At 39.7% G+C, this 127,271-nt stretch overlaps 2 protein-coding genes and 1 long non-coding RNA gene across 8 annotated transcripts in view; all 3 read left to right on the top strand.

Moving 5' to 3' along the window:
* Window positions 1-24,083: 24,083 nt before the first annotated feature.
* LOC104588681 (uncharacterized) lies at window positions 24,084-65,901 on the top strand. Of its 5 annotated transcripts, XM_010246706.3 has the most exons (18): window positions 24,084-24,649; window positions 28,778-29,517; window positions 32,921-34,336; window positions 34,499-34,744; window positions 35,053-35,124; window positions 35,799-35,879; window positions 35,968-36,005; window positions 36,111-36,198; window positions 36,281-36,430; window positions 49,698-49,889; window positions 49,985-50,064; window positions 50,145-50,217; window positions 50,305-50,406; window positions 50,985-51,090; window positions 56,608-56,695; window positions 63,712-63,803; window positions 63,881-63,905; window positions 65,648-65,901. In XM_010246706.3, the coding sequence occupies exons 1-18, from the start codon at window positions 24,298-24,300 to the stop codon at window positions 65,700-65,702; spliced, it is 3,996 nt and encodes a 1,331-aa protein (XP_010245008.1). In that variant the 5' UTR covers window positions 24,084-24,297; the 3' UTR covers window positions 65,703-65,901. The 5 variants fall into 5 exon arrangements, with proteins under 5 accessions (XP_010245008.1, XP_010245007.1, XP_010245006.1 ...); XM_010246705.3 differs by having other exon boundaries at window positions 63,712-63,905; window positions 65,648-65,783; XM_010246704.3 differs by lacking the exon at window positions 65,648-65,901 and having other exon boundaries at window positions 63,712-64,203.
* A 10,842-nt stretch (window positions 65,902-76,743) lies between these two features.
* Window positions 76,744-80,565, top strand: LOC148803324 (uncharacterized). The gene is made up of 2 exons (XR_016069707.1): window positions 76,744-76,838; window positions 76,998-80,565. It is a non-coding gene; the product is annotated as an uncharacterized LOC148803324 (long non-coding RNA).
* A 46,390-nt stretch (window positions 80,566-126,955) lies between these two features.
* LOC104588684 (zinc finger protein CONSTANS-LIKE 9) overlaps window positions 126,956-127,271 on the top strand; it is an 11,159-nt gene continuing 10,843 nt past the window's right edge. For both annotated transcript variants that reach the window (XM_010246712.3, XM_088898075.1), the window contains exon 1: window positions 126,956-127,230. The gene's annotated coding sequence lies outside the window, so the exon portion shown is untranslated. The remainder of the gene's footprint in view (window positions 127,231-127,271) is intronic.

The raw sequence follows: 127,271 nt of genomic DNA, 5'->3' as shown, positions 1-127,271 counted from the left end.
TATCTTGCCTTTGAAAAGACTCTAACTTGAGCTTCAGAGCCCTTACGCCGGGTTCTCCCCGGAGCTTCTTCACTCCCTCCGTTTCAGGTCCCCTGCCACTCAGCTCAGAGGCAAGATCGTTGACAGCTAAGACCGGCCGGATTGTGCATCATCAATTGGCGCCGTCTGTGGGAACGCTTCAAAAGGCCTCCCTCCAAAACTCTCATACCCCTTTCTTCTTCTTCGAAAAACTCAACACTCATGGCCTCTTCCAGCAACGCCGGATGCGACACAGAGAAAAACACCACCGGGGAACAGCCTCAAGTTCCCGTGGTGTGTGTTGGGCAGTTCACCATCCCCCTCTCGGTGGCCGGAATTCCCAATCTGAATACGCCACAAGCAGTGGCGTCTGTAAACCTTCCCGCCACAAACATCCCCTTTCCTCTCCCCATCGAGACTACCTTCACTGAACCAACCGCCGTCCCCCTGGCAGCTAGCCAAAATCGGTTAGACGACCTGATGCAGTGCATGCGGGCAATGCAAGCCCAGATGCAACAATTCCAGCAACACCAGCTTCACCAGCACCAAGTGTTGCACAACCTCTCCCAGTATCACTATCAACAGCAGTTCCCCCAACTGCCACCGAACCAACCACTACTTCCACCTCGCCACCCTGCTCCGAAGCCGGTCAAGGCCTCTCCGCAGGATGGGCGCCCCCACCAAGGAAAGGCCTCCAGGCCCCAGAACCCCCCAAACAGCCAGGCCTCGTCCCCAGGCCGGAGAGAAAGAAAAGTCATCCCCGCCTCGCAGCTCACAGGCGGGTCGGGAACCTCGCCCGCGAGATCGGCACCTCAGGGCTCCAAACCGGAGTTCCAACTCGTGGAAAACCGATTCAGCACACTGGCAGCAGCGGACTACCAGCACTCCGGGCCCATCGAGCTCGGCAACACGGAGGCCAGCAGCACCAGTACAAGGCCCACTTAGTAGCGAAGGCGCCGTCGAGGTCGACGAACCGCCACCCGTGTCCTGTCAGAGCTCAGAGGCAAAGACGAGACGAGCTCGGACGAGGTAGGAGTTGCCCCGATTCTCTCAGTTCCTTCCCCCCTTGCGTCAGAACTCCTAGCAGTCCCCTTGCCCAGAGATTTCAAGCTCCCACCTCTAGACAAGTATGACGGGTCTTTCGACCCCAACGACCACGTTGACGCTTTCCAGTCCCAAATGCACCTCGCCAGAGCCAGCGAATCATGCAAGTGCGTGGCTTTCACCACCACCCTGAAGGGGGTAGCCCGCACTTGGTACAGGAACCTGGCCCCCGGGTCGATAAACTGTTGGGCTCAGTTCGTGCAGGTCTTCACTACACACTTTGTCACCAGCAAACGGTGCCCCAGAGCAGAGGAAAGCATCTTCGGGGAAGTCCAAAGGGAAGGAGAACCCATACGGGGCTACATCAAACGATTCAATGAAGCATGCTTACAGATACCGCGGTTAGACCCCACGGTGCAGCTTGCCGCAGCAAAAAGAGGGGTGACGCACAAAGAGTTCAAATGGCTCATGGTAGCTAACCAGCCTGCGACCGTGGCCGAGTTTCTCAAGCTCGCGGACAAGTTCATGAGGACGGAGGAGGAAATCAACAAACGAACCGAGGGCGGAAACGAGAAAAGAAAGAGGGATGGCGAGCCCTCTAACTCAGCCGACCGAAAAAACCCGGCCCGGGACCCAAAACCGAACAAGTCGTTTCGAGCTCCCCTACCAGTTCGGACGGGTTACACGCCACTGAACACGAGGCGGACCGAGATCTTAATGACGATCAAGGACGCCCCGTACGTGAAATGGCCACCTCGCCTAAAGGGAAATCCGAACGAAAGAAACAAGAATTTGTATTGTAGTTTCCATAGGGACCATGGTCACAGTACCGAGCAGTGCAATAACCTCCGAGACGAAATAGAGGGGCTCATCCGTCGCGGATACTAAAGAAATTTTGTACAGTACAACAATAATAGCAATAAAGCGGATCAGCCAGGCGAGCACGAAAAGGACGCCCCTGAAACTAGCAGTAGGCCTGCCGAACCGTTGCAGCGACAGCCTCCGGTAGAGAGGCCAATTCGGGGAACCATCCATGTAATTGTGGGAGGTTCGGTGGTAGCGGGGTGTACATCGGCGGCAGCCCAGACTTCAGTTTGCAAAGCGGTCCTCGAGGAGCGGAACCCTTCGAAAAGGCCAAAGACCGAAGAGCCAATCCTCTTCACAAAAGACGACGCGCGAGGAGTTCGCTACCCTCACGATGACGCGCTTGTCATTAAACTAAGGATCAGCGACTTCGAGGTTAAACGCGTACTCGTAGATTCGGGCAGCTCGGCAGACATCTTCTTCAAATCAGTGTTTGATCGGCTACAACTGCCGAGGAGCGAACTAAAGCCCGCAAATACTCCCCCGGTGGGCTTCAACGGAGAGGAAGTCAGGCCCCTCGGAAAAATAACGGTACCTGTGGAAGTCGGCACGTGGCCTTGCGCGGTCAGACTCAACCATGACTTCCTGGTGGTCGCGACCCCCTCCCCATACAACGCCATAATAGGGCGGCCAATCACGCATATCCTGCGGGCGGTGGTCTCAACCTACTATTTGGCCATGAAGTTCCCTATGGACTTCGGTGTGGGGGTAGCGCGGGGCGACCAGCTCGAGTCCCACAAGTGCTACGTTGCCAGCCTAAAGGGAAAGACCAAGGCAGCCGGCGACCTCGATCTGGAGCGGCCCGCAGAACAAGGCAAAGAACGAGCCTCGCCCATAGAGGAAACAGTCGCGATCCCAACCTTGCCTACGAACCCATCTCGCACACTCCAGATCGGTGCTTCCGTTGAAGAACCCCTGCGGACCGAACTGGTAAGTTTTTTACTTCAAAAGTTAGATATTTTTGCATGGTCCGCGGCCGATATGCCCGGTATTGACCCTGGCCTTATAACTCACAAACTTAACACTGACCCTTTAGTCAGACCCGTTAGACAAAAGAAACGGAACTTAGCCCCAGAGCGCTGGAAGGCGGTCGACGAGGAAGTCAAGAAGCTCCTCGCGGCAGACTTCATAAGGGAAGTCCATTACCCGAGCTGGGTGGCCAACCCTATGCTGGTGAAAAAGACGAACGGCAAGTGGCGCATGTGCGTCGACTACACCGACCTGAACCGAGCTTGCCTGAAAGACTGCTTCCCCCTTCCTAGGATCGACCGCTTAGTGGACGCGACCTCGGGACATGAGTTGCTAAGTTTCCTGGATGCCTACTCAGGCTACAACCAAATCCAGATGGACCAGTTCGACGAGGAAAAAACCAACTTCATAACCGAGTTCGGTCTGTACTGTTACAAGGTCATGCCCTTCGGGTTAAAAAATGTCGGAGCGACCTTCCAAAGACTTGTAAATAGGTTGTTTCGGCCCTTGATTGGTACAAAGATAGAGTGTTATGTAGACGACATGGTCGTCAAGACACGGTTTTCACAAGAACTAATAAAAGACTTGGACTCTGTCTTCCAAATCCTGCGTCAGTTTAGCATGAAATTGAACCCCAACAAATGTGTCTTTGGCGTCACCTCGAGCAAATTCCTAGGCTACGTTGTCAGTTGGCGCGGTATCGAGGCCAACCCGGACAAGATAAAAGCCATCCTAGATATGAGACCGCCTCGGAAAGTAAAAGAAGTTCAGAGGCTAAACGGCCGCATAGCCGCTCTAAGCCGCTTCATGTCCAAGTCGGCAGATCGCTGCCTACCCTTCTTCAAAGCAATCAAAGGCAAAGGGTTCGAGTGGACCCAAGACTGCCAGCTCGCGTTTGACGAGCTAAAAGGTTACCTCGCCAGTGTGCCAACCTTAGCTCGGCCCGAGGAAGGCGAAGTCTTAGAACTGTACCTCTCGGCTAGCGACGAGGTGGTCAGTTCGGTACTAGTAAAGGAAGCAGACCGGGTCCAACGACCCATATATTATGCTAGTAAAATCTTGCAGGGAGCAGAGACAAGGTACCCGCAGATAGAAAAGCTAGCGTACGCACTGGTGATACCAGCACGGAAACTCCGCCCGTACTTCCAGGCTCACACCGTCATTGTCCTGACCGACAAACCTCTGAGACAAGTTTTACTCAAACCCGAGGTTTCCGGCCGACTGACGAAGTGGGCCATCGAACTCAGCGAGTACGATCTCCAGTACAAGCCAAGAACTGCCATTAAGGCCCAAGCCTTGGCAGATTTTATCGCAGAATGCACGTTTAGCCTCGAAGCCCCTGAGCCGATCGAGCCCGAGATCCCCAGTTCGGGCGAGCTCGGAGCTCCCAAGCCAAACGAGTCCGAACCCCGTGAAGTAGCAGCCAGTGTAGCATCCTTCCTGGTTAGACCAAGCGCGAACTGGGATGAGGAGCCCTGGATCCTTCACGTAGATGGCTCCTCGAACCAACAAGGCAGCGGGGCTGGAATAGTGCTACGTGGCCCGAGCGGAACAAAACTAGAATACGCACTACGCTTTGATTTCGCGGCATCCAACAACGAGGCGGAGTACGAGGCACTGATAGCCGGGCTAAACCTAGCGCACAAGGTTGTGGCAAAGCACATGGTTATCTACAGTGATTCCCAACTCGTGGTCAACCAAGTTATAGGCGAATATGAAGCGCGCGAGCTCACAATGATTGCGTACTTGGCAAAAGTAAAGGAGGCTCTGCTCAACTTCTAGTCACACTTCATCAAGCAAATCCCGATGTCAGAGAACGTTGAGGCCGACGCCCTGGCCCGACTAGCTAGCACGAGCCACAACGCCAGGAGAACCGTGTACGTAGAGGACTTACCTCGGCCCAGCATTCTCGGTGGGGCAGAAGAGGTTGCTCCCGTTACTGAAGCAGAGCCGAGCTGGATCGACCCACTCGCGAGCTTCCTGCTAGACGGAACCCTCCCCGTGGACCGCAACGTAGCCAAGAGTGTGCAGCGCCAAACAGCCAAATACGTCATAATAGATGAACGGTTGTACCGACGATCCTACACGCTCCCCTACCTGCGATGCTTGCGCCCAGCCGAAGCCGGATTGGTACTCCGCGACACTCATGAAGGCTTGTGCGGCGGACACCTGGGGGGCAGAGCCCTCGCCCAAAAGGCACTTCGACAAGGATACTACTGGCCAACGATGAAGACAGGGGCAATCGAGCTCATCAGAAAATGCGACAAGTGTCAGAAGCATGCCAACATCGACCATCAGCCCGCTGCCGACCTCAAATACCTCACCAGCCCATGGCCCTTCGCCCAATGGGGCATCGACCTCCTGGGGCCATTCCCACCAGCGACAGACCGAGCCAAAGGTTTGTGGGCAGACGAACTACCAAGTGTTCTATGGGCTCACCGAACCATGGAAAAAACCGCCACAGGAGAGACCCCCTTTAACCTCACCTACGGCACCGAGGCGGTGATCCCGGCGGAAATCGAAGTGCCTACGCTGCGACTAGAAGCGTACGACGAAGAGACAAACGAGGGTGAGTTACGCACCAACCTCGACCTACTGGACGAAGTGAGGGACCTCGCGCACATCCGAACTGCGGCCTACCAACAAAAGGTAGCTCGGTATTATAACGTGCGAGTAAAGAAGAGGAACTTCCGCGTCGGCGACCTGGTTCTCCGTAAGGTCATGGTGCCCGAACCCGGCGTAGGGAAACTTGGACCAAACTGGGAAGGACCCTACAAAGTAAAGAAAGCACTCGGTGGGGGGCATACGAGCTCGAAACCCTAGAAGGGAAACAAGTACCCCGAGCTTGGAACGTCGTCAACTTAAGAAGATACTACCTATAAACCACCAAGGCAAGTACCCCGAAGCCTAGGTAGAAAACGAACTGAAGGACCGAAATGGTCAGTTCGGCAAAAAACGCAACTCGAAGACATGACAACCAGCACTTAAACAAAAGGCCATTTCATTTTGGATAAAGGTGTACATTCAAAAAAAAAGCCATTTCTTGAGTACATTATCAGAAGCCACTTGAACAAAAAGCCATTTCACAAGCTAGGGGCTACTTCATCATTATCAGAAGCCACTTCGACAACACCTGAAGGACCTACCTCCCCCTCGGAGTCCAGTTCGGCATCCGCAGCATTAGCCATCTCTTGAGTAATGCGCGAAGTGGATATGGCGTTGGTATCGAGCTCGGGGTAGTATTCCGGATCATCCACCGGCTTAGCTTGAAACCCCTCCTGTAGGAGTCCACCATCAGATCATCGAAATCCGGCGAAGCAATATAATCGCTGACAGTTTTCTTCTTCGCGTCTTCGATGCCTTGAGAGAATATCTGAGTCCTCTCCCTGATATCCTCCTGAAGATACTCGACCTGATGCTATAGGTCCAGCTTCAATTCCGCCATGTGCTTCACCACCACTCCCATGGCCTCGGCATCTCTCTGAGACCTCGCCTGCCTAGACCGCGCGAGGCGAGCAGCCTCCTCGGCAGCACGAGCAGCCTCCTCGGCAGTTCGAGCAGCCTCCTCAGCAGCTCGCGCCTGCCTCGAGCACCTCTCCACCTGGTTCGCTAAGGCGTGAATAGAAGAGTTCACCTATCAAAGGGAAACGGGATCAAAGGAACGAATAGAAGAATAAAGGCCGAAGAACTCTAAAGAAGGGAGCACTTACCACCATGGCATGAGTAACGGCACGGCAGGCCACTTGGTGCAGAGGGAGCTCGGTCCACGCCACGACTTCCTCGGGAAACATGGCCTCCTTACTCTGTTGAAGAGAGTGAATAGGCGACAGCACACTCCTTAAGTCCCTCGGGGCCTCCGAGCCCGACGGCCCAGCCCGCGTATGGGCAGACTCGGAGTAAGCGGGAGCCCCTGTGTGTGTGGTTTCGGCATAAGGAGCCCCCGCCGGCTCCTGCATAGGAGGAACCATCTCGGGCTCCATGGGCTGATCCTCCGCCGGATAGTCCGGCACCTCGGGCTCCGCACCCTGGGGTGGTTCGGCGCGAGCTTGCTTAGCCACCCGTTTTCTCCTCTTCATTCCCTGGAACAAGTGCCCACCTCGAGTCCCTCGAGAGCCCATCGTACCTGCGAAAAGGAGTTCGACATCAGTAAGACACGTAAAAGAAGAGCAAGACAGGATCGCTAGGGGAAGAACCTACCCGAACTCAGGCCAGCAGCAATAAGCTTGGCCTCCGTCTGATACCGTTGACACTCCAGCCCAAGCCGCGCCCATTGCCAGAGGCCCTTTGCCGTCTCCTTATCAAGTGTGACGCCGGAGTCGGGAGCGGCCATTCCCCAGCCGGTCTGAAACGGCCACCCCAGCGCACTTCGCACCCCGAAATAGTCCCGCTTCCACGCCGGGACCTTATTAGGGAGTCCGTATAAGAGCTTGAAGCCTGGGCAAGGAGACAGGTAGTATGCCCGCCTACGCCCGGGAAGGAGACCCGCTTACAGTCTAATGTGGCACTTATTTTTTCTGTGTCTTTAGTTTATTTTGGTTTTGTTGCAGTCTAGCAATTCAAATGTGGATAAAGAGCTAGAATAAAGTAATATGTGTGAGGTGTTGAATTTAGCAAGAGTCGGGGAATAGGACAATGCAAGCAATAATGTAAGTTGGGAATGGTTTGCAGAGAGGGCGATCAATTATTCTCTATCGGTTGTGATGATAGCTCGGTCTACACTTTCCTCAATTGCATTGTTTTTCTTCACATAACATGAACTCAGTCGCTTTTGCATAGAATTCTATGGGAGCACATGATAAATGTGATGGCAATCTCATAAAGGACGCAAGTTTTTCCGTCTCATTTGTTATACTCTTTTTCACGTTGTCACATGTGTGCATGGTATATTTTCCAACATACCATTTCACAGTGCGCTTAATGCCAATATGTTATGTTAACTTTTGGCTCTCTACTATTTACTATCATTTGGTGAGTTGTATATTTGTCTTCTCTTTTAGTAAAACACGAACATAGTCATTGATGAAGTTCAGATCGTTACAGATACGGCTATAAATGCGAACTCACGGAGTGTTGTAGAGAAACCTATTGAAGCACAACATACACTAGATGCCAATTTAATAGAGGATGTAATACAAGCCATGCACAAAAAGATTTTCGTTAGAGGTGTAAAACATGTCGTGCTGGGCGACCCGTACCATGCTGGCCTGTGAGTCATCTCGGTCTGTGCTACTCCCAGGGATAATTTGAGGGGGTTGGCCCGGCATGGTCCATGTCCTAGGCCTGTGCCGTGTTATGCTATGGGTCGGGCTGACCCATGGGCCACGTTGGACCATGCACGGGCCAAAGCTATTTACTTAGAAAATTGACAAAAAACTTAAAATTTTGATGTATAAAATTGCTTATTTATACAATAATTAAATAAATTAGTATAATAAAATTAAAAAATATATTTATTTTATTAATATATAAATAATTTATATGGATCGTGCTGGATTGGGCTACGGACTGGACCGTGCCGGCACGTGGGCCGTAGGTGACACGACCTGCTTGATCATGCCGACCTAACCTATAAACCTAAAACCCCAGGTCCAACACGACCCACATGATTGTATCAGGGCCTGGCACGGCCCATAAACCGTCTTACCAAACTGCAGACAATACAACCCGTTTTACACCTCTAAATTTCGCCCATCCATATCTAAGTAAGTATAGTAGCATATGATATCCCAAATAGTATTACTATTAAACACACGAACAACAATTTGATTTGGAGAATGTGATAAAAATATGTAACTGGACTTCTTTCCTCCAACCAAACCACAATCTACCATGTATGTATTATATACGACTACATACACATTATAATTGTGTTTAAAGAGGGCCTTTTTTAAATTGTCAAACTATTAGGGGGCTCCCTACTCCTTTGACTTCCAAACTATTCGGGGACCCACCACCTCAACCTCTTCAATTGCAAATCATCACCATTCCACTCCTAAGAGCATTTTTTTAATTTAAGCCCAACCCAGGTGCATCATCAATATGTGGTCCATTCAATTGGGCTATTTTCTTTGAAGGCCCTACGTCATCATTAACAACTGGATTTGGTTGAATCGAAGGAAGTAGGGGTGAGCATTTGGTTTATTCGGTTAAAAACCGAACTGAATAAATTAAAATTTTAAAAATCAAATTAAAACAATAAAAACTGAATTGAAACCGAAATAACTGAAACCAAAATTTTTGGTTCGATTTTTGGTTAAAACTAAATTTTAATAATATATACTTTATTATATATATTATAATATATTATATATTATATATTATAAAATAAATCGAATTTTAGTATATTATATATGAATATATGAATATATAATATATTACATATTGCATATTATATATATAATAATAAAAAATTTGATTAATTTGGTTAACCGAAATTCTAATTCCAAAGACCAAAACTGAAAACCGAAATGATCAAAAACCAAAATAAGCGAACCAATTTAACCAAAAACCGAAATTTTTGATTTAATTATTCGATTTTAACCGAATTATGCTCACCACTAGAAGATCTGTTGCATAATAATTCCTCACCACCAGCAGGGTTAAGGGTTTAAAAGGCAGTGTTTGCTGGTGTCCTAGATTGTCGGAAAGGACTGTCTTCTCCTTTGGGTCTATCACTCCTTCCTCTCCTACGCATATATTATGAATTTGAGTGAGTCATTTTAGGACGATTTTCATAAAACATAGCAAAAGGACCAGAATACTCATCCTCCATCAATCCGTCATATATTTGCTATCCTCAGTCTTTTTAAGTATATAAAAATGAGCCTTGCATCTTTCAAACTCATGGCCCAAATATCCACGCAGGCCACAGAACTAGGCGAGTCTCTTATATGTGAGTTGTACCATGATTTCTTCCCTGATGAGCAAGGTGTAAGGGGCACCGTGAACCAAGGATTGAAATATATTCATTTGAACATTTTATTCTGGCAAACTTTAGCTAGGGTTTAACCTCCCTTTGCGATGGATCAATCAGTTTCCCCATTGTCGAAGCAATATTCTTTGTTGCTTTTGCTGTTAATTATTTGATAGGGATGTTTTACAGTTGCACCCATACTTCAATAGTGTCTAATTGATAGGGTGATAATGTTTTATTTGATATAGATTTTCTCATTATAATGATGAGGGGTAATTTGGTCCTCCAAATGACATTATGACACATGGCTTTCAAGTGATACCTCAGTAGGATGGTTAGAAGCTCTTCGTAGGGCTGACCTAAAAGTACTTCAACCCGACCAACCTAAAGGAGCTCCGACTAAGGAGCGGCCTACCTTAGGGACCGACCGAGGTAAGAAAAGTACTTTTGGCGACCTATAAGGCATACTTGCTGACTTGTCCCATAGATCTGTTGTCAGACCGAGTTTTTCGAAATATTAATGAGTCGATCGTTAGGCTGGCCTACCTGCACCGCGCGCATCAGAGCCAATCAGATGGACTATAGGTGTAAAGTGGTGCCCGAGGGCGGCCCATGCAAAAGGCGGGCCGTCACGGGCCATACTGCCCTCCCCGGAGGAAATTTTAGGGGTCGTCCCAGCACGGCCCAGGCCTGTGCTGGCCCATGCCATGCCATGCCGTGTTGCGGGCTTGACTGCAGGCCGTGCCAGGCTGGGCCACAAGGCGGGCCTTGGGCCTGGGCTGAACCAAGCAATACTGTTTTTTTTTTTGAAAATTTTGATTTATTTTCTAAGTAAAATTGTAAAACTAAAATATTTAACTTTGCTTTGAACTTTGGGAATTGGGAACTATTTAAAAAATTAAGAAATGAGAAATCTAAGTTATCTAACACATAAATAAAAAAAAATACTTAACAAAACTGAAATAATAATGATGGAATAACAAATTGGAAGAAAAATATGAATTTTATTTCATTTAAATTTGAATAGTACAAATTACAAATACAATTATTGGATCATTGGAAGCTTGGATGAATGAAATGTGAAAATGGAATAAATTAATAAAATATAAAAAATACAATATAGTTACAAATTGAAAATACAAAATTACATTGTTAAAAAGTAATATCAAATAAAATTAAAAAAAATACAATAATTTGAAAAAACAAAAAATTCTATACCAGTAGTCAACTTCATGAATCATGACTTTCTTCATCGGCTTTAGGAGAAATATCCGGTGTAGTATCATGCCCTCCTTTGTCTTGTAATCTATCTTCTGCATCTAGCCAATCCTTGAAGCAGATGCACATCTCTATGCTTTCATCATTCATGCAACTTTTCTTGTCATCCAGCACCCTGGTACCTGCACTAAAACAACACTCTGATGGAACTGTAGACACTAGAGGGGTTAGTAGATCACGTGCCATGGCGGTGAGAACTGAATAATTTTTCAAATGTTCACTCCACCAGACGAAAATATCAAAATTATTTGATCATTCACCTAAATTAGAAAAAAAATCTTGTAAATAAAAATTAAGTTCAGTAAATGAACTTGTTATAGAAATAGTAGATTTTTGCCTTCTACTTATTAAATAAATTTGTTTTCTCTTCTACAATTGGGCTCAAGGTCAAAAGTAGAAGATGTTGTACAAGTTGTAGGAACTGTACATTTCAAATAACAAATTATTAATTTCATCTTTTTTATTTCTTATATCAATATTCATATTCTCACAATATGATTCAAGTAAAATATCTAAACCATCTTTCCTAATCCTAAGGTCTAATATTGTAGCTAAACAATAAAGGAGAAAAATGTTCTCCCAACATTTTTTAAATTTATTTTCCATTATTTCAACAATACATTGAAATTGTGGATTATTTCTATATTTTGCAAAACAATCACTAATTACCATTAATTGATAAGGTAAATTACAACTAGTTGAATAATAAATTCATGATAAATCATTCGTTGCATCATAAAAATATTATAAAAAATCTCTTTTACAAACTGCCATTTCCCGGTCTTCATCAAATATCATATCATTAGGCACTTTTGAATTATAAAAACTAGTAAGAATTTGTTTATGAGAAATACAACTTTCTAATAGAGCATAGGTAGAATTCCACCTATGTTTTACATCTAATATAAAATGTTTATATTTTAAACCATAATTTTGACATAAATATTTAAATTCTTGTTTTCTTGGCCCTGAACTTTTAATATATATATATATAATACAATTTCTAATTTTAGAAATATGAGTAGAAATAATATTCAAGGCATCTTGAATTCATAAATTTATGATGTGACATGCACATCTGATATGAAATAATTTACCATTTAAGCATGGTCTTAATTGAGATTTTAAAATATTTATTGCTGAATCATTATTGTTGGCATTATCAAAACTAAACATAAGCATGCAAAATATTTAAAATACTTGAAGCAATAGTTGGGCCAATATGTGGCCATTCAAGCCTAGTAAAACTTAAAATTCTTTTATTCAAAAGTCAATTTTCATCAATGAAATGGCCAGTAACACAAATATAACTTAAATTAAATTTGGATGTCCAAACATTCGAAATAATTGCAACTTTAGAGTTAAAATTTGATAACAAGGAAATTAAATACTGTTTATATGAATAAAAAATTTTTAAAACATTCGATCTAATAGTACTCCTAGAAACTTTTTTATATTGTGGGTTTACAGAATTACGCAACCATTTTTCAAGCGTAGGATCTTTAGGTAATATAAATAGTTGTTCTGCATGTACAATATACTTAGCTAATTCTTGTCTCATTTTTTCTTGTGAATATTTAAAAGTACCAAAAATACTCCCCCTCCCAATTTGTGTTTGAATTGTTTCTCTCCATTCATCTTCTTCCTTCTAATGTGTGAGAAGATGTCTGTTCTAATGACTCGTACCACCCTTGCTATAATAACTAAAGTCCTTCCTACATTTTTGGCAAACTGCCCTTTTCCCCTTTCCCTCAATATCCTCTACTTTGAAAAATTTTTAAACCGAGCTGCTCAACTTAGAGGCCCTCCTTTTTCCCCTAGTATTAGTATCGGGGGTGAAAGTTCCACTTCCATCGATATCAATCACATCAGTGCTAACACTATCATGATGCGATTGAATATCATCAATGGTGAACATGTTGGGGAATCGGTTCTCGGAAGAGCTGACCATTTTTTTTAATTCTAAAAAGATAAAAATTAATCTAATTCAACATTTCAACTTACCCGGATTGCCGGTTCAAAATCCCAACTTGATTTCAATGGTTGAAGCCTTTCAACGTCCATGCCTCCCAAATTGAGATACTTGAGCTGGTTGAGCAAGCTTTATTCTTGTTGAATGTTGAAACTTCAATAAAGTTGAGACTTGAGAATTGGAGAATGCAAAATCAGACAATCAGCTAATCAGAATTACTTAGATTGCAGAGAATTGAGAATGTATGAGTATGAGAGAGAGAGAAGAGATTAAGACAATTGTTGAACTGGTGTAATGAGATTGGAGGAGGATAGGGGTATTTATAGGAATTGAACATAATTCAATTGCCCAAAATACCCAAAAAAACTAGTTCTTATTTAGTTGTTGGGAGAGGTATTTTGGTTATTATAAAGTTATTTATAACTTTACCCAAAAAGCCCCCTAAACTAGTTATATAGCTGTTGGGTGGGGCATTTATGTCATTTTTTCAACCCCCATAAGCAAAATACACATACCCCCCTAATATGGCTATTTATAGCTATTAGGGGTATTTCCGTAAACCCCCCCCCCCAAAAAAAAAGCTGAAGAGGTACGCACAATTAAGCTCTCTGAGTACTAATGTCTATATAAATGTCTCATTTCCACCTAAAGAGGTATGCACGATTAAGCCCTCACACTCTCTAATCTCTTAAAGCATTCTAAGAAATCTTCATTGACTTAAGCATCAGAGTGCCCACCCAGGGTTAAAACAACCCGAGCACTCTAATTCTTCCCTTTTGTAGAATCATACAACTCGGCCATCCTTAGCTCGACCCATTGACTGTGAACATCCAATTTGGCGTCTGAGTCATGTGCCATGTGAAAGCCGCTAGAAAGTGCACCATCAATTGGCGTAATCGGTGGAAAATCAATACTAAAAGCTAAGTTTTCATCTTCACAATATCTCATATGAATATCCATGGATTCATTAAGCAACCAACTCTCCAACAATAACAATAACCAAGTCATCGGGTGCTACAAACAACTCGGAATGATCCTATATGTGCCCTCAGTGACCATCAGACAGATCAAGGCACCTTTAACTCCACCAGGCATCCCACCCATTGTGAACCCAACCATTGCACCATCTCATGTGAACGACCTCCTCCTGTGGTCGAGCCCTTCGTGGCTCCCACTGGTGTCGATGCGCGCCAGTTCTACAACTTGGTGCAATGTGTCTAGGGAATGAGTAACCAGATGAGAGCCTGTGAGGAAAAGTTCACCACCCTAATGGGGGGGGGGGGGCAACAGTAGCCACAACAGCAATAAACGCAACAGCAACATCAGAACCAGCGAGTATGGCAGCCCCGACTACAACAGAATGCTGGTCTAAATTGTAACCCGACTCCTGCTCGGGTTCCTAGTCAGATCTCTAACCCGGTTTCTAACCAGAACCTCAACCATCCCCCGGTAGAGAACCAGGTTCCCGACTAGAATCAGAATCAACTCCCGGTAGAAAGCCGAGTTGCTTCCAATAGGAACTGAAGCCACCAGTTCCTCTAAAGGATCCAAAAGAAGGTGCAACAGGCGTGCTCACCGCGCCTCAAAGAAAAGTCAACTCGTTTCATCTGTGAGCGTGAACAAGAAAGAAGAAAGCAAAGAAACCAACCAAGTGGGCACCTTGTCTGGGTGGCCTATATCTTGCACATCGCCACTGGCCCCCGAGATACTTACGACCCCATGGCCAAAGAACTTCAAGGCACCCAACCTTGAATCATATACTAGAACAATAGATACAGTAGACCATGCTGATAGTTTCCAAGTCCTAATGCAACTGCATGGGGCAAATGATGCAAGCTTATGTATTGCCTTTCCAACAACTCTCTGAGACACAGTTCGGTTATGGTACTCTAGATTGGCCCCCGGCTCCATAAAAAGTTGGGTCAGCTCGCCAATTTTTTTATCACTCACTTCGCCACCAGCCAAAGACACCTCAAATCTATGATCTGTTTATTAAATGTCATCCGATGACCAAATGAGACACTCCATTAATACATCAGGAGGTTCAACTTCGAGCATCTCCAAATCCCTAACCTTGATCCAGCCGTACAACTCACTGTGGCAACAAACGACGTTCGTCACCCCAACCTACATTAGGAAATAGAGTTGAACCCTCCAACTTCTATGGAGAAGTTCCTCGTTGAAGCTAACAAGTTCATAAAGGCGGAAGAGGCATTGGGATCACAGCCAGAGTTGTCTAGAAAAAGGAAGCGAGCAGAAGAGGAAGTAGGAAGCAGTAAGTCGCGACGAAGGAGTAAGTCACCCCGCAACAGGCGAAGAAAATCAACCAAAAGGAAGAGCAAGTCTCCTTACCAGAGTTTTAGATCAGAGTAACAATCTAGAACCCCACCTGTATAGAATAAAAATAATACAACCCTAAATGCAAAAAAGGGGGCAAAATTTTAATGCACATAAAATCAGTTGAATATGTAAGATGGCCACCCAAGACGAAGGGTGACCCAGAAACAAAAGTCCAAATAAATATTGTTATTTCCACTGTGACATTGGTCACGATACAAAGAACTACAAGAACCTCAAAGACGAGATTGAAGAACTGATCCGCCGCGGATACCTAAGGCAGTTCATCAAGAGAGAAGCATGCCGAGCAACGCAGGGAGGTAGCCCAAACCAGCAAGGAGCAAGAGAGAGAGACCAAGCTCCTTGAGACCAATAGCAATTAGAGTGGTCCCGTTCGAGGGGTCATCAACATGATCACCAAATGGTCAATTGTAGCAGGGTGTACCATCTTGGCGGGAAGAAACTCAATTCGAGAGTTCGAGCATTCCATCAATAACCCGCCAAAGTGCCCTCTTAGAGAAGAGGTAATCTATTTTACCGAAGATGACACATGCGGCATACAGTATCCACACGATGATGCTCTGGTAGTAAACTTGACAATCAACGACTTTGAAGTTAAAAGAAATTTCTTCCGAACTAGGAAGGCCCTTATAGAGTCTTCAAAGTAATTAGTGAAAACATATACAAGCTCGAAAGGTTGGAGGGAAACTGGTACCCCGCACATGGAATATAGGCAACTTAAGAAGATACTATCTATGAAAGGAAGTGTTTTGAGCTACATCTGCGAATTTGTGAAATTTCACTAAGTATGAAAAAGAAGTCTAAGGGATGCCAAACCGCTTTCAACACTAAGGCACCTGGACCGTCCTCCTAGTAGCTCGGCCAAAAGAAGGCTAAGGGATGCCAAATTGCTTTCAACACTAAGGCACCTAGGCCGACCCCTCAATAGCACAGCCAAATCGCGCGATATAACCTCTTAGCTAGATAGAAATTTCACCGAAAAAGACATCATGCATTGAAGCAAAGCAAATTTCATCAAGTCTTGCGAAGTAGTTACATAAAAAAAAAGATAGAGAAGAGAGGAAAACCCTCAAATCACAAAGTCTTTAGAAAATGGGCACGCAGGCCCAAGAAACATCAGTTTACAGGAGTGTGTGTAGGCTACCGGAAACAAATCAAGAAAAAAGAAAAAACACCCGATATCAAGGCCGATGACCTACTCTTCAGCACCGCCTTGTAGCTCATTGTCGGCATCATCATCCCCTTCACCTTCTACACTGGCTACCCCCTCTTCTTCATCAGGAGTCAAAGGCTCCCGATTAACCTGCATGGCCAGCTCGTTCGGCATGTCATTAAAAGAGAAAGTGCGAAAGTCAAAATCAGGGTGCAAAGTTTTCAAGTAATGGTAGCAACGTTTAAATCCCCTCTTCATCGTGGGGACTGCATCATCAACCTTCTTCTGGGCATACTCGGGGGAACAATGAGAACACTTGATAGCTGCAATCTTGGCCCAATGGATATCCTCAGTGTATTTTGTTTGCCTCTCCTCCAATTGGTTTTCTTGAGCAACAATGGTCTCCCTAGCCTCATTCATCTTGCACTGCATCTCATCACTCATCCTGATGAGTCATTGGCAGTCTTCTTCAATGTTGAGCTGGATCCCCTGCATCTGAGACTACAGTGTTGATGTTCGCCTGCAGCTCGTGCCTCTCTCTCCGGCCCGAGGTGACATGATCCAGCATAACCTTGCCCACAGTGTTCGCCTACCAGAAGAAGAAAAATACAATCAATGCAAGAGTTATAGAAGCTACAGAAAGCAAAGAAACGAACCTGGAGGATGTACTGAGTCATCTTGAAGCCAACCTCAGCTGGATCCAAGCTGTGGTAGTACTACACGTCCTTAGGGATGAGCATACCTCTCCCCATCCGAAGAGCCACATGAGGATCGTTAAGGCGGTCGAGCACTGAGACGTTGATGTTTAGGACGAAGGGGGGTATGTCAGAAGGGTAAGGACCGACAGGACGTTCCTCTAGGCTGACCTGAAATGGAGAGACAGTAGGATCCATAGGGAATTGATCAGTGTCCATGGTATCATTTCCTCCCTCAAGGTCAATGACATTCAGAGCGAATGTCGCTAACCTCGCCTCGGCACTAGCTGAGGTACCCTCCATCGACGAGTGCTTCCTCTTCTTCTGGAGGCCTTATTCTTTGATGCAGCTAAAAGAGATTCCATACTCACCATATCTGAAAAAAGACAAGGGAGATGATTAGTCAAGCTAAAATTAAATTCCAAAAGCAACAAGTTGGCTGACCTACCTACACGACTCAAGCCAACCTAAATAAGCATATACTCGGCCAAAAAAGTTTTCTACTTGAAACTTTCGGTGCGCGAGGGGTTGAAACTCAAGTTGCAACTCCTCATCGAACTATACACTGAATTTTCGGCAATCCCTCCTCCGTACAGTGTCCATGTTCTAGTCAGTATTGTGAGAAAGGAAGAGGTATCTATTCTTCCAATCTTTTACCTTTAAGGGAAAGTTGTCCAACAGCTTGTAGCTGCGGTGGAAGGGAAGATAAAAATAGTAGGGTACATGGGGGACTTTCTTCATGACACAACCCAGAAAAAAATGTCTAAGTCTAAAGGAAAACTGTGGTGATGGCACAAGAAATCAACCTACCAACGTTCGGACTACGTTAGGGAGAAACTTACCTAAAGAGACACCATAATATGAAAGTACAACAAGGATGAAAGGATGTAAGGGAAAGTAGAGGCCAACGACCAATGCCTCCTTAAAGACACAGACCTCATCTCGGCTGTGACTCCAGGGAAATGATCATGGTCGGGCTGTATGTAGTCAAACTCACTGGGTATCTGATAAATGGTGTACAACTCAACTATGCGCTCTCCGAATAGCTCAGAATGAACGAATGGAGATTCCTCCTCTTGGGTCTCCACCTCGGCCTTTGGATGAGACGTTGAGGTCTCAGCCTGAGAACCCTCCTAGTCTCGCGATGAGCTCCTCTCTCTCACCCATGAAAAGTTTAACGACCTACCCTCGGAAGGACCAGAAGACATAGCTATTACGGGGACAAGAAAGCCAACACCGGCGACAAACAGACTTTGAGAAATGAACAGGTAGCAATACCTCAACAGAGCTCTCCTCCGATCGGTCACCCTCTCCTTTAGAAAAAACTCCAAAAATAGTGCGAATGGGATGCCGATGGGGACCCCCTACTTATAGTCTATTGGGAAGAAAGACCAACGGCTGAGGCGAGCTACTAGTGAATCGATGGCCGAGAAGGCACCGCCGCGCACGGGCTATTTTGAATTTTGAATCTTGTATGCCCATCGAGCGCACCCCTTTTCAAAATTTAAGTTTTAATTCTGTCGCGTACCACCTATTCCCGAACCGGATCAGGTGAGCGAGTCGTGCGACCTATGAACCAGCCAAACCAATTACCATATTGAGAGCTACTCCCTTCGTCGAGCTAACGTTGGCTTGGGAGTGGGGGACAATTGATGATGGGTAATTTGGTAATCCAAATGAGATCACGACATGTGGCTTTCAAGTGACACATTGGCGCTGAGTAAGCTGATCACCTCGGTAGGACGGCTGGAAGCTCCTCGCAGGGCCGACCTAAAAGTACTTCAATCCAATTGACCTGAAGGACCTCCGACTAAGGAGCGACCTAACCTTAGGGATAGGCCAAGGTAAGAAAAGTACTTTTGGCAACCTACAAGGAATGCTTGTTGACTTGACACATAGTTCCGTTTCCAGACTGAGTTTTTTGGAATAGTAATGAGTCAACCGTTAGGTTGGCCTACTCGCATCACGCGCATCAGAGCCAATCAGACAAACCTTAGCTCCCCTGCACAGATTACGTAACCGACATCATTACTCTTCCAACTTAACGGAAATGATTTTGTGAGAACCTGAGATCCGTTACAAGGTCTATGAGTACTCACGTCTATATAAAGGTCTCATTTCCACCTGAAGAGGTACGCACGATTAAGCTCTAGCACTCTCTAATTTCTTAAAACATTCTAAGAAATATTTACTGACTTAACCATCAAAGTGCCCACCCCGGGTAAAAACAACCCAACACTCTAACTCTCCCCTTTTGTAGAATCATACAACTTGACCATCCTTAGCTTGGCCCATCTCAACTCGGCCACCAACTATGAACATCCAATTCAGTGTCCGAATCATCTGCCACGTAAGAACTGCTAGATTGCACACCATCAATAATCATATCTTTATTGAAGCACCAAGGGCCAACATCAAAAAGTATTGTCTTGATCAAACTTCTAAGTAGACTTGACCAATAATTTTTTTCTCCAAAATCTACTATATCAAAAGCACATTGTAAACCCCATGCCTTGCAGATGTAGTCTTTTATGTTGCTAGGCAATAGGATCTATTAGTATCTTAATCACCATACTAGTGGAGGGCCCATGCGTTGCAGAGGCTATGGGAAGATAAATAGTTTTATTCAAAGGTTGTAAGATTGAAAGTCATTACCAAAAAATAAATAAATAATTTGTCAAATAAAAATAAACTATTCTTTTAAATAAAAAAATAAAATAGTTTTCATTAAAATAAACTAATACCAGGCCTTATCGGGTCCCACATAACCCCTCTTTCAACACAAGGCCCTAAACAAACCCCTCTCTCTCATGGCCTCATTGGGCCCCAAACAACCCGTCTCTCTCTCTCTCTATTTTGATCCACGTCCAACCAAAACAAAGATAGTCTTAGTTGAACACAGTAGTTAGTTATTTAGTAGGCTATGTAACTAATAATAATGCTCCACTCTAGTCATAGGACCCACAACTTAAAATTAAATAAATAAAGTAATTAATTTTATGTGATTGAATTATGTTAAATTGATTTAGATAATTGAATTATGAGAAATAAATTAAATTCATTTAACATATTTTTAAATATTTTGTAAATTAATTTTAGATTTAATAATTATATTTTTAAAATATATATTTTTAAATCACTAAATAAATTAATTGAATATAAGTAATTAAATTAAATTAACTATATTGAAAACTTAATTATATCAAGTGGTTGTTAGAGACGGGGCGGATGAATTGTACCGTGTCTTTCAACTATTTGAAATTAAAGCTCATCGATTCAATAGCTTCAACAAAAACGGTTCTTGTTAGGCTTGTATAGTTTACTCTATAAAACATAAGCAAGAAGAAATTTGGACCGAGAAAACTATCCTTTTAGGTAAAGTAATGATTCACATAGGACCCACTCATATGTCAATATCCTATGTTGGTTTTTGGTTGGTCATTGTATCTCACTAGTTTTTATTGGTCATTTTAAATCACTCACTCACTCTCTCTCTCTCTCTCTCCCTCCCCACTATGACATTGAGTCCCACATAACCCCTTTCTTATAGTTCACACTATAAGCTTTAAAGCTATCCTTCAAGTTAACTCCAATCAAGGCCCTTACGGATGCATGAACTAATTATCAGCTCCTTTAGCTGATCAGGAGATTTTTTTTTTTCTTTTTGAGAAAAGGTAAAGTACTTCATTAAACAGAATTAAGGTACTGAGCTAAATAGAAAAAAAAAACTTTATACATCCCCAAGTAATCAGGAGGTCTAGCTATGGATTTTTTAAGTAATAGCTCTAGTTGTTGGTGATGGGATTTTTTTTTTGCCAATTCATTGACTTGATGAGAGAGGTTGCTTCAATGTAATTGAGTTGTTCGATGTTCTTAAATTCAGGTTTATGGGTTCTTTCTATTGCAGATCACAAACATGATGCGGCCAGAGCAGAGGATGCCCTGACCCTTTCATATGGCAGTGAGCTGCTAATTGGCATGCAGAGGGACTGGAATGAGGAAGTAGTCTTGTCGGGAGTTCCCTCATACGACTTCTCAGGAAAGGTGTAGTTTTAACATTTTTTTACTGTTATGCATCAATTTCATGTCCACCTGATGTTCTCAACATCCATGGATTTTTAGTTTTAACTATTTATTGATAACTTTCTTGACATTATATCCCCCCCCCCCAAGTGTTTTGTCAGTTACAAGTGGCGTCAGTGGTTTTCATTAATTATCAAGATAATTTTTGTTGCAGGATCTTGCATGATAGGGCTCTCTATAAGGTTACATCTGATTTTGTTGATGCAGCAATTAGTGGTGCAACTGGAGTCATTAATAGATGCATACCCCCTATTAATCCAACAGATCCAGAGTGTTTTCACATGTAAGCTTGTACCAAAATATACCAAAATGTTTTTACATCTCATTTTGTTCTAAATGATTGAATAATATTTCTGAAAAATAGGTCTAAGGTGGCATGATCAGTAAAAAACACAGGTTGGGGGAATTTCAACTTAACTTATGTCAACTCAGGAAGCATTGCCCTTGGGAGTCACATAGCAAAACTGAATGGACTAACACAGTTCATAATTTAAATGGACTCGGGTGTTTGGGTTGGGTTATTAGCTGGATGTTGAACCCAGATTTTTTTTGGTGTACTGCAAAATATCTTCTGCACTGGTATAATTTGCATGAAAGTGTAAATGGGTTAATTTGAGTTTTGTGTTTTTGCTTTCTTTTAATTGAAGCTGAAGTTTCTTTGAGGAAGGAAGAGAGAACTTTTTGATTTCTACAAGTAAGCTTTTAGGAGAGGAGTGGATAGAAGTAGACAGAAATACAAAGTTTGGATTCCAAGTATAATGCAAACCTTGCTAAGTGGACAGAAAAGTTTGTTTTACATTCTATGAAAGAAAACTGAAAAACACATTTTTTATTAGTAACAGAGCATTTTATTAAAAGAGAAATATTAAGAGAATAATACAGAGTTGGGAAGTTGCAATATTATGTAACACAATGTGGCTGCTCTCAGACTTGAAACAGAAAAGCATACATTGTAAGCAAGATGAGATGAAAGGCCATTACCCGATGTTGGTCCCAGCTATCTGGGGTATTGGGAAGGGTGGACTGAATGCAGACCTAACCTTTGGCATTTTTTTTTGGGTATAATGTGGCTGCTCTCAGACTTAAAGCCATATTTTCACACTTCTCAACCTGAAATGTTACCATTATACAAAGTAATGGTCCCATAAACAGGATGAGAAGGAGATATACAATTTGGATAATTATACAAGTGGTGTCGTACACATTAACTATTGGACACTATTTCACACTCTAGAAGTCTGGAAACTGAAAAACTAATCTAAATGGGTTTTCTAATTGATAGCATTTCCAATCACAATGTTTTGATGAGCTTTTGTCTTTATACAGATAACAGCCTAGGTGTTAAACCAAATATCTTTCCTAGAAAATGGTTGGAAATTGAAATAACAATGTTGAGGAAGGGCGCCAGCATGGTTATCAAGGTGGCAAGGTGAGAGCCTTACTAGGCAACAGGGTACTGCCTGGTTTCCTAAGTCCTTAGACAGGACCTATAAAATTTATTAGGTCTGATCCATGTTGGCATGTTCCATATTTTCAGTTTCTTGTTACTTTGTGTTGAAAATATACCAAAGGAAAGTTCCATGGAAGGCATTTCTATAGAAGACCATCATTATGAAAGCTTCTAATTGGGTGGCAAAATCTTGATCAGCAAGGTCTCTACTCATCTCATAATGGAAGCCTCCACCTGTAAATATGATAAAACTGAATTTTGACTGTTGTAGTAGAGAAACCCCAGATATTCACGTAGGGGGGGGGGAGGAGATTTACAGATTTTAGCGGGGCCAAGGCTAGCAAAATCTCTTAACTACACAAGATTGATAGTGGAAGAGGACTCCAAAGTATTGGTGGGTTGGCTGAAAAAGGAAGGACCGGTTCATGGCAATATGGCATTACAGTATGAGGGAGACAAAGGGGATGATAAGCGACATACAGATTCATAATCAGCTGGATACATAGATCAACCAACAGTTTGCCTGATGCTATGGCTATAAAGGGGTAAACATAAAAGATAGTTGGGTAACAGTTTCGCTGTCTCCGTCAGTGTTTGTTGGTTTATCTTTACGTTTCTCTCTATTTGAGCCGATGGTGTGAGCATAGTGTTTACTATACACGGTCCTTCTTGAGTTTTTTTGGCAATTGACAATTTGAGTAAGGTGGTGGGCTTTTCAAAATCGATGAATTAGAATTTTTTAGTGAAATGAGTTGATATTGGTTCCATTATGATACATATAAAATTTGTATTTCTTTTGGGAATTATATGTTTAATAACTTTATAAGATTTATAAAGTTTGTATTTCTTCGATTTATTATATAATATATATTTTTCATAGATTAATTGGTTCATTACATTAGAGACCCGGATTCCACAACTACAACTTCTATTGTTCATTTTTTATTCTCCCACTTACTCGGTATTACTCACGGGCGCCCCTCGTTACTCGCTAGGACTGATTGTTTCGGTTCGGTTTAGAGATTTATCTGTTTTCTCATGAACACGCTTATTGTTCAGCTCATATTCTCTTTATTTTTGGTACTCTATCCGGTTTATATTCTCAATTCACATCGTTATAAGTGCTGCATCGTCCGCTTCATGTTCTCAATTCAAATCACTGCTACATTGTCCGGCTCGGTCCATATCTATGGCCGGGTTATTGTCCAAAATTATTTTAACCTAACCCATCCCGAATTCCCGATCTGGTTCACTGCCGGGCAACCCAGCCCTGATTTTTAGACCGCTTTTTTTTTTTTTTGAGTTTTCATTTTTCCCGCACAAAATACGTTTCCACTCCTGCACCGTCCCAAATCTTCCCTGCCAGTGAACCACTGCTTTCTGCAAATACTTCTCTGCAACAAAACGGACCGTCACTTTCTGCAAATGCTCGACAATTCGACCACGTTTAAAAGTCGAAGCACTCGTTAGCACTGTGAAACCGATCGGTTCTTGGGATCCATGGACCCCAAGGACCGTGAAGAGCTCTGTAACAGTGGAGCGGACGAAGAAACGATAGCACGTCAGAAAAAGCGCTCGAGGAGAGTGAGCTTCGCCGAATTAACTTCAGTGCACGTTTTTGACAGAGATGAGGACTACGGAACTCCCCCGGATTTGAATCCCAGCTCCGAAAATCACGAAGAGGTTTTAGGGTTTCACAGGGATTCCGGGGACAGCGATGACTCGAAGGAGTTGGTGCAGAACGAAGAAGATGATGATGAGAACGGAGATGACGACGAAAGGGAGTTGTTTGTGAGGAGCATGGATTCGTCTTCCCCTGGAAGCGCTGTTGGTTCTGTCACCTCCAATGATGGTCAGTGAAACCATTACGTTTCATTTGTTCCACTCTGCAATATTTTAGTTATATTTCTCCCCCCTTTCGGAAAAGAAAAACGTTTGTTTTCCGCCACTTTTACATGGAATAACTGGAGCCTTAGTTTTAATTTTCTCGCTAGTTTTGTTTGATTGATTATGACACTCTGTTCTTCTAGGATTTTAGTGTATAAGGTAGTTTTAGGCAGAGTATGCTTCTTACATTTTTTCTTGTTGTTTGGTTTAATTCTTGTTTTTTTCCCTCTACCTTTTTCTTTGGATTATTGACAGTCAAAACGTTTTAATTGGAGTAATAGAATCTTGTGTTTACAACAGAGGGCTAGATTCCGAATGGTGTTGGACTAGTCAATGCTACCTAGTCCCAAAATTTCAGTTTTCTCTACCCATTCTAATTAACTCCCCCCCAAAAATTGCCCATCTGTTTACCCTTTCTTTTATCGATGAGTCAGCTAAACTGTTGGCTTATCACTTGAAAGTTGATCTTTATTTCCTAGCCAAGTAAGCCACTTCCATTATAGTCATGGCAATACAATATACCATTTATCAAAAAAGACACTTCCCTTATAAAGTGCTTGCAATGGCACAAACCGTGGTTATCATCTAATGAACTGCAGTAGGACGTAAAAAACACAATAAACTCGTTTCATTTTTTGAGAAGAGCAAGCATTGCTGATCTTGGCCGTTGATTTTTGATTGATTTGGACCATTATAGGTGTTTATAAATAGTGAGGGTAGGGGGTCCATTTGCCCCCTTGTCTGTCTGGGTTAAGTGTTGTGCTGAGGTCAGAGAGTTTGGTCACTAATCTTTTCATTTTATTCTTCCAAGTATGTCGGGGTCCTCGGAGTCAGGTGTCCTAAGGTTGGGAGAGGAGAGAGGAAAGAGGTGCTCTTGGAGGAGGAAGAACTTCTAGGTTCCACCTCTTTTGAGCATAGGGAGTTCGATCACTAGGCTTCTTTCCCCAGGTATAGGGGTCTGGCATTCACTCCTACTCAGTTGACCATGATTGATTTTCAGCGCATTAGGGATAAAAACCATGTCCCTTGTGCCTTTAGGTTTAGGCTTTTGACCCCTTATGAGGCCCTATGGAGTCATCACAACAATGAGGTTTGTGTGTATGAGCAAGATTTTGAGGCAGGGCTTAGGTTCCCTCTCCCTGATCTTATTATCAAGATTTGAAATCATTACAAGGTCACACTAGGCCAACTTTCCCCAAATGCTTTTAGGGTTGCCATAGGGTTCGTGTTGGTGGGTCGTTAATACACCTTTGGGGTAAATATTAGTCTTTGGTTCTCTATGCCAAATCAAGCGTCACTGTGGACAATAGGGGCTTTGTTACTTTTTATTCTGAGCTCATCATAGACTCTTAGGGGGTCTTCTTTCCAAGGTTCAAATTGGAAGATCAAGTACCCCTACACATCAATTGATGAGGGTTGGCGTTTTGGCAACTCATGGCACACTGCTGTCACCTATTTGGATGGCAATGCGTTGACTGAGGTAGAGAAGTAGCTGGTCAAGGACATAGTCTCGGTGAACTTGAAAGCCCCTGACTATTTGACCAAGGTTGCATTGGTGAGAGTGGGTTTGAGTCAAGCTTGGCCAGGTAGTTCGTTTTCCCTATCCCCCTCCTATAGAAAGATTACTTTGCTTTTGTTTCTTTTAATATTAGATATGTTATTGACCTGATGCAGTGTCTCACTCCATTGTTAGGTAAAATGGATGGAGGTGGTAGTGTTGTTGAGGTGTTCATAATATCTAGGGCGAAGAAGAGGAGGCTGGTAAAGGGTGGAGCTTCCTGAGCTATTGGGACGAGGTGCGAGCTCCTGCTCCTCCAGTTTGGACAGAGATAGAGGTGATTCCTATTGATGTTGATGAGCTTGTAGTGGCTAGATCTGAGCAGGCAATGCCTTCAGAGGTTGGAGGTTTTCAAGTCCCTTTCCATTCGTCGGTTACTTCTTTGGACAAGGCTGGCACTTCCGTGGCCCCTGGTCTAGAGATTGTGTATGTACCTCCTAAGAAAACTCCCATATGATTGATGGCCTAGGTGGAAAGTGCGAAGGGGAGATCAGATAGGAAACCCCGAGGATTCTTACAAACTGAGCAAAAGCAGTGTCCTTCCTGAGGTCGCTCGTGAGGTAGGCGACCTCCCCCTGTGGTACTAGGCATCAAACTATTCAAGTACTTAGTGAAGGTAGGGCAGGTTTTCATTTTTTTAGTGTTTCTTAATGTTGGGTTCCTTTAGTTGATGAGTCCTTTTTCTTTGCAAGACCAATGCTGTAGCTCAAGAATTGTTCAACCGAGTGGAAGGGCAGGTTGCTCGTATCGAGAACATAGCCAAGATGGAGAAGCAGTACTCGTGCCTTGTCTTTCCTAGAGAAGGGCTTCAGGATGTGTTGGCTTCTTGCTGCTGCTCGCTTCCCTGAATTGCCTATGGAGGAGTTGAGGATGTCTGCTGTCACTGGAGAGATTGTTGTGCAGGATGACCGAGAGAGTGATGAGGAGGATGAAGGAGGGGAGGAAGTGATTGGGGTGGTTGAGGGGGCTGGAACATTATAGTTGAGGAGACTACAACCTACGTGCCCCCAGTTAGACTTAGAAAATTTGGCCTCTTTTCTTGGCCCTTGTACATTGTTCTACTCTCCGAGCTTCTGTGGTCGGATTAGGTCTTTGTAGTTGTTTTCCTTTCTTTTCATAGTTTTTGTACTTCTTTTGTACTAAGTCGAGCAAGAATTAATGATAAGTACTTGAAATTTTTTGCATATGGCATTATTCTTCTCCTCCTTTTTCTTTGGTTAAGGTTTTGAGTTAAGACCTAGTCTTTTTTTTTCCCAATCATCCATAGCTCGGCTGAGTTGAGCCAGGTTGACTTTAGTCACTCCTGAATGGTGGTCTTGGCCATGCTTGAGCAAGGTCAGGACTTAGTAATGGGTTCTCAACCCTTTCCCAAGCGGCTCAAACTCTCTACCCGAGTTACCCAAACTGATCAGTTGAGTTCCCTGCCTCAGCTGTTTGGACAGTTGGGCTGAGTTTGGGTATCAACCTTATCGTCCCGATTCAGTGTATAATGAACCCGAGTTGTGTTAGTGAAATTACTAACTTTCTTTGACAGATGTATATTCCTTCACTAGACCATGCCACATGTATTCCAAGGAAATACCTTAGGGTGTCCATATACTTGGTCTGAAATTCTGAAGCCAAGAAAATTTTCAGCCTTTTAATTTCATCTGGATCATTTCCAGTGATTACCATGTCATCAACATATTCAGTCAATGAAGTGAGTTTCTCTCCCATCCTCCTATAAAACAAGGTGTTATCTGCACTACTTTGAGTATACCCTACACCTTTTATTGCTTTACATAGCATTTCAAATCATACCTTAGGGGATTGTTTCAAACCAAACGAGGCCCTCTTCATCCTACAAACCTTACCTTTCATATCGTATCCTGAGGATGTATCTATAAAGACTTCTTGCAAGTCACCATTGAGGAAAGCATTTTTCACATCAAGTTGATGCAACTCCCATGAAAAGAATAGAAAGCCTTAGTGTTCGGTGGGAGTGGCTCACCCCAAATGTCCTTTTCTGAAGAAGGCTGTAAGGGGGTGGAGAATGAATCCTATTAGTTTTTCTCTACTCTTTCTAATACATTCTCTTAAATTATTGTTAGTAATAAAAATTACTTGGTTACGAAGAAATCTATTAGTTGCTCAACTCTCTTAGCTGGTAGTACACTGACCTTCGTTCTTTAAGAGTGATTCCTAGAAACCACCCTCAAGGCTAACTTCTCCTTGGTCCTATTTTGCAACAAAACCCCAATCTCTAGAGATCCTATTCTGCGTACTATACATTGAGGGTACTTCTACTTGAGGAATTCTGGAGTGTTTTCTTAAGCACTATAGCTAGGGTTGGCTGACACTCCAGCTAAACAAGGGGTTACTAAGGAAGATCTTTTTTGGGCATTGCTGTAATTCTTTTCATGAAGTTACTATTATTGAATGAAGTTACTGTTTCCTATCCAAAAGAAACTTTTAATATCTCAAAGTCCCCATTTCATTTCTTTGAATTTCTAATAGAAAGAAGGCAATTGATGTAAATCTTAATACTTCTTGCAGAAGAAAACTTCTTTGGCCCTGTATCGTCGAGTTTTATTAGACCTGGACAACTATCTGATGCAGACTCAGATGAAAACCGTGATGTAACTCTGGATTCAACAACATTTACCATGCACTTTCGTAGTCTTTTGCGGTCGGATTCAGTAGGGAGCCTAAAAACTCCAACAAGAGACCATCTTTCCTTTGAAGTGAAGACACCTACTGAAAATTCCATGCCCACTAAATCTGGCAGTTTCTCGTTGATGACAGAAATTAAAAAGCCAATTCCTCTCTGTTCTGTTTCAGGTGGAGCATATAGTGGTGGTTCTGATTCAAATGATATGAGTCTGATAGTAGAAAATTCACAGAGGTATGACTATGGGAAACTATCTCCAACATTGAATGCACTCCTTGCAGAAGGCAACAAGGATTTCCATGCTACCTCTGTTTCTGATGGTATCTGTGCTGCCAAGTCATCTAGTTATCTGGATAGGGATAGTAGGTCTTCTGTACTTGATGAGCGTAAGAATGAACTTGTGGACCTAAAAGATTCTAGTATAAATGAATTGAACAATGTTGGTTCTCAGGATACATGTGTTGAGTTGATTTCTGATCGAAGGATTATATTGTGCAAGGAAAATGGTGAATCATCAACTCCTGTTCAACTAATTAGTTGTTCTCCCTTGTCTACTACAAAGAACCTTCTGCCTGATGATGCTTCCATTTGTCAGCAGAGTCAAAATCCCCATGAGCCAACTAAGGTGAGATTCCTTGTCTCATATTATTACTATTTGTAATATTCCATTTTCTACAATGTTTGCAGTATTTGGATTCTTTCTTCTTTTCTTCTCCTTCATATTTTTTTGTTCTTTTTTTCCTGCTTAATTAAAGGATAGTAATGCCATTGTGGAGTTGCTGTGCAGTAATGTAGGAGCATTTTGGAGGGATGTTGAGAAGCATAAATACCCTTCCTCAATTGTCCTTGTATCCTCTGAATTGTTGTTTCTTTCCTTAACACAGCCTTATCACAACCATTTGCACGTGACTACATGAATTCCATTCTGTCATTCTGCTTTATCAATAACTTTACCTTCTTTCAGATTGAGTGTAGTCCTGTCTCTCTACATCACTCCATGTTCAATTTGTCTTTCTCTTTGCTCTTTTAGAGCCTTCTACTTGCACCAAACAATTTCCTGTGGTTGCAGTTCTTGGCATTTATGCATATTGGGGTACCCATAAGTTTATGCTGTATACTTCATGGTTTTGTTGCTGTTGCTCATATTCATAATAACATCCTCATCTCAAATGCATTCATTTCATGGATGTTTTCATAGTTGCCCAAAACACAGTTCCTATTTCCAATTAATGTTGCTGGTTTCATAGATTCTCCTTCTAGTCTGTCAGGTATGAATTGGCCATATTGTAGATGCCTCTCTCTGTGTTATTATCATCAATTTGGGTTTCTCTGATTATGTTTTTGCCCCAAGTCCAAGTATTGTACCAGTTGATATGACACTATTTCAATACATTGGTCAATTACCAAGTTTAACATTGGTTATGACACTGAATGGAGCAAAATTGTGGAGCATGAATCATGTAGCCGACCCCAGATAACTAAGACAAGGCTTTCTTGAGTTAGTTGAAATTTGATAGATTTGAATTTTGTTAGTATTTCTTTGATTGGTAACAAGGCCCGAAAAAAAATTATCATAAGATAAAAGAGAAGGTACATAGAGAACATGGTTGTCAAGTTGTCTACTGTCTAGATCATTCTGGGTGAGAGTGAGGTGCCTAGTTGCCCAGGTGATATGAATTATATAAAATAAAAAAGTAAATTTTGGTTAGTTCCTTAGTTTTATATGCCAACCAGCATGCGAACTAGTCAAAAAATGAAGCTATCTTTATTAAGAACATTAAATTTTCTCTTAAAACATGGCAAATCATCATATCTAAAAGACAATAGTATTTCCAATATATTAATTTCAATATTTTCAAAGTATAATACTAATATAATAAGCATAAAATAGAGCAAATCAAATTAGAGTGTGGCTGTTGTCTTTGATTTGGTGGATTTTTGGCCTTCTTGAGTTTGGTGTTCTCATAGTGTGGTTAGAGTGTGGCTGTTGTGTTTGTAAGGTTTAGTGGAGGTTGGTTGTTTGTAGTTGAGTGGATGTTTGTTCTTTGTGTTTGGTGGTGCTTGTGGTGTAGGGTTGAGTTTGTTGGAGTTTTGTTTTGTTGTCTTTCTTTTCTTGGGTGGCTTCTGGTTCTGGTCACCTTCCTTGTATCTTTTTTTTTTTTTTTCTTTTAATAATTTTATTTTATCTTCAAACAAAATTCATATAAAATTAGCAACTTAAGAAGGCTATAATTTTATATGGTAAGAATTTAATATGGAAGGTAATTAAAGAGAAGAAGAACAAGAGTGGAGTCAACGCTTTATTTAATGTAAGAGAGAGAGAGAATAGAAAAAACAAAAGACAAATAAATCTCTTAATCCTTCTCTTCTTATTCTCCTCTTCTCAAAACCCTTGGATATTTTACATTTCAATGGTAGAACTTTGAAACAAAATGTATATATATGTCACATATTAATAAGGTGTAACCATAATATTGATATTTTAATAAGGTGCCTGCCTTGTGATTTTTGTTGCTTAGGTGAGTCTTCACCTGGATAGGTGCTTAGTTACTATAATTTAGGACGGTCAGGCAAGGTGCCCAGCCAAGGAAGGCTTATTGCTTAGGTGGCACCTTGAAAACCATGGAGAAAACAAACCCCAAGGCTGCATTCCTATAGCATCCCCATATACCCCAACCTATGCTCCGCTTAGCAGGAAGTGCAGAACCCTGATACAACTCCTAGCCAATGAACTGGCTATATTGTTGGCTAATCATGTATCCTGACCTAATGAAATTAAATATTTTTTGCTGGATGCTAATGATCTAGCGTCCCTAATAAAAGTTTCGTGTGGGACTTCTTGTTCCATACACATCGTTGTAAAACTTCTTAAATCCAATTTCAAATAAAAGTTTCCTTTGATGATCAAAAAAAAAAAAAAGATCTAGCGTCCCTAATAAAGAAGTGATGGACCCAGGGAGTCTCATTTCCTCCCTCATTTGTTCACTAGAGCTTGAGATTCTCCCTCCACCTCAGTGTTTTAAAAGTGCAAGGCACAAAAGAAGCGCAAGGGGCATTTTGTATTTTGCACCAGATGCACAAGGTGCAAGGCGGGACATGCACTTCAAAGGACAGAAAAATGAAAAAATGCCAAAAGATTGAAAAAAATTAAAATATTAAACATAATGTTAATTAAAAATATAAACTTAAATTTTAAAATAATGTAAAAGAATCTATTATCTCAAATTAAAATACATAAACATAACATGTAAAACATATTCAAAATGAAAATGTAAAAATAAAATCAAACATAACATAGGATGTAAAACATTCAATCTCTTTATTTTCCCCCAATTGCATTACCTTCAAATAGTTAATGTGATGTTAAACATTTTGCATTCCTGATTCTACAAGCTGCCTTACCAAGCCCCTTGAGGCAAGGCACACCAAGAGGCGTACCAGGCCCAACCAAGTCTATATTGCACGCAAGCAAGTCGGCTTGGAGTGGAACCCCTTTTTTGCTAATATTGTTCATTCATCTCCTTAATACAAGACATTTTTAAAAGACAAAGAATTATAATTAAAGTTACAAAGCTAATCTTTTATGTGCTAAATAAGAAATTAAAACCCTAACATAGACTTATTGGGCTTGTCTCAAGGGGCTTGGTTGGGGTCTGCCCCTGGAGCAGCTGCTAGGCTTAAAAACAGCTAAATGTAGAAATTTTGAAAAGGCGCACGCCTGGGCCTAGACAAACTTCAGGCCTGCCTTTTAAATTACTGCTCCACCTCCAATCCACATGGCCTGAAAAAGCTTGTAGGATTTCTTGCTCAAAGTTCCTGAATACACATCAGTACCTAAGTTTCCAGGATTACCCATATAGCTTCCATCAAAGTTTTTCTTGATAGATCTTTGGAACTTGAATCATATTATTTGGGAACTATCTTGAAATTATTATGCTAATTTCTGCCATGGAATTAAGGATCTTGGTCTCGTGCCTATGCTAACATGTTTTTGTCCCCTTGTGGGGATTCCTTTTGGAATTTACAAGGAGTCTGGAGAAGATGCACCTGAAGCAAATGGAGATTTTGGTGCTGATAACAGCGATTCTTTTGTACCTATGGATAAAAAACAGGAAATGGGTTTGTTCACAGAGCATGATTGTCAAGATCTAGAGGAGTCTCCTAAAGGTGGAAAACATTCTTCAAGTTCTCTTTATAACTCTGGTCAAGACTGTGGATCTCCGTTAGCAGGGTCAGATTCCTCCTTATGTGCTAAAGGAAGACAAATATTTAGTGGTTCTGCTGTTTCATTCATAGATGAGAAGATGGCTACACCTTCTGCCAGCAAAAAACTTTGCTCCTCTTTAAACAAGGAAAGTATATCTTCTACTGTGAGAAGTATTTCAAAATTCAAGATTTATCAGATGTCTCCAATTACTTCTACCCTGGAAATTGAAGCAGATAATTCTTCTAAGTCTTTTTCTTGTTCTGCTGCTTTGGATGGGAATAGTAAAAAGCCTGAATTGAAGCCTATGAATGCTTCTTTTTCTGTTTTGGATGAACAATTTTTAAGTGTTGGTTGGAAGAAGGAAAAACAGGGCAGTTCAATTGAAATGGATAGTTGTGGGTTTGAGACACCAAAGCACATAAATAATTTGAAGCAAGCTGAAGGCAGTGAGACCATTCTGCCAGATGGAGAATATGGGAATCCAATATCCGTAGGTTTGGGCTGCAATGGTCAACCTAACAAGTTAATGGCAGTAGCACTTTCACCCTCCCAGTCATCTGGGTCTGCAAAAAAAATGGAGCGGCGTCCCTTGGCTAATTGCAGTCCCACTGGAGGAGGTTTTGTCACTTCTGGACCTGATTCATTGTTGATGAAGACCACACTTGACAGCAATGCAAATGAGCAAGTAAACCCGACAGCTGACAAGTTGGTCTATTCTCCACTTAAAAGGGTGGAAAAAACTTTGTTTGTTTCTCTGGAACATAAAGGCATACTGTCAAGTGCATTGAAGCAGCAGGAAACTAAGTTTGTCAGCTTGGATGTCAGGCAAGATGCCGAAGGTTCAAGGGAAAATGTCTCTAAAGTGAGTCACTTAACCCCTATAGCTGGCAAGTTAGGTACCTTGTGTGAGGAGAAAATATCACATTCTAGATCACCACTCATCAATATTAATTCTGAAGATTCCAGAAACTTTATTAAATGGAAGGGGATGGATAACAAGGAACTTTATCATGTTTTGCAAAAGGGGTCTGGAAATATGATGGGTTATGGAACCCCCATGCAGCATAGAGCCACCCCTAATATCCAGTCTGAAAGCTTACAAAGAAGCTCCCAAACAGGCACATACCTGGCAAAGTTTAAAGAGAAACTTTTTGATGGAGATCCAAGAGCTTCTCTTTATGAGTCTACTTCGCGACATGTGCATGATAGGGGCACAAATGTCCCACAACATGGAAAGGTAATCTTCTCTGTTTCCTCCAGATTGCACTTCTCATAATTATATATGCATCTGCCTTGGCTCCTCCATAGAAGTGGTCTATAATGACAATGACCATATGCAACCTTACCTACTTTCATATCTATTTGACATTCAGCAAATTGTCATGGTGACTTCCAACAGGGTCTACATGTTTCACAGAAAGTATTATCTTTCGAAGGTGCTGACAATTCTACAAGGAAAAGAAGAAGTGAAGAAACTATTCTCACAGATAAAGGCCATCTAAGTGAAACTGAAAGGCTCCAGAAGAGTCCGAAAATTCTTGAAATGCAGGGTAGCATGCCAAAACTTATTTCTGAAATTCATACCATAAGAAATATTGAAGTGGATAAGATTGAAGGCAGCACAAAGCAAAAGCATTGGTCTGATGTATGTATACTAGAAGTTGCATGTGTTGATGTAGTGGTTTGCTAGCTTAGGGGCTGTTTGATAACAACCAAAGAAGTTGAACTGAAAAAAAGCTTATTGCATTGTCTTTTAGTGAATAAGATTTTAAGGAGGTTGTGGACTCCTTGATGGCCGAAACTGAAGTTAGATGGGTCACTATATCCTTGAAAATTTTATTATTTAATTATTTATTGACTAAAAGACAAAGCAATAAGTCTTTTAGTTCAAACAGGCCCTTAGTGTAATCATGGTAGTTCTAGTTGACTTTAACTTCAGAGTTGACTTTTCAGGTTTTTTCAAGGTTTTCTGATGCAGTGGAACAACTGTTTTCTCCATTAACTGCTAAACTTAACACAAGGAAGGTATGCTATTTACTTCCACTTCTATAGTTCTATCTAGACCATGGATGTAGAATAAACAAATATATGTAAATTTAATTATTTAATAACATTACAGTACTATGGTTATTGATTGATTTTGTAATCATAATCAATATAGTTGAAGTGTCTCCTAGGTGATTGCCCAGGCAACCATCCATGCAGCTGGTATGGATATAAACATCTTACTGGGGGCAAATAGCTTAATTATGCCCTCTTTGTAGATTATTTGCCCTCTTTATATTGATATGCGTGTATATAACCCATTTTCTGTTGGTAGGAGTTCATGGAGATCTGAAAACTGACACTCTTAATCACTTACCATTCTATGCGTATGCGTATTTTCAAAAATCTTGTTGATTCTGTAAATTTAGTGTAAGTCGTCATTTCATCATTTACTGATTTAGTTCATGGTTAATAGTTTATGATTATCATGAATTTCTGTAAAACTTCTGTATGGTTATATTGTGAAAGATGTGTATGTTGGGTTATTCATTATTTCATGTTTGTTGCCTTGGCTTGACAGTCCAGAATGCGTGGGCATTGCCTAGCCATAACTACTGTATTGTTCTTAATAGTATCCTGGCATGGTTTATTTTTAGCTTTCTAGCTAAACTTACAGAATTTGCATTTCTGTGTTTCTTCTTTTGAATGTGTAGCTTGAGATTCTGGAAGATACTTTGGGTCAGTTGCAGAAGGTTAAAAAGTATGAGAAGCTTTGTACAGAGATCTGGTCACAGGTTTGCTAAATAAATGATTTTCATAGACCACTTTTCTTTTTGAGCAACCATTAATATAAAAGGATTGACATGTAATTTCTTCCTGCAGGAAATGCCAGATGGTTTGGATGATTTTCAAAAGAAAAGGTAGAGTTTCATTGGTTTTATGGATTGAGAGTGATGCGAGGTAACTGTAGAAAAAGCTGGTTTAGTTTGATAAACATTGACACCTATTAACTGATGTGGTTGCAGGGTAGCCGAAGCTACGTCATTGCAACATATTTTTGCCTTTGAACAAGCAAAGTTGCTATTAGTGCGCATGAAGAGAGAGAGACTATTTGTAAATACTTCCTACTTGTGTATTTAGTGTTTCTCATATTGCGTTTGCTTACTACAAGGTGGCTTTACTCTCCCTTTCGCAGAAAAGCATACAGAGGTTGCAGTCAGGAATTTGGGAATCTCAAATCTTGAATAATTCTATGAAACATCTCTGTGTGCCTGGTGCTAGAGATGTTCAAAATAAGGAGAGTCATCTTCAATCCCTTTTAGTTAATTCCAACAAAAAAATTGAGGTATATATAGTTCCCATGAACTTCATTTCATTTTCCTAGCGAAACTTTTGTGTTTTAGTTATATTTGTTTCCTTTTGTTTGCATTTCTGCAATGGTCTTTTCTTTTTGATGGTACTCCATCCAATTTTTCAGCATGTATGAGCTTCGGTGGTTCAACATGTTTATTTTTAATCTGCATCTTTTTATGAAATGATGTAAGTTTTGGCCATACGAGGATGTCCTAGTTTCCAACTCTTTTTGGGTCAATAATGAGATAAAAAAGTTTTTTTAATAGAAAATCCTAAATGGAGTATATTCCTTTGGATCCTTTACCCCCTTTTGCTTCCTAATGAAAGTTACCTTTAGGGGTGCAACTTGGGCGGGCCCATCCCCAGCCCAAATCGGCCCAACCCGGAATTTTACACGGGTTGGGCTTGGATTTTTGGTCCTCGGGCTGGGACCGGGCCCAAGAAGTCGGGCTTTTTTATTTTTCGGGTCGGGCTCTGGCCTAGCCCTTAGCTTGGCTGAACCCGGCCCGAGCCCGACCCAATTATATGCATTTATACATGTGTATATATGTAAATGTTGCATACATATTTACATATATATGCATACATATTTGTATATATAACATTTGTATAGATATTTTGCATACATATTTACATACATAAATATATGTATATACATATTTGCATAAATACATTTATATATGTATAATTTTAGAGTGAGTTCATTGATTAACCCGAGCCCGGCCCAGGCCCTAGCCCAACCTAAGTGCATCAAATTACAGGGCGGGTTGGGAAAATCGGGCTTGACCTTGGGCTTGAGCCGGGTTCGGGCCTTAAGCCCAAATTTTAGGATCGGGCTTGGGTTGACCATAAACCCGGCCCAACCCGCCCGACTTGCACCCCTAGTTACCTTTAATAAAACAAAGAAAAGAAAAAGAAAAAAAAGAAAAAAAAGAAAAAAGGAGTCATCACAGACCCATCAACAAGCTGAAAGAAAAACATATGGAGTTGCATTGTTCTGGTATTGTAACATGGCATATCATGCCATTTGACTCACTACCCAATATGCATGCTCTTACTGATTTTTAAGTACAAGAGTTTCTCCCTCTATGACATCTCTAGTATGGTGGTAATTGAAAGATGGTGCCTTGGTTGTTGGCTCTTTTTTCTCTCATTTGGGGTTGGTTTTAATTAGGTTTTTTGTGGGCTTCCTTAATCACACTTTTGAAGAACAAGGTTGTTACTTAGTCATAAATAGTCATAAATTCATCCATCATAGAGGGAGATGGTTCTTGTTTCCATTATTTCACCAAATCAAGGTGCATTTTTGAAGAATAGGCAACTCATTGATCATATTTTAATTGCTAATGAAAGTGTGGAGGATTTGAAAAGAGTTGGAAAAAAGGGCTTAGTTTGCAAGCTTGATTTGGAAAAGACATGATTTAGTTGATTGGTCTTTTTTGATGGGGGGTGATGGGAAATTGTAGATTTGGAGAAAGGTGGTATAAGTGGATTAGGACTTGCCACTACACTATTTTGGTGAAAGGAATTGTGGTGGACCATTTCCATGCTATTATTTATTTGTTTATTTTTTGGTAGAACATTTCCATGCTATTAGAGGAATTAGACAAGGGGCCCCTCTCTCTCTTTTCCACTTTGTCCTAATTGTTGATGTCTTGGGTAGACTAATTGCTAGGGTTGACTCTAAAAATTTGGTGAGGGGGTGGCAAGTTGGTAGGGATAGGGTGCCAATTAGGGGTGCTCATGGTTCAATTAATCAAATCATGGGCCTATTTTCCATATTGAATTGGTACCATGGGTTTTTGGAAAACCGTGAATTGAAACCAATCAGTTAACCAGTTGATTGGTTTTTCAGTTTTTTGATATTTATAAATTTAATTATAAATAAATATATAAATATATAATATAAATCATAGGTTTCAAGGCGCCTAGGTGATTTTGGGCGACACTAGGGCGCCTAGGTGATAAAAATTTTAAAACATAAAAATCTAACTTTTGGCTAGTTCCCTAGTTTTATATACCGTTCAGCATGTATATTAATTGAAAAAATAGCAATTCTCTTTATTAAGAACAATACTGTTATAATAAGGATTTAATAGAGAAATTTCATATCAATTAGCAACTAAAGAAGGTTGACATTATATATTAAATATTCAAGATGGAAAGTAAAATAGAAAAACAAGGATGGAATTTATGTTTTATTTAATTAGAGAGAGAGAGAAAAAACAGAACCTCTTTATATTTCTATTCTTTCTTTCCTCTTTCTTTCTTTCTAGGGGTGGCCACGAGTCGAGCTCTTCTACTACTACTACTACTACTACTATTACTACAAATAATATATATAATAAAAATATTATATAATAATAGCAACTAATTATTATAATTCTTAATTTTTTAAATATCAAAAAAATATATATATGTTTTTTTAATTTTTATAAATCATTTTTCTCAAGTCGAGCTTTACGAGCTTTTGACTCGAGCCGAGCTTGAGCTTACGAGCTTTTGACTCAAGCCGAGCTTGAGCAAAAGGTTCTAGCTTGAACCGAGCTTGAGCTCGAGCTCGAGCCTTGTACTACCTTGGCGAGCCGAGCTCGAATAGCTAGCTATTTGGCTCGGCTCGGCTCGAATCCACCCCTATTTCTTTCTTTTTCTCTCAAAACCTTTTGATCTTTTAAATTTCATTAGTAAAACATTAAACAAAGTATATTGATATATAGCATATAATAAAATGTATTAACACATACATTAATAAGATACAACAAGCCGAGCTTGAGCAAAAGGTTCTAGCTTGAACCGAGCTTGAGCTCGAGCTCGAGCCTTGTACTACCTTGGTGAGCCGAGCTCGAATAGCTAGCTATTTGGCTCGGCTCGGCTCGAATCCACACCTATTTCTTTCTTTTTCTCAAAACCCTTTGATCTTTTAAATTTCATTAGTAAAACATTAAACAAAGTATATTGATATATAGCATATAATAAAATGTATTAACACATACATTAATAAGATACAACAATATAAATGCTAATCGGCCGCCTAGGCGACAAAAATGACAAGGCGTTTGGGTGAGGCACCCAATCAAGAGTGCCTAGTCACTTAGGCGATGCCTTGACAACTATGATATAAATACTAGAAGTACATGTAATATATTATATTATAAATAATAAATAATATATTATATATTACTTTTTTGGTAAGTAAAAACGAAAATTTCATTAAAATAAAAGAAAATTTCAAGATGAAGGTGATACATCACCCAATTACAACCATGACAGGAGTCCAAAACTCAGGACATATTTTCCAAATTACATATTTGAGCTTCTAGCACTTTCCCTAAATTTTCGCTCATATCCCTTTTATCATTATGACGGAATTCTAGATGAGCCAAAACCCAAACAACTGATTGCTAACAACCGCTACAAACCTGTTCATGCTATAGGATTTGGCATAAAAAATTCTTATATTCTTCTCTTTCACAAGATCCAAAAAATTCCTTACTAACTCCCTTCTTCTCCCTTATCTCAACCCTCTCATGTTCCATGTGATTAATTTCATTATCTGCCACCTCCTCTAGCCCTGCTCACCCAGCATGGCTATCACTCTTCATCTACCAAGCCCCCTTCCTCCCCCCACTCCCCCTTTTATTCGATAACCATTTTTTGAGCAAGTCCTCTCTTCTCTTCCTCTCAAAATGATCTATGGCTTTCCTAACAACCCTTTCTCCTCCAATAAAAAACAAACCCAATGTTTTACCCACTTCAACCTGTCTCTCCACCAGCCTCTCAATCTCCACCTTCCTTCTCTCCCCCTTTCATCCTTCCCTGTTGTGCTTCCTACTCCTTTTTCTCTTTACCACTCTCTGTAATCCCCCTCCTGCACCGTTCCTTCTTTAATTTTTGCACCCTTTTTCTTCTATTATAGACCCTACCCTTCTCTTCATTAGTCCTTTTTCTCTTCCCAGCTTTTTTTTTTCACCTCACACTCCAATTTTGACCCCTTAGAAGTTCCTTCATCAGTCGACTTTGCTTCACCCATAGTGGAGAACGAAGAGTGAACAAAACCAAATGGAGACGAAGCTAGAGACAAGGAAGTGTTTACTACACTTACCTCTCCACTGAGCTTGGTCTGAGGACAATCCTGGATGGCGCTTGCTTCCTCTGCAACTGATCCTTTTTCATTGGCTAGAGGGACGACACCCTCAATATATATTATAACATATATAGTATATATAATATATAATATATATAATACATATTATATATTACATACATAATATTATATATTATATATAATATATTATATACTATAAATGTATATTTATATATATAGTGCATATATATTCATTTATAGTATTATAGATAATATCAAATATATTTAAAATATATATGTCGGTTGCTTTGGTTAACCATTAGTTTTTCATATTGGTTAACAGAAACTGAAACCGAATCAATTGGTTTGGTTAATTAGGATTTTTGGTTCGGTTTAGATAAAGTTTAGACCTGCACTAGAATTTTTTTAGAATTAGAGGAAGATTAGAGGAGATAGAAGAGAAAAGAAGAAAAGAAAGGAGAAGGAGAAAACTGGTTTGAACAAGAGAGAAAAGTCACCGTCTCTAGTCGGCCAGGTTATATTTACATGTTTCTATTAAATAAAACAAGACTATTATGTACCTACATAAGTATGGGACACAACACTTAATATAAATGCTACACATCAGTTTAAACATAAATAGAAAGACCAAACTACGCCTATACATTCGACACTAACACTCCCCCTCAAGCTTGTGAGTATATATTAGATAGTCCTAGCTTGTTACATATGTAGTCCACTCTTCCCCGACTCAACCCTTTGGTGAACAAGTCTGCCCATTGACTTCCTGTATTAACATATGTAGTATCTATCACTCCACTAAGCACCTTCTCTCTCACAAGGTGATAGTCAACTTATATATGCTTTTTTCTCTCATGAAACATTGGATTAGAAGAGATGTGGACTGCATCTTGGTTGCCACAATAAAGCTTCATTGGAGTGACAATTGAATAATCCATCTCCTGTAGAAGATTTTTCAACCACATTAGTTCACAAGTGGTATACTGGTATGTTCCATGGCTTTGTATTCAACTTTTGCATTGCTTCTTGCCACGACTGTCTGTTTCTTACTTTTCCATGTCACCAAATTACCCCCAAGAAAAGTACAATAACCTGTAGTGCACCTTCTGTTAGATACAAAACCAGCCCAATTAGCATCGGTTTATCCCTCTATTTCAAGATTTCCTCCACTCTTGTATATCAAGCCACAACTAGGAGCTCCCTTCAAATACCTTGCAATCCTTAACTGCATCCAAATGCGGAACCCGAGGTTTTTGCATAAACTAACTCACCACACTAATTGCAAATGAAATATCTGGTCGAGTAGTGGTTAGGTAGTTTAGCTTACCCACCAACCGCCTATACCTTCCAGGATCTTCAAACTCCTCACCTATATCATTGCTCAACTTGGTATTTGGTTCCATAGGTGTTTCAGTCAGTTTGGCACCTAACAATCTTGTCTCCTCCAACAAATCAAGAACATACTTCCTCTGGCACAAATTAATACCATGCTTAGACCTTGTTACTTCTATCCCCAAGAAATATTTTAATTTACCAAGGTCCTTTGTTTGAAAGTGCTCCTGCAGAAAGGCTTTCAGCCTATCAATCCCCAATCTATCACTGCCGGTAATAACAATATCATTTACATATACCACCAGTAAGATCTTCCCAGCATGCGAATAATGGCTGAATACCGAGTGATCAACCTGACACTATTTCATACCAAACTTCTTTATCACTTCACCAAATCTACCAAACCATGCACAGGGGGACTATTTAAGTCCATAAATGGCCTTCTTTAGTTTGCACACCTTACCATCCTTCCCTTGAGCAACAAACCCTGATGGTTGCTCCATATAGAGATCACCATGTAAAAAGGCATTCTTGATGTCAAGTTGAAACAGAGGCCAATCATAAATAGCAACTAGAGATATAAAAAACGAACGGAACCAATTTTAGTAGTAGGAGAGAAGGTCTTCGTGTAGTCAATACCATATGTTTGGGAATAACCTTTGGTAACTGGTCGAGCTTTCAATTGCTCTACACTACCATCAGATAAATATTTAACAGTGTATACTCACTTACAACCCACAACATGCTTACTAGGAGGGAGTGTTGTGAGATCCCTACGTGTGTCTATAAGCCAAAGCTGAGAGTTCTTCCATTGCATGGCGCCACCCTGGAGAGGCAAGGGCTTCCTGGACATCCGTAGGAACCAAAATAGAAGACAACAAAGAAACAAACTGACGATGGGAAGCAGAAAGGTGAGATATAGAAACATAATTGGAAATGAGATGAAATGTACAACTTGGTTTACCTTTCCACAAGGCAATAGGAAGATCAGGGTTAGAAACAGGGGGTGGAGTTGGTGGGGGGACAACTGTCGGATTTGTTGACGGTGAAGAAGCTGGAGAAGCTGGTGTTGGTACATGTCGTCGATGCATATACACTTGGCGGATGGGTGGCCGTTCAACAGGAAGTTGCATTGGAGGCGAAGACCTAGTCACAACCGAAACAAGTGGGATGGGGTCTTCAACAGGAACTGGAAGAGGAGAAGGAGGTGAGGAAGAAGAGGAGACATTACTGGACCTAGAAAAAAACGAAATAGATTCAAAAGTAACATCAAGGCACACAAAGGAACGTCGAGAACTGGGGCTAAAACACTTGTACCCTTTCTGGGTCTGGGAATAGCCAAGGAAGATACACTTGGTGGATCGTGCATCTAATTTGTCCACTCTAGGTCCAAGATTATGAACAAAACATACACCCCCAAAAACCTTGGGAGTTAGGGGAAAAGTTGACAAGGTAGGAAACAAAGTGGTGAAAGGAGAATGACCTTCAAGGATGGGTGTGGGCATCCGGTTAATGAGGAAAGAAGATGTAAGCACAACATCATTCCAAAAACGTTTGGGTACATTCATATGATGCAAAAGGGACTGAGCAATTTCCAAAAGATGGCGGTTCTTTCTCTCAGCCACCCCATTTTGCTAAGGTGTATAGGTACATGAAGTTTGATAGATAATGCCGTGTTGTTCCAAATACTCTTGAAATGGTGTATAAAAGTATTCGCGGCCATTATCAGAACGAAGAATCTTAATGTGTACACCAAATTGGATGTGAATTTCAACATAAAATTTTTGGAAAATGGAAAACAATTCACTCATTTCTTTTATTAGGTAAAGTCACATCATCCTTGAATAATCATCAACAAAAATAACAAAGTATTTGTAACCATTGTATGACACTATCTTATTTGGACCCCAAATATCTGAATGAACTAAAGAAAAAGGACTTGACATACGATTATCATCCCTAGGACTAAAGGGAACATGATGATGTTTCCCCAACTGACACGACTCACAATCCAAAATAGAAAGATGGCTCAGTGATGGAATAAGTGACTTCAGTGCTTTAAGCGATGGATGACCAAGTCTACATTGTCACTAAAGAGGAGAAAGAGATGTCTGAAGAGCTGTTGACGAACCACCACCACCATCAAGATAATATAGTCCACCAGCTTCATGCCCTCCAATCTTCATCATCGTCTTGAAATCCTAAAAAACAAAAGAGGGGCAAAGGTGATAGAACAATTAAGAGACTTGGTTAGCTTACTAACAGACATAAGATTAAAAGGGAATTTGGGAACATACAAAATTGAGGACAGGGATAAAGGGTCTATGTCAATATTATCAACACCAAAAATGGAGGATGTGGAACCATTCGCAAGGGTAGCAGAATGTGATGTGGAGCATTGTGAAAGGGACAAAAACACACATGGAGTTCTAGTCATATGATCGGAATCTCCAGAGTCGATAATCCAGGAGGTGGGTTTGGATGCTAGACAAGCCATACCTAAATGTGCGAGAGTAGTTGTATTTTGTTAAGAGGTGGCTTGGATAAATCACTCATACTCATCACGTGGGACACTCATCGTCTCCTTCTCGGAGACATCCGTAGATGTAGAGGGCATTTGATCAGCTTGTTAGATATCCCATCTTGAACAACCATCATTGGCCACTGCATGATTTGCCCAAGTTGAAGGTGGACCATGCAAATCATAACAAAAGTTAATGGTGTGCCCTTCCATAACACAATGTGTACACCTCATTAGACCATTATTACGTCCTCTGCCATGAGCTCCCCCTTAATCTCGACCTCCAACACGTCCACCACCACGACTATACATGGGTCTACCACCACCACTACGACCATATATGGATCCACTACTACCACTACGACCGGGCTGAACTCCGAGCTCCACCTCTAACACCACGACATCTCCCTCTCGTCACTGCAAAAGCAGACCTGTCAGAGATATTAGAATTCTCTGTGGGCCCAACAGAAGTCCTCCGGAGAAGGGCAAACACCTCTTCTAGAGACGGAAGAGTTGACCCTCCTAGTATTTGTGTTCTCACTGGTTCATATTCAGATTTCAGCCTTACTAAAAATCTGGTCACATCTAGTTTTTCTCCCTATTGTTTTTGAATCTTAACATTAGAAGTGAGGGGATGGTACACATTCAACTCATTACAAATGTTCCTCATGCTAGCATAGTACTGCTAAGGACTTTGATTACCCTATTGCAGATTAAAGTACTCCTAATAAAGCTGATACACTCTAGTAGTATTGTCTTGTCTTGAGTACAATTTTTTGGCATGGTCCAAAGTCTCTTTCGCTGTATCTAGGAACATAAAATTCACATTGATCTTGCGTTCCATACTATTCCATAACCAGGTCATAATCTGTGCATCTTCTTGTTCCCAATCACTATACTCCTGAGAGTCAGCGGGAGGTTTTTCTTCTCTTACATGCTTCACTTTTTTCTTAGCTCTAAGAAAGACCTCTACAGATTTCGCCCAAGGCACATAATTCTCCCCATTCAACTTGATAGAAGTCATCTAAACATTCAGGTAGTTGGTGGGAACCATAACACTAGATTTGTGTTCACTACTGTCTCCCATATCTGAATTCCTTTTGTTTTTGTTTTTGTTTTTTTTTTTTTCCGTATATGAAACTTCTAAATCACTTTTCACCACACTGCACACTAGTGAAACCACCTACAGTCACAATTTTCAGCAATACCTGTCGCTGATTTCTTCACTTTAAGCACCGCAAAACTACCACACAACTACCTGAATACACACCATAGCACTAGCAACTCACCAACCACTTGATTCACACTGAAACACACATATGTCCCACCTATTTGATCACCAAAATCCAACCCGACACTCGACTATCCACTGCACCACCTGAAACAGCCCCCTTTGTACCATTGATTAGAGGGCTTCCTACAAACCACCACAAACACCCACTAAACCACTGACAGGAGGCATGAAAACCTCCAAAGGGAAAGGGCGACCACTCCTTTTTAGCGCTTTTCCCTATCTCCAACGGATGATGAAGAAAACTGTAAAACCCTAGGCTGAATGGTGATAGAACAGATCAACAGAATTCTGGGCAGATCTGATTTTGTCACAGTGGCTCTGATACTATGATAAAGTTCAGACCTGCACTAGAATTCTGTTAGAATTAGAAGATTAGGGGAGATAGAAGAGAGAAGAGAAGAAAAGAAAGGAGAAGGAGAAAACTGGTTCAAACAAGAGAGAAAAGTCACTCTCTCTAGTCGGCCAGGTTATATTTATATGTTTCTATTAACTAAAACAAAAGACTATTATGTCCCTACTCAAGTATGGGGCACTTCACATAACATACACATTACACATCAGCTTAAACATAAATAGAAAAACCAAACTACCTCAATACAGTCGACACTAACAGGTTTCATAGGTTTGGTTTGGTTTGGTTTTTTGGCTTTTGATGAGCACCTCTAGTGCCAATCACTCATTTACAATTTGTTGATGATACTATTCTGTTTTGTGAGGGAGATGATATTCATTGGGCTAGGAATTTGAAATTAGCTGTTCAACTTTTTGAGCAAATGTCGCAAGGTGCCAACCAGCTGGTTGGTAAGGTCTCTTGCTGGTCATAGTGGAGACTTGGGATCGAATCCTGCCTGTACCTAGGTTAGGGGATGGACTACCTCCTGTTGTGTAGCCCTTAAAAAGAAATAGAAAAACTTTTTGAGCAAATGTCAAATCTGAAAGTCAATTTTGACAAGAGTTGTGTGGTGGGGGTTAATATGGATGAGAGGGAGGTGTTAGAATGTGCAGATATTTTGGGACTACCTTTAGGAGATAATATGAGAAATAATAGTTTTTGAAACCTTGTGATTGATAGACTCACCAAGAGACTGGCATCATGGAAAAAAAAGGAACAAAACTCTCTTTGGGTGATAGGATTACTTTGATAAAGTCTATTTTGGTTGATTTGCTCGTCTATCTTCTATCTGTCTTTAAAATCCCAGGGGGTGAAAAGTTTGGAAAAGTTGATGGGGGATGTAGGAACTAGGGAAAGAGAAAAGGAACCATACAATCAGATGGGAGGTGGTTAGTAGAAGTAAGAATGTTAGTGGTCTAGGTATAGAAAATCTTCAAAATAGAAATGAGGCCCTATTGGGGAAATGGTTATGGAGATTGATAGTAGACAGGGATAAGTTGTAGGCTAAGCTGATACTAAGCATTCATGGGCTAGCGATTGATGGCTGGGATGTGGGAGTTTTGGCTAGGGCTATAAGAGCTTTACCTTGGAAGTCTATTAATGCCATTCTACCTTCCTTCCTACCTTTTGTTCTTTGAAGATCTTGTTAAAATTTGGGAACATATTTGGGTGGGGAACTCATCATAGAAAGAACAATTTCCTTGTACTCCCTTTCACTGTTTAAAGATGAGCTTGTGTCTACTTTTTTGGTTCCTTCTGACTCAAGCTTTGGGTTGTAGAAGGGGTTTCAGAGGCTTTGATTTAAACAATGCCTTGGCCTTGGTTCAAAATTTGGAAAGGGTGGTATTTTAGATCCTTCGATATTGGACAGCCGGATTTGGATTTTGTATTCCTTTGGTTTCTTTACTTGTGGCTTTCAAAGCTTTAGTTCAACCCTTTGATAGTCTTGAGCAGCCTTTTCTTGTCAAGGAAGTTTGGACTTTGGAGTAAACCGATTCCTCCCAGGATAGGAGCATTTTGTTGTGAAGCATCTGGAAAGGTGCAACACTTGTGATTTGCTCCAAAGAAAAAGACCTCATTGGTGCTTATCCCCTCATTGGTGCATCCTTTGTAAGGCTAATGGTGAGAATTGCTATCACTTATTAATCTACTACCCCCTTGTTTCATGTATTTGGGATTGGTTTCAATCTTTGTTTGGTTGCAGGTGTACCCTCTACCAAATGTACAAAGCTTGTTTGCTTCTTCTTCTGCCAGGTGGTCAAAGAAGAGGGGGAAAATCTTATGGAAATGTTCAAGAGTTGTTATATCCTGGACAATTTGGTTAGAAAGGAACCCAAGGTTTTTTCTGAAAAGGAAAGAAGTAGAGATGCAATTATTGAAGCCATTACTATCAGAGTGGTACATTAGGTGAAGTCTTTGGATATCTTTGAGGATATCTCTATAGATGTTTTGCTTAGGAATTGGAAGGAAGTGGCTAATTCAGCCTCCTTCAAAACTGTGATTAGCCCCCTTGGGTCTCCACCAGCTAATGGATTCACCAAGTTGAATTTTGAGGGAAGTAGTGAAGGAAACCTATGTCCTTCAGGCATTGGAGGAGTTTTCAAGGATGGGCTTTGGAATTATGCTAATGAGAAAAAGGAAGTTTAAGTGGCTGACCCTGGGTATGGAAATAAAAATGCAGTGAGTGAAAAGAAGTGCTAATTCCTCTGCTGTACACTTGCTAAACAAGGGGTGGGAAGGAATTGCTTGTTTTGGGCATTGTTGTAATCTTGAGTTTCTTTGTGGGGAGGGTTAAGAGGGTTTACCTCTCCCCTATGCTTTCTTGTATCTTATATATATATATATATATATATATATATATATATATTGCTAAATTTAATTAAACTTGTAACAGAGATCGTTTCTATCTTTTTAATGATGCAGTTTGTTAGAACATACTATTTACATATTTTATAAATGTTAACACAATAAGATATACTATGGAAGTGTCTGTGCAGTATTTGGTTGTATTGGGTAACATTTGTGTTTGACACTAGTTCTTCTGTCCATGTATTTACATGGTTATGGTTATTTTGGTCGCAAATAATTAGGGGTATTGTTGTTAGGTCTGCAGATGGTACCGTTTACCTGAATTTGAATTCAAATTTGATCTGGTTGACAGGTTAAGGGTGATTTGAATTTGATCTGTTTATAATTGGATTGAATATGGATCCATCCTATCTGATACAATTCGATTTAAACGTATATGTTTATATATACTTAAACACTAAAGTTTATATTCTATCTATTAGTAAAGTTGGTTAGAATGTTGTGTTGTTTTGTTTTTACTAGAGAGCTATTGGTTCAAGTTTCATAAAATTTATTTTCAATATATATATATTTCATGATATGCAATATCAAAGTCATTTTTAGTTCATTTTATTCATAATATAATATTTTGATAATTTTTAGTTTAATTTATTAATGCTATTCAATATCTGATTTCAATCCAGATTTGATCGACTCCGAAGATATACAATTCAAATTTGGATGTACCTTATATCTGACCTAATCCAATTTGTTTGCAGCCGTAACTGTTGGTCTCTTTGTTCTTTATCTCTTCTGAGAATATTATAAATATAAGAGAGATTGTTTAGATACCTAACTCTCAAATTCATGCAATACCCTTGCTTATTTTTTGTACTAAAAAAGAGCCCTTTCTTAATTTTTTATTCCTTGGCTCTTATCTTTTTCTCTCCTTGTGTTTCCTTAGCTCTTATCTTTTTCTATTTGAGTCTTCAGTTAATTTTTTATTCCTTAGCTCTTATCTTTTTCTCTCCTTGTGTTTCCTTAGCTCTTATCTTTTTCTATTTGAGTCTTCAGTTAATTTTTTATTCCTTAGCTCTTATCTGCAGAGCTCTAACAAATTAACTTGATTTATTTATTATTTCATTTAATGCATATTCCCCTTCCCAATATATACCAGATGTTTATTTTCCTTTTTCTTGTTTCGTAATGATACTTATCCAAATATTAAATGTACCAAAGTCTATTTGGAACTGATGACCTTTGTGACTAATGAAATATATGAAATTTTTTGAGTATCATTTATGTGTTTGATAACTGCTGTTTGCAGGATACAAGTAGCAGATTATCTGGATTGAGGCAAGAGCTTGGTGCTCTGAATCAACAAATAAGGAGCCTAACAAAATCGTTCCATGCTTTTTGTAAGATGAAAGGAGAACCAAGCTGTGATGAAATGATTATGTTAGTTAATGAACAACTACAGAAGAGAAAAAGTTGCAGGTCTATCCGTAAGGACTCACAGGTATTCACCATTATTGTGGCTTTTCTTCTCACCAACTCAATATGAGTATCTCTTTTACAGTGATCTATTTGTTTTTTTTGTCTTGCAAACTTCAGCTCTGGGATTTGGAAGATCTGGACAGTAAGAGAGGATATCACAACTTTGTTCTCAACTATCACAGCTTCCTCATCCAGAGGTTGTTGAATTTAGCTGATTTCTTTGCCTTCTTTACCTAAGGTTATTGCAGTGTAACTAGGGCTTTATTTCTTGATACAGGTTTACCATCAACTGTAGTCCGATTTCAAGTATATCCATTTCCAATGAATTGAATGAAGCAAACATCTCAAATGTATGAGCTCTTTTTTCCCCCATTCAGAGCCTTTTTTCTCATCAATTGTTTCCTTCAATGACATGATTCTTTTGGTGTGTGAATTAGAGCTTCCCAAATATAAGTGCGTTCACAGCCTTTGCATTTGTTTTCAATGCTGAGGCTATTCGAAAGCATATCAGTCTGAAATGTTTGGCACAAGAAATACAAGTGAGTTTCTCTTACTAGATTTCATCTCAGAGGAGTGCTTACCTTAGTTGTTCACATATTCTTTACTAATCTATTACACTGACTGAACCTTATTTTAGTGTTCTGTCTGCACTTTTTTCTTTTGGAATGGCAGTGAGCTGGGTCCTCAGTGGTGTGGGCTGAGCAAGCATTTCACTTTTTCCATTCTTCAAGTTTGGAACATGATTTTAGACTTTTGGAATGGCAGTGAACTGGGTCCCGAGTGGTGTGGGCTGAGCAAGCATTTCACTTTTGCCATTCAAGTTTGGAACATGGTTTTAGAATCTGTGGTGTTTGAATTAGCACAAACTTTTTTGTTATAAAATTGCACAAGACTGTAGAGATGCTAGCATGTTGGAACTGTAGCATTGTTTTAGTGTATTGTGGATCCATTCCTGTCTCAAACAAGTATAAAAGTATTCTTTATGCCAGGGGATAGGAGCATGGGCTTCCTCTTCTCTAAACTAAGGAATAGAAAGAGGCATCTTTATGTGCCACCTCTATCAATCAGTAATAAAACAACATTTTCTTTTTCTTTTTTCTTTTTTCTGTTTATGCAGACAACCAATTCTCTTCTGGGTAATCTGCTAGATGTGATTGAGGAAGTACTGGTAGCACGGCTAGAGATTCCAAATCTAATTCAGACAAGATTTCATTCTCCTTGTGGTAATGTATTTGTATTTTTATCTCCCTCTTTCTGGTTTGTAAAATGACTGCTGTTTTTTTTTTTCACACATAATAATATTTTGAATATTCAAATACAAAATGACATTTTAATATTTTTTTTTGAAAAATAGGGTAGTTTGTACAAATACCATCAATAAATAAAAAGGACGGGGTCCAGTCATCAGCAATTCTGACTTGTTCAATAAAAATCCTTTTATCTTGATGGATTAGCCAATGATCAGTTTAAGAAGCAGAATATTATATATGATGACTAACAGAGTTTATGTTCCTTAAAGAAATCAACAACTTATTTGAGTCACCATATCTGCATCATTTCCAAGTTGGCTCTGGCTTTGAGTTGTCTAACCCATGTTCATATGTTTGCCAACTGGCTACAGTTAATTTTGTAATACATTCCAAGAAATCCTGATAATTGATCAGTCTAATCTTATTCTTATATATATATATATATATATATATATATATATATATATATATATATAAACAAGGAAGCCTAGAAATTTTCTCATTTTTCTCATTTTTTATTTTTTTTAATTCCATGCCATTTTTGAAACGACCAATGAGATGCACTTTCCCAATAACCTAAATAATCTATTCTCCTAAAATGTCTCCTAAACTACCTTCCCCACTATCCCCCACTTTCTCCGAAATTATCTCTAATTCCTATTTATCTCCAAAATTATCTCTAATTTATTTGAGAACTTCTCTCCTAAATTATATCTAATTCCTATTTATCCTCTCCCCTACTTTTTATCTTTATTTATCTAAAGAAAGTTTTGATTAATAAATTTAAGAATTTTTTAAATATTCTAACAAAATTATATAATAACTTTAAAATATTTATTAAAAACACAAAAAATAATTTTATATTTTTACAAAATATATCACGAAATTATTGACTAACAATTTAAATGATATTTTTCGGATTATCAATTTAAATGTTTTTCAAATGTTTAATAATATGTAATAGCTTTAAATAAATAAAATTCAAATAACGAAAAATTTTAAATATTTTATCGATTATTTAAATATTTAAATAAGTAAATATTTATCATAACTAGATTTTAAATAGTTAAAATTATGTAATAAATAGTTAAAATAACAAAATTATGTAATAAATTTTAAAAATTTCTTCAAAGTAGAAAAATAATTATAACATAATATTGAAATTAATAATAATTTAATATATTACAAAATTAATAATGAAATTATGTAATAATAGTATAAATTATATTTTATGGATAATTAAATTCAATAAATAATTAATATTTTAAATTTAAATATTTTACATATTATTTAAGTATTTAAATAACTAAGTATTTTAAATAAAAAATATTTAACATAACTAGATTTTAAATAGTCAAAATAAAGAAATTATGTAATAAATTTAAAAAAATTCTGAAAAGTAGAAAAATAATTATTACATAATATTGAAATTAATAATAATTTAATATTTTTACATAATATTGTAAATAACTAATTTCACTTATATCAAGTAATAATTCGTGAAAATAATTTTCAGAAAATTAATATGTATTAATAATAATTTTAAAATCTTAATCTGTATTTATTATATAATTATATATACTAAAATTAATATTTATTGTATTTTAGTAATTATTTTATGTTTTTTTGATAAATGTATTTTCAAAGGTTATGTATAAATTTATTTTGTTTTGTTATTTAATAGAAAACTTTCAATAATTATTGGAGATTAAACTACTATTATTGAAATTTTTAAATTTAATTTATTGTACTTATTGTATTTTTGTTATAACTTATTGATTAATATTTATGAGAGATTAAACTATTATTTGAGATTATACTTTTTATTGACTAAGTTAATATATTTTTAGTTCTTATTGTGTTTTTGTAATTATTGTTTTTTTCATCATCAATATATTTTCAAAAATTGTGTAGTTTAGCTATAAGTTTTCAATAATTATTGAAGATTAAACTATTGTTATTTATCAGAGATGAGACTATTAACTTAGATGAAATTATGAGTGTTCATGAGTTGATTCGGTTCGGTCGTAAACTATTTGACCAACCAAATCGACCTGGTTAGGTTGGGGAGTTTGTTAGCTGAAACCGACTGACCGTTTGTGAAAACTGACCCACTCAAGTTGTATCGGTTTGGCCGTTTGGGTCGATTTTTTGGTTTGGTCAGTTAGTTCAAAAGATTTAAACTTAAAAATTAAATTTAATTTTAAAAGTTACAATGCAATTATTAAAAATTATATTTAAAATATAAAACATTAATATATAACCATGGTTAGGTTGTTTGATTTTGATCAGTTTACAAATGTCCAAAGCGAAACTGATCCAACTTGGTCAAATTGGGAAATTTTTGAACCAAATCCAACCTAAAATTCTAGAAAACCGACCAACTTGGGTCGAGTTGATCGGGTTGGTCGGTTTCATCAGTTTGATGAATAAACCTAAATAAAACTAATTATTGTTATTTTTGTATTATAAAAAAATTATTAAAAGTAGTATATAATATATGAATAATTATTAATTTATTAAAGAGTTGAAAATATAAAACAATTGTATACTCTTATGTGTTTCTATTAGGGTAATTTACTAGAATACACCTTATAGTTTTACATATTTACTTAAACCTACCTTAAGTTTTCATTTTACTAAAACATCTCATATATTTTACAACTTATTTATTTAATCAACATTTCATTAAGGAGTGTTTGTTTTTCTATTAGGCCATGGTTTTTTATTCCAAAAATACCCTAAACACTTTTTTTGTACAGAAAACAAAATTGACCAAATATAGCCAATAGAGTGGTTGTCCGTGTCTTATTAAGGGCAAAAATGGTATTTTTATTTTTAATTTTTTTGATTAAATTTATTTAAATGAACATTAGGGTCAACACTGTCATTTTCCACTATCATCTAATGGAAGATTGATTAAATCCATTGCAAATTATAAGTGGTGTTTTAGTAAAATGCTAACTATAGGGTCGATTGTAGTAAATCCATGAAACTATAAGGGGTACTTTAGAAAATGACCCTTTCTATTACTTAGCTTTCGCTTAATAAATACTATGCATCGCACGGGTCCCTGCTAGTATCTATATATTAAACTGGGCCTACCATGTCAGCAGGCCTCTCCTTTCTCATTAACTCCTTTGATTATCTTTCATTAATCATTCCATTAACTCTCTCCTCTAACTCTATTAATTTTCTCTCCTCTCAATTACTCCATTAAATTGTTTAAAATTCATTGACTCTTTTTCTTTTTCTTTTTCTATTTCTTTACTTTCCTATTTTCCTATTTTATTTTTTATTTTATTCTCTTTCCTCATTAATCTAATAAACCAAAAAAAATTCGCCTAGGGGTCATTATTTCAATCCAGCCCAGGCCTGAGCTTGCATCAGGCCCACAAATTCCAGGGCCAAGCTTGGGCCTAATACTTCAAGGTTGGTGTGAGCCCAACACAATCCGTAAACAAATAACGGTTTAAAAGTTTAATAAAAATATCATAATAGTTAATTCACCTAAAAATAATGAGAGAAAGAGAGAATTTTACCCATCAAAATTCCCTTTATTTGTTTTATATTCAAATTCTATTTTATTGGTTAATTGTTAGAAAATTATCATTTGAAATCTAATAAGTAGAATTAATAAAAAATACCAAAATTTAGCAATTCTTATCTATCAACTATTCAAAAATTAGGAAAGCAATAAAATTAGTAGTTTATAAATTAAAAATTAAAAACATTTGAATTCTATTTAAAAATAACTAATTTACCATGATAATTAAAATTAATAATAAAAATAAAAAACAAACAATTTGCATTCCATATAAAAATTAATTAAAATAATAAAACTAATAACGACTCAAGTAGAAATGTCATGACAATCCTACTTATGGATGACCATTTATAACTTAGCTCAACCCAGTTCTAACCCCGCTTTGTCCTTCATCCCAACATAAAGTCCTCGTGGATTAAGAAAGATGTATTAATCATGGCTTTGAAAGACATGGAAAGCATTTCTCATCCAAAGGAAATGAAAAAAAAAAACAAAAAAAAAGTGCTAAATGCCCCATTTGTCAACTCAAGCATCTGAAATCCATGTCAAAAGAATATTTGAGCCTCCTATTATTAAACCTATAAATTTCTAGGCTTGAGCAACTATATTCTTGCTAGTTAGGCCTAGGTTGGATCTACACCAAGCCCACACATAATGTAGGCATTGGGTAGGGCCAAAGCTAAGCAACCCCAATGCTTGACCTGGAAGTTTTATACATGTATGGTAAATATTATTATATAATATTTAAGATAACAAATTTTATATTAATATATAGATAGAAAATTATATATATTTTTATAATATACTAAGATTAAATAAAAAATTTAATTTGTAAAAAATCATAGTTTTATAATTAACATGGGCAAGCTTGACTCTATCCCAGGTCCAGACAAATATTATTATGCTTTGGGTGTTGTCCGAGCTGGACTAGGTAGCCTTAAAACCTATTAATACACTATCAAAAGTTGGCTTGAGATCTTTTATTTTATTTTTTTAGTTCATTGGGCTATTCAATGGGGTAGCCCATCCCCCATAGCTCCTTTAGCTACAATAGTAATAATTTTTATCTAAAATAGTTGAAAAATCCAAAAATAATACATGCATGGGTTGTACTCAGTTTGGTTTAGTCCAATTACGAATGTCACATTGCTCTTACGGGTTCAACTTGGGCAGGTTGGGTTATGTTGAGGATCAACCCAAGCCCAATCTGAAGTCTTGAACCCCAAGCTTGGGCTTAGATTAATTTAATTATGACTGAATAGTTAATCTATAAATATTTTAAATATTGAAGTAATATTTACAAAAAAATGGTAATGTTTAATCATTAATAAAGTAAAATAAATAAAATAGAACACTAAAAGATAATATGGAAAAATTATTATTCTATTAACCAATTAACAATAATTTATTATTTTGTTAAAAATCATTGATATAATTAATCCACCCCATAGCTCCTTTAGCTACAATAGTAATAATTTTTATATAAAATAGTTAAAAAATCCAAAAATAATACATGCATGGGTTGTACTCAGTTTGATTTAGTCCAATTCCGAATGTCACATTGCTCTTACGGGTGCAACTTGGGCGGGTTGGGTCAGGTTGAGGATCAACCCAAGCCCAATCTGAATTCTTGAACCCCAAGCTTGGGCTAGATTAATTCAATTATGACCGAATAGTTAATCTATAAATATTTTAAATATTGAAGTAATATTTACAAAAAATGGTAATGTTTAATCATTAATAAAGTAAAATAAATAAAATAGAACACTAAAAGATAATATGGAAAAATTATTATTTTATTAACCAATTAAAAATAATTTATTATTTTATTAAAAATCATTGATATAATTAATCCAAATTACTAAATTACTAAATTGTTTTTTGTTTTCTTATAAAAATATAAGCATGCATGTTATAACTTCTCTTGGCTCATTTGTTTACAGCTGAAAGGCTAGATCTGGAGCTCTGCTTCATTGATTTGAAAACAGGGAAGAAGGTTACTTCAACACTTGACATGACTTATTTGAATCAGTAAGCTTTCTCTCTCTCTCTCTCTCTCTCTTTATATATATATATATATATATGGTATTTTGCACTCCCTTCAAACATCTTGGGTGTTTATAAATGGTAAGAGAGTTAGAGGCTCAGAAAGCATTAACATGAGGCGTACCACCCTTTCTGCCTCTAGGTTTCATTTTGGTTGCATCTAATATATGTCCTGTACTAGATATCTGAGATGAATGGATTGTCCTACCAACTGGATTGATTTGGTCTTGGTTAACGTCGTTCAGAAGCTCAATTTTTAGGATGTTTTCCATGCATTTGATCATAAACATATATGTTCTCATTTATTTGTGTTGATAAATGTTTGATCACATGCACACGTGTTTGTCGCACCATATAATCATGTAGTGCATGTATGCAAGTTTTTCCATCTAAAATGTCAATATGGTTTCCATTACCACACCTTGTACGTTGGGTGTGGTGATAGTTGGCCCCGGAACTTTAATTTAGGACAAAGACCCCACTTTCTAACACTTTGCCTCCTCCATTAGCATTCTGTGAGTGAACTTCAAAAACCTCCTTGACTATTATGTGTTTGTTAAACATTTCTAAATATCTAAACTGCCTTTTCCTTAATTTTTGGGACCATTTTGCCCTTCCTCTCTCATATGAATCTTGAAAGGGAATTTTAGTAAATTAAATTCTTATGTTAAGCCAATTAATGGAGACAGTGCAAAGTGTTGGAATCTGAAAGTTGAAGGGGTCTTTGTTGCAAGTGAAAGTTTGGGGGGCCTAAGTGACACTTGCAGCACAACAAAGGGTAAAACTAAATTTTGATGGAAGCTCCATGGGTAATCCAGGACCCTTGGGAGCTGGGGGAGTCTTTAGGGATCGGGAGGGCAGAATGGTAGCACTATATACTCTGGTCCCATAGGAGTGGGAGACTATGAGAGCTGAAATTTTGGCTCTCCTACAAGGCCTGAGATTTGCTAAGCAATGGGAATTTCAGAATTTGGAGGTGGAAGGGGACTCTAAATTATTAATAGGGTGGTTGCAAACAAAGAAGTTGGGTGTATGGAAGTTTAGACAACAAATAAGGGAAATAATCTGCTTGGCAAGGGAAGTTGGAGTAACATTCAAATGGATAAGGAGATCGGCAAACTCTGTGGCAGATAGCTTGGCAAAACAGGGGACATTCAGGGAAAATTTTTTTTGGGTTGCACTGTAACTCTTGATGTTATTTTGGGGTCAACACTCTTTGTCTGAATGGTTGACAGTGTAAGATGTTTATTTGATATCTGATAGTGTGCGATCTAGATATTCCTAGCTAGAAGACGATCCGATCTCCAGTTGCACGACGAGCTGGACCAATTTGCAGAATAGTAGATCAGAGAACCCGGGGTAGCTAACCCGGCGAGGTCGCTCCGATGCTTAAGTCAGTACTTATACTGTGAATGCGAGCTTGAATGTTAGTGAGTAAAATAATCATGCGTACTCTTTTTTCTCCTCTCTGGGTCTTTGGGGTTGGTGCCTTTATATAGGCATTGTTCAGTGTGGGCCTCACGCACTGCATCCGAGATTTTTGGGAGATCGTGCCTAACCGGTCCGAAATCCTTGGAGGTAAACATCATGCACGTTGACCACCCTCCGGAACATTCGGTACGTGGGCCAACTTCCAAGAATCGTGGGAGTGTTGGGATATGCATGTCGAATTTGTCGGCGAGCATGTCTCGTAGGTCGCCACTTGGACCTCAGGCCCGCATGCCCTTGAGGGAGGTTGGTCCTTGCGTTGAGGTCACATCAGCTAGTGACGAGGTGTTGTAGGTCGGCCCTGGATGATGTGCTTCTAGCCGACCTGAGTTGTGGTCGAGGTCGCTACGTTGGTGGTGAAGGCAGGTCACTAGGTCTGGGCGAAGAGAAACCACGATTTGGGTCTCCAAGTCATTGCTTAGGTGGTGTCTATGTGTCAAATAGCTGTTCCAAGATGCCATGTGTCATGATGTCATTGGAGGGCCAAATCTGCCCTCATCAATTGCCCCCACTCCCGAGCTGAGAGTAGCTCGGCGAAGGGAGGAGATTGCTCCTTTTAGCCTAAGATGACTGATTCGATCAGTTCGTAGTCGCAAGCATTGGTCTGATTTACTTCTCAAATCGGAATAGTTCGAGTGTTTGCTGCCTTACGCAGGACCTTGCTGTCTTGATTCTCGGGGCACGAGAGCGAACTCATCCTCTCGAGGAGAGGTCAAGCAGGTACCCCGAGGGCATCTACCTTATTAGGGATGTAACCACCGTCAAGGGGTTCTGCAATCCGACCATTACCTCGAGAACGAAGCTTACCATGTTGTCCTCAAAGGGGGGTTCTAACTGCGTGACTGCTTTATTAGGTTGCTCCACCTAGGTAGACTTCTACGCAGTGTCACTCGAACTGGTTCTCAAAAGAGTAGCCAGTGAGTTTGACACGGAGCCTAAAACCGAGGTAGAGGTCTACTGTGAAGAGATCAACCAAGTTTGCGTTTGTCATGGTGCCCAATTGGTATGCCGAATAGGTGCTGTATTTTGTCCTCCACTCCATTGCGTAAAGGTTTTCTAAGTGTGGATTACCCCGAAGTGCCAAACTGTATGCACACCGATGAGGCTAAATGCGAACTGCTTTTTATTTTGCCCATGCCAAAGAGGCGACTAGGTATATGCCCGAGCTGACGTGGATAAGTGTGGATTACTAACGAAGTGCCGGGCTGAGGAGCTAGGCTCTAATAGGAATAACCCGATCTCAATGTACGCCGAAGTGAACAGACATTGTAGGGTATGTGCCTGTCCTACCTGTGCACAAGCTACTTTTATATTTGCCCATGCCGAAGAGGAGACTGGGTCTCATGTGGTGCCGAGGTCTTTTATCAGCTCGACACCTTAGCCCTTGAGCTCTGGGAGCGACTCGCAGTCCACTCTCCTTATCCTTATTTAGCCGACGTGCGACCTGACATTTCCGCCTAAGCGGGTGGTCATTCTGTAGTAACTTCTCATATGGTTGCTTCTACGTCATCCCGTGGGATTATCTTCTTGGGTGAGTGCTTGCGAGACCACAATGTACATGTTCTGCCCCCCTTGCGAGGGCATAACGTTGTCGGTGTGAGTCGGCAATTCAGGGCCACGGTTGCACTGCATCAGCCTCGTTAGTGACGCCGATCATCCACTCCTACAAGAAGCCACTGGGAGCTCAACCTACGGGGGCAGCACTACTGACTTTAGGTCACCAGTTCGCACGGGAGCCTTGGAAGGCTCGACCTGCAAGGGCGTCCATGCAGTCTGTTGGCCGCCAACTCCCACGGAAGCCACGAAAAGCTCATCTTGTAGAGGCGACCTTGCGAAACAGGGCTGATGAGGCCTTGTCCTGGTTGACTGCTATTGAGGATGAGTTGAGGATGTTTTGTTGTTGTCTACATCGGGCTTCTCCCATGCTCAGATCTGGAAATTCATACTTCATCTCATAGAACAGCAACGCTTCAATCCCGGTGGGAACCACAGATGGCTCTACCGCGGGGAGAGGGGTGTTCACATACAGTAGCGATGTATTTATCTAGGGCATTGGGGATGTTGACTTTGGCTTGAACTTGTCTGCTTGTCACAGGGGAGTTCTCTAGGTTCATCATAGGTGTTTTTGTCCCCCAGTAATTGGTATTCGTTCTAGGTGTTGATGCTGCTCAAAAGTGCCTTTGAGTTCATAAAAAATGGAAATTAGAAAGTGAGAACTTTAGTTTCTAAAATGTGAGATATTAGCTTTCTGGAAGAAGAGGACTTAGCCTTTTAGAAGGTGAGAACTTAGCTTCTTGTAGCGTTTCCCACAGACGGCACCAATTGATAGTGCGCGATCTAGATACTCCTAGCTGGAAGACGATATGATCTCCAGTTGCGCGACGAGTTGGACCAATCTGCAGAATAGTAGATCAGAGAACCCGGGGTAGCTGACCCGGCGAGGTCGCTTCGATGCTTAAGTCGGTACTTATACTGTGAATGCGAGCTTGAATACTTGAGTGCTTGAATGCTAGTGAGTAAAATAATCACGTGTACCTCTATTTTTTCTCCTCTCTGGGTCTTTGGGGTTGGTGCTTTTATATAGACATTGTTCAGTGTGGGCCTCACACACCGCATTCGAAATTTCTGGGAGATCGTGTCTAATCGGTCTGAAATCCTTGGAGGTAAACATCATGCACGTTGACCACCCTTCGGAACATTCGGTACGTGGGCCAACTTCCAAGAATTGTGGGAGTGTCGGGATATGTATGTCGAATTTGTCGGCGAGCACGTCTCGCAGGTCGCCACATGGACCTTAGTCAGGCCGGCACGCCCTCAAGGGAGGTCGGTCCTTGCGTTGTGGTCATTTTGGCCAGTGACGAGGTGCTTCTAGCTGACCTGAGTTGTGGTCGAGGTCGCTAGGTTGGCGGTGAAGGCAGGTCGCCAGGTCTGGGTGAAGAGAAACCACGATTTGGGACTCTAAGTCATTTCTTAGGTGGTGTTTATGTGTCAAATAGCTGTTCCAAGATGCCATGTGTCATGATGTCATTGGAGGGCCAAATCCGCCCTCATCAATATCCTTAATGAAAGTTACCGTTTCCAAAAAAAAAATCTATAATTTACCCTAATAATATGAGGTTTACCATTCAATGGCTGTCATCTAGCCCTTTGTTGCCAACATTAAGGTTGTAACTTGGGTTGGGCCACCTGAACCTGTGATACTTGGTTACCTATACATATCTAGTGTATTGGTATGTACTTTATAGCATAACACTTCTAAATTATGTAAAATGGCATGTTTTGACAAAATATTCTATAAATAGAGATGCACATGTTAGAAACTTTGTTAAATTTGGCAAGAACAAGTCTTGAAAAATGACATTTGGCTTAAAAAATTAGACAAATTCATGGCACAAGCATTTAACATGGGATAACACAAGTCTTGAAGATGATTGGTTTTGGGAAATGCAGACCTGTTTCCCGTACGTGTCCATATCCTTATATGGGCATCCTAGATCTGAACCTAACCCAACTCAACCAACAAAAAAAGGGTTGTGCTGAGGATAAGGTTAGGGTTGAACTGTTGAAGACAGCTAACCCAATATAAAGTTTGGTTGGTGGTTCAAAATATTAATACACCTGATGTGCACGAACATGCGTATAAGGTGTTTTGGGTGGATTGAAAAGAGTTCGGCTTCAGTCGGGGCTGTCTTGCATCGAGAGTATGTCCATATTTGTGTTTTATTTCATGGGAGATATTACGAATGCAAGGTTGGAAAAGGCTGTTAGAATGGTGTGGGCACAAGTTTGCCCTTATGGAAGCTCTCGATCGAAAATTAATTTTTTATTATTTTTTCACTTTAATATTTTTACAGGGAATGATAATATTGTTATTTAACATTTAAAAACATGACATTTTGGAAAAGCCTCGTGGACTTGCCAAAATGATATGATCTGCCCAAAACGAGGCCTATTGTATTGGTTGGTACCAAGGTTCTAAATATCGACACAGACTGATACGTCGGTAGGGCGTATCGGCTTGTATCGGTGCCTTTTTTTTATGTTTTATTTATTTTTTTCAAAACCGGTTTAGAGGGGTTGGTTAAGTCTCAATTACCCTCTGAACCATGATCTGACCTGATACAATCCCTGTAAGGGCATATTGGGAAGCTCCCAGCACAATAAGTATTGGCCAATACAGGCCGATACGTATTAATATTTTGAACTTTAATCGGTATCTTGAACCTTGGGTCAGGTTGGATTAAGGTCGATACTTTTAGCAACCTGAACCTTTGTGTTACACTTGTAATTATATATTATTGTAGATGCCCAAAAAATTTATTCTTGTACATTATGAATGATAAATGCATTTATCTATATTTATTTTAGGGGACGGTGATAAATGGTGGTTTATTGTATAATATTGCTACAATAAGGTATGATGCTTATGCATCATTTTCATTTTAAAGGTCTGCTCCATGAATATGATGGTATGTATATGTGCATTTATTTGTAAATTCGGTAGGTAAAGTTAGAACCTGAATGCAACCCAACTAACCTGATCTCATGACCAGGTTTGGTTAGGCTTAAGAACGTCATGTCAATGATGATTCTGGATCACCTGCCCATGAGAACTCTGCTGACGTCTATTAGCAACACATTACCTCTGTGAATTGGGAATATCTTCCCCTGCATAATGCTATGTAGGAGGATGAAATGTTCTCTTTGTGTGGCTGCGATGTTATGTGGGTAAACGTGGACAGAATTTATGTGGGCAGGAGATCTGGACTTGTCAATGATAACATTGTGTTAGCGTTATGGTTAGGATTGAGGTTTCACTTACACTGGGTTATCAAAAGAAACCTGAACCCAATCCAGTGTACCCCTATCCAATGTTTTCGAACTACCGTTGACCCGGATGGCCACACCGTTCGGCCTGGGAATCACTTAGGCAACCAGTTCTGTACTTCTGTTTTACTCTGAACTTGGTCTTTGACAAAAAAATGTTAAATCGGTCAATGATTCATCGACTCAAATGGTCAAACTGTCAATTCATTCAACAATTTTGGTCGGTTTTTATTTTTAAATTTTTATCAGAATAGTCCATATGTTTGAATGGGATGATCGAACCATTGACTTAGGAACTGGTGGCCATTCAATGGGAATCGTTTAGTTCCTGTTCCGGATTGATTTTTAAAACATTGCCATTTCGAAGGTTGAAAGTATCGACACGCTTGATACTCTTTCGAGTATCAAAATAATTATGACTTTTATTTTAATATTAGTCTTATATTAACATGATTTTTATTATTTAAATCTATTAAATTCTTTCACCTCAGTATGTTGTGCAACTAAAGTGAGACTCATCGAACCTTGGGTTCCCTGCCATACGAAGGTGACCCACGTAGACATATCTGATGTTTAGGTTGTCATGCTCATTCTGACATCATAATAATCCCACCCTATGATCATTGGTGGTAATGCCATCCAATTGTTCTGAATTGACACTTTATTTATTTGTTTTTCTGGAACAGCGGGATATATCCTTCAGATCTACTCCCATCACAGCTGAAGACTCAGGGCTCTGGAAAACAAAGAGTCCAACAACCACCACCACCTCTCTCAGGTGAAATTACTACTGCACTTGGGAATCTTAAAGTTGGCAGCTCAAGGATAATAAGGCTTTGTAGGTGTATCTCGCAGATGGTTCAACGTCAACCATAAACAGGTAGTAACATTTGGAGCTCAACCTTCCATTGAGCCCAGCCACCATCAGCATAACCGTGCCATAGTTCATTCCGAATGTAAATTGCATTTATTTTGTAGAATTATCACCCAAACGTTTCTCTGTTTGGTCTTGTTCACGCTTGTTTTTGTGAAAGGCTATGTGCTCAAGAACTCGAGAATCTCGAGATCAAATACGTTCTTGGGCAGCTGAATTCCGTTAGCCAATCGATCAAAGCTTGAGATATTACCAAGAAAAACGTATACATTGAAGAAATGACTTAAAACAGGTCTTCGCAAAATATCTTGGTGGTTTATAATCGTTCTTAATTACCCCATAGACTGTCCAAATTGCAGATTAAAATTCTCTGTTCTTTAGCTTCTCTTACATCATGGGTTAAGGCATATAGGCTTGATAAGGTTTTTTTTTTGGGTTTAAGTTGCTCCCAAGAAATTTCTTTATCAAGTGAGATACTGAGTTTTTTATTTTTTGATAATTTGGAAAAAATGTGGGACACAGCCCTGGGGTAGCCCTCCCCCACACAGTCTTTAAGCCACGCCCAAGAGAATATTATTTCATGAGATGTTACTCTAATAATCAAATTTTAGCATTTGTTGGGAAACATCCACCAAGGCAACAAAGATTACTTTAAGCATAAAAAAAATGTTACTCAGATAAGCAATTAAGATTGGCATAGTGGTTAATTAATTTTTGTTGTAAGGAAATGATTAGGGTTTGAAATTTTTTACCTTTGGTTTGCAATGTTTAATAAGTCATTTGACTTAAATAATATTTAATGACGTATTAAATACCTTAATTAAAGGTAACTCAAATGAGTATTTGATTAAATAATATTAGTATTTAGTGACATCTCAAATTTAAAGGCAATTAAAATTGATATTAATGAGAGAGAGATAAGAGATGAATTAAATTTAAATTTGAATTTAAAAAGAGAGGGAAATTAAATTTGGCTGATACATAATGCATATTGCTTGTATCGAATCGTTTTGGGATTGTATCGGCCGACACATACCCGAAACAGTTCGATACGAGGCCGATACAAACCCGTATTGGTCTGATATGTACGAAAATTTATGAAACTATCTAATTGTACATGTTCTGTGTATCGAAACTCTTCCGAAACAATACAAATTAGGCCGATATTTTGCGAAATTTAAAACCTTATCTCTAAAAAATTTGAAAATATTGCATTTATTAACGTCGATCTCTAAGGTGAGGTATGTTATGGAGAGGTGTATTTTGATGCTTTTAAGACGTTATTCACTTTAGGAGAATATTATTTCATGAGATGCATTCTAGTATGGTGTATTCCTATGAAGTGTACTTCGGTGAAGTTTTTCTTCCGAGGAATATTATTTTTTCTAGCATAAATCCACTGATGTCCCAACCCGTTCAATTTCACCTATGGCATTGTCCAGTCTATCAGTTATTGGAGGAGAACATTTATAATCACACTTTTTTCAAACCACAGTCAAATAGTGGGGGCGGGGCATTTATGGATGATTTTAAATTTTGATAGGGTGCCATTTTCTAACTTATGTGTAGGGATGGTTTGCCCGCTATTTAAATACATTTAATGAGCACTTAATAAATATTTTCCTGCAAGCTGTTCAACCATTTTGCAACTACCACTACTGGATCTAATCAACCATTCTATTCTTTTTTGTTATTTTTATTTCTGTAATCTTTTAGATTTAATTCTTGTTCGTTTCTCTATTTTGCAGATCTGAATTAGTTCGGTTCAAGGCTAAGGTGTCCCAAGGGGTTCGAGGGTTGTAGAAAGGACAGGAGGGGTTTCTACAAGCTGTCTGGCCGATCTGTAGCTACCATCATCGGATTCAGATTTTGGATCATTTTTTTATTTATTTCTTTTATTTCCTTTGTTGATTCTTATACTTTATTAAATTTTGATTTTTATTTATTGTCTTGTTTAAATTTGAAATATTTAATTTCAGCAATAATAGATTTTATTTTCATATTTTCTGCCATTCCTTATTGCATTGTCTTGTCCGGATCTAAGTATATATTAATTTTTCACTTGCTTCCTTGTGAATACGACCCGTTCTCACCCATTTACTACGTTAGTAATTTTTTGAGAAATTGTAAAAATTATAAATGCTTAAACTGGTGTTCTGGAGTGTTTAACGACGCGGGACTACGGGACAGAAGAGAAGAGAAGAAAAATTGGATTGCGTTTCAGGTGTAGTCATTCCATTTTACTTTTGATTTTTTTATTTTTATTTCCGAACTCTTTTTTTTGGTTAAGTAGTGATTTTTGAATTTTTAATTCATTTTTTTAGATCTGATTTATTTATTTATTTTTAGTATTATTTTTCTTCCATTTTGTTTCTAGATCTATTCTTCTATTATTATTTTAATTTCTTGTTCGATTTTTTTTGCTTTAATAGGTTTGTGTTGTTCTTTTATTTCAGATTCAAAAAAGAAATTCATTTATTTTATTTTATTTTATTTCTTGCAGCATAATTTTCTTTTGTTTATTTTATTTTTGATTTACATTTTTTAGTCATTTTTTTCTTTTATTTCAGATAAAAAACTATAAAAAAAACAAAAAAATATAAATAAAAAATTTTCGTTTATTTTATTTTATTTATTTGTGCATGGTATTTTTCTTTCATTAATTTTATTTTTGTATAAATTTTTAGATTTGTGTTTTTCTTTTATTAAAAAAACGAAAAAAATATAAATAAAAAAATTTCAACATATTTTTTTCTTTTGTTTATTTTATTTTTGGTTTAATTTTTTTTAGATTTGTATTTTTTTTTTTATTTTATCTATTTCTTACATAGTTTTCTTTTTGAACATTTTATTTTCAGTTTAACTTTTAGATTAGCAAATAGTTTGTTAGTATTTATTTTTGGTAGTTAATTCTGCTTAGCACAATTAATTGTTGTTTTATTTTCTGTTTGCAATTATTATTTGTTGCTTTATTTAATTTCTTTTATTTTAGTTATTTAATTGAATAATTAATGTTAAATAGGAAATTATTTAAATTTTTGAATTTGAATTTCAAATTTCGAAATTTAAATTTAAAATGCTTAATTTCAAAAAAATATTGAAATATAAAAAGAATATCGAAAAGAATATTAAAAAAATAGTTAATATTTTAAAAGTTTTGCATTTGCATTATATCTAGGATTTTATATGTTTTAAAGCATGCATCATATAGGATTATTTAATTGCTGAAATTATTTTGTTAGTTATGAATGTGCTAGGTTTCTTTTTATTTTAATTGCTTCTTGTGCTTAGTTTATTTTATTCTTTTATGTTATATTGCTAAATTGCATTTTAGAAATAATTGTGCATGCATTGTAATTAGTTGCATTTGCTTTGTTTATTTTGTTTTTTTATGTTAATCCATTCTAAGGGCATACAACTTAAATAAGATAAGGTGGGGATTTCATCACCCTTCCTTGGCCCAAAAAAATCACCACCCTTCACGTGCGGTTCACCCTAACCCTAATTTAAAATTTGGATAGCAAGATCTTTAAGGGAAGCCTTACACTTGGTTCAAATGTGTGCTGAATTTTAGGAAAACTTATAATTACTTTCCGTAACCGACGGTTGGTGTCTAAGGAAAGAGGTTAAACAGCTACCCCTAAGCGGGTTTGTGGTTGCTGAATTAGGTCCTTGTGAGAGCAAAGAGAGCCTCCCACATCCCCACCTCTTACCTAACTAACCAAAGGAAGTGGTGTAATTCCAAGTGAACCTAAGATGATTCACATTGGTTGAACCATTAGTTTAGGAAACCCTAGGTCAGCCCCTAGGCCGTGTAGTTGATTTGCTTGCATTTCTTTTAAATTTAAAAATTCAAATTTGATTTTAAATTTCAGGAATTTGAATTTAAATTTCAAATTAGAAAAAATAAAAAATAAAAAGTAAATATATAATAAAATTTTAAAAATTCAAATCTGAATTTAAATTTCAAAATCTAGATTTGAATTTAAATTTCAAAAAAAGTTTAAATTTTGAATTAAAAAAAATCAAAATTGAATTTAAATTTTAGGAATTTAAGTTTCAAAATCTAAATTTGAATTTAAATTTCAAATAAAAAAAATCAAAAAATAAAAAAAGAAAATAAAAAATTTAAAAATTTAAATTTGAGTTTAAATTTCAAAATCTAAATTTGAAATTAAAATTCAAAATTTAAACTTCAAATTTCAAGAAAAAAAGAAGAGAAAGGGGGGGGGGGTTAAAACAAAATAAGAGAAAATGAATTCAATGGCTGGAGTTTGTGGAATGAGAAACTACTTCCAACCTGAGCCACAAATTGATTGGAACCATGTGTCTCGACAACTGACAAGATTAATGGTATGGCCCAAAGACTTGACGAAGTCCTTGCACGTCGTTAACAAAGTGGCCCATACCCAGCCTTGTCATCCTACCCATCATGTTCCATTTGTCAAAGCGCGGCCCATCATTTTAGCCAGTGCCCTGCGGTGGGCCCATGTCAACCAGTCAATCCAAACCAAGTACATGCAGCCAACAGATTTTTCCAACCTAATGCTAAGCCATTCTTTAGCCCATATAACCCTGGGTGTGAAAATCAGCCCAACTTCACTAACAGGGCCCAAGCCCAAGAAACCCCCTGCTAGATATGCACTCCCAATGGTTTGAAGCCCAGACCCACTGGGAGTACATTGGTTACCCTAGGACTCAACCGACTAAACCATGTCAAACCTATAAACAATCCCAACAGTATCATCATCCATCTAACTCCATGGCCCAGCAATTTTAGAGGCCACAAGTACAGAACCGATTCCAGCAGATGTACCATAGGAATCAACTAGCTCAAGTTTATCAACCTTACTCACAACCTCCTCAAGCTCATATAGTAGATGACCAATTCATGCAGGTTCAGCAGCTGATCTCAGCAACAGTCCATCGACAGACTAGAGAGCCAAATAGGACAACTGGCGAAAGCCAAGGCGAGGAGAGAAGTAGGGCAACTATCGAGTCAACCGGTTGCGAACCCTAGAAATCAGCCACCGGGTTTTCCTCCACAGCAGATTCAACCACCTCCTAGGAACCCTGAGCTTGAAAATACCAAGGCTATTATAACCTTAAGGAGTGAGAGGATTTTAGAGGACCTGTGTGAGGAAAAGAGAATTAATGAAGAAGAAAATGAGCAAGAAAACCATAAGTTGGGGGAGAAAGAAAAAGGAAAGGAAAATCTAGAGCCTATAGTGAACCAATCCATAGTTCCCTTTCCAACTACACTCACAATCGAGCCGGTGCGAAAGAACAAAGAGACTCGCAACGAGGAGAACAAGGAAGTCCATATTAACTTCCCTCTCCTCGACGCGATCCAACATATCCTGGCCTATGCCAAGTTCTTGAAAGAGCTATGTACTCAAATGATGGAGCCACGACTGACCCCACAAAAAGTGATGCTCTCGGCAAATGTTAGTGCGACTCTCCTAAACCAACTTCCCAAGAAGCTGAAAGACCTGAATGCTCCTCTCATAAACTATGTCATCTCTGGAATCACCTTCGAGCGGGCCCTATTGGATCTTGGGGCCAGTATAAATCTGCTTCCGTCTATTTATGATAGGTTCAGGATCAGCGAGTTAAAACTTACTCCGATAATTCTGCAATTCGCTGATTGGTTGGTCAAGACTCCTCGAAGTGTTATCGAGGACATCATTGTTAGGGTAGAGGATTGTCACTTTCCATTGGATTTTATCATCCTAGACATGCCCCCAACTGAGGAACTAAACCATATCCCGCTAATCTTAAGATGTCCGTTTTTTAGCAGCGGCCAATACAAACACCAACTGTAAATCGGGAGAAATAGACATTTTATTTGGAGAGCAAAAAGCCCCGTTAAATGCTTTTAGTGCCTCTAAGCATCCAAACCTAGGGGAAGATGAGTGCAAGATAGATCTAGTTGATGATCTTTTAGATGCCCTGTCTACCCCTTGGTTAGTCCAGTCTGAGCCCTATTTGTATGAAGATGAAAGTGAGTTGGAGAGTGTAGATGAAAGAAGTGTGTGAATGTGTCTAGTTGAAGACGTTAAACTTAGCACTGGTTGGGAGGCAACCTAACGTAATTTTTAGTTTTTTATTCTTTTAGGATTTGAGCTTTTTCTTTTCTTGATTCGAGACCAGGTGGCATACCTTGAACCCCTTAGGGAAACCTATTAATTGTTCCCTTTGGCTCAAGTCCTTTTTACATCAGTCTAGTTATGCCATTGGGGACAATGGCATTTAAGTTGGGGGGTGAGGGAAGGACACCCAGATCTTGTCAAGAGAGGTTCTCGCAAGCAGTCTAGCCAATCTATAACTACCGCCACTGGATTTGATTAACCATCCCTTTTGTTTTATTTATTTTCTTTTAGGTTGGATTATGCCCCCAAGTAAGATGAGAGGTTGTTCTTGAGAAGTTCAAGGGTAGAGGAAGAGGAGAACGCCCAGGTACGAGGAGGGGTTCCTGATTGCAGTTCGCCTAGCCATTACTACCACCTTTGGATCTGGATCCCAACCAGTTTCTCATAGTTTTAGATTTACTTTTTACGCGTGTTTTTATTTTTTGTTCTTTAATTTCTAGTTTTTATTTTATTTCTGTAATTTATTTTTATCAAATTTAATTTTTGTCTTCATTTCTGCAGATTTGAAATTCGGTTAGGTAAGACGGATGGCCTAGCTCGAGGAGTTTGAGGGTCAAAGGATAGATCCAGAGACTGCTACCTCTGACCGAGTTGTAGATTTTTTATTTCTGTTATTTATTTATTTTTTTGCAGTTTTTACTTTCAGCATTGTTAGAATTTTATTTTAATAGATTCTAGCTCAGTTAATTAATATTTGTGTTTCTACAATATCAAATCTTGTTATTTTGTCTGAATGAAGTACGTAACAATTTTTCCCTCACATCCCTGTGGATATGACCCCTTTCTCATCACTAACTACATTTTGTAGTTATTTTGAGAATAAAAAAATTTATAAATACTCAAACTAGTGTTCTGAAGTAGTTAACGACGCGCTTCTGATCACACTTGTCACCCAACAGATTTTTTCTGGCATCTCACAAGGGACTTACAAACTTTCTTTGGGAGTAGGAAGCAAGACATATAGTATGATGGGATGGCTGTATGGACCAATTTAATGAGTACCTCTTTGCCATATTGAGAAAGGAGAGATTCCTTCTAGCTCTTGGCTTTATTTACAACTCTCTCTACTAAATAGTCAAGAGTTGGAACTTATTCATTCCAATAGAAGGATGAGTACCTAAATAGATTGAGAGATTTAGCCATTAGCCTTTTCAGCTTTGGATGCTTGTTAGAACTAAAAAACACTTCAGATTTATGATAACTCACCTATTGATCATATGCATTTTCATAAGTTGAGATTGCTTCCAAGATAGTACTACCTTCATTAAGATTGGCTTTTGAGAAAATATAGCTTTCATCTTCAAAAAATACAAGTGAGATTACTAGGGCTTGTCTACAAATTTTAATTCTAGATAACACCTTATTCTCAACCTTCTTTGAGAAAAGTATATACAAGAAAGCATAAGAGGAAGAGATAGGGGGAGAGAGGACCCCCTTGTCTCAGACCTCGTTGAGGTAGGAGCTTTCTAGAAGCAGAACCACTGACCAAAATTTGATAGGACACTGAAGAAACACACTTCATCACCTAACTTATTCATTTTGGCCCAAACCCTATCTTCTCCATAACTCTCTCTAAGAAGGACCAGTCTACTCAATTATACGCCTTGTTCATATCTAATTGAATAGCTATAAAGCCACTAGTATCTTTTGAATGTTTCATGAAATGCGTAACTTCATGGGTAGAAAGATATTGTCAGTGATGGATCTATCTCGAATGAAGGCAATTTGGTTAATTGAGATGATCCTATCGAACTTTGTTTTCAATCTATTCAAAAGAATTTTGGCAATTATCTTATACATTGTATTGTATAAGCTGATAGGTCTAAAGTGCGAGGCATTTTCAGGATTCTAACCTTTGGGATAAGAGCTATGAGTGTGGCATTCATTTCTAGGTTTAACACTCCTTCAATAAAGAAAGATCTGATTTCCTTTATTACATCCCCCTTTACAATGTCCCAGAATTGTTGAAAAAATAAATTTGGAAAATCATCTGGTCCTGGAGCTTTTCTTGGAGCCATTTGAAAAAGGGCATCCTTTATTTCTTCTTCAGTAACATCTCTATGCAAATCTGAATTGTCTTCTTCTGAAATGACCTCACTAATATCCACTAGAGCTCTCTCAATTTCTGTGGGGTTTGAGGAAGTGTAAATCTCTTTGAAATGTTCTAAGAGAAATCTCCCAATGTTTTCTTGCCCCTTCACCCAAGTTCCATTTCTGTCCTTGAGCTTCCAGATTTTGTTCCTTGCTCTCCTTTTAATGGTAACACTATGAAAAAAATTTTATATTTCTATCCCCATGGTTCAGCCAATTAATCCTTGATTTTTGTGCCCACATGATCTCCTCTTTATGAAGCAAAGAATCCGGCTCCTTCTCCATCTCCTTGAGTTTCAAATGGTTGAAATCCTTTCGTTGCTCTCTCTTTAGCTATTTCAGCTTTTTTTTTTTTTTTTCTGATCAATCACCACTTGTACTTTTCCAAATTCACCTGTTTCAATTAATTGTCATGGAACTTGAGAAAAGCTAAAAACGATGAAACATTTATCAAACAGGAGATGGGCTTCACTGCTCACACTGTTCGCAGTTACTTACAGCCTTGCATTAGAAATATTTCCATACTTATATACTTTTTTTTTCATGGTGAGATATTTCCAATGCAAGACTGCAAGGGACTGTATGAACTGTATAAGCACTAAAGATGATTTCATTAAAAAGATGATGGTAGAGCCCACGTTCCAACTCCACCACTGACGCAGCGTGGAAGCAATGAGAACCGGAGCTGGCTATGCAAGCACCGGGCGTTCGCTAGCACCTAACGAATAACACGATTTCTCTAGGAGAGAGAAAAGGTGGCGAAAATAGGAAGAAGAGAACTTGAAGAAATTCTGAAATCTGAAGTATGAAATTGATGAATAACTTTGGGAAAATAGCAGTATTTATAATACATTTAGGAATTGTAAAAGAACTAGGAAAGAACATGAATCTTGATCTTGATCTTGATCTTCTTGGGCTGTCTTGATAAGGTCGAACCCTCTTGGAATTCTTGGGCTTGATCTTCCACCGTCTGATCTCCCTTGATCTTCTCCATGCATGAATCTTGGATTATCTGGAATTCTTGAATTCTTGATGGATCTTGAATTCTTGAATTTTGATAATTCTTGAATTCTTGAATTATCTTGGGATATTCTTGAATTCTTGAATTATTTTGGAAGAGTCTTGATAAGCTTGGATTCTTGATAAGTCTTGAAGTCTTGGAAGAGTCTTGATGGATCTTGAATTATCCTTCCTTGGCTTATCTTGGACTCTTGGCCTTATCCCAGGATCTGCCGCCCCTAGGAGTGAGATGGGCCTCCATCAACCACCCTTTCTTTTTGCTATCTTAAATATACAATAATATTAATACCCAACATTGGATTGGATTATGTTCCTTGTACATGCATCATGCATCAGTGTGTTGCCTCTCCATATTTATAGGAACCAACCTTACCGGCTCCAATAACTTATCATCACATCTCAGTTTCTATCACATCATTCGTTGATGTGATAATTGTGTGTGTGTGAGAGAGAGAGTTCTTTCCTTTCCAATGAATCTAAGCTGATAATTGACAAATCGATATATAGTGTAAAAGAAGAAATGATTAAATGAATAATCTTTGCAATTATCGTTCTATTATTAGTTAAAAGCAATAATCAATGAATTCAAACTCATAATCTAAATGGTATTTGGTATCAGTGCTTGTTCTCCAGGGCGTTTGTTCCATGTTAGCATCATTTTGCTATTTTCTTGTATTCTCTATTTGGTTGATGTTTTTTAAGTGTTTTTCAACTATTATAAGGAAATAGTCTCACCTTGGTTTATACAAGCAACTTTTTTAAAAATTTGTCAAAATGAACCTTCTCCTATTGGAGTAAATGTTTTATATTACTTGTATACGCGGTGCCTAATGGTGCCTCGATCTCTAGTATCATATAATATTAAAAAGAGTAAATTATAAATTAGTACCCTATACTTTAAGGGTGGTCTTGCTTTAGTATTTGAACTTTAAAATGTGCCATTGAAGTACATGAATTTTCGGAAAATACCACTTTAGTCCAACACTGTTAACCAACATTATAGTTGATTGTAAAATTATCAAACTACTGTTTGCTATCATTAACAATAAAATATATTGAGAGAACTGGCGAAACTCCACACACACACTCAATTATTTCATGGCATATGGCATGGCATACCCAACAAATTATTATATATTTGAGAGAACCGACGAAACTTCACACACACACACTCCCTCTCTCAATTATTTCATGGCATATGGTTCGTAGTACATACCCAAGAAATTATTAGTACTTTTTTTAGAAGGAAACTTTTTAACCAAAAAGGCATATTTCATTCAGAATATTCAAAATGCAAATCAAGCTACAAACAACAAAAAAAGAAAAGATAAAAAAGAGCATTAAATACAGATCAAAGTGTTGAACCAAAGAAAAATAAACTAAGGCGCATTAGGAGAATGACTCTTGAGGTCTCTACAAAGTGACACAAAGAGAGTAGACATGTCGAATAGAAGGAATATCAATATCATCCTCCAACTGAGGACAAACTCAACAATCCAACTCTTGCATCCGAGATGAAAATGAAATTCAAGCCTCCAATGCATTGACCATCCTGGGTTTTAGAGAATAAATTTGCCCAAACAAATCCCCAATTCTTGGCATTAAACTTTAATAATCAAATTAAACGTGAGAGCAAGAGGCAATGCACTACCTCCCCCTGCAGAAAGAGACTAAACAACCAGCCTTAGAAGTCTTTGTACCAATGAAGCACCATTTCAAGCATAATATGGAAATAAAATACACTAACCACCTAACCTCCTTTGACACTTTTGGCTGCATTTGGAAATGATGCAAATAAGTGTGAATGCAAATATGTAGAGTGTAAAATGGTTCATATAAATTGTAAATTTGGGTTAGTTTTGCATTGACAAATTTACCTTCTTACCAAACAAACTTTTAGCTATAATGGATACAAACATGAATTCCAATAAAGCATATGCTTTTTTTTTTTATCAAAAGCCCACTTGGATGCAAATTTACTTTTTTTTTATTGATGTATTTTTACATCTTATTATCAATATAAATATACATTGATCTGTCATTTGTCAATGCATAAATGTAATGTTACCAAACACAAGCAAAAGTGAACAAGAATGCAACTTTATCCTGAACCAGGATTTACACTCCATTTGCATCGTTTCCAAACACTGCCTTTAGGAAATAAAATGCCATATGGTCTTTGGTTGATGGACAACATAATGTGTATAGAAAGGTCCTGAGGAGGTTGTGATCAGAAAAATTATCACCAAAAAGAGTGCAGCATCTACAACTTTTACAGATTCCCTGCTTTAAAAACACTTGTAGTTGAACAGATGATTCATCCAGAAGCACCTTGTGGATGGAAAAAGCAATTCCTAAGGCAGCATCCCCAACACCTTTCACAGATGCACTTTTTCTTTTTTGTTTTAGTCAGATAGTAACAAGAGTGTGGAGATTTAGGGAGCTCATAGCATAAGGTGGAGGGGAAGAAGAAGAAGAAGATAATGGAGAGAGAGGTGGATTGGTGGTGGGTTTGGGACTATGTTGACCATTGGTTTGGTTCAATATCAAGAAGAAGATGACGAATAATGGTCTACCATGAGAGGGCTTTAATTTATGTGAGGGTAATTTTGAGATTTTAACATTATTGAGACGCGTGACATCATGTGCATCCGATAACTGATAGAATGTTGACCGATGGACTAAAGTGGCACTTTCCAAAAGTTCAAGTATTGCAGTGGCATGTTTCTAAGTTAAATTATTAAAGTGAGATCACTCCCAAAACACTGAATATTAATCTACAATTAAAATGCACATAGCATGGAGTATTGTCAGAAAATATGAAGCCCAGATTTCCTATAAACTTTTTCATGGTGCTTTGAGTTGTCAGAAAATTAGAGATGTGTGGCTCTAATTCACGACCGGAATAGAGTGGGTAGGAAAGGTTTGTAAGAAATCCCGAGTGGAAAATATGGCAATGATACCAAACAAGCTCCTAATAATAAGGATTTCGAATTTAGAGAATGAAAATGCCAAACATGGGAGTCCAACAAGACTCGATTTAATCTTCAAAAGAATGCCGATTTTCATTTATATGTAAATGTGGTTACTTGCTACGTACCTTGTGGTACGTAGGATGTAAATGGAAGTCATTGTGGGTGTTTGGTACTGGAGCGTTTCATAAGCATTCTGTTTTTGTTGACGTGTGTTATTCATGCCACATCAATAAATAAAGCTGACTTCTTGAATCGCCTTGATGATCTTGAATCACTAAGGTGACGTGGTGCACTGAAATTTGAAAAAGCTGATTTCTTTTCTAAGATGTCATACAATTATCATTATTAATATATTATAATAATAAGCCAAATCACTTTAAATGCCCAATCAGCTTACATCTGTTTTTTTTTTTTTTGTATTTTTCAAAAAAAATGTAAAACTAAATACTTGTAAATTGGGGCCCACTTGTGAAATGCTCGGTGCCAAACACCCACTGAAACTTGGGAGATAACTTCACATTTCCTCATGTGCTGCTGCATTGCCGCTTTGGGTGGGTGTAATTGTAATAGGAATGGTCTATAAATTCTTTCCCTCCTGGATTTCTCTCTACAATTCTCCTATGCTCTTTCTTACTAGAACTTCTTGCTCCCTTTTTTTTCTCTTACAATGTTCCACTTGGTGTCGTTTCTTTTTCAATGAGGTATTTCGATTCTTCTTATCATCTAAATAAGCCCATCTCTCTGTTGTGTTGCTAATGGGAAAAACATATGTCACTCTGTTCTCTCTGTTCTTTGATCTTCACAGAATTTGAGATTTTTCCAACGTTTTTAAACTTCCTTTTCCCTTTATTTATGAGCAGAGCAGAGCTAGTAGATAGATTTGGTTGATAAAGATTTTCAGTTCCGTGCAATTTGTTGTTTTGTCTGTCAACACACGCAATTGTTTTGTTTCATCTTGGAAATTGATTAATTGGAGAAGGTAAGATCTTGGTTCATCTACTGATATAAATTTTTTGCAACCTTAGGAGTTAGGACCCATTTGGTTCATAGGAATAGAGCTCTGGAATTGGGATTGGAAAGAATGGCCTATTCCGATTTCAACTGTTTGGTTGGACAGAATTGGAACCCCATTCCTATTTTTGATAAAATGGCACTCTCCCATTTGAGGTATTTGTTTATCCCTCCCTTTCCCTCAAGAATGAAATCTCATTCCAGCTGATTCTAATTCGCACTCTGATTCCTCTCTTGAACAAAATATGCTAGAGTTTACATCTGCCTCCCACAGAGTATGCCCGAAAAACGTCCCACAATGCATCCCAATCATCAATTGGGAACATCTCCTGATGATAAGTATGAGGAATATTCTCAATGCAAGCTGAGATGTGCATGTGGGGCGTTTTTGAGATGCATTCTGTGGAGGGCAGATGTGAACTCAATATACTATGGGAATAAACCATGATTGTGAGGAATTCGAATTCTAACCACAAACCAAATATCCCTTATTTTTTTAATGGACTATTCATTGAATCCATGCTATTCTGTTTTAGAAAGAAAGTCCATGGAAAAAATAAGGTAAGTTTTAATAAGTGAAGTAGTGAACATGGTAAAATCGGCTTCAGTGCTCACAAGACTGTACACACACCCTTTGTACAGCTTGCATTGGAAATATTATCCATGAAAAAAACATACAAGTATGTAAATATTTCAATTGTACGGCTGTAAAGGATATATAAACGGTGTAAATACGGTTTTGTGAGCATCCAAACTGATCTTGAACATGGTGGGACACCCGCATTCCCTATTGTTGCCATTTTTTCTTGGCAAAGGAAAAAGTTTCTACCTACCTATCACATGTGTCCGATAAATATCGCCCCATGGTAACATAGGATTTCAATCAAAAGCAGAGATTGATCTTGCCAAAATAAGATAGGTCCACGTGTTTTCTGTTCTTATTACATGTGCCTGATATGTTCTTGCCTTCTTGGGTACGACCATGATACGAACCGGAAAAGGGCAATACTTTGGCTAGTCTCCGCCCACAGCCTATACTATTGAAACCGTTTATGGGCTGAACACGTTCACCTATTCATGCCCACATCTTGCTTAATTTTTTGTCAAAATAAAATAGAAGGCAATTACTAATTTATTCATTCTCATGGCAACGTGATATTTTTTGTCAAAATAAAGTAGAAGGTAATTACTAATTTATCCACTCTCATGGCAACTTGACATTCCCAAGAATGCTCTCAATAAAATAGGCTTTGGCCCTAAACACTGATTGGTTGCGGAATCAACGATAATGCTCCACGCTAGGAATAAAATATATGGGACTCACAATCATTTTATTATGGGTCCCATATGTTTTATTGCTAACGTGGAGTGTTTTCATTAGGAGTGCCAATGCTATTCGATTATTCGGAAATCTGATTTTGATTTCGAGATCGATTTGAATATCATAATCAGTCAAATTCAGATATAATATGATTCGATTCGATAAACATTTGAAATCGATCGATTATTTAATTCTTATATATAACACATAAAATATTTAAATATTTTATATATTTACATATCATATTTAAATTATATAAATAATTTATATATTTATATATTTTATATAAAAACTATTTATTTTATATATTTATTAATTACCTAAAATAATTAATTGGTTGAATTTGAATCTAATATTCGAATATTTAATCGAATCCAAATTTGAACATTGATTTTCAATATCCGTTGGATATCAAATTGAATTTATATATCAGATTTCCTAATCGAATTCGAATATGAATATTGTCCATTTATACCCCTAGTTGTCATTGGTTCCATAGCTTGCTGAACAACCATAGTCTTCAGCTGATCCGATTTGGATATTTTACATACCTTTAAAATATAAACTTTAAACCCTTAAATCCCTAACTCTTAAATGTAAAACCCACAAATCTAAATTCTAAACTTTAAATCCTAAACCCCTAAATCCAAAATCATCTCTAAACCCTAAGCCTAACTCTTAAACTTAAAACCCTAAAATCTAAATTCTGAATTCTAAACCTTAAAACCCTTAAATCCTAAAATCAATATGTAAAATGGTAATATGATAAGAGTAGACGCATGTCCTGATATGAGTTGAGTATTTTCCCACCTTTTCTTTTTAACGGAAGACTTTTCGTATCTTGATTGGTCCATATCATCCGGGATGGTCAATGGTCAGTCAGATATTTATTTCCCGCCCAGATATTTATTTCCCGCCTATGGTACCGCTACCTCCCGTGGAAATGTGCAACAAACCAATAACTTTATTCTCAAACCGGTTTTCGAAACGGACAAGTCTGCTGCTGATTTCCCTCTCCCTCTCTCTCCGTGTGTGATACTGAATTCCAGTATAATTTGTCATCTCTGACAGCGAGCGATGTGATAATTTTTTTATCTATCAGTTCCATTATTCAAGCATTCTTTAAAAGATGTGGGGACATCTTCTAGACACCAATTGTGCATCCTGATCCATAACGAACTTGTAATTGTAAGCTTCACATATTCTTCAGCAGTTACGACTATTGAGCTGAGCTATCTGCCTCTCTGCAAATATTTCCTTCTCTCTCTCTCTCGATCTCGATCTTGATAACAGATACAGGAATGGGCTATCTATGCGATTTCTGTGGGGAGCGAAGAGCCATGGTGTACTGCCGATCAGACGTGGCTAGCTTGTGCCTCCTGTGCGACCGCAAAGTCCACTCGGCAAACGTGGTATCTAGGCGCCACTCCCGGGTCTTGTTGTGCCAACGATGCAACGCTCAGGCTGCCTCCGTTTGGTGCGTCGATGAGGAGATCCCCCTTTGTCAAAACTGCGATGCAAACGCACATGGGCAGGGGCAGGGCCTCGGATCTACTTCTTCTCGCGCTTCGGCGCACAAGAGGATGACGACCATCAACTTTCATTACTCCGGCTGCCCCTCGTCGTCGGAGCTCTCCCAGCTCTGGTCATCCATCCCGGAATTCGAAGTCCCTTGCATGGAAGACTACTATGATGCTTCCGTCTGCGAGTTGGGCCTCCATTTACTCACCATCAACCAACACCAGAACGTCTACTGATTTCGATATGCACCACCGAAGGGGAAGAAGAAGATCACAACAAAACTCTGACCTAAATTAATTAGGCAAAGAGATATTGTATGAAATGAATGGCCTTTTATGTAAATACGAAATAAGGGCAGGATTTGCTACCAATACTGTTCCCACGGACCACTGCAGCCATACATGGGAACATCTATCTTCCTTGTCATGCATGGGAGATGTTTCCGATGTACGGCTGCAGGGGCATGTTGGGAGCGTTTGTTGGTAGCAGATCTGATGTTCCTACTAAAGTGGCGTTTGATAACTCTTTTTAGAGGTCTGACATTAGAAATATATACTTTTCAGGCGTCAAGCTCATTTGGTATTGTATCTAAAATATGATCTGAATGCTTTTTTAGATCCGAAATATAGTTTCCGATGTACGCCACTGCATGTGCGTCTGAATATGGACTCACAAAGCATAAGCAACATCCAACAACCTACATCGGACTTTAGTTTCTTACGCTGCAGATGTTGTAATGTCGTCCTGTTCGGCAGCAGTGGCTTCTCATCGTCTCCAGCAACTGCAATCCCTCCAGGCAAACGGTACCTGCGTAGACTGTTCACAGAAGAACCCACAATGGGCCTTTGCCTCCTTAGAAGTTTTCATGTGCCTCGACTACTTCCGTCACCATGGACTCATGGACCAAACTTCACCTCAAGAAAGTGGAATCCAACCCCGGATGCAACGAAGCCCTTAATGCTTTCTTCACCACCCGTAACATCTCCAAAGAAACTGATAGAAATTAGTCTTCACCACCCTTAAATTTAATTTTTTATTTATTATATTGAATTGAATAAATTATTTTTTATTTTTTATGATTTTTTGTATTAATTATTTATTATTTTATTTTTATTACTATTGATTATTTTAATATTTTTAACTATTATAATATTAGTGATTAGTTATTTATTATTAACTATTAATGATTGACATTATTGATTATTTTTGAATTATTAAAATTTTATTTATATTAATTATTATTTTTATTAATAGTGATAAATTATTTGAATTTGATAACACAGATATATAAATTATTTTATATGAAATAACATAAACTGAACTCAAAATTATCAAATTGTCTATTTTAGAGGTAAAATGGTAAAATTAGGGAATTTCAGATGTTAAAGGTTTGATCCAACACAAACAACCTTATCTATTCAAAGCCTTTAAAAAGCACAAAATAATTTATGCCTCTTTTTAGAATTCAAACACTTTTAATATCTTTCTAACTTTTTAGACTTCAGATTTTAGATGTGGTACATCTTCCCTGTACAGAGGACGTGATGTTGGGATCCACCACTAGATCCTACATGGCCCATTTGAATCAAAGTGGTTGTTTGGCACCGATGTTATTTTCTAGCGATTCGTTTTCATTGAGGTGAATGACATGTTAGCAAATAAAAAAAATCGGTGTGAAAATCATGTTCGGCATCGTGTTTTGTTTTTTTTTTTTTTGAGAAACGGTCAAAAAACGTTTTTGCCTCAGAATTCCCAATTTCACCTTTTTAGTGAAAACACCTTTTTGATGTTTCTTGAATTGGCCCACCGATTCAAAAACGCAATCTGGCGTGCTTCCAGGTGTAATCCAATGTGGCAACTTGCCACGTAGGATAATAATTGATTCAGTGCTTCGCACACCCATGGTAATGGAAGACACACCCATGGTAAAAACCCTTATTTCAGTTGTTCAGCTTCCTCTTCCACATTTCTTGCCACTGTTGAGGGCTCCTCTTCATTGACATTCATTCTAGTGAGACCACGTATGTGTTTGGTTCTGTTTACATTTATTAAGTAAATGGTGCCACATAAGCGCCCCATCAGCAAAAGCCTCATTAATTGTTTCCGTACGTATCGATGTTTGCAAAACATCGATTTCTATGCGTCTCTCCCATTTCAAGAAGCTTCATTTTGGAGCTTCCTGAAACGGATAGGCGTTTATTGACACTTTGCTAATGTGGTGCCTAATGGCGCCTATGTGTCATAAACGCCCACATTAATAGCTTTTCTCGGTTTTACAGCTACACAAGTACAAAACATTTATTCAATAAACATAAACAGAACCACCCTCCACTATTCGAACACCATTTTCTTCTTCTCATCATTGACACTGGTTTTTTTTTCTAACCTCCAATGCATCTCATTGCAAATAGTCGTCATCGAACGGGATTTCTTCTTGCTCTTGCCTTAACCGAACAGGGTTCTTGCAAGGTAAATGACGAGCAAATGAACCCTTGTTAAAGTGTTTTATAGCTTGTGTTAAACTTACCATTTACAATATGTAAATGAACCCTGTTATTGGTCGAATGTTTCTTCCCTGTTATTTATTAAATTTTTTTATTCAGATTCTGAAGTAAGCTATGTTATATATATGTTGTTGGATTATACAAAAACTATGCCCTTTTTATTCAAATGTTTTAAGTAAATTTATATGTATTAAGTTATGCCTTTTTTTCTAATTTTCTATGCCTTAAATCTATGCTATTGGGTTGGAATAATATTGTGCATTATATGCCCATGCATTGCATTGAATCATGTTAGAGACGAGAAATTGCTAAAGAGAAATGCCATGCTGCCAAATGCACTTATGGGAAAAACGTTTTTTCGTGTTGATGTGGCATAAAATAGAAATAATGGTGCGCAATTTGGATGCTCCTAGCTGGAAGGTAGCTCGAGCGTCGATTACAGAGTGGATCGGTCGAATTGTAAGAGAAATGGATTAGAGAACCTGGGGTGGCTATGCCGACGAGGTCGCTCCGATGCTTAAGTCAATACTTAGTAGTAAATTGTGAGCTGAAAATTAGTAAACTTGAGAGCTAGAATGCACTTAATCGCGCGTACCTGGGTCAAAGGGGCTGATGCCTTTATATAGCTGAACCGTCGTAAGCCTCACGAAACCTCTTCGAGATCTTCAGCTCGAGCAGTAGGAGTCTGTTCCGCTTCGGAAGGTGGATAACGTGCTAGCTGATAAGGCTCATCATGTCCATCCGATTCGGGCAGGATGAGGATGAAGCCTACGGTTGCGCGGTATGATCCCAGAAGGCTCGGAGACAGCTGGCGGGCTTCTAGAATCTACTTTGTGTCACTTCGAAGGATTTGGTTATCCGAGGTACCCAGAGTTCAGTGCTATCCGAGGTGACCGAGACACCCGAGGTGACCCGATCCACCGCGGTGGCCGGAGGCGCTGAGTCATCATGTAGCTGGCAGGTTGCGTCCACGTGTCCTCTGCTTATCAGGTCGGGCCAAATCACCCCTCATCAATTGCCCCCCCATTCCCCGTGCCAGGGGCCCCGACCCGACGTGGGGAGTTCATGACAAACCTAGGTGGATTTGGCTCGAGTTCCCTTCGGTTCGGAGTCCGGTTCAACGATTGGATCACAATGACTCACGTGGTTCGATCAGGAAAACCAGATCGGGGAAGCACAGACGTCATAAGGGTTATAAATTCCGTGGATGTCAAAATGTGCGCTCAACCGATTTTGACCTCGGGAGGCGTGTATCCAGTTTCCATGACAACCGTTGGATCGTGTAGATCTGGACCGTCGAAGTTTGGTCATCATGGCTATAAATAGGGGCCTTGGAGCCCATTTTCTTCATCACACATCGCATGCTCGAATCCCTGAGGTCATGCATCTATCTCCAAATCGTTCTTTCTTTGGTCTTAGGTGAGTTGTCTAGTCTTCATCTCCTGTTCGTCTTTTCTTTCATTTTTGAGCTCGGATGTCTAGTATTAGCACCAGTAGTCTTTTTGACACGAGTGGTGAGTCCATCGGGGCCGAGGTGGGCACCTCGGCTCGGGTTGAGGAGTTGGGTCTTACTGGGGCAAGTGCTTCGGCTGATAGTTCCGATTCCACTTCATTTGGTGCAGACGCGTCGAGGCGAGATTGAGAGGTTTCTAGGAAGGTGGCCCCCACCACGCGCCGCTCTCAGGGGCCGTATCGCTTTGGTCCTTCTATCATGATGGCTGAAAGGCTCCAAGCTCTGGCTGCTCGCTACAAGTTCCCTGATTACCATGTGTATAACATCCCCTTAGGAAGATACCCCTGGGACCATGACCACAATGAGATTGCAGTTTACGAAGAGCAACTCGTGGTCGGGCTGTGATTTCCACTTCTTCCTTTCGTCATCGAGGTCATCAAGTTCTCCAATGTCACCATAGATCAACTCCATCCCAATTCTATCTGTTCCATTGTAGGTATCATTTCCCTTTTCCACAACTACAGTAGACCCCTAGACCTCGATATCTTTAGCTCGATCTGCTCTATCAAAAAGAATTTTGCTTGTGTCCCCCAAGAAGAAAAATGCAGTTATTACATGTCCCCTGACCTGGATATAGAGTCTTACAAGGTTTCCCGAACAAGGTCCCGGCCTGGAAGAGGTGTTACTTCGTGGTTTCCATTGCTGGGGAGTGGTCGTTCCCAACACATTGGAGGACGACCATTAGCAACCCCGGTATCCAGTTAGATAGGGAGACAAAGATAGAAATTCGTTCTTGGGTGCAGCTCGATCTGAAAGTAAAAGACTTTTTGTCCGAAGACAAACTCATGAGAGTCGGGCTGAGTCCTCCTGGTAGGTCGCCACCTCGGTGCACACACTTGTCTTTTTCTTTAAATTAGTTTTTGACTCTCGGTTATTCTGATGTGATTTTCCACAGGGATCATGGAAGACATTCCTACAGCCGAGCTCTTCGGGAGTATGAAGAGGGGGAAGAAAAGAAAAGCTACCCGAAGAGCCCGTTTGCAGGATACCGCTTCCTAGCCTGCCATTGATACCATCGCTACCGAGAACCCTTCAATCATCAACCTGGTCGAAGAAGACCGAGGTAAGGGTTCCCCGCCTCACCCACCCGAGGATACTCTAGCGTCCGAGCTCTAAGCCACCCGTGGAGTCAGTTCTTTGGGAGAAGGCTCTGAAGTGGCCCTGAGCATCATGAACCCCAAGTCAAGTCTTCGCAAGAGTAAGGAAGCGGTCTTCCCCATGGAGGTCATTCATCTTTCTGAGCTACCGGTCGGTCAGCTCGAGCAAAAGGTGGCCAATCATTGTATGGTGGTACGTATTGGAGCTCATTTTCTTTGCTTGCTCTCCTTGCTCGTTCTCTTCTGATACTTAGAAAAATTTTTTCTTCTTCTATTCGGTAGGTGAATTCCTTAATTCATTCCCTTGTGCGGCAGTCCAATCAGCATTTGAAGAGGGCCCTAGCAGCTGAGGAATCCTCCGCGAGTACCCAAGGTCTGAATATGGCCCGTGGTCAAATCCACAAGTTGGAGAGTGACGTACGAGCCCAGAAGGAGCTGATTGAACACCTGATGAAGGAGACTAGGGAGCTGAAGGCCCCTATGTAGGAGCGTGAAGCCATTTTTGATGACGCAATCAAGGATGTCAAGAAGGCTTCCATCGAGGCTTACAAGAGTTCGGAGGAGTTTCAAATGCATAGGGTGAAGATCGGCACGTCGGCATACCAGAGGGGCTTCTAACTTTGTAGGTGGTTGACCCAACGCAAATTCCCCGACCTAGACCTCAAAGCCACCACCACGACCGGAGTCACTAATGAAATGCATGTTGTGGTAGAGAAGGACCCAGACTCCGAGGAGGAGGGTGACGATAATTTCTGTGAGGAAGCGGCGGAGGAGACTGAGGAAGATGTAACTGCCGAGGACACCGTGGAGACTGACCCATCTGGAGATGCCAAAGGTGAGGGTGAGGAACCCCGTAATGATTGACTTGCTGACTCTTTTTTTGGACCCCCCGTACATATGTAATATTCTGAGCCTCCGAGCAAGAATAAGTAGTTGCCTCTTTTCTTCTCTTTTTTTTGAATGTATTCGAATCACCTTTTGAATGAAGAGAATATGTTTTGTTCCTACTTCGCGTGCAAAAATTTTGAGTGTGCATAAAATTTTCCTAAGTGTGGATTACCTCGAAGTGCCAAGCTGGCAAGCTGGGCACTGTTAGGAATAACCCAAAGTCGATGTACGCTGAGGTGAGCAGACACTATAGGGTATGTGCCCGACTTGTTTGCTCACAAATGAGGCTGGAAACGAGCGGTTTTTTTATGTAGCCCATGTTGAAGAGGTGACTGGGTCTTGAATTGCCTATGCCAAAGAGATGACTAGGTCTTGTATTTCGCATGCCGAAGAGGCGGCTAGGTCTTGTATTGGCATGTCGAAGAGGCGACTAGGTCTTGTATCACCTATGCCAAAAAGGCAACTAGGTCTTGTATCACCTATGCCGAAGAGGCGGCTAGGTCTTGTATCAGCTCGGAACCATAGCCCTTAAGCTCTGAGAGCGACTCGTAGTCCACTCTCCAATATGTGCCTTTGACTAGCTCTGTGGTCTTCTGGACTTAATAAGTTTTAACGGATGTCTAACTCACAAGCTCATAAGTAGTATTTCTTCAGGTTGTCAACATTCCAGGCCCGGGGTACCTGCTTCCCTTCCATCATCTCGAGCTCGTACATTCCTTCTCGAAACACTCGTCTCACCCTATACAGACCCTCCAGATTAGTCCAAGCTTACCTATGCCGGGCTCAGGTACCATCACCTTCCGAAGTACCAGGTCGCCAACTTAGAAATGGCGTCTCTTGACTCGGGCAATGTAGTACCAAGATACCGGCTATTGATAGGTTGCAATTCAGATGTAGTCTAGGTCGCATACTTCTTCGATCAGGTCTAGGTTAGTTCGTAGTTCATCATCATTTGCTTCCTCGTCGTATGCATCAAGCCGCAGGGTTGGTACATTGATCTCGGCTAGGTTTAAGGCTTCTGTTCCATACGTCAGGTTGAAAGGTGTTTCTCCCGTTATAGTCTTGATAGTCGTTCTGTAGGCCCAAAGGACACTGGGCAACTCATCCACCCACAATCCCTTAGCTCGCGCCAAGCAAGCTTTCAGTCCGCGGAGGATGGCCCTGTTCATCACTTCGGCCTGTCCATTCGCCTACGGGTGTGCCACCGAAGTGAAGTTCTGCTATATCCCCATCTCGGCACACCAATTCTGGAACTTAATATCTTTGAAGTGCTTCCCGTTATCCAATATCATTACTATTGTGTGATTTATGCACAGTTAATTCAGGCAAGTGTACCTTAGTCAAATGTGCGTATAATGATGAGAAAAGTGTCAATCCCACAGAGACTAGATCACAGTACCAAATCAATTTTAAACTAACCTAAGTTGAACTCGTGAATCAATTGAAGAAGGGAAAAAAATTGAACGAATTAATGCAAATCCAAGAACTTAATAAAAACTGAATTGATGGATGAATGCAACTAAGGTTTAGATTTCATTGAATCAAAGTTACATAATTACCTATTTAATCCAACTCAAGACCGAAATTACCCTAAGATATATTAAAGTTACTTGCATGTGATGGTGGATTTCCCTAAATTAATTAATAAGCTTTCTCAAGTCATATTAATCCTTTATTAATCCAATTCTACCATCAAATTTCTAAGTGGTTGTCAAAAGGAAAAATAAGCATTAATTTCTTTGGAAACCTCTAATCGTAGAAGGGGATTTAAATCACTAAGCTTCATTGATTCCCACACATGAGCTAATCATCTTTCGATATCATAGTGTATCATGCGATTTTTATTGCCTAGGGATCTAATTCATAACAATCCTTTGGTCAGTCTTGCATGAATCATCAAATCATTAAAAGATTGGCCAAATCTTTTAAAGCATTAACCATAGCAATAAAAATTCCTCATGCAAATAATAAATGTCTTGAATTGAATTAAACAAATAACTATATAATCTTAAGATCAAAATCCATCTAAACCCTAGTTAAGAGAATTTAGCTAGACATCATTAAATTCAACATATTCAAGAAAATTAAAGGGTAAACACAGCAAGAACACATCAAAGAATGAATAGAATAACAAGAAAATTTTAGCCTTTGGAGGTCTAAGACAAGTGCAGCAACTAAGACTTCCTCCCTCTTGAATTCGAATTCTCCCTCTCCTTCTCTTGCGTGCTGAAATTGCTTCCTCTTCTCTTTTGATGTGCTGAGACTGCTTCTTCTTCTCTTCTCTACTGAATTCTCTCTAAGGATGTGCCCCTTTGCCTTGAGTCTATGGTCCTTTTTATAGTGCATCCTCCCCTCAATTGCTTCTCAATGCAGACTCCTAATTCAACACAAATTATGTTTCTTTGTCTTTATCTCAGTTGAATTCCTATCTCTTCTGCACTACCAATTGCCAGACCCAAAACTTTAAGCTTGAATTAAACTTGGTTGTCGGCGGAATTAGGTTGAGTGATAAACACAAGAGTTTTAGCCCTATTTCTTAGCTTTAATTATCCGTTTGAATCACCTCAATCCGAATTGTAGGAAGAAAGTTAGGCCCAAAACACTGGAACTATATCAAAACAAGAAATTTCCCGATTTTTGTGCATACATATCAAATCCGATTTCAATGGATTCTCTCCTTCATGGCTACATCATGGAGCATCATTGCTGCATGGTCCTTCCTTTATGATTATCTTGATTAATTAAATTGAACTCCTCCTTAAAATTGCACAATGAAGCTCCAAATCATCTTCCAAGGCAATTTCATCATAATTAGTGCAATACCATGCTAATTCCAAAAACATTATTACCCAAAATCATCAAGTTAGAGGTATGAAAATATGTACAAATATAGGCTTATCAAGTACCTTTGGCAGCCCGAAGTGACATATTATGTTCTTCCTGAAGAAGTTCTGCACGTTCCGGGCTGTGATTGTAACCAGCGGCTTAGCTTCCATCAACTTTGTGAAGTAGTCAACTGCTATGACTAAGAATCTTCTTTGTCCGGTTGCTGACGGGAATGTCTATCCCCCATTACGCGAAAGCCACGGGCTAGTCAGGTACTTCGGATCGGCAACAGGTTGATGGAGGATGTTGGCATGCCTCTAGCAGTTATCGCATGTTTTGATGAGCTCGAGTGCGTCCGCTTTCATGGTGGGCCAATAATACCCTTGCCTTAGTGCCTTTTGGGCGTGCGCCCTACCACCCAAGTGTCCTCCGCAAAGGCCTTCATGAATGTCGTTAAGTACCCGATCTGCTTCCGAAGGTCGCAAGCAACGTAGGTAAGGGAGCGTAAAGGATCTCCTATACAGCCGCCCGTCGATAATAACATAGTGATCTGACTGATGCTTTACCCTCTGAGTTGCATTGTGGTTTGATGGTAGGGTCCCGTGGAGTAGATAATCGACGAGCGGGTCAATCCAACTCGGTTCCGCTTGCAACACGGGTGCAACCTCTTCTGCCCGCCCCCCGAGAATGCTAGGCCGAGGCAAGTCTTCAATGTACAATGTTCTCATTTTGTTGCCACTAATGCTCGCCAACCATGATAAGGCATCGGCTTCGGCATTCTCGGACCTCGGTATCTGTCAAATGAAACAAGAGAGGAAGGTTGGCAAGAGTTTCATTACTTTAGCTAGGTAAGTTGCCATGGTGGGGTCCCGAGCCTTGTAGTCACCGTTGACCTGGTTTACAACCAACTGGGAGTCGCTGCATACTATGAGATTTTCGTGCCAATTTCCTTCGCCAAGTTCAGCCCGGCTATCAGTGCCTCATACTCCGCCTCGTTGTTCGATACCTCGAATTCGAACCGGAGAGCGTACTCCAGCTTCACCTTGCTTGGCCCGTATAGTATGAATCCAGCACTGATTCCTCGCTGATTAGATGAGTCGTTGACATGGAGGATCCAGGGCTCCTCGTCCCTGTTCGGGCCTTCTCTGACCAGGACCGGTGTCGCACTGGATGATACCTTTGACATGCTAACTAGCTCAACCACATCAGGGGACGGCGTGCTGAACGTACATTCCGCCATGAAATTCGCCAAGACTTTTCTTTAATCGTTGGACGTGGCTCGAACCGGATTTCGTACTCGCTCAACTCAATGGCCCACTTCGTCAATTTACCGAACACCTCGGGCTTCATTAGGACATGCCTCAAGGGTTTGTTGGTGAGGACAACGATTGTGTGGGCTTGAAAGTACGAGCACAATTTCTTAGCTGCTATTACTAGCGCATAGGCCAGCTTCTCGATGTCGCGGTATCTAGTCTCTACTGCCTACAAAACCTTACTTACATAGTAGACGGGCTGTTGGACCCAGTCTACCTCTCTGGTTAGTACCGAGCTAACAACCTCGTAGCTCGCGGAGAGGTATAAATTTAGCTCATCTCCTTCCTCAGGTCGGGTTAAAACCAGTGCGGTACTTAGATACTTTTTCAGCTTGTCAAACACGAGTTGGCACTCTTCAGTCCACTCAAAGCCTTCATTCTTTTAAATTGTTTTGAAAAAGGGTAGGCACCGACCCGCCGATTTGAACATAAACCGGTTTAGGGCAGCTACCCATCCAGTTAGCCTTTGGACTTCCTTTATTTTTTGGGGTGGTCTCATATCTAGTATAGCCTTTATCTTATCCGGGTTGGCTTCGATGCCATGTCGGTTCACTACCTAGCCAAGGAATTTACCCGATGTGACCTCGAAGACACATTTGTTCAAGTTGAGCTTTATGTTAAATTTTCTTAAAATTTGGAAAACAAATTCAAATTATCAACTAAAGAATTTGAAAATTGGGTCTTCATGACCATGTCATTAACATGACCCTCTACTTTATTTCCGATCAAAGTTTCAAAAACTTTATTTACAAGTCACTGGAGGGTCGCTCCAACATTTTTTTAGTTCGAAGGGCATTACTTTATAATAGTACAACCCTAGTTCAGTTACAAAAGCAGTTTTTTCCTAATTGGCTATGTCCATCCTAATCTGGTTGTCACCGGAGTAGGTGTCCATGAAGCTCTGCAATCCGTACCCCGAGGTCGCATATTCCTGGTGGTCTATTATAGGAAGGGGGAAGCAGTCCTTCGGGCAGGACTTGTTGAGGTTAGTGTAGTCGATGCACATGCGCCACTTTCCGTTGGCCTTCTTCACCAACACGGGGTTGGCCACCCAGCTTGGGTATTGGACCTCCTTAACGAAGTCTACTGTGAGAAGCTTCTCGACCTCCTCATCAACTACCCTCCACCGCTTCGAGGCGAGGTTTCATTTTCTTTGTTTAACTGGCCTGACTGTGGGATCCACATTAAGTTTGTGTGTTATTATACTAGGGTCAATGTTGGGCATCGCTGTCGTGGACCAAGCAAAAACATCTAAATTACCATGTAGGAAACATACTGGTTGCAACCGAAGAGGTTCACTTAATAGAGCACCGATTTGGAGGGTCTTCATCGACTTGGCTTCGGAGACCAGTACCTGGACCTCCATTGGGGCAGCTCGCTCCTCTGTGTGCTTGGGTGGTGGCTCTAGTTCGACATCTTCCGCCAATTTTTCTTTTCCCTTTAGTGCGGCCAAGTAGCGCTTACGCGATTCAAGTTGATTGCCTCGTACTACCCCTACTCCGTAGCTTGTCAGAAACTTCATCGACAAATAGTAGGTGGACACTACTACACATAAGGCATGCAGGATGGGCCAACCTAAAATTGTCTTATAGGGGGACAGAGCCATGACCACCTAAAATGTGTACTTAAAGCGCACTGAATTGGGCTATGCTCCGGCTGCAATTGGCAGTGTAACTCAGCCGAGGGGCCTGACCACCTCGCCACTGAACCTCACCAGAGAAGAATCTACTGGCTTCATAACGCTCCGCTTTAGCTGCAACTTGTCTAAGGCTTCTAGGAATAGGATATCTGCTGAACTCCTAGAATCTACCAAAACCCGCTTTACCCCAAAGTTGTTGATCACAACTTTGATGACGAGGGCATCATCATGCGGATATTGGATCCCACATGCATCATCCTCGGTAAAATATATGGGTTCTTCTACCTGAGGTCATTCCGGTGGGTTCTCTTCTTTATGCTCTAACTCTCAAACAGAGGTCTTCCCTGCTGCTATAGTACACCCCGCAACGATGGACCCGCCAGCGATCATGTTGATCACCCCACGGATCGGCCTATCTTCTCGTGGCGGCAGCTGCTACCGAGGTGGTTAGTCATTCCTTCTGCTTGACTTTGGAGCATCCCTTCTTTGATTAGCTTGCCGATCTGCCGACTCCCTTCCCTCACGTTGGATGAATTTCTTCAGGTATCTGTGGTGGATCAACTCCTCGATTTCGTCGTGGAGGTTTCGACAACTTTCTGTACTATGCCTGATGTCGCGATGGAAGTGACAGTAGACATTTGGGCTCTGGTGTGTCTGGAAGCGTGTCGTTAACCACTTTAGGACACCAGTTTCAATATTTATAAATTTTTTGATTCTCAAAATAACTACAAAATGTAGTTAGTGGTGAGAAAAGGGTTTTATCCATAGGGAAGCGAGGGAAAAATTGTTACGTACTTCAATCCAGACAAAATAACAAGATTTGATATTGCAAAAACACAAAATTTAATTAATTGAAATGGAATCCATTAAAATAAAATTATAAAAATGCTGAAAGTAAAAATTACAGAAAAATAAATAAATAACAGAAATAAAAAATCTGCAACTCGGTCAGAGGTAGCAGTCTCTAGATCTATCCTTTGACACTCGAACTCCTCGAGCTGGGCCTTCCATCTTACTTGGCCGAATTTTAGATTTACAGAAAGGAAGACAACAATTAAATTTGATAAAAAATTACAGAAATAAAATAAAAACTAGAAATTAAAGAACGGAAAATAAAAACATGCGTAAAAAGTAAATCTAAAAGTATGGGCAACTGGTTGGGATCCGGATCCAGAGGTGGCAGTAGTGGCTAGGCGAACTGCAAGCAGGAGCCCCTCCTCTTGCCTGGGCGTTCTCCTCTTCCTCTACCCTTGAACTTCTCAAGAATAGCCTTCCATCTTACCTGGGGGCAGAATCAAACCTAAAAGATTCTAGAATAAAAATAACATAAAAGAAAAATAAAGCAAACGAAAGGGATGGCTGATCAAATCCAGTGGCAGTAGTTGCAGATTGGCTGGATTGCTTACAAGAACCCCTCCTGACAAGATCTGGGCATCCTTCCCTTCTACAACCCTTGAACTCCTCAAGAAATCTTAGCCTTATGAACTGAATGAATTCACCAACCCCTTCTCCAGGGCCCTTGGGGTCCTTTTTATAGAGAAGGGTGGACAAAACTGGGATTAGAGAGAAAGAGAGGGGCAACAACTGGGTTTTTATAGAGATATGGGTGCCCTAGGGTTGAGAATGGAGGATTAGGATTGTTCTAAGCTGATCCTAAGGCTGAGAAGAGAAGGAGAGGGTGCCCAATATTATGTAGGGCTGAGATTTGGGCACTAAGAATGGAGGGAGTAGATTTGGGCATCTAGAGCTGGATAAATGTGATTGGTTGGTGTGATGTGGCACCCTAAGGTGATTGGTTGGGGTTTAAGGAGTGAGGTGTAAGGCTAGGATGTTGTATAGGGAGAGATCTAAGGGTATGAGGGGCTGCTAAGGCTTGGATGGTTGAGATTAGAGGTTAGGAGAGAGTAAAGGGTGGAGATTTGATAGCCTAAGGTGGCTAGGGTTTGTTAGAGGTGAAAAGAATGAGTGGAGAGGAAACCAAGGGTTTGTTAAGGAGAGGGGAGTATGCTAAGACAGTAGGAAGGGCGCCTATCTAGGTTTGGAAGATAGGAGGTGCCCTTCTATGCTCAGTTTTTCACAAAAACACCCACTCTCTCAGCTGAAATTCACACCAGCTTCCCAAAAACTGCATTTCATCCCTAAAACTTCCCTAGTTTTCCACAGGGTTTGCACATGGACCCTCAGAGTTCACAATATTGAATTTAACTAGGAAAAGGGCACATTTTGAGTATTCTAAGGCCTAAAATACCCCTGAAATGATGCCCTTGAGGCATCAAAATACAGAGTTATCACACCCTCCAACTTGATCATTGCTAGCCCCTTAGCAACGCAGCCTTAAAATCCTACTGAGTATAAAAAGAAGTCATTGCCATTGCAAGATAATCCTTGACAAAATCAGTCAAGTATCCTGATTCTAGAATTTTCAAACTTTGTATAAATCAGTTTTGGGATTAAGAGGTAAAACTGTTTTGCTTTGAATGTTTTAGAAACTTAGCTTAAAAATCTTGTATATTTTTCTGTTTGTAGTTTATCAAGAAAATCTGAGATTGATTTCAAAATTGGATAGGTATTCTTCTTACCATTTCTGACAATGGATTTCTACCCTTGAACTTTGAGGGGCACATTTATTTTTATTGCTACCTTCCACGTTTGACACGAATCTCGACATTTGCCTTAGGTGAAGAGACCCGGTTACTAAGTGTTGGGCGATTGTCTTTGGCATTCCCTTTTTGGTTTGATGCGAATCTCGACACTTGACTTAGGTGAAGAGACTCGGTTACTAAGTCTAGGGTGTCCTTTGACCTTTTATTCTTTTTTTTTTGGAAATATTGTTCGAGGTAGTCCCCTGTCTCTAATGACTTGAAGAATTTTTGTTTAATTTCTCAATCTTTCTCTTCTTATCCTGCCAGGGGAAAACTTGGAAGTATTTTCCAATTTCTAAATGGTTTCGACAATATTCAAATAAGATCAATTTTGACTCCTATCACTCGCTACCAATTTCTACAAAATTCAATATTTTTCTATCAGTTTCCTCAACTTTTTCTATTTGGAAATCTCTTTTAATGGAAAAAAAATAAAAATTTTCAGTGAAATTATAATTCTACATATTTAAAGGCTTAGCTTCTCAGTTTAAAATTTTGCTCTTAATTTTTCAAAATTTTCTCTCTTTCCTCACCCCCCAACTTAAATGTCATTGTCCCCAATGGCATGACTAGAATGATGCAAAAGGGACTTGGGCCAAAGGGAACAATCAAGAGGTAAGGATTCAACAGGGGTTTAGGATTTGTGAACAAAATTCTGAAACTTATTCAAAAGAAAAGACAAACTCTAACAAGACAACTAAAATAAAACTTCGTTGGGTTTCCTCCTAACTAGTGTTAAGTTTAACGTCTTCAGCTAGACGCAATTGCATCACTCATACTAAAGTTCTCAACTCCTCTACTCTCAGATACTCATTCTATGTATGGTTTAAGCCCTTGACCATTGACTTTAAATGTGCTTCCGTTCTTTGGATCAACAATTTTAACTACACCATACGGAAACACTTTTTCCACAATAAATGGCTTGTCCCACCTAGACCTTAATTTACTAGGGAACAAATGCAGCCTAGAATTAAAATGCCAAACCTTTTGATTTGGTTCAAAAGTTTTCCTTGAAATGTTTTTATCATGGAAGGCTTTTGTTTTGGCTTTATAAATGTGCGAGCTTTCGTAGGCCTCATTGCACAATTCCTCTAGTTCACTTAATTGCAGGGCTCGGTGGGATCCAGCTTGTCCTAAATCTAGATTGAACTTTTCGATGGCCAAATAAGCCCAATGTTCTAATTCGACAGGAAGGTGAGATGCTTTACCAAAAATCAACCTGTAAGGAGACATTCCAATGGGAGTTTTGTAGGCATTCCAATAAGCCCAATGTGCGTCATCCAGTCTATTGGACCAAACTTTTTGGTCGGGCCATATGGAATTTATTAGAATAGTTTTAATTTCCCTATTGGACACTTCCACTTGACCATTTGTTTGGGGATGGTAGGGGGTTGTTATCTTATGGGTGATTCCGTATTTGCGGAGCAAAGCACAGAATTGCGCATTAATAAGGTGCAATCCCCCATCACTGAAGATTGCCCACAGACACCCAAACTTATAGAAAATATTATTTTGAACAAATTTCATGAGGACTTTGTGATCATTGGTTCGAGTTGCCACCACCTCAATCCATTTTGATACATAATTAATGGCCACCAAGATGTATTCGTGACCAGATGATGGCGGGAATGGTCCCATGAAATCAATACCCCACACATCAAAGATTTCTATAGCTAGAATAGGGTTAAGTGGCATCTTGTCTCTATGGGACATATTCCCGATAGATTGGCATCTTAGGCAATTTTGGCTAAAGATATGGGCATCCTTAAATAAATTCGGCCAGTAAAAACTACTCTATAGAACCTTGGCCATAGTTTTCTTTCCCAAAAAGTGCTACCCACAAGCTAGAGTGTGACAAAAGTTGAAGATGCGGTGTTCAAACTCAGGGACACAACGCCAGATCACTTGATCCGAATAGATATGAAATAGCCCAGAATCATCCAAGAAGTAGTATTTGAGTTGAGAAAAGAATTTGTCTTTCTCATGCTTAGACCACCCCTCGGGAATTTTACGTATTGCTAAGTAATTGACAATATGAGCGTACTACGGGGGAGCATTATGAGAGACAGCTAAGAGGTGCTCATCTGGGAAGGAATAGTCATGGACGGGCTTGCTTTTTTCAATTTGAATTCAGGACAGATGGTTAGCTACCACATTTTCAGAACCCTTTTTGTCCCAAATCTCAAGGTTAAATTCTTGCAATAGAAGGATCCATCTGATGAGCCTGGGTTTGGTCTCTTTCTTTGACAGCAAATGTCTTAGGGTCGAGTGATCAGAGTACACAAAAACCTTAGTGCCTAATAAGTAAGGGAAGAATTTTTCCAGAGCAAATACAACAGCTAACAATTCTTTCTCTGTGGTGGTATAATTCAATTGGGCTTCTGAGAGGGTACGACTTGCATAATAGATTACCACAGGATGTCTATTCACCCTTTGTCCCAGAACAGCTCCAATGACATAGTCGGAGGCATCACACATGATTTCAAAGGGCAAAGACCAGTCGGGAGGTTGTAGAATTGGAGCATTGGTCAGTGCCTCTTTCAAGTACTTGAATGCATTAAGACATGCTTCATCAAAACTGAATGGGACATCTTTTGCTAGAAGGTTGCACATTGGCCTGGAGATCTGGGAGAAGTCCTTAAAACAATGCCCCATTCGGAAACTAAGTGACCTAAAACCCCATTTGTGAAGTTTACATATTAGGTCAATTTTTGCTTTATCCACCTCAATACGCCATTCGGAAACTATGTGACCTAAAACAATGCCTTCTTTGACCATAAAATGACTCTTCTCCCAACTAAAGACCATGTTTTTCTCGATACATCGTTGAAGAACTTTTCGTAAGTTTTTGAGACATGTTTTGAAGGAATCCCCAAAGATAGAGAAATCATCCATAAATATTTCCAGGAAACTACCCACCGTTTCTGAAAAATTTACCGTCATACACCTCTGAAAGGTTGCTAGTGCATTACATAATCCAAACGGCATTCGTCAGAAGGCGAAAGTTCCATAAGGGCAGGTAAAAGTAGTTTCTCTTGGTTTTCAGGGTAAATGTCTACTTGGTTATACCCAGAATACCCATCTAAGAAGCATAAATATTTTTGCCTGGCAAGTTTTTCCAGAATTTGGTCAATGAAGGGCAAAGGGAAGTGGTATTTTTTCGTGACTACGTTGAGATTCTTAAAGTCGATGCACACTCGCCATCCCGTTGTAAGTCGGGTAGGGATTACTTCACCTTGATCATTAGTGACCATGGTGAGTCCAACTTTCCTAGGCACACTTGCGTAGGACTTACCCAATTGCTATTTGAAATTGGGTAGATAATACCTGCATCTAACCACTTAACTACTTCTTGCTTGACCACCTCTCTCATATTTGGGTTCAACCTTCTTTGCATCTCCCTACTTGGTTTGACACCCTCCTCTATGTAAATATGGTGCATACAAATGGACGGACTAATCCCTTTCAGATCAGCTACTGACCAACCAATGACACCCCTATACTCCTTTAATACCTCGATCAGTTTCTCTTCCTGTCTAGGGGTTATATCCGCGGCTATGATCACCGACAGTGTTTGGTCGGGCCCTAAAAACACATACTTAATGGAGTCCGGTAAGGGCTTTAGTTCCAGTTGTGAGGGAGATTCAAGAGAAGGCACAGGTGGTTCACTCTTTAGTTCTGGGAGAGGTTCAACAGTAGGCCAAGATTGAAATGGGTGAGGAGACTTTATTTAGGCATTAGCTTCTTTCGTTGGGTCATCTACTGTGACCAGATTGGTTTCTTCGGGGTTTCTCTTTACATCTATCATTGGTGGGTGCCGAACCCAACCAAAGATAAATATTCTTGCTCTAGGTTAATAATTTGCAGATAGTGATGAGCAAGGTCGTTCTCCACAGGGATTGAGTGGATTTATTTCCAAGTAGATGGATTAAGGGGGATTTGTAAAGCTAAGGAAAACGAGTAAATAGCAGAAAATAACAGAAAACAAAAGATTAAATCGATGGGAGAAAACTTCCGATTGAAGGGATAAGTTTAGCGTTGATTCGTAGCATTGATCCTTGATGCAAAGATAGATTCATATGTTTATGAATAAATTGGTTATAGCTATTAACGAGCTCTAACAGCCAGCCTCTACTCTTATTATTCGACAACCAAAACAAGCTCTTTGATTGCTTCCCTTATTAATAGGCAGTCCTAAACAAGCTCTTAGGATTTAACCTATTAATAGCATAAAGAGGGGAGAGACCCAATTCTGGTCAGCGATCTCACAAGCTTGGATCGTTTAAACCAGATCATATATTTTCCTAACATAGATCAAAAACTTTTTTGCAATCAATTTATGTTAGTTGCCTCCATGATCGAACCTACCAATCATATATGAAACTGGAGGTTCAATCGGCCATAGATTATTTTCATTGAATGAGCAAGGGGCCCTTCTTGCTTAATCAACAAAAATAATCCTCACAGTTAATTAGCAGAAAACATATGAATACCCATAAACAATGAACTAAAATAAAAATCAATTAGATCTCACAATATTACAGAATCAAGGCTTCCCTAACCCTTCAACCAGAAATAAAAACTTACAGACACTTCATGATGAAAACGCAGCTTCTAGATGAGAAAAGGGGGCGAACTCTTGCTTCTTCCTCCTTGGTTGCTGATTTCCCTCTCTGAAGACTGAAGCTCTCTTGGAGGAATTGATGCCTTGGGTGCTGGTCTGCCCCCCTTTATATAGGTTTGGGGAAAGGGCTGCTCTCCAACTCCCTTAAGGAGATTATCCTCAAACTGGAAAGTCCTAATCTAATTTGAACTTATCCTATCTAACTCTTATATCTTATCTTTATAGGATTACAAATTGAGAATTTAAATCTGATAAAACTCTTTTATTGAGATTACATTCAACTTCTATTCTAATGGGACTCTTGGATTTTGAATTCGAACTGGGCTTCTTTAACAATTCGGGCTTACTTCAAGACTCTTCTGCGAAATGGGCTTCAGCTTATGAAATGGGCTTTGCTGCGAAATTACTCTGACTTTGGGCCCAAATTAGTCTTCGATGCAGACCGATTCTGCCAAAACCCAAAACATAAAAGTTGTGGTTTTTTTCCTTATCTTTCCAGTTCTTCTTGAATTGTCCAAATCGGAGTCTGGAATTGAGAGTTACGCCCAGATCACTGATCAGTGCCGAAACTGTGCAAAATCATCCGATTAGCCTTGTTTTCTTCCAATCGCCTTCTCGCTTGCCCTAAATCGAAATACAAGAGTAATGAGTCCAATTAGGTACCAATTAAGTGTAAAATACTGAATATTGAGGGATAAAGATATGACAAATTTTATTCTCATCAATCATACAACAATTCCTATTCTGTTCTGGGTATGGAGAAGGACTCCGGTCTTCAAACTTTCCTTCCCTTTGAAGAGTTGAGATATCTTCAACATTTTCTAAGTATGGGACATTAGAGGTTGTAAGATCTTGGTATTGGGGAAGACCTTATTCGTTTCTGGGGTCGACAACCAGCTGATTAAGCATTGAATCCTTCTCCCACTATAGGTTAGTTTCCATGAGCTGAATTACTTGGCTCTCTAATCTTAGGATTGACTGTTGCTAAGCTAAGATCAACTGCTGGAGCTGTAGAAACATATCATCAAGTGAATCGGTTTGATAAGGCTGAGGGGAGGTTTGACATGGCTGAGCCAGTTGAGTCCCCGGGTAGTCAGTATACTCACAATGAATCTGGGCTTCTGGCCATTGAGAGTGCTCATCTAGTTGTGTGGTTTCTTGGGCTTGGGCCCAATAAGCGAAATTGGGTTGGTTTTTCCACTCAGGGTTATATGGACTAAAGGATGGGTTAGCATTGGGTTGGAAAAATCCGTTAACTATATGTACATTCTCTGGAATGACTGGTTGTCATGGGCCCGCGACAGGGCACTGGCTAACATGATGGGCTAGGCTTGCACAGATGGAACATGTTGGGTAGGATGACACGGTTGGGAATGGGCTAAATTGTTGACGAAATGCAAGGACTTGGTCAAGTCTTTGGGCCATCCCATTAATCTTATCCAGTTGTTGAGTCACATGGTTCCAATTTATCCGTGGCTTAGGTTGGAAGTAGTTTCTCATTCCACAAACTTTGGATAATGAATTCATTTTATTTTGTTTTAAATTTTTTTTTTTTTTTTGAACTTTGAAATTTAAATTCAAATTTAGATTTTGAAATTTAAATTCCTGAAATTTAAATTCAAATTTGAATTTTTAAATTAAAAAAAAAATGCAAGCATTTCATACACGACCTAGGGACTGACCTAAGGTTTCCTAAACTAGTGGTTCAACCAATGTGAATCCTCTTAGGTTCACTTGGAATTACACCACTTCCTTTGGTTAGTCAGGTAAGACGTGGGGATGTGGGAGGCTCCCCTTGCTCTCGCAAGGACCTAATTAAGTAACCACAAAACCCTCATAGGCTTAGCTGGTTAACCTCTTTCCTTAGACACCAACCACCGGTTATGGAAAGTAAGCACAAGCTTCCCTAAAATTCAGCACACTTTTGAACCAAATGTTTAGGGACCCCCTAAAGGATCTTGCTATCCAAATTTTAAATTAAGGTTTAGGGTGAACCGCATGTGAAAGGGTGGTGGTTTTTGGGCCAAGGAAGGGTGATGAAATCCCCACCTTATCTTATTTAAATTCGATTGCACTTAGATGGATTATCGGAAAAACACAATAAACAAAATAAATGCAACTAATTACAATGCATGAACAGTTATCTCTAATATGCAATTCAACAATTTAACATAAAATAATAAAACAAACTAATTCAGCAAAAGGAGCAATTAAAAATGAAAAACCTTAACACATTAACAACTAACAAGATAATTTCATCAATTAAATAATCCTATATGATGCATGCTCTAAAACATATCAAACCCTAAATGTTGGAATGCAAACGCAAAAAAAAATTTAAAATATTAATTTTTAAAATTTTTATTTTTCTTTTGAAATTTGAAATTTGAAATTTAAAGTTTGAAATTTAAATTCAAATTCAAATTCAAATATTGAATTTAAACTCAAATTCGAAATTTTGAATAATTTCCTAATTAACAATTAATTACTCAATTAAATAACTAATTAGATCTAAAGATGATACAAAAGAAAAAAATAATCCTAAAAAAATATAGCCGAATCTATTAAGAAATCAAAATAATTAACAAAGAATTTGAAAACACTACTTTAGCAAAAAGAATTCGAAAAAAAAATAGAACTAAATTGGGATGGCTCCACTTGAATCGCAATCCCAATTTCTCTTCTCTTCTTTTTTCTTCAATAGTTCAGCAACGCTCCAGTACCCCACCTTTAGCTATTATGTCCTACAAAATCAAAGAGAAACAAGAATTAAAATGAGATTACAGATCAAGTAATCAAATGAAAAAAAATAATGAAACAGATCCGAACAAAGCAAATAAAATTTTCTTTTCTCCGTTGCTTCCCCAACAATGGCGCCAAAAACTTGGTGTGTACGGAAGCGTGTCGTTAACCACATTGGAACACCAATTTCAATATTTATAAATTTTCTAATTCTCAAAATAACTATAAAACGCAGTTAGTGGTGAGAAAGGGGTTGTATCCACAGGGAAGCAAGGGAAAAATTGTTACGTACTTCAATCCGGACAAAATAACACGGTTTGATATTGCAGAAACACAAAATTTAATTAATTGAACTAGAATCCATTTAAATAAAATTTTAACAATGCTGAAAGTAAAAATTGCAGAAAAATAAATAAATAACAGAAATAAAAAACTGCAACTCGATCAGAGGTAGCAGTCTCCGGATCTATCCTTTGACCCTCGATCTCCTCGAGCTAGGCCTTTCGTCTTACCTCGCCAAATTTCAGATTTGCAGAAAAGAAGACAACAATTAAATTTGATAAAAATAAAATAAAAACTAGAAATTAAAGAACTGAAAATAAAAACATGCGTAAAAAGTAAATCTAAAACTATGGGAAACTGGTTGGAATCCATATCCAGAGGTGGCAGTAGTGGCTAGGCGAACTGCAAGTAGGAACCCCTCCTCTTGCTTGGGCGTTCTCCTCTTCCTCTACCCTTGAACTTCTCAAGAATAACCTTCCATCTTACCTGGGGGCAGAATCCAACCTAAAAGATTGCCAAAATAAAAATAACATAAAAGAAAATAAAGAAAACTAAAGGGATGGCTGATTAAATCCAGTGGCGGTAGTTGTAGATTGGCTGCACTGCTTGCAGGAACCCCTCCTGACAAGGTCTAAGCCTCATTTCCTTCTACAACCCTTGAACTCCTCAAGAAATCTTAGCCTTGTGAATTGGGTGAATTGACCAACCCCTTCTTTGGGACCCTTGGGGTTCTTTTTATAGAGAAGGGTGGACAAAATTGGTATTAAATAGAAAGAGAGGGGCGGAAGCTAGGATTTTGCAGAGATATGGGCACCCTAGGGTTGAGAATAGAGGAGGGTTATGATTGTTCTAAGGTGATCCTAAGGCTGAGAAGAGAAGGAGAGGGCGCCCAATATTATGTAGGGTTGAGATTTGCGCACCTAGAATGGAGGGTGCAGATTTGGGTGCCTAGAGCTCGAGAAATGTGATTGGTTGGTGTGATGTGGTGCCCTAAGGTGATTGGTTGAGGGGCTGCTAAGGCTTGGATGGTTGAGACTAGAGGCTAGGAGAGAGTGGAGGGTGAAGATTTGACAGCCTAGGGCGGCTAGGGTTTGTTAGAGGTGAAAAGAATGAGTGGGGAGGCACCCTAGGGTTTGCTAAGGAGAGGGGAGTATGCTAATACAATAGGAGGGGCATCTATCTGGGTTTGGAAGATAGGAGACACCCTCTTGTGCTTAGTTTTTCACAAAAACACCCCCTCTCTCAGTTGGAATTCACACCAGCTTCCCAAAAACTACATTTCAGCCCTGAAACTTCCCCAATTTTCCCTAGGGTTTGCACAGGGACCCATAGAGGTCACAATATTGAATTTAACTGAGAAAAATGCACATTTTGACTTTTCTAAGGCCTAAAATACCCCTAAAATGATGCCCTTAAGGCATCAAAATTTAGTGTTATCGGGTTCCCAGTTGTCGGGTCTCCTCGCATCCTGGGTGGCCACTTAACGTAGTAGGCATCCTTAATCGCCATTAATATCTCACCTCATTTTGCATTGAGGGGAGTGTAGGTAGTCCTTTCAACTGGAGGGGTCCTAGATCGCCGACCTGATCTAGAACCCCGAGGTGGTGACTTGCTCCTTTTATGCGGAAACTTACTTCTTCTTGGTGACTTACTTTTCCTTCGCCGATGCTTGTTGCTACTGGCTCCTTCGTCTTCTCTCTTCCTCCTCTCCCCCTGTTGGATCTCTGCCTTAGAGTCGAGAGCCTCTTCCATGCTCATGAACCTTTCAGCATAGTCGAGGAACTTCTCGATCATCTTCGGTCGCTTCACCCCTAGGTACCATGCGAACTCAACGTGCATTACTCCTTTCTGTGCTGCGGTGAGGCGCACGGCCGGATCGAGGTTGGGTATCTGCAAATACTCCTCGTTGAAGCACTTGATGTGACTTCTGATCGACTCGTTGTCCCTTTGGACCACGTTTAGAAGGCTCTCTACAAATTTCGGGCACTTCTTACTAGTGACGAAGTAGACAGTAAATATGTCGGTGAACTGAGCTCAGCTCTTGATCGAGCCCAGTGCTATATTCTTGTACCACTGTCTAGCTAACCCTCTGAAGGTGGTGGAAAAGGCCATGCACATGCCCGCCTCATCTGATTTGGAAAGGTGCATTTGAGACTAGAGTGCATCGACGTGGTCGTTGGGATCGAACTTTCCATCATAAGTGTCTAGTGTGGGTGTCTTGAAATCTTTCGGTCTTAGGACCGCAAGAATCTCTGGTGCCAGGGGAGGGCTGGATCACCAATATAGGAGCTGGTTGTGCAGCTGCCGAGCTCACTTCCTCCCTAACCCTACTCGGTTCCAGTGGCTGGTTGCTCTCTTCGACGGCAAGTTGTTCCTGGGGGATAGCTGGCATGTCTTACGACATCGTCGCTTCCTCTCTGCTTCCACATTAGTACCGTTCACCTCGGTGTTATCCTATACTTTGATTTTGGTTCGTTCTCACTCCTAGACACTATCATGAGGTGGGAGTGGGTCCCTATCTGCAGCGTCTTCACGATCACGAACTTGATGCTGACTGTTGCGAGGGACAGATGGGTCTCTTGCCCCGAGCTGGCGGTCACTAACTTGGGGATCGTGGTTCTCATGCCACGAGTGCTACTGCTAGTCGGTCCTAGTGCAGTGACTATTCTCGAGCTGATCTTTCTGGTTCCCCCCTTGAGAAGGTGGGGGTGTACGCTGACCTTCGACTCTATCCTAATGTGGGTTCAGCCTCGGGGAGGACTTGGAACCTGTGGATTTCCCACACCTCGGTGAGGAGATTGGTGCACATTCTGTTGTTGTTGATTTTGAATCCGATGCTGGTTCTGGTACTGGTGCTAGTTCGGTTGCAGTGGCGGAAATTGCTAATGGTACTACTGATAGAGGTCGTATTGCTGGTACTGCTGGAACTGGTGAATCTACTACATCTGTAGTTGCATCACCTAGACACTCTACACTAGCTCATTGAATTGCTGAGTGCAAACCCCAAGAGGAACCACGAAAGGCTCTAGGACAGAAAAGGTGGAACTCACCTGGGGGAGCGGTACATTCAACGGATGGGTACGGGACAATGTTTGCTAAGTTTGCATAGTAGGAGTCCCTGAGATAGTGAGGGGGATTGTGAATTGGCCGATGCAGACCGTGGGGAACTCTTGGCTAGCTGAGGTCTGCTCCTGTCCCCTAGAAATGGTCATCTTGATGCTCTCGATTGAGGAAGCCATTGAGTAAAAAGGGGAATAGGGTAGGAACTTAGCTTTTCTTTCGTTTCCACAAACAGTGCCAATTGATGGTGCACGATCTGGATGCTCGTAGATGGAAGGCAGCTCGAACGTCAAGTGTAGAGTGGATCAGTCGAACTGCAAGAGAGATGGATCAGAGAACTTGGGGCGGCTAACCCAACGAGGTTGCTCCAATGCTTAAGTCAATACTTTGTAGTTAATCGCGAATTGAAAATTAGTAAACTTGAGGGCTAGAATGCACTTAATCGCGCTTACCTGGGTAAAAGGGGTTGATGCCTTTATATAGCTGAATTGTCGTAAGCCTCATGAAACCTCTCCGAGATCTTCAGCTCGAGCAGTAGGAGTCCGTTCCACTCTGAAAGGTGGATAACGTGCTAACTGATAAGGCTCACATGTCCTTCCGATTCAGGCGGGATGAGGATGAAGCTTACGGTTGCGCAGTATGATCCTGGAAGGCTCGGAGACAATTGGCGGGCTTCTAGAATCTGCTTCGTGTCACCTCGACAGATTTGGTTATCCGAGGTACCCAGACTTCGGTGCTATCCGAGGTGACCGAAACACCTGAGGTGACCCGATCCGCCGTGGTGGCCGGAGGCGTTGAGTCATCATCTAGCTGGCAAGTCGCCTCCATGTGTCCTCTACTTATCAGGTCGGGCCAAATCACCCATCATCAAATGCATTTTTATGTGAAACGGTCATGGAATGTTTTTTGACAATTAGATGATTCTCTATAAAACGAATTTCTTATGAAACGCATAAGAGCCAAACACCCACAAAATCAATTTTAACGGGTTGGATGGCATATTAAATTTAACCAATCCAAAGTTAATGATTGCAAAAAGGGATCTCCTCCCAACCAAACATGTTCCAACTCCCTACCAATTTGATTTGACACTGCACATCTCACTATGAAACTGGTCCCACCATAAAAGTGGGACCTGTCATGGATGAGATGTACGATTTCAGATGATGTTGATAGGGTGTTGGAACATATTTTTTGGCAGGTGATCCGGACTTAATGGTCCATTGTATTGATTTAGATTGGACCTGGTTCATATGCAATGGGTTTATATTGGATTTGATTTTTTTTTTTTGGTATTATGTAATGGATTTGATTAGGTTGGACCAATATGATTGAAGATAAGAGAAGAGGTGTCAATTGACAAGGTTTGGGTAGGAAGCTATCCAAGTTAAAACCAATTTGAACTTGAGGATTTTACTACAAGAATGTTGTTATGTTTGTGTCTTGAATTCTTTGTGGCGAGCTGTTTCATGAATCCGTTCCAAATTAATTTGAGAAAAAACTTGAAGGCAAAATTTCATAGTGATTTGTAGTGGAAGCTATGGGTCCGAACCTAATGCGAAGAGTTATGTATTTTGGGGCTTTTCTCTTTTGTATACTTAGTCTTTGTCTTGTGAGAGAAGAATGAAACATTGGGTGTATTTGGGATTTAGAGTTCTTTTTTATTTTCTTTATTTTTTTTTGTGAATGCACATCTCTGTATTTCTTCTCCATTGCTGTCAACATAGTAGATTTTTGCTGCTCCTAGAGGTGTGCAAAGTGCGGCTAGGCCATCTCAGGCCATGCCTCCTTCCCTTTGGAAATTTTGGGGCATAGGCCCGACACGACCCATAGCCCAAGCTTGCGCAGGCTCGTGCCGTGCCTTGTCGTGCTATAGATTTCTTGTGGGAACCCGAATCACTGTTCCCACCCACCAAAACAATCTCCATCCCAAACCCCATTTGACCAGAAAGGTTGGTCGGAAATGGGAATAATTGCCATCTTTAGTTTAACCGACTGCAGCATCAATATATTGCATTAATTCCACATGGCATTTTGCAAGTGGACCACATGGTCAACAAGATCAATAAATGAGCACTTCGGATCCAATATGTTTGGACTCGAAGAGATTCCATCAATATTTTGACACGTCAAGGGCGAAGGGTTGCTGAATTGTATTAAACCTACAACCGACTGAAAAAGTAAAACCTTCAATTAAATAAAAAGATTTATTTTTTCAAATAAAAGTAGGTGTAAAAACAGAGATGCATTTGGCGATGGCGAGTTTTCTTCTCACCTTGCCCTCTTTTTTTTTTTTTTTCAAAACCTCCGAGCTTTATCTTTCACCAGTGTGCAGATCTGTCCGGTGCTGCCTATAACTTGTCCTATCTATAGTTAATCCAGAGATAAAATGCATAGAAATCATACATATATTTATCTTCTTATTATTTCAGTTAAGCGTTAATGAACCGAGTTTTTCCCGTGCTATTCGAACTTCGTTGGTGAATCAGCTTTTTTATATATAAATTTTTATTTTTATAAAATAATTTTTTCTCAAAATTAAGCTTGAGCTTAGGAATTTTTTATTAAAGCTGAACTTAAACGCTCGAACCAAACTCGAACTCGAAGCTCGAACTTGTAAAACAGTCTCGAACCGAACTTGAATCTCGTACAATTCGTCTGGGACGAATCCACCCCTATTTGTGGGCTTGGGAATTTTTTATTCAGCAGAAAAGCTTCTTAAATTTGGCGTTTGGCTTGGTTCTCCTAGATTAGTGTAGTCATAAAGGGACCCGTTCAACAGAAAAACTCTCTTAGAAGCCCTTAATGTCAGGGTCGCCGGTACCGGCGACAAGATCTTCGTCCTCGCCTACGGCTTTGGCACCGATCAATCAGCTTGGCTGTGTTAATCCTGATTACTTCGACTTCCGACGATACATCACTCTCGATGCCTATGTCGACGATCTACTTCACATCCTCGATGCCCTCCGCGTTGACAAATGCGACTACATGGGCCATTCTATTTTCCGCCATGATCGGCATCTTTAACCTCTGTTTCCGTCTGAAAACGAGGGATTTAGAATTTTCTCTCAGCTTTCTCAGCATTAGCTTAATTTATCAATTTATAAATTTTCAATCGGTTGACGGTTGAAAGTGATGGTCAGTTGAGTACAGAATGACGTTTCAAAATATTATTGGATCGAAGAGAAAATTCTTAGAGTCCAAACGCACTGGATAAAGTGCAAATGAGAAAGTACTGCCGCAGCGTGTTTTACGCAACCGCAGGAAAAAAAAAAAAAAAACGTAAAAGACAATCCATGTGTGACAACGTGGCTACACTTTTCCCGCTTTGCACTTTTCTGCGTTTTGTGGATTAGATTGCCACGTCGGATGAGCATTTCCACATTCCGGAGCTTTTTAGAGGGTGACGTAATCTACTCCGCTGACTATACAGTCTATGCTTGTCTCGTTATCGCATTTTTTTAGGGTAAATACAAAAACCTCGTCTGACATTTTTGACAATCATAAAAACCTCCTTATCATTTTATTTTAATAAATATCTCGTGAATTTTTAAAAAATTCAACAAAAACCACCCTTTTGACACCTTTTCAGATGGAAAACGTTAAATTGGTGCACCATTTTTTTCAAATATCTATTCTATCCTTTATAAATTATTTTATATATAAAATTACTGAAATAACTTTATTTTAATCCGACAAAAATATTAGAAGATGAGAAGGTTTTTGTCAAGTTGAAATATGATTATTTTAGTAATTTTATATGTAAAATAATTTATAAAAGGATAGAATAAATATTTGAAAAAAATGATGCATCAATTTAACGTTTTCCATTTGAAAAGGTGTCAGAAGGGTGGTTTTTGTTAAATTTCTCAAAAATTGAGGGAAAGTATTTATTAAAATAAAACTATAAGAAAGGTTTTTATGATTGTTAAAAATTTAAGGGTGAATTGAATGGTAAAAACCCCTTTTGTACTTTACCCATCTTTTTATTACTCCTTATACGGGTTACCTAATTAAAAGGTTTAGCCGCTTAGGCATGTCATATGCCCGGTTCTGGATAATTATGTATCTGAAATGCTTATAAAAAATACACAATTTGTTACAACACAATATCAACTACTTGTATTGGTTCATGTCTGAACCGTGGTCATGCTTCAATGTTACAAACCCTTCCCAAGTGGAAGGTTTTCAAGGAAAAAAAGAATGGAGGAGCAATGTATGTATCAAATATATTTTAGTTGTCCATATTCAACAACCAAATACCTGGCTGCCAAACTATGAATTCAAATTTAAAACTCATATGGTCGAGTTCGATTGCCATCCAAGTTTTATATAAAAATAAAAAATTATACATATAACAAATTAATATATATAATTATTTCATTTAAAAAATAAAAATGTTATATTTAATATAGGCTCGATTAAGCTCACTGGCCTCATGAGCCCAATTTCATTAGGCTTGATCTCAACTCGATTACGATTAGCAAGCGAGCTTACATATTGGATTTGAGCTTGGCTTGAAGCTTAGTTTAAACTGAGCTGAATTGAACTTTTCAGGACATAACTCAAATAGCTTGTAAAAAAACTCAATTCATGTCCACTCTACTGGTTGTATATCTAAGGGCTCTCTCTATGACAATGTTTTAAAAATTGACCTAGAGGTTGTTGCAAGTCACCGATTCAACTACCTGAATTGAATGAGTCACATACAAAAGCCTCATAGGAACCGAACTCAAATAGCTAGTAAAAAAACTCAATTCATGTCCACTCTACTGGTTGTATATCTAAGGGCTCTCTCTATAACAATGTTTTAAAAATTGACCTAGAGGTTGTTGCAGGTCACCGATTCAACTACCTGAATCAAATGAGTCACATACAAAAGCCTCACACATACCTCCTCCTCCTCTCTTTTCTGTTAGACAGTTTTGTATGCCCTTAGCTTCAATCAGAATGATGTACATTATGAGTTTATTGTAAATGAATAAGAGTACATATTTGATTCATGTTCCCTTGGTATGTTTCTGTGTAATACCCTTAAACTGGACACTTAATGAGACTCGTGTTAGTTTAGAATGTTCACAGCTAGTGGGTCGGTCTGGGGAGACCTATCCTGATAAGGCTGACACTGTTGTGCCACCAAGTCGGTTGGGGTGGTTTGTCTCAACTGCCAGGGTGAGACCCTAGGCACATGCAGTGTAGGATTAATTGAATCTTTGAACTGGACCAGATTTCCAGTATTGCCCTGGACTTTAGAGATTAATGGGCAAAACTGGAAAGTTACACCCGACCCCTAGACTCGATTATGATACTGCACTAGGTGTCGGATTGGGTTGTCTTTGATGTACCATTCAGTGAGATCCTTAGCGGGGGTCAAAACCTGGGTATGTTGGGATAGTCTGAGAATTCATCTGAGTGGGTGATCATAGTGACAGGATCAGCCCCTTTGTCGGACAAAGGTAATGATCGGGGATGCACTCTCACTGATGAAAACCAAGACTGCCGGCAACCGATTTCATTCGTTGAGATTTGTTTTGCAAAGTATATTTTATATGAGATATAAATGTATATATATATTATGGTTTCTAAAATGTTTGCAAAAGGTTTTAATTCCCGGGATCCATATAAGCAGAGAGTGCAACACTGTTCCTTGCAGCCGAGGGAGAGGTCCTTTCTTGTCGGGCAGTGTTTGATCATTATGGGCTGAGAGGTTAAGTGTAAGACCATTGAGGGTAATGCCTGATGGGCTAATCTTGCATCTGCCCACAGTCCCTGGGTGTTACAAGGTAGCTTGGCCCAGGGACCACTTAGGGAAAGTGTTGGGCCCATAGAGCCCATTTGATGGGTTTCAGGGGGTGCACTGTCCTTAGCAGTGTATTCGGCCAGGCCTTGTAACAAAGGCTGGGCCGAACCCATGTGGCTGATGTGTAGATCAATGTTTAGGTCCCACGCCATACAAGGAAGCCCAACTGGGCAGCAGATAGGAAGGCTGAGTGAGCATATAAGCTTAATGGGCCTAAAGCTCATTTCGAACTGGACTTATTTAATAAGTTAAATGTGGGCGAATTTTGAAATGGATCAGCAGATAGGATAGGGTCTTAAACCTATCCACTCAGAGAGTCCATATTTGAATATGATTCAGATCTAGAAACCTCCTAATGAGATTAGGAGAAGGCTAATCTAATCTGCAGATAAGATAAGGGTTTATCCTTATCACCTAAGGGGATGTCTGATCCAAATATGATTTGGGTCAGCAACTCCTAATTGGATTAGGAGTTGATCCTTTGGGGTTACAAAAGAAGGAGGGGGTGGCAGCCTTTAGAGAAGACATACTCACATCCTCTTCAGAGCTGAAATCACAGAATGAAGAATTAAGCAACCCTGCAGAATTCTTTCTTGCCGCCTCCTTGTTCTTGCCGCTCAGTTTGCCAGTTCGATCTCTAGTTGTGGGAGAAGCCAAGATTCGATCTTGACATCAGTTCTTTGTGAAATGATTGATAGGAAGTTGTGCTCATGTGCCATCCTACTGTTTCTTGCGAAGGACAAAGTTCTTGGAGAAGAACACTGCTGATTCTGCTCCATCCTACATTGCGCCATCTTCAGTGGGAGCAGTCTTTGGATCATTCCTTGGGCGTGAACACCTTCATTGAGAGATAATATTTCTCTGTATCAGGTATACCTCTCTCCTACTCCTTTTGGTTCAGATCTGGTTCAGTTTATGGGTCAAGATTGATCCTTGAAAATATGATTTTCTAAATAGGGAATTCGATTCCCAGTTGAAAGGGAGAGAAATTTTTGAAATTTGCCCACCTTATTCTGTAAGATTTGGGCGTCCATATGATGGATCTCTCATCCCTTCACTTTTTCACACATGTGAATATTTATTTTTATATTAAATTATTAAAAACCTCATGGGTCTTTATTGTCTCTCATAAAATCCATATTTACTCTTTAATAAATTTACATATCTCTCTCTCACATTAATAATGAATGTTTGTAGTATCTCCCCTCTCCATTAAATCTTTATTTTCCTCTTAAATATCTTTTTAATTCCCTTTGGCTCTCTTTAATAAAGTAGGGTCTAAAAACCCAAAATTTCCCACCAATACATGGGGTGAACTAATCTAAACAAATCATTGCTCATTTCCTTGGGTTATCAAGTTTTCCCCTCTATTTTGCTCCTTTCCTTGGGTTATCAAGTTTAACCTAGCTATTAATCTTATGCTAAGCACATTTTTGGCTTTATAGGGCCACACAATGGTAGGTAACTCATTGCCCCAACCCAGCCAGGTCTTTGCTACAACTAACTAGATAAGGTATCAATTGAGCCACCATTAGTTTGTTTATGTGATTCTCATAGTATATAAGCTATATAAAAAGGAAAGTTTGAAGCTCAATAACTAAAAGACAAAAGAATTTATTTTATACTATTCTACACGTAAAAAAGTAGAAATGCAGCACCTCGTGCATTGCACGGGTCACTGTTATATATATATATATATATATATATATATATATATATATATATATATACATATATATATATATATATATAGAGAGAGAGAGAGAGAGAGAGAGAGATGTGTGTGTGTGTGTGAGAGTAGGTATGTATAAACTTGTATTTTATCAATAAAAAATGTATAATGATTTGTATATGTAATATGTGTATATATGAATATTATTTTTTGTGTAATTTATATTTTCTAATTTTGTATTTGTACAAATGCTAAAGCTTTTGGCAAAAATAGTAGAGAAGGACATTTGACTCGTCCACGTGGGGCCTTGCCCCACCCTACCCCAATTAGGGCGGGTGTTTTGACCATTGATCGGGGTTCGGGGAAAACTAAAACTCTAGGGATCGAGGATGGGTAGGTGATGAAGGATAATTTGGTCCGATTAATAATGTGACAACACATGGAGTGACAGATTGATGTGATGACACCTCAATGATTTCGGACACCATAGCGATTCTAGTCACCTCAGGACACTTCGGGTCACCTAGCTAGACTGAGGCCTGAGTAGCTTAATTACATGCACCGATCTGTTGATGTTCCACATAGTCCCCTTCTAGAAGCAAGCCAGCTGTTTCCGATCTCCTTGGGATCACGACATATATCAACGGATCTTATCTTCTCCCCGCCCGATTCGGACGAACCTAGATAAGCCTTATCAACTTATTCGAAGTCCATCTTTTTGTGTGAAGCTAACTCCAAGCTAGACAGGTCGATGATCTCGGACACGCATCGTGAGGCCCACGACAACTTGCCTATTTAAGGTCTCCCCTCCAGCCTCACAAGGTACGTGCGATTTAGCTCTCATATCCTCTTATAATTAGGCTCTCAGCTCTTTCAAATCTCCGCACCGCTGACTTAAGCATCGGAGTGCCCAAATCGGGTAAAAGAACCTTGGACACTTTGATAGCCTTGTTTTGTAGCTGGACTAGGCGGCATCACTAGCCCGATGTCCGAGCTATCCTCCAGCAAGGAGCTACCATTTCAATGGCTTCCTTGCTATTACTACTATTTCAATGGCTTCCTCAAGCAACCTTAACCATTCCACCAACAACAACAACTAGGTCATAGGGGGGAAAGACCAACCTACAACACATCCTAAAGTTCCCTCTGTAACCATTGGGCAGCACAGTGCCCTTGACCCTACCAAGCGTACTAGCAATGCCAAACCTAGCCTTCCCTCTGCACCAAGTGAACACACCTCTCCATCTAGTCAAGCCATCAGTGGTTCCTGATGGGATCAATGTGCAATACGTCCATGGCATGAACCTGTAGATGAGGACGTGAGAGGAGAGATTTGCCACCTTGGTAGGAATGCAACAGCATCCACAGCAACAACAACAGCAGTAGAACCACCAGCCCAGTAACCAATAGCTCAACAACCAAAACCAAGACTAGGTTCCAGACCCACCTCATCGCACTGATGATTGAAATCAAGTCCCAATCGAAGAGCACAACAGAACCACGACACCTATCATAACTAAAGGCAACAACTTAACCAAGGTGTCGAGGAGAAGGCATCGCCGATGTGAGCCAGGTCGCTGTCCAGCCAACTGCACAGCAGGCGACCCGCACCTCTCCACTTTTACCTGAGATCCTTACGGCTCCACGACCTAAGGATTTTAAAGCCCCGAGCCTGGAATCTTATGATGGAACTACAGACCCAGTCGACCACATAGATTACTTCTAGGCCTTGATGTAGTTGCACGGGGCGAATGATGTGAGCCTCTGCATGGCCTTCTCGACCACTTTCTGGGGAACAACTCAGATGTGGTACTCAGAGCTGGCCACGGACTCCATAAAAAGCTAGAACCACTTCATGAATCTTTTCATGACGCACTTTACCACTAGAAAAAGGTGTTTGAAATTAGTGACCTTCCTACTAAATGTGGTCTAGGGACTAGATGAGACACTCCGAGATTACATCAAGCGATTCAACTTGGAGCGCCTACAAATCCCAAACCTTGACCCGACAGTTCAGCTTATCATAGTGGTCAATGACGTCCGCCACCCCTACTTGTGCTGGGAAGTTGAGTTGAACCCTCCATCTTCTATGGAGGAGTTCCTCCACCAGGCCGACAGGTTCACAAAGGCAGAGGAGGCACTAAGATTCTGATTAGAGTTGAACGGGAAGAGAAAGCGAGCAGAAGAAGAAGTGGAAAGCAGCAAACAGAGGTGCAAGAGTAAGTCACCGAAGAAAAGCAGGTCACCCCGCAACAAGCAAAGTAGATCACCTAGAAGGAGGAGTAGGTCCCGCCACTAGAGTTTCAGATCGTCAGGCCGACATTCAAGAACCCCTCTAGTCTAGAACCGGAGTTATACCGCACTCAATGCAAAGAGGGGTGAGATTTTGATGCACATTAAGATGGATGAGTAGGTCAAGTGGTCCCCAAGGATGAGAGGCGACCCATCCAACAGAAACCCAAATAAGTACTATCACTTCCACCGTGACATCGGCCACAACACAAAAATTGTCATATAACCTTAAGGACGAGATCAAAGAACTGATTTGTCGTGGCTACCTCAAATAGTTCATCAAGCGTGATGACCAAAGCCGGCTTGCTGACCAGCCAAGAGAAGTACCAGAGTCTGGTGGGAACTAGGACCGAGATCAGCCACCTCAGGACCCACCACCACTGGAGTGACCTATTCGCGGAGTGATCAACATGATCATTGGAGGTTCGATCATGGTAGGATGCACCAGCGCGGCAAGGAGGAACTCAGTCCATGAGCTTGAGCACGAGGACAAGAACTTGCCAAAGTGCCCTTGTGTGAAGGAAGTTATATACTTAATCGAGGATGACGCTCGTGGGATCCGGTATCTGCATGATGACGCCCTCATCGTCAAAATGATTATTAATGAATTCGAGGTAAAGCGGATTCTGGTCGACTCAGGAAGGTCGGCTAACATCCTATTTCTGGACGCCTTTGAGAAGATGCAGCTCGAAAGGAAGGATCTACAGACAACCGACATCCCACTCATTGGCTTCAACTAAGACGTGGTGAGGCCTCTAAGCTGGATCAAAGTCCCAGCCACAGTAGGCTCGGATCTGAACTCGGTCTGTTTCGAGCACAACTTCTTAGTGGTCGCAACTCCATCCCCCTACAACACTATTTTAGGTCGACCTATCCTACATGCACTTTGCGTGGTAGTGCCAACCTAGTACCTGTCGATGAAATTCCTGGCGAGGTATGGAGTTGGGGTAGTACAAGGTGACTTGCTGGAGTCGCGCAAGTGCTATGTAGCAGTGCTGAAAGGAAAGGGAATGCTGGAAGATGATGTCGACCTAGAGTCGCCCCCGTGGAACACCAACGAGTGAGCCCGCACAATGGAGGACACCGTCCTAGTCCCGGTCTTAGATATCGATCCCGAGAAGATGGTCTAGGTCGGAGCTCGCCTTGCAAAACCACTGCGATCACAACTGGTAAGTCTTTTACTCAGTAATTTAGATGTTTTTGCATGGTCGACAATAGAAATGCTCGACATAGACCCCTCTATCTTACTCATAGACTTAATGTTAATCATTTAGTCAGACCAGTTAGGCAGAGTTAGAGGAACCTCGCCCTAGAGAGGTGGAGGATAGTTGACGAGGAGATCGATAAGCTTCTCGCAACAAACTTTGTTAGAGAGGTCCAGTATCCGAGTTAGGTAGCGAACCCAATGCTCGTCAAAAAAGCAAATGGCAAGTGGCACATGTTTATTGACTACACTAACCTTAATAAAGCCTACCCAAAGGATATTTTCTTGCTCCCTAGAATAGACTGCATAGTAGACGTGACCTCGGGGCACGAGTTGTTGAGCTTCATGGACGCCTACTCTGCTTATAACCAAATTCGGATGGACCTAATAAACCAAGAAAAAATATCTTTTGTAACCGAACTTGGCTTATATTGTTATAAAGTAATACCCTTCAAATTGAAAAACAATGGAGCAACTTTCCAGTGACTTGTAAACAAGATTTTTTCACCATTAATTGGAAATAAAATTGAAGTGTATGTTGATGACATGGTCGTGAAGACCCAATTTTCAAACTCTTTGATTTCTGATTTAAATTCTGCTTTTGGAATTTGAAGAAAGTATAACATGAAGCTCAACCCAAACAAGTGTGTTTTTTGGGTCACACTGGGAGAATTCCTTAGTTATATAGTGCACCGACGTGGCATCGAAACCAACTTGGATAAAATCCAGGCAATTTTAGATATGAGACCACCTAGGTCAATAAAAGAAGTACAAAAGTTATTAAGCCAGCTAGATGCCCTGAACCGATTTATGTCTAAGTTGGTTGGGCGACATCTCCCATTCTTTAAGGCCATAAAGAATAACGAAGACTTTAAGTGGACCAAGGAGTGCCAGCTCGCGTTTGATGAGCTCAAAGGGTACCTTAGTTCACCTTCATTGTTGATTAGACCAGAACCCGGAGACGAGATAAAACTCTACCCCTCCGCGAGCGACGAGGTGGTTAGCTCGGTACTAATTTGAGAAGTAGACAGGGTGCAATGACTTGTCTACTATATAAGTAAAGTATTGCATGTAGTTGAGACCAAGTACCTCGATATCACTAGCCCTACTTTTAAGCCCATATCATTGTAGTCCTAATTGATCAACCTTTGAGGTATGTTCTTCAGAAGCCCGAGGTCTCGGGAAGGTTGACGAAGTTGGCCATCGAGTTGAGTGAATATGACATCTAGTTTGAGTCGCGCCCAACAACCAAAGAGCAGGTCCTTGCCAACTTTGTCACCAAGTGCATGTTCAGCACGCCGACCCCTGGAGTGACTGAGCCTACTACTGAGGGGTAATTTGGCTCAGCCCCCTAGAGTGGTTGAGCCCTGAGTTGACTACATTGGGCTCGGGAGTGGGGGGCAATTGATAAGGGATAATTTGGCTCGATCGATGATGTGACGAAACATGGAATGACGGAATGACGTGATGACACCTCAGTGATTTCAGTCACCTTGGGTCATCCAGCTAGACTGAGGCCCGAGTAGCTCAATTACATGCACCGACCTATCGAGGTGCCACATAGTCCCCTTCTAGAAGCAAGCCAGCTGTCTCCGATCTCTTCGGGATCACGACATACGTCAACAGATCTTATCTTCTCCTCGCTCGATTCTGACGGACTTGGATAAGTCTTATTAGCTTAGTCGAAGTCCATCTTCGGGTGTAAAGCTAACTCTAGACAAAATGGGCCGATGATCTCGGACACTGATAACCCTACATTTTGATGCCTTAAGGGCATCAATTCAGGGGTATTTTCGGCCTTAGAAAAGTCAAAGTATGTCCTTTTCCCAGTTAAATGCAATGTTGTGACCTCTGAGGGTCTCTGTGCAAATTATGTAGAAAACTGAGAAGTTTTCTTGGCTAAAGTGTAGTTTTTGGGAAGTTGGTGTGAAGACTAGTTGAAAGAGGGGGTGTTTTTGTAAAGAACTGAGAATATGAGGGCGCCTCCTATCTGCTAAACCCAGTTGGTGCCCATCCTACTGTATTACCATGGTCCCCTCTCCTTAGTAAACCCTAAGGAGCCATTTTAACCCATTCTTTTCCTCCTTAGCTAACCCTAGCCGCCCCAGCTGTGTAATCTCCACCATCCATTTTAGGGCTCTCCTTTGTAGCTTTTAAACCCTAGGGTAATCCTCACCATTCAGCTCCCCTACCATTAAATCTCAGTCACCCCCCATCTTTCTCCCTATTTCTAGTTGTGTCCACCCTTCTCTATAAAAAGGGCCGCAGGGGCTCTATAGAAGGGGTTGGTCAATTCACACGGGTAAGAAGCGAGGCTGATCTTGAGAAGTTCAAGGGTAGAGGAAGAGGAGGACGCCCAGGCAAGAGGAGAGGTTCCTACTTGCAGTTCGCCAACACCACTACTGCCACCTTTGGATTCGGATCCCAACCATTAGCTTTAGTTTTAATTTTAGTTCTTTCAATTCTAGTTTCGTTATTTCCTTTTTGCAATTTATTTTCATTCTATTTGATCTTCATTTTCTTTTCTTGTAGATCTAGAATTCGGCAAGGTAAGACGGACCTAGTTCGAGAAGTTCGAGGGTCGAATGAGAGATCCGGAGGTTGCTAACTCTGATCGGATTATAGGCATTTTAATTAGTTTCTTTTATTTATTTGTTATTGTATTTATTTATTTTTTTTCACTTTTAATTTCTGCAATGTTTGAATTCTATTTTTCTCAATTTAATTAATTAATTTTTATATTTCTGCACTTTCCTCTTGTGTTCTCTTGTCTGGATTTGAGTGTATATTACTTTTTCCCTCGCTTCCCTATGGATACGACCCATTCTCATCCCTTTACTATGTTAGTAGTTGTTTGAGAATCGGAAAAATCATAAATATTAAATTGGTGTTCCGAAGTGCTTAACGACACGCTTCCGGACACACAAGACATGCATTGTGAGGCCCACAACCGCTTGCCTATATAAAGGCCTCACCTCTAGCCTCACAAGGTGCGTGCGATTTAGCTCTCATATTCTCTTATAATTAAGCTCTCAGCTCTCTCAAATCTCCACATCGCTGACTTAAGCATCGGAGTGCCGACACCCGGTAAAAGCACCCTGGACACTTTGATAGCCTTGTTTTGCAGCTTGACCAGGTGACATCACTAGCCTGGCGTCCGAGCTATCCTCCAACAGGGAGCAACTAGGTTGTGCAACATCAATGGGGATGGTATTTGTCCACTTGGCCTTGTGTAGATACCTGAACCAAAGGGAAACGGAATATGGAGTCGCTACCTAAATTTTTGTGAAATGGGAATTTAGGAAAACCTGGGATTTTTCAAGAAAATCAAAAGTTTTCTTGGTGATTCGTTGCCCAATGGGGAGTAGAGATTCTTAGGGTTTGGGGGCCAAGGTATGGTGTGGGGAAGTGTTAGGCACCCCACACACACCTGGTTGAACCGGCTTCTACTTCACCAATACTCCAAGGAAATTTTCATAATTTTGGTGCTTGAAACATCAAAATTACCACATACTAATATCCACAAATATATATATATATATAACTATTCAATTAACAACTAGGCAAGACAAACCGTTTTAGATGAAAAGAAGACATAACTCACTAAAAGAATAAATTGATATCTAAGGCTATGTTTGGTTTGAAGGAAAAGGTAGGGAAAGGAAGGGAAAGGTAGGGAAACCTATACAAGATTTGTAAAGGTTTCCCTACCTCTCCCTACTTTTTCCTTCAAACCAAACACAGCCTAAGTGAAACTACTAAGAATGAATGAACAATATTAACTATGCAAAGTCAAAGAAGGATCAAATTAGTAAAACACTATATTAAAGGATATGAGATAGTGATCAATGAACTAAAAATTCGAAATAATAAATAAATTGCATGACTCACTAATGAATTATACATATGATGATCAAAGAATTTATTTAAATGATAGTGTTTGTTGAATAAAAAGAAAAAAAACAAAAAAAAAACAAAACTGAATTAATACGGTGCCAACTAAAGATTGACTAGTGCCTAGATGGTTGGGTAGGAGAGGAACTTAGTGTTGATCCAATAAAAGAGGTGCTATGAAAAATGTAATGGAAGATGGTTGGTGGTGTGACAGATGTGATGCTTAATTAGTGAGGAATAATATCCGGAAAAAAATAAATATGAAAGGTCATGACAAAATAACTAATTAATCAAGTCCTAAGTCGGGGGTTTGTGAATTGGGTGATAAATGCAAGCAAAAGTGGGATGATCGGGGGATGAATACTACTCTAAAATTTAAAATGATGGAAATAATTAGTAACAGTTTTAATGTTAAAACATGCTATTAGGTAGGTGAGGGTTAAAACGGGGCTGATACCTAGTATGATGCTTAAGAGTTGCCAAGTGTGATGCTTAAGAGTGCCAATGTTGAATTACAAGTCTAGAAAAAGTGAACGCATGATGCCAATCCTAGTTAACCTATTAAAGATAACCAAGAAAGAAAAATATGCTTAAGGTTCTGTCTGTTTTTTGATAAGTTACTTATCCGGGTAAATGCAGTTATTTGGGTAAGTTTTTCCTAAGAAATATAGGTAAGTGTATGTATCCATGTTCTTTTATTTCTCGTATAAATAAGGTAATGGTCATTTTAGCCATAAAAATCCATTATTAAAAGGGGCATCTTTGTCCCATTCAAGTGTTGGCAACTTTCCCCCTAGGTGGGAAAGTTATTTACCCACCTAGGAAATGTGTACCATTTACCCACATAAGTGATACCTATGAAAATAAACTTTCATTGGTCCCTACATAAATTTGAAAAAAGAATATGAAATTCTTGGTCAATAAGAACCAAAATCCCACTGACCAACTTTCCCCCTCTCAAAATCTAAAAAAAGAACGCCCCCTAAATGTTATTACAATGAAGAGAATGCGCAAATGAGACAGCTAAGCAAGTTTCACTTGTGAACTTTGAAACACAAACTAATAAAGACATGGAAAATCTGTTGATGTTCACCTGTCATGATTATTGTCGTCTTTGTATCAGCATCAGGACTTGTATGTCGTGCATCCGAGTGTAGTATTAGATGCTCAAGGAACATATACAGTCTTCCTCTGGCTTTAAGGAGGATCTTTGGTCCCTTTTCGAAGTCAAGAAGTTTAGTATGTTGCCCATTTGGTATAGGAGCACTGTTCTGTTTATGCGTTTTGCTTTAATTTGTTTGTTTCTAGAATGATTCATGTTAAATGTTTCATACTATGGATGTAAGCATGATTGCTTTGACTTCAGATTGATGTGGAGGGACTTTAAGGACGTGGGAAAAGTGAATGGGGGAGCTCTTGGATGTGGCTAATGGTTGTGTGAGTGTATTTGCATGGGTTTCCTCTAGGTTAGAATGTTTCTAGGATAGAATGTTTGTCCTTGTGTGGGAGAAGGGGTGGATATTTATAGAGTTTTGGAGAGGATTCTAGAAGGGAATGGAGGGTTGAGATTTGAGATTGGGGAGATCAATGGATGAGATTTAAAGGTTTTCCGCTTAATCAAGACAATAAGTGAAAAATTTTACTAATTTGCCTAAAGTAAACATTTCAAGTTTAGATGACTAGCTTGATTGATTAAATGCTCATTGTCTGGTTAAATTTTAAATTTTAAGATGGTTTATAGGCTAGGAGAAAGTTTTGGTTGTATGGATCCCAAGGTATGAAGTTGAAGCGAAGAAGATTCCAAACGGCCAGTCCGGATTGAGTCTATCTTTGGGTCTTAAGATGGAGGGGTAAATAGTGTTGGAATTAGACAATCATGGTATCATTAGACTTGTAATTTCGTGCTCTATGCATCTAATGGGTTGGATTTTTGATTTCATAAGAGATATGGTTTATAATAAAAATTGATCTCGATCGAAATCGGTTCCGATCTTGGTGTTGTCAGATTTGGGTGATATTGGTAGTGTTGGATTTGGAATTACGAGATCTACATGCCTATGGTGTTGGATTTATGATTTGATGTGAGATAAGATTTAGGATCAAAATGATCTCGATCGAACGATCAAAATCAATTCTGCCTTCAGATCTTAAGATGAATAAGTAAATGGTGTCAGATTTGGGTGATCTTGGAGTTGTCAGATTAGGAATTTTGGGCTCTATGTGCCTATGGTGTTGGATTTCTAATTTGATTTGAGATAGGGTTCAGGATCAAAATGATCTTGACCGAACAACTGGAATTAGTTCCAACTTCGGGTCTTAAGATGAAGGGGTAAATAGTATCGGATTTTGGTGATCTTGGTGTCATCAGGTTTAGATTTTTGGGCTCTACTTTACTATGGTGTTGGGTTTTTTATTTGACTTGAGATAAGGTTCTTGATCAAAATGATCCCGATTGGACGATTGAAATCAGTTTTAACTTCGAGCCTTAAGATGAAGGTGTAAATGGTATCGAATTTGGGTGATCTTGGTGTCATCGGATTTGGATTTTTAGGCTCTACATACCTATGGTGTTGGATCCTAAAGTTCAATTTTTTTTTTAAAAATTCCAAAAATGCCCCCAGGTTCATTGAGGTTAGTTGAAGCATGCTTGAAGCTTGAAGCACTAGAAAAGAACGAATGGCTCAAAAATGAGGTGCCTACTGATAACTCTGCATTTTGATGCCTTAAGGGCATCAATTCAAGGGTATTTTCGGCCTTAGAGTAGTCAAATTGTGTCCTTTTCCTAGTTAATTTCAATGTTGTGACCTCTGAGGGTCTTTATGCAAATTCTGTGCAAAACTGGGAAGGTTTCATGGTTGAATTGTCATTTTTGGGAAGCTGGTGTGGAGTCCAGCTGAGAAAGGGGTGTTTTTGTGAAAAACTGAAAGCAGAAGGGCACCTCCTAGCTGCTAAACCTAGTTTGGCGCCCCTCCTACTATATTAGCATGCTCCCCACGCCTTAGCAAACCCTAAGGCGCCTTTTAACCCATTCTTTTCACTCTTAACAAACCCTAGCCGCCCCTAATTGCTAAATCCTCACCTTTCATCCCTTCTAATCTCCACCATCCATTCTAGGGCACTATCTTTTTAGCATTCTAACCCTAGGAGCCACCTAACTTCTAATCTTCACCATTTAGCCTTTAGCCATTAAATCTCAACAACCTTACATAATATTGGGTGCCTTCTCCTTTTCTTCTCAGCCTTAGGATCACCCTAGAACTATCCTAACCCTTCATTCTAAACCCTAGGGCACCCATATTTTTGCTAAAACCCAACTGCCACCCCCCTCTTTCTCTCTAATCCCAGTTGTATTCACCCTTCTCTATAAAAAGGACCCAAGGGCTCTTAAGAAAGGGTTGGATTCTGCCCTCAGGTAAGATGGAAGGTTGATCTTGAGAAGTTCAAGAGTAGAGGAAGAGGAGGATGCCCAGGCAAGAGGAGGGGTTCCTACTTGTAGTTTGCCAACACCACTAGTGCCACCTCTGGAATCGGATCCTAACCACTTTTACTTTATTTTAGTTTTAATTTTTTGTTCTTTCAATTCCAATTTTGTTATTTACTTTGTGTAGTTTATTTTCATTCCATTTGATCTTCATTTTATTTTCTACAGATTTGCAATTCGGAGTGATCCGGAGATTGCTACCTCTGATCGGATTACAGATTTTTATTTCGTTTCTTTTGTTAAATTATTTCTGTATTTATTTATGTTTCTGCACTTTTAACTTTCAGTATTGTTCGAATTCTATATTTTTCTCAGTTTAATTAATTAATTTTTATATTTTTGCACTTCCCTCTTGTGTTCTCTTGTTCGGATTTGAGTGTATATTAACTTTTCCCTCGCTTCCCTGTGGATACGACCCGTTTTCATCCCTTTATTGCGTTAGTATTTGTTTGAGAATCGAAAAATTTTATAAATATTAAACTGGTATTTCAAAGTGCTTAACGACATGCTTCGGATCACACCACCTACACCCCTACCCTGGCTGCAAACTTGTCTTGACTATATTATGCAACATATTATATATTACATAATATAAAATAGTTCTAGGTTGGTTTGAAAAAAATATAAAAATAAGTTTTTAAGTATACAAGTAGGAATGACTAGGGTGGAGCGGGGTAAATTTGAGGATCCCTGTTCCTCATGGGGATGGGGTGGGATTAGGATTTCTAGCTCTGTAGGGGTTCGAGGTGGGGCATTTGAGTTTGGGTTTGGGGATGGAGCAGGCAAAACCTAGCTCCGCTCCACCCCGTTGCCATTCATATAAAACAATAAGGAAGGCACATTTGGAGATGCATAGATCTTGAAAAGTTACTCAATATGAAACAAGATCACTACAAAATCTTGAGTGTGTAACCACCCGTGATCAATTGTTGAACCACTTAGGTCAAACGGTTTTGACCAAATAATAGTTTTGATGCCAATTGGACCCAAAATCTTGACCGAGAGGCAGTTCGGACGTTCTAACCAGCATGGTCCACATTGGGTTGAAAACACTACTCCGTGTGACAAATTACTTCTTATGAACTAATGAACCTTGCAAGGAAACCATTAGGGTTGCAACTTGGGTGGATCTAGCCCAAGCTTGGACTAAACCTAGCCTACAATTTTAGATGGGTTGGGCTTGGGTTTTCGATCTTTGGGCTAGTCCGAGCCTAGGCCCAAAAGTTTGTTTGTTTTTTTTTTTGTTTTTAATTTTTCAAGTTGGGTTAAGTAGCTTGAGGCCGATCTAAACCCAACATGACTATATACCTACATACAAAAATATGTAAATACATATTTTCATGTAGTGACATATTGAGGACCTTTAATTAGTGGGGGCATGCATTATTCATAATATATGTATGGCCTTCAAATGGTAGTTACATCCACTAGAGAAACAAAAAACAAAACTCATATCAAATAATTTATGATCCATAAAATTGGTTATTATTTAGAAAAAAAATTTGATTTAATCTATGAGTTAAATAATAAATGTATATTTCAAAATTATTTCATTTTTGGTCGGTCTTAAATTATGTATTTCATTTTTATTTCTTAATTATGATTTTGTTTTTGAGTCAGTTTTAAAATATATGGGTTTATATTGTTAAAAATATTGACATAGATCTAATTAGTAGTATTTACTAATGAAAAATAAATTAAATATAAGATTTAATAAGAGAAAATGAGAGTTAATACCTTAAGTATAAGACTTAATGAGAAAGAATTAAATGAAATGGAAAGTAATAATTGAAGTTACATTTTCAACCCTTATAATTAGAGATAGACTAAATACACAAATATGGACATTTTAGTAGCCATTAAAGGTACAATAAAATGATTTTTATACCCTTTCTCAAATAAAAAATAAAGAATAATTTTAATAAAAAAAACTTTCATTATTTATAGGGGAGCTGGGAATAAATACATTTGAGAAAATAATTTCCCAATTCTGATGTGGACTGAACACTAAAAATCCTTTTGTTTTAAGATCTCTATTTTTTTATTAGAAGATATTTCCGATGCACTGCTACAAGAGCTATGAGGACTGTTTAAGCTCAAGCACATGACCGGGATGATATTTGCCCACGTTTAATTGGATACATTGCATGTAGACCTGTTCATGGGCCGGAACGGGCCGGGCTCGGGCTGGGCTTTGACTCTTTATTAACAGAAAACTGTTAAGCCCGAGCCCGAGCCCGGCCCGACCAACGGGCCTACAAATTTGGGCCCGAGCCCGGCCCTGATGAAAAGCCCGAAGCTCGAGCCCGAGCCCGAAGCCCGATCTAATAAAAGAAATTCAAAATTTTCTGACATTTTCTATTTTAATTTAAATGTTTTTTCCCCTATTTAAATGAACAATGGATCTACAAGTGAATCAATGACCTCAAATCAAAAAATTTATTCAAATAGACATCACATAGGGTTTTTACTTAGGTTTAACTATAGGTTGGGCCGGATTTACTTAAGTTTAACTATAAATCGGGCCGGGTCGGGCTCGGGCCGGGCTATTTTAGCAAAGCCCGAGCCCGGCTCGAATTTTATGCGGGCCGGGCTTTTTGGCCCAAGGTTAAGCCCGCGGGCCAAAAATCCTGTTCAAGCCCGTCCGGGAGTCGGGCCGGGCCGGGCCGGCCCGTCGGGCCACCCGGCCCATGAACAGGTCTAATTGCATGGGATGGGAGTCATGGGACATGGGAGTAGGACATAACCAGCAGATCCAAGATTGCGGGGGAGGCTGGGTCTCCGGGTGGGCTGTGGCCCTGTGGGCTCGGGGCCCTGTCCAACAGAGCCCGGGCCAGGGCCAGACCACCAACCGGCCGGCCCTCGTTCATCCCTAATTTCCATAGACCGGCAATACTATACACTGTACAGTGTATTCTGGGGACAAGTGGCCAAATAAAGGTAAAAAGCGCAAAAAGGGCAAAACGTGGGATTTGGAGGCGGTCTCATTTCATCTCATATGCATTTGTTTTTCCAAAACCAGGGGTAGGCAGGCTAATTTCTAATATAATAAATATTAAATAATAGTTTCCCATCGATGACGATGACACGCTCGCAAGTCAGTCAGTCTCTCCGTGTCCGTGGGTGGGGATCTGCTACCAACAAACACTCCATACATTTTCCAACAAACCCATTCATCAGTGTATAGTATATCTATGGGAAAATGTTCCCAATGTACGGCTGCAGTGGTTAATTGGGATTTGTTGGGAGCGGAAGGTTGGTAGCAGGTGTGAACTCTCGCTGCGTTGGTTTCCGTGGTGGCCTGTGTTGTGTTGTGAATAACTTAAAATATAATATTTACTTACAAAAAAACGCTTATCCGGAAGAATAAAAGAAGAAAATTAATCTCAAGTGGTGTGGCCTGTGTTGTGACTTGTGACTCGCTTTTCCTATTATTTTATTTCCAACAAAGGGAAAAAGGGAAGGGGGGGCCTAAAGTAAAGTAAAGCCTAACTTTACAGGAAGAAAAAGGTGGGCCTTGCCTGCTTGTACTTCTATCCCAAGTTCCTCCACCACGACACACCACACCACACCAGACCCCCGAGAATCTCTGGACGATTTCTTCTTCTTCTTCTTCTTCTTCTTCTTCCATTAGGGTTTTATGCAAAAATTCTTTGCAACAAAGCTTCGTAACCCTCCGAGCTCCTGTTCTCCCCATTCTGTTCCCGTCATTGCAGGTGTTTCTCTCTGTTTTCGTTCCAATCTCACGCTTTGGCTTCTCTTTTAAGGTAATTCTCTCAATTCTAGTATTGTTTTTTACATTTTCGAT

This window comes from Nelumbo nucifera, chromosome 1 (assembly GCF_055504915.1).
Source record: "Nelumbo nucifera cultivar China Antique chromosome 1, China Antique-T2T, whole genome shotgun sequence".
Classification (NCBI taxonomy): Eukaryota; Viridiplantae; Streptophyta; class Magnoliopsida; order Proteales; family Nelumbonaceae; genus Nelumbo; species Nelumbo nucifera.
The sequence above is the reverse complement of the archived record's forward strand: the minus strand, read 5'-3'. Positions and strand labels throughout refer to the sequence as shown.

What these genes read in the sequence shown, in the direction of transcription:
- LOC104588681 (XM_010246705.3), top strand. Translation starts at nt 24,298, where the DNA reads ATGGACCCCAAGGACCGTGAAGAGCTCTGTAACAGTGGAGCGGACGAA. An exon ending in GTTTGGCACAAGAAATACAA is followed by an intron (nt 50,407 to 50,984) that starts GTGAGTTTCTCT and finishes CTGTTTATGCAG; the next exon opens with ACAACCAATTCTCTTCTGGG. An exon ending in AAGATTTCATTCTCCTTGTG is followed by an intron (nt 51,091 to 56,607) that starts GTAATGTATTTG and finishes ATTTGTTTACAG; the next exon opens with CTGAAAGGCTAGATCTGGAG.